The 144,179-nt window shown below is 41.3% G+C and overlaps 3 protein-coding genes and 1 long non-coding RNA gene across 5 annotated transcripts; 2 read left to right on the plus strand and 2 right to left on the minus strand.

The window, feature by feature from the left end:
• The first annotated feature begins 37,590 nt into the window (after positions 1-37,590).
• Positions 37,591-57,823, plus strand: vstm2l (V-set and transmembrane domain containing 2 like). The gene is made up of 4 exons (XM_053444342.1): positions 37,591-37,760; positions 54,930-55,099; positions 56,600-56,644; positions 56,755-57,823. Exons 1-4 carry the CDS (start codon positions 37,646-37,648, stop codon positions 57,061-57,063), a joined length of 639 nt encoding a protein of 212 aa, XP_053300317.1. The 5' UTR covers positions 37,591-37,645; the 3' UTR covers positions 57,064-57,823.
• A 1,132-nt stretch (positions 57,824-58,955) lies between these two features.
• On the minus strand, positions 58,956-70,861 carry tgm2b (transglutaminase 2b). The gene is made up of 13 exons (XM_053444329.1): positions 70,712-70,861; positions 66,951-67,130; positions 65,751-65,969; positions 64,985-65,103; positions 64,386-64,514; positions 64,066-64,243; positions 63,681-63,813; positions 63,081-63,184; positions 62,707-62,946; positions 61,657-61,932; positions 61,414-61,574; positions 60,928-61,064; positions 58,956-59,663 (listed from the first exon to the last, which is right to left on the minus strand). The coding sequence occupies exons 1-13, from the start codon at positions 70,719-70,721 to the stop codon at positions 59,513-59,515; spliced, it is 2,037 nt and encodes a 678-aa protein (XP_053300304.1). The 5' UTR covers positions 70,722-70,861; the 3' UTR covers positions 58,956-59,512.
• A 3,086-nt stretch (positions 70,862-73,947) lies between these two features.
• Positions 73,948-101,857, minus strand: quo (quattro). Its single transcript, XM_053441454.1, has 24 exons — positions 101,529-101,857; positions 91,514-91,711; positions 89,494-91,045; positions 87,211-87,405; positions 86,584-86,707; positions 85,768-85,861; positions 85,511-85,597; positions 85,270-85,386; positions 82,911-83,009; positions 82,678-82,826; positions 81,477-81,615; positions 81,191-81,313; positions 80,804-81,001; positions 79,722-80,662; positions 79,258-79,507; positions 78,376-78,465; positions 77,427-77,651; positions 76,760-76,930; positions 75,892-76,069; positions 75,656-75,772; positions 75,300-75,551; positions 74,872-75,149; positions 74,597-74,655; positions 73,948-74,485 (listed from the first exon to the last, which is right to left on the minus strand). The coding sequence occupies exons 1-23, from the start codon at positions 101,529-101,531 to the stop codon at positions 74,617-74,619; spliced, it is 5,619 nt and encodes a 1,872-aa protein (XP_053297429.1). The 5' UTR covers positions 101,532-101,857; the 3' UTR covers positions 73,948-74,485; positions 74,597-74,616.
• Positions 101,858-102,174: 317 nt separating this feature from the next.
• LOC128458828 (uncharacterized) lies at positions 102,175-105,692 on the plus strand. 2 transcript variants are annotated; one of them, XR_008342062.1, is made up of 4 exons: positions 102,175-102,658; positions 102,746-102,914; positions 103,021-103,110; positions 105,165-105,692. It is a non-coding gene; the product is annotated as an uncharacterized LOC128458828 (long non-coding RNA). The 2 variants fall into 2 exon arrangements; XR_008342061.1 differs by having other exon boundaries at positions 102,179-102,616.
• Positions 105,693-144,179: the final 38,487 nt, after the last annotated feature.

A 144,179-nucleotide genomic window follows, 5' to 3' on the forward strand; every position in this document is an offset into this window, starting at 1 on the left:
TCCATAAAATTCTCATCAGCCCCAGAGTCAACCAAGAAAGGATAACTGACAGTCTGAGAAGGTGTGATGAGCTTGGCTTGCATGACAGGTCGAACAGAAGACACAGTAGTGTGACTCACCAGTGTATATCTTGCCGTTGCCTGGTCCTTCACTGGACAGTTTGAGAGGTAGTGACCCTTCTGCCCACAATAAATGCATCTACCCTCACGGAGTCGACGCTGACGCTCCTCTGGACTGAGCTTTGTGCGTCCCAGCTGCATTGGCTCCTCCGCTCCAGCATAAGGCGCTGTTGTGCCGGCCATGGGTGTGAACCGCGCCGGAGCTTGCCAGGACTGCTGAGCGGAAGTCGACTGCCCCCTCTGGACAGGAGCAGAATACTCCGGTCTGGATCTCCCACGGTCCTGGAGACGTCTATCGATCTTGACCACCAAAGCAATGAGCGAGTCCACATCTTCTGGCCACTCACAGTTGATGAGTTGATCTTTAATGGGCTCTGCTAACCCATATAAGAACGCATCGAACAAGGACTCCTGATTCCACCCGCTATCGGCTGCCAATGTGCGGAATTCAATGGCATAATCCGAGACACGCCGATTGCCCTGGCGAAATCCCATCAGTGCTCTCGCCGCCTCTCGACCGGGATTAGTGGAGTTGAAGATCTTGCTTAGAGTTTCTGTAAACAGCTGAACCGAGGAGCAGATGTGTGAGTTTCTTGACCATTCAGCTGTCGCCCATCTCTCTGCTCTGCCAGAGAGGTACGAAATCACGTACGCCACCTTGGAACGTTCCGTCTGGAAAGCTGGCGCATTCAACTCGAAATGAAGCCCACACTGAACCAGAAATGACCGACAGTCGCCAGAGTCCCCGGAAAATCTTTCGGGACGTGAGAGACGTGGCGGGACAGCAGGCGGGGAAGCAGCGGGAAGTGGAGCTGGAGCTGGAGCTGGGACCGGAGCTGGAACAGCACTCGGAGTGATGAAGGTGTCCAGACGATCCATGAGCCTTTGGACCTGAGTAGTCAAGAAACTAACCTGGCCGTGAATGCTCTCCTGGCGCTCCGACATCCCCTGCATCTCGAGGTGAACTGCATTAAATTGTTCCTCCGTCTGCTGCAGTAATGGTGCCGGCAGGACAGTGCGCCCGGAACCGGAGTCGGCTGAATCCATCTTATTGGCCAGTTCTTACTGTAACGAGTGCAGACAGGTGTGTGGATCCAATCGCACGACTCGGAGACACAAGAAGGTGCAATTAACCAGCTTTACTGTAGAATATTGGTACACGTCACGGCAGTCCAAACACGGGTACAATAATTCCACAGGAGACAGGCAGCGGCAGAGTTCGTAATCGTTCCAGTCCAAGGTCGGTACACGGGAGGGCAGTTGATCACAGGGCAGGGTATCCGGCAGGGAAAAGGCAGAGACGTAAACCGTTAAGCAGGCAGGGATCGGTAACAGGAAGGCTATCAGGAGGAATTGCTGGAACGCTAGGAACATTGAGAAACAAAGACGAACTGGCAACGCCACACAGGAACGCACAGACTAAATACACCGGGTGATGAGAACCAGGTGCAAACAATCAGGGAGGAGCTGACAATCACCCAGGTGGAACACACACACACGAGGGAGGGAGTGAGGAGTCTGAAACGAGAGGAGAGGTGAGTAAACAATAACAACAACACATAACAAGAATAAGTTATAAATCTCCAGCCAACTTAACTTAATAAACTGGGCTGGCCATAACAAATTTAACTGAAACAAACATACACACACTCACACACAAACACACACACACACATACACACACACAAACACACACAAACACAAAAGGCAAATACAAAACTAAAGGCAACACAATGATACAAATGACAAAGTTCTAACCCAGTAACACATGAATGAATTAGATTTGTTATACTAAAATTAACAAGCTATATCATCACATTTGATAACTTTTGAAAACTAATCAATTTGTGTGCTACTAACTTACATGTTTTTTATCTTTATTCTTTTTCATTGTAAGAGCATGACTTCATCATAAATAACTTGATATGTTGATGTGCTTATTTATGATAATATCTATAAACCAAAGCTAGAAGAAAATGCTGTTGAATTCAAATTAGTTTGTTTCTAAGTATTCAACAAGAGCAACATGATTGTGAAATTACTTTGGGAAAAAGAATAAACTAAAAAGCATCAAAAACTCACTGCAGGCCAAACCAAATACAGTCAACATTGACTGTTTAGTTTACTTTTACATGTTTGTCTGTTATTTCCATTTGAGAGTGTCAACACGTTTTATATGTACAAACAAACTCATTAAGATTTTTCAGCCTGAAATATTCTTGTGAATCTGTTTAAGATAAACCCGCAAGTGAGCATGAGATCTCAATCACGGCACAGCCAAGCCGAGTTTATTAGGAGGCTGAGTGTCCAATAGCAAATGACCTTTGTTTGCGTTGCCCTTACGGCTGTGTGTAGAAGTAAAAATAATTAGCTATTGATTGGTGGTACAGGAGGGTGGGCGGGAGGGACCGGATGAAATCCTCAGGAGTGATGGAACAGACCCTACCCTTAACCCCAGCCCCGCACCACGATCAATAAACATTACACCTTTCACAAACTCTGACACCTCGATCGATGCTGGTGAATCTCAGCAGCCTCGACTGGGATCACTGACGAGTCATATTGAGCAGGTAAGGGTCAAATCGCTTAGTGTCTTTGTCAAGTGGTAATGAGGTGTGTGTGTGTGTGTGTGTGTGTGTGTGTGTGTGTGTCAGGCTAACCCATGACTATTTTTTATTAAAGAAATATTGAATGATTTATGAATTCAACATGATTAAGTTGATGGACACATACAGTATCTACCATAATGGAATGCCCTGACCTTATTTAGTACGATCAAACAGTGGAAGGTGCTGAGGGAAGTAGGTGGTTCACATATCATATCATATGTTCAAATATCATTAAATGTCTAATAACTTGTCCTGTTTGCTAGGTGTAGCTCTGTTATTTGAATTCAGGGGTGAATGTGAATGTGACTTTGTAGTATTATGAAACTGGAATTCCCCTTCCATGAAAACACGCTGACTAATAATCTATACTGCTGACCCTTAAAGGGAGCTGACATTGGGAGAGAGTGGTACACACCCTGCTCGGGTCGCCAGCCAATCACAGGGCCAACAAACAAACCACCATTCACCCACATTCCCAACCACAGCCAATTTAGTCTCCAATTATTTTAACCAATAACCTTCCTGCTGCTATAGGACAGTGTTTACCACAGTGCCACTGTGCCGCACCAGATTATTAATGAAAATAAAACTAATAACAAACCAAATACCATATTACGACAATGATCATAACCATAAATAGTAACAGTTCAACAGAATAAACTCTACATTTTATTTGTTGTCGGGATGATTATTCCCACCCATCCTGAGTTCCCTCGAAAAGATCATTTGACTGTTACTGATACTCTGATCAGACCTTTTCTTTGTACAGACTGAGGCCCAGTCCCAGGTTCTCTCTCACTCTTCTGTTGCACCACAACCTCCTGTAACGCTCAGTCACACCAGAGAAGTGGCACAAAGGAGTTAATTACTGAGTTATTTGCAAAACAGCTCATGTGTTCATTTCCACTGTTTCGCACTGTCCTGTATTTACCTTATTTTGTATACAGCACATCAAAGCTGAGCGGAGTTACACCGATTCTTTTGGAACAAACCGATTTTAGTTCATGATTGCTCTTTAGTAAATGCTGGTGTAACAAAGGTCTTATTATTATCTATAATCTCTAGAGTTTGGCAACATCAGAATTTCCTGCACAGTTTCACTCAACTCTAATCTGTGCAGATCTCTAATCAACTAGAATGAGTAAAAAACAGCTCTCTGCGTTTGTGGGTGGCCTGAATTTCATTTTGAGGATGACTCATCAACATTTTTTCAATTTTCTGGCCTGTAACAGTGAAAGACACAAGATGACAGTTTTGAGTTGCGTGTGTTTTGCGTGAGCTCCAGTGGGACAGACCTCTGGGTTGTTACCTCCTTCAGGGAAATTTTTTATGTCTGTCGGCAGGATAATGAAATTATCTATTTAATTTTTACATTATTTTGTGAATATTTCATATGTAGAGTGTAAAAATGTATGAACAAAAGACATTTAATATGAATCCAGATAATGATCCATAGGTGTCTGATCTTGACCAATGAATGTGTGTGCTCTTTGAGTGCCCTTGTATTGTATATTGTGGTGATAAATGTAGTGTTAACATTTTTTTTGTACTAATGAGCTTTAGTGATCTTCACAATTCAAATAAAGCTGTGGATTTAAATCTTAAAAATTTGCTTTTTTGTGGTCATCAGCATCATTATCTGCATTTGATCAGTGCTAAATTAGTTAAAGCGATGACTGCTCATTTTAGCATTGCACTGTCTGATGTGTGAAGTATGGTTCCTCCATGAAAACATTTAGTTCCATTGAAATTAACGGATGAAAAGAGGTAAAATATCAGAATGTGTGGGTGTGTGTGTGTGTCTTCAGGCTGGTTAAAAATTGAGAGTTTTCTGCAGTTTTCTGCAGCCTGTAGGAAATGAATAGATGTGTGAGATAATCAAAGAGACTAAAATACATCAAACAGCCACAAAAAGAACAGGATATACAATACCTTCATGTATGCAAATTGAGTAAAGCTCTTATCGAACAAAGGGCACTTTGAAAAAGACGCACTTTCAAAGGAAATTGCTGTTGAGCTGCTTATAAAAGTGTTGGACCTCAGGTGTGTTATTCCATTATCTAGTGGTGCTGCAAAATAAGGTACGTGTGTAATGTCACAGCACATTAACCCACACAGCCGACGGCAGCTGAGTGATAGGCTGCAGCTGTGTGCCCTCCAGCTGACGTGTTGTAGCTCTTGTCCAGTGTTCAGACACGCCCGCTCTTAAACACCGGGAGATTTACAGGGATGTCGGCTGTGGTCTTGCAGCTCTGGCCTCAGGAATGAGACATTTCTAAGGAGCTCTTTGTTGCAACATGTATAAACAGTATATATATTTTCATTTCTCCCTGTCGACATCTTTGACTAACTCACTCTCCTTACCCCTTCGATTCAGTTTTGTTGCATGTTGAGTGATACTTCCGTTGCAGTTGCAGATGCTCACCATGCACTAACCCCACTGAGGGTTTTCTTACGTGTCCTGCAGCCATATTTCTCTGCTCTGTGGGCGCTGTCTGCGTCCGCGGTGACAAGGCGGTACGTTTGAGTGATGGTGCTTTGAGGCGGGACAGACTGATGTGAGGAGACAGATTGCCTATGCCAGGGCTGCGACACCAACCTATTCAGCTGATGGGAAGTGATAGATGCACGGGCTAATTTTAAACCCTGTGAACTACATCCCTGTTATCGGAGGCAGTGATGGGTAACTGGGGCACAGCTGGAGGGTCCAGATAAGACCTGCTCTCATCTGTGTCTCCACGCCAGCCAGGTCCTTTCACCTGCCCCACGCTGCACAATCTTTAATAAAGACAAGGTGATAATGATTGGTCGGCCTGACTGCAGAGTGGTGAGTACAGGTTCTTGTGGTGGTGCAGTTGGGTGGTGGTATGCATATCACTGAGGTTTGCCAGAACAAGTAATACCACCATCATGGTGGTACGCTGATGTTGGCATTCATTTCAAATCACTTCTGTGTCATAGCGTCCGAACCTGGTAGTGTAGTTTATGTCCCATTGTTTACATAGGATCAACTTAGTGTTGGTTCCACATAAGGGAGCAATGGTCTTCATGTTTGGATGGAGAACATGAGTGAACCTGATCATTTCGTTTCATTGCCGCTGTAAATGATCTATGGTATCACTGCCGGCATCAGCACCTTCAGGCCCAGTTTTAATGTTTGAAGTTAACGTCCTTGTTAAACATTATAACATCAGAGGTGAAAACTGCAAGACTTCCTGTGAGCTGCTTTCACATCTTTTGTTTAATGATGTCTTAACACTTCATTTTTTGTTAGTGTTGAGGGCAGATCAAAATGTCCATTCGGGCAAACACACCAAATCTAAAGGTTTGTTAATCACAGGGGATTAACCCTTAATCTGCAGCTGTGTAATCAGCCTGATATAGTGGTTGAAAGAGAAAAAAAGTTGGGTAATACAGATTAGTTAGAGAGCGTGGCTTCTGTACACAGTGTTATCTGAGTCCTGGTGGTGGTACAGTTGAGTGTTTACCCTTTAATCATTGCACCATTCACATCTAGACCCTGCAGTGCAACACCTCAACAGGAGCTGGGCTATGAGCCACTGCCAAGTCAAATTCTTTTAATTGGATCACACGCAAGCGAAGATTGAGGAGCGATATGAACATTTCACCACGGCCATCACTGTAGTGGACATCAGCCAAATGCATTTGCTGTGCTGGCAGTGTATTCTGGCCTTTTTCATGGACCTCAGAAGTTTACTAATGATGTTTCAGAGAAGAATTTATTAAATCAGCCAGAAAACTATTTTTTGAGCTGAACTAAATTTATATTATTTTTGCTCTAAAAACTGTAATATTGCTCATTTGGTCTCTTGAAATCAAAGACAATTGATCTTTATGATTGCTAATGATTTATTTCCCAGAATGTACCAATGATAGAGGCACTCATCTTTATCAGAAGCAGTTTTAAAAATTGAATCTTTGAGGTCCAGTCCCCCAATCCCAACTTCACCAAGGATGCTACAAATGTACAAGGTTAAATATTAATATTTATAACATCAATATTTGACAATGTTATTTCTGTGACCAAGAACACTCATTGTTAAAATCATAGCTAGAACACTTTATTTAGGGACTGATAAAGTTTGAGCCTTGAAATATATTATTCCCAGCATTAGAATCGACTGCCACCATGGATTTCCCTAATACGAGTGAGTATGAAGAAAAGTTTTTAAATGCAATGAGTATTGATGTGATATGCCCTGGGACCCTGTGTAAAGTGGCTATCTGGACTCATTATCAGACAAATCAATGAGGCTGCTGATGTTGATTGGTGCCTGCGACTTTGCAATCTATTGCGTGAAAATCTATTGAAACCTGGAGCAACAGTGGCAACAGACCATGCATACGAATCTAGGTGAGTGGAAAGCAATAGAAAAGGAAACTGTGCTTTGTTAACTTTTAATGAGATCTTACTTTAGTTTTTAGCTTTTTGGGGGGAAAGTTACAGAACTTAGAGAAACGGGACATGTTTTTTGAAAATATTGTTTCATTATTTTGGCATAAAAGTAACAGTAACATAGTGATTATGACTTGAAAATGTTATCTGTAACACCACATGTAGTTTGACAATGAAGATACAAGTAATTCATTGGGTTGATCTACAAAACCATATGAATAGGTGAACTTATTCTCACTTATACAGGTCATTAGATATCAGACGAAAAGTTATGCATTATTTTTGGGGAATAATTCTACAAAGGTCCAGCAACACGACGAATCAAATCTCAAGCCAAATGGTAAACATCCCCATTTTCTTGGTGGAACTGGGTAATGTTATTCAACTTAAGAAAGTTTCTGCATTGCCAGTGTGGTTCAGTCATTTTCTTGAAATGCACCTATTTTGGCTACAGGGTCCAAGCATATAGCTGCTGACACGTGTTTCAACAAAACTCTGTCATCCAGGTACTTCGTTTCAAAGTTGTTACAAAGAAACTTCTTCTTCAAATGCAAAATACACAGGTTTAGTAAGTGTAGTAAGTGCATCCTGAAGTGTGGGTAGGGATACAAGTGTGGTCAATGTACTCTTTAAACGCCATAGCTTCAATTCAATGATCCAACTAACACAGGCAGCACATTAAGCCATTTAACCAAACAGAAGCCACTAAAGTCAAAACTGATATTTAATAATCATTAAGCTGAGTGGTACCTACGGGACTGCTAATCCTCAGCAAATAAAGCGTTAAATAATGCATATAAAACTATTTTACTAATATTTTATATATGGTTCTGTAAGGGAAATGTAACAGTTGATTTCCCCTTTGAGTGATCATGATTGAATCTATTACAATATAATCTTGATCATGCTGTTTTCCCGTCCTACTGAATGTATATTGGCCTGATTGCTCTAGACGCTGTAACCTAATTATCTCTAGACAATGTAACTTTGATCATGCTGTCCTTTACTACTAAATGCATATTGGCCTGATTGCTTTAACTAGGCATTGTTGTATTCATGTGATCAGAGGATCTCATCCATCGATGTTTAACCACCCCCTCCCCAGTGGGAGGGCTTAGCCAAATGTATAAAAACAAACCGCTGTTTCCTATCTGGGTGCATATGACAAACTCAACTCTGTTGTATGTACCATGCTCGAGCATTAAAGTGTGACAATACTGTAAGAGAATTGTGTCTCGTTTCCTCCTTGCTAAGGTGGGATTATTATTAATTGCCACGACAGTTCCTACATGAATTAAAATACCTTTTGATGTGGAAATACTCACATGTTTTATTTCCAAGCCATCAAAGCAGTAAAGTCACATAATGATTTCTCCTGTTAGGTAAAATGAACAAACAACAACAACACTACAGAAGAATACGTAGAGGATTTATCAGTGCACTTACTAGTTCATTCAAAACCTTTCAGAATCACTGCTCAGGTGAGTCGGGTGTGTGATGATGGCGATGAAGGATTTCTTCGGGGCATGTGCTGATAAAAAGTGTCCCTCCGTTCATCAAGGCCCCCCAGAGACCAGGCTCTGTCCAGTTCCTCCCTGTGTCTGATCACCAGAGCACAACCCCAGCGATCGCCCGCTCACCAACGGCTGACATGGTGTTTAAGGGAGAAGAATGAGCACTGCCCATATCAGATAAAAGATATCCTACAGAGGAGGAATGGGTAATAGGTATGGTTTTTCATTTTGCCCTCTTTCTTGTCGAGATTTTTTTCATGGCAACCGATGAGAATAAAAACCTCCCCCGGTCATCTTCTCATACTCGACACTGACAAACACAGAGGGAGATTCACAAGTAACATCTCACCGTGGTTTGGTGCATTTTTACATTTTGGGAAATGGAGCAAGGATCAAAGATGGTTCAAGTCATTTTACATCATTTTTATCACACTGTTGTATGTTAAAGTTCATGTTTCTGATAAGTTTGGTATTAATTATTTATTTGATGCAGTAAAAACTAAATAAAACATGATGATTGACAGTCGAGACTTACTTTTAATTGTTGAGCACATGTATGAACGGGACCTAGAGACCACAGCTCCATCGCCCAATCGCTACTGCGCAGACTCTCAAAGCTGACATTTGAATCCGGGGAATTTTGGTTTCATTTGAGGATAGTTGGAGGAAGATTAGACGCGTCCTAATATCTAAACGCAGTCTATGTTTGGAAGGTGCAGATAATGACAAAGTAGGGAAAGCAGACACAGACAGGAAGTAAAGTAAGAGACAGACACACAAGAAAAGAAGATTCAAAGTTAATAAAACTAACAAATTCTGATTTTAAAATTGACTCAATTTGTTTGAGACCGTTTTGAAGAATATTCAGTCAGTGAAAACCTGATCGTTCTGTCAAATTCATAAACACACACGATCCTTTAAACTGCAGCTTAAAAAACATGACATTTTTTTTTACTTTTAAGACCAAATCTTGACTGTTTTTTTGTGAGAAAACTCATGTTATGGCTGAGGACAAATCATTGTAGAGCAAACAAAATCCCATTCTGCGGTCTTTCTGAGGTTGTAAAAGACTAATGGGATGTCAGCATCCATCAGTTCCGCCTGGCTCATGACCCTGGATCAAAACAAGGAGCTTTACTTGAAACACCATCCCTGTGCTTTCACAGCAGCTTTTAAAATTTACTTCCCCTCCGTCTATAAAGAACATGATGGTTTTTACAATCTAAATTGAAAACTTCTGGAGGGGAAAATGATAGTGTGTCACAGGCAGGGAGGTGCCAGCGATGGAGGGAATCGTAAAGAGGCAGAGACAGGCTGACGTGTTGGCACCCATCAGAGAAAAATGATTACCTCAGTTAAGAGGAAACAGAGGAGAGGAGAGGAGAGGGAGAGACAAACATGCGGAGCTTAAACGTTTCATCTGTTTATGCTGATCCGCTATTTTGGGGATAAAATATGTGCACAGCTTCAAAGACTAAAACTAAGCAATTCAAGCATCTTCCACTCAAACACTGCTGTGATACACTCAGTGGATGCATCAGTAGTTTGGAGAGTTTGATGCAAAGAGTAAACAGCAGAGAAGTCTGTTGACTTGTCACTACTCAGGGTGTAAGTGAGTACACCCTGAGTAGTACAGTGCGGATGTATTGAGCAGTCAGAACAATAATGTTCAGAGCCAACAGAGCGGCGTGCAGCAGGATGATCACAAGGACTGTCAGGTGTCAGGACAATCTCCAGGGACACCTAGTGGACAGGTGTGGTACAATAAGCCACACGATACCATCGTTTTCATAAGATTTCAAACGATTCATACATTCATTTAATAATTTTTTTCACAAATAACACAGGATCAACTGAAGACAAATCCTCATCCATAACATATACTGCTTCCCCTTCAAGGGTTGTGAGGGGGCTGGAGCCAGTCCCTGCTGACATTGGTACCCAGCGCCAGACAGAACCTTGTACCAGGGGAGTAATCTGTGCATCTGATGGCTGTTTGCTGATTACTCCTCAGGTTTAAGAGCAGCAGCAGAGCTGCCACAGGGAGAGGAACCGGGGCAGAGACTGTTCTGTAGAGACTAAAAGGACACATTAACAGGTAAGAGCAGAGCTGCCATAAAAAATTATGTTTGCTCATGTGTTGGAGAAAATAAAGAATGTTAAAAAGTGAGTTGTTTGTCTCTGGTTGCTGTGAGGAGACATGGTGGCATCATCTATTGCCACAGTGGCACCTAATGTGGGGCTCAATGCAGCCAGAGACGCTGACCTGCAGGCCAGGAGGGCACTGGTACGAGTGGCAGAGGAATACATGGCCATGTAGCAGCTGGAGGATCTCCAGAGCAGGCAGAGAGGTGGGCAACGCTGCTGGAGCGTCTCCTGGCCCATTCCTGCTCCTGCCTGCCACTATAATAATAATAATACAATTATTTTTGTACATGTGACTAGCGACACATTTACTGTTTTAAGCCTGCATGGAGCACACATGCAGGTGATGGGCTCCAGTAGGGAAGCTGTGAATAGACGGCGCTGCAATTAGCCACAACAGTGAAGATTAATTGTAATTAAACAGGAGTTTGCTTTAGTAAATGAACAAACTGTAAGGACCTGGAGACTGTGGCTTGGTTTTCCTCTGAGCAGTATTTTGTGTTTTTGACAGCACCTGAAGTCAGCATCCAAAACAAACTTATTTAACCCAAGAACCTGAATTAATCTTTTCATTCATCAATACCAGATCATTCAAATGGCGATCAATTTTAATCAGAGAATAGTTTTTTGAAACCCAGCCCTGTGTCCAACCAGAAATCAGGAAATTCTGACGTGGTGATTGATAAAAACATGATTGGCAGATTCAAATGTCAGAGAATACAGATGACCAATTGGCTGGACAGAGTAAAAACCTGCCCACTTGTAGATCCAGGCCCGACTCCAGGCCCGACTGTAGCCCAGGTAATGTGGATTTAAATCCACATTACCTGGCAACGAGAGCTATGGCCGACCATGCGCTGACATGTGTCGTTCCAGGCACACTTTAACATGTTTTGTTCATTTGTCAACATCCATTTTTCTATTGTTTGCACCCCTGGCTAAATTATTTTCACTGTCCAACCGACAAATAGTTCAATAACTGCAATACATATAGTTTAGTATCACACAGATATGATCATCCTCATTTATAGCTCTTTCCAACAAGACTGTCAAGCATTACATTAGCAACTGTTAATTTAGCAAACTATGCATGATTTTGTGGGCCCCCTGGTGGCTGTGGGGTCCTAAGCAGGTACCGTGGACAGCTCGCCAGTCCACTTCACTGCTGAAATATATATATACATACAACCATTACCACCTACAGGCTATTTAGAGTCTTCAATTAACCTATAAGATGCATCTCTTTGGACTGTGGAAGAAACCAGAGTACCCAGAGAAAACAAAGTGAGATCATGCAAACTCATGCAAACCAAAGGTTGTGGTTGGTCAGGTTTGAACCAAAGGTGGCTTGTTGATAAAGGGCACTGGGGCACCGCCCCCTGCAACATCCTGAGAAAAAAAAATCCTATTGAAACAAGTTAAACATTATAAGTTAATAATAGTTTATACACAACGTGCCTGGTAGACCGTAATCGCCTGTGAGCATTCAATAGAAATCACTTCCTAATTATATTTAGTTGATTCCTCTCTAAATACATCAATTGGTGAGGGGCGGTGGCCAAATAAGAGTGAATTTAAGACCTTACACTTAAATCACCAGACCTGACGCTGCTCTTTAATATGTTGTTGCAGATTTTCCACGGGACGCAGCTCACTGAGTCACTTCCGTTGCGAGCTGAGCGGCAAAGATATGACGACTTAAAGTGGAACTTCTTCACAAAAACAGTCTTTCAAGGCGCTCACTTGGAGAAAAGAGGGTAGCCTGGTCCGGACCGACCCGATTTGCAGATTTAGCAGTCGGCAGGTGATGAGAACCAGCTTACACCAGGGGCTTCTCCAGCTCTTGTTGGCTAACTGGATGTGACATAAGTAATGCATTTATTGCTTCCCCTGTTTGCTGTTTCAAAGTGTCGGCACAGAGGTACTGAGGACATGAACAGGAAGGCAAGACCGAAAACATCTCTCTGAAAAATGCAAATGGCCTGAAGGTTGCCACAATCACTTAGACACAATGAGGCTTAACTTTTGTGGCAGGCTAAGCATCGCTTGATGAAGGCTACAGGATTGGCATATTGTGTGTTGTTGTTTCTGTTGAGTCTGGCTTCGGTTTGTTTGTCTTGAATAGTCTTGATCTCAAAATTCATTTTTTCCAACTTATTATTCCAAAGATTTAATATTTTATTTTGTTTACTTTGTTTGTCTGTTTCTCTGCCGTCTCAAATTTGTCAGCAGCCAGTACCTTTCCCCTCTACACTTCATCTGTCACTTTTCCAGGGTAAACACACTTTCCAGTTATTTATTTACATATTCAAAACCTGCTGAAAATTATGGAACTGGGGCACAGCAGGTTAATTCCCTATTCCCTAAAAAGCTGTCCCAAATGATTTACTTGCAACCTTTCATGAGACATCTTTTCCTGTCTCATTTCTGAAGCCGTGCCAGCTCCTGATGGCGGCTGCACAGCTGCATCGTCCGTCACTAGGCTGTAACAGCTCTGTGGGCGCAGATAATGTGGTGTAATGTTCAAACAATAAGGGTGCAATTCAAGCTTTGGCTGTGAAGCTGACCCTCTCTCTTTGACAAGCCCACAGCACAGGCAGCATCCCTTGCAAGCTGCTCAGGTAATAAAAAGGATAAACTATAAGGGGAAATGTGACAGAATTAAAGATCATTTCGCTGAACAGCCCCTCTGTCTGCTCAGATCCACCCGGCTGCAATGAGCTGCTGCGTCTACAGGGACCGACTGCTGCTTTGGGATCGTCCGCAAGTATAGAAAATTCATTTGTTCTCCTGCAGCCACAGAACATCGGTCATACAGACAGTCCCGGTCCACCAGGAGTTCACCCGCCTCTGGTCAACTCTCATGGAGGTCTCCGCCACATGAAAGGTGTAAAAATAATTGCACTTTCTTCCGATTCGCACCATAAGTGTGTGTGTGTGTGTGAAAGAGAGAGTGAGAGAGACTTTATCCGTGAGTTGTGTTGGAAAAAATCTGCTGGTAGCATCTGGTCTTACTCTACCCATTGTAATACAGTCAGACAGTGCCTTGTAACGTCACAATACGTTTTATTTAATCTTTATTTCTATCTAATCTTTCTTGATGATACATCAACCCTCTACGTAAGATGTCTTCACGACTCGTCTGATGAAGGACAAGTGTATTTATCAGGTCCTCATATCAATGATACAGACGAGAGAAGCTGAATCTGTTTGCTATAAGCCCTATATCTCTGAGCAGAGCTACTCTTCTTTGAAAATATCTTGTAAAATTATTCCATGTTTCAGCACATTGTGTTCTTCAAAAATCTTGAAAATGAAAAACTGTTTACAAATTGTACTTTATTGTTATTATAACTAAGTGACTTATTTACTTAGAAAAACAAGACTGCTGACAGTACAGTGGCACCTTAGGGTTCAATTAGAAGTAAGCCATGCCAGTGCCCCCCCGCCCCTCCCGAGGATCGACCCCTGCCCAATGTGAATGTTGATTACATCAGATAACTACCCAATGTATGTAAACTCATACTCGTCAATATGTTTTGCCTCTTGCTCTCCACACAGACTGTTTATCTGCGGGCAATCCAAGCCTGCTCACACATGATTGGTCAAACTGGAAAAGGAAACCAGAATCTTGTCCCTCGCCTACAGATTCTGTACATCCACATGCAGAATGTTAATGGAGATGAGAGAAAGGGTAATTAAATTGTGACAAACCCAGATAAATGCAGGGTGTTCTGAACAACAGCTGCAGGCAGTGGACCACTGCTTTACTGGTTTCACTCTCTGCCACTCTGCATCTCAATGATAGTCAGAGCTCATTCAGTATTCAACAATCAGCAGCTCGTGGGGACTCGTCTCTGTGGCTTATTAATAGTGCAGACGCAGAGCTCCATAAGCATACAGTATGTCTTATGAATAACCTTTAACTGAAAAAGACAACACTTTAATTGCTGGGTATGGGTGTCCTTACCTGCACGTCTGCTCTTGAATACCAATGCAATGTGGTGCTTGGCATTGACATTGATTTTCTCCGGTGATGCACTGAAGCATCAGTTTAATCACAATGAGATGAGAGGTGAGTTTTCTGTTTATCTTAGTACAACTTGTTGACCATCAAAATAAGTCAGTTTCATGATATACCTAGCTTAGTAGAGTTTCCCCATTAAGCCTTACGTTAAAAAAAAAAAGATTAAAGGCTACATTATCTTATTATCTTATTATTTTACTTCTACTAAGTATGTGCTCTCATGTAGGGAGGGGTGGGTAGGTGGGATGGGATGGTGATCATAAGGGGCATGGCTGATTGTATCATGCAGCACTATCCTGTTATGACATGCAATGACAAAATAATAAAAAGGTTGTTTTTCCAATTTCTTCCTCTATTCATAAAAAAAATATATATTTACCTTGAAGCTCCAATACTTGATCTAGCCACTAGGGTTCTCTCAATCAAAACAATATCAGAATGCCTACTGATGTTTGTAGCAGCATGGGATCATGGGATCTGCTATCTTCATAACCATCGCCAATGAAAAGCAGCCTGATGCAACTCGGGCACAAATCATGTTTGGCGATGATGAAACATATTAAAGTTTTATTCATGTCACGAGTCAAATAGTAATGAACAAATGCGATCCATAACAAGGTAACCAATACAAGCAGTGAAGAAAAAGACAGAAAAACTGCAGACTCGCTAAAGGCTTGCAATATATTCACTCATCATACGTCATCTGCCTCTGAAATTTTACCAGAGCGAGCAAAGCTACGAGTTAAGATAAGACGAAATTAAAAGGCGACTAAAATGAAAAGTCCCATAACCTTGAATGCAATTCTCTAGATCTGAATATAGTTGGAATCCTTCTGGATGATGCAAGTACATAAGTCAAATAAATATATACAATTTCAGTTACATATTTCATCTTTCAATTAAATCGGATCACCTCTTAGCAAGAAAGAACGTACGCATATTTTATGATTTAATTATGTCTGAGCCTTTTATGATTGATGTGAGCTCTCTGTGACCTGAATCTTTTATGACCTTTCTATTACTTTGATGACCTTCATTTCACTAATTGCTGCACGTATACATCCTGGCTAAACCACTGACTCACAGCGAACCTAGCTAACCTAACTAAATAACTGCTAACCTCTGAGCTGCAGATTCACACAGACACAAAGCCTTTCATGATCTATGTATTTGTTGAGATAAAGATAAAACCTATTTATTTCACTTAGCCTACAAAATGGTTTTCAGAGAGCAGGGGAAATAATGGAAAATTCAAATTTCTCATTCCTTTTTCAACAATCTGAACAGAATATCAAACTAAACATATTGTAGATCGCTCAGTGTATACTTTCATTATTTTCGTGCTCCCCCTTCCTCTGAGCATGAAGGATACCCGATTTAAATTCCCCCTGACTGTACCATCCCACACCCCATGATCCCTCCCTCCAGTGTTAATGTGTGCGGCTCCAGGCAGCCCGGCCTCCATTACTGACACTGATTAACCCCTTGGAATCTAGCGGTTTGCCAGTTGATGTGGCCGGACAGGCGATGGGGCCTGTAAATGGGCCTGAGAGGACTTGTTAAAATGCATGAGTTTTATCACATCTTACTGAGGTGCATGTGCTGATTGAAACAGAGGTGTACAAGAAAGTAACTGAATGGGATTTGGTTTTGGATTTTCCCCTCAGCATTGACCAGCCTGCCAATTAGCTATAATTTAAACGGTGCACCGCAAATGTGTTCCGTCTACGGCTGGAAACAGGCACAGGTTCATCTTTGAAACACAAATTAGATTCCTTTTCCTCTAGGGAAAGAGAAATTGTTGCTTTGATAGATGGTTGCATAATGCAATTGGTATTTAATTACACCTACAGATAACAAGTGATCCATCTTGGCAGATACATCTGATTACTGTCTCAAGTTGAGGCCTCAAGTTGTGTTTTATTTCTGACGATTGATCAGCCAATAGCCATGCTGCCTACATATCGTAAGATAAGATATGTCTTTATTTAGAGGAATGTCACAATCGATACAGTAGCTGGTGTAGTGAATTAAAAAAAGAATAAAATATAAATACTATAAACAAAATAAAAAATATAAGTGTCAGGGTTGACAGTATCTTATATTCTAAGCAGCCGAGAGGTCGATGTTGTTGTAGAAGTCGTTGATGATGAAGAAAGGACTCCGAGGACCTAGTACCTTCAGTATAACAAAGTTTATTACACAGAAGTTTCACAGGTCAGGACGGGCATCTAGAAACCCGGAGACATCACACAGCCAAATGGTGAAAATCTGACGTGCGGGGGTCTTACACACAGTATATAGGGACATCGGTTCCGCCCTTGACTTCAGGTAAATGACGTCCCCTATGGGACGTTTGACTAAATAAGGGCACGTTTTTGTGTCCGAACATGAAGACACATTGCTCAAAAACATTCCATCCACCAGCTGGTCAAGACAACTCCCTGGGTCAAAGGTCATCCCAAAAAGGTAGAGTGCAAATAAGATAAACATCTGGAGGGCTCTCCGAAAATGTCTAAGAGTCCAGAGGGCAGGCAACATGTATGTAAGCCTGTCATTATGTTTTAAGCACATACCAACATGTTTTATTCTAACGAATACACAACAACAGCTCGGAGTTAGAGCACCGCCCTGGTTGGTGGGATTGGAGAGCTCCCAGCCTTTATAATTACAGGTGCTGGCAATTATACCTCTTAGTCTGATGCCTGGCAAATGGTGACTGCTGTGTTTGTGCAGGTAAGGGAGACTGGTAGAAAGAGATGTTTTATTTTTCTGCTTGAAATCGAATGAGGTGTCTTGTAGTACATTCAGTTGGGTGGCTGTGTCTCGACCCCGATTTCTGTAGTCAGCCATCCATTGTTCCTGTAAAGTTAAGTAGGTGGTAATGAGTAGATAATAAGAGAATTAAAAAATTTCTGTTACCTATCCCTTTAATGGTTTACAATGTGTGCAAGAGATTTAGATGTAAGACATTTAATAATTAGTAAACAGAGGAGTAAGATGAAACAGTGAACTGGGAATATGTCAGCTATGGTTGGAGGATAATTGAACCCCAATTACTTGAGGTCCACAAGTGACAGCCCATATGTAGAAGAACTTTATTGTTTTCCTTCACTTCTCAGGTTCTTCTTCCCTCTTTCTCTACTCGTTCTGTCGTGTATTCCCTTCAAGATTAAGTGCACCAGAAGTCCAGCTCCACTGATAGCCAGTGTCAGCCACAGCAGGAAGTGTCGGCCCGGACTCATACAAATTAGACACGCTTGAAAAAAAAGGCAGATGATCTCTGTCTGACAACACATGTTGCCTGCCACTTCAAATGAAAAAGAGCACCATCATCACCACACACACACACACACACACACACACACACACACACACACACACACACACACACACACACACACACACACACACACACACACACCTTCTGAAGAGACTGTCTGAAGCTTTTAGTTTGGATCTGCTGCAGGTAACAAACTTTAACATGTTGTAAAGATTAGGCAGCATGATGTTTGAGCAAGTGGCAACAGTGGTGCATTCAAAAAAGTTGATTTCTGCAGAGTTGACTGACACATGATGAATAGTGGATGAAGTGCACTACCACTTAGTCATGTTTTTTTAAATGCATGTGGAAGCATTTGACTGAAAACTAATAGTATCACAAAGGATTAAGTCAAATGTGACAGCCAGACTAAATGTGAAACCTTTACTTCTTAACTTGACAATATTTGAGACTCACATGTGCCGTATTTTACATTAGTCACCTTAAGGCTATTTCACAACATGTCACCATTCTGTCAACTACACATAATATTGATTAATGCCGGCTCGGTTGGTAAAATTACAACCTCCATCATTCAAATGCAAACAATGCCCTGCAACCACCTCCTGATCAGACCTCTGAAAACAGAAGGAAACAACTTGGGAGTTAAAAAAGTTAAGTCTCTGTTTTGATGTGGACATCATATTTGAAATAATTGAAATAATTGAAGCAGTTTTCCCATCTATTAGTATAATCCATAATGCATTTATTTCAGTATACGTTATTTATGATTTAAATCATTTAAATCATTTTGTTTGGTTGATACTGAACATTATTATTAAATAGTTGATATTGAAAGTAGAGTATTAATCAGACATGACCTGTGTGGTTTAGTTATAGCTTGATCTTTGTTTACTTCTTTAAACTCAATTAGACTTTTCTGGGGGGGAAAAAGATCATAGTGATTTAGTGTGTTTAATAACCAGCTCCATGTTATGAATATACTTCAGCTGTCAATCCAAAAAATTGCATAAGATCATTTGATGATGTCATGTAACAGCGTGGGATAAAGGGAGTTATTGTTTTCGTCACCCTTGGAAATAAATTTCTACCTGAATCAACTCAGGCACAAATCATTTTAACAGATTAAGTAATGTATGTACGTATGTATGCCTTTATCTAACTTTTATAACGTTTATTTCAACAATTGTGCTTTTTTTTAATTCTGGAAATCATTTAAAATGTAGTCAAAGAGCTCATGGTTTTCTTTTCCTCTCTCCTCCTCCTCTCTCCTTTTCCCAGTCTTCGTTTTCAGCAGTAGGATACACATATCAAATCACAATCTGGGTTTGCATTATTCAGCCAGGGTCACACACGTTATATTCATTTGAATTTGCTTTAATACATTTTGAGCTCTCCTGCAGTATTTTCTAAGACTCACTTACAGGAATGACATGGTGGGGAATCGAGAGGTGGAAGGTGCGCTCCTCAATGCCCTGGAGAGCAGACCTGACTTCTTTTATCTCAAATGAGCAGATCAGACGACGGCTGATGGATTGCTCAGTGTGTGAGGGAGATGTTCAGCTCTGCTTGCTGTCTACTAGGTAACTCAAGTTGTAGATTTGCACTTGCATACAAATTGGCCTGGTCTTTATGTTCCACTGAATGTTTTAATCCTGAGAAGATTGAGTGGACTGTTTTTTTTTATGTTGCGTAAAGAATGTAATTTAAGGTTAAGGTAGCCAATATGTTCATTTTTATCAAGGCAGATGGTTGTGAACTGTTGCATGAACGCAAACAAATAAAGGGGAAAGTAGCACAGAGTTTTTGCAGAATCCTGTCTATCTGCTGAAGACTGTAAAATCTTTGTAGATGTTTTAACAACCACTGACCATGGACCACTGGTGCAAGTAGGATTTCCCCCGAACTATTGATGGTCAATCAGACTGTAATAGAGAGTCAGTGTGTTTGTATGGGAGAGAGGGGGAGTAACGAAAAGAGTGCTGTCCACCTGTTCTTTTCAAATGCGATTTCATCTTTTGTAAATAAATTGTGGATACCAAAAATACCATGATACCATACAATGTTAGCAGCATTAACTATATGATGATCACCAGCACACACAAATCTATCTGCACACACAGCACTGGGAGGGGGAAGCCTGAATTGATATCTTATTTAGGAGAAGGTTTTTTTTCCCATCTTTTGGTTTAAAGGGGATGCATCTCCCATCATCACCATTCAAATCCCCTGAGTGCATCCAAAGGGAAATAATAACTAACACAAATCACTAATCAATACAATGAACTTCTCACACTTTGTCTGGCTCCTAATTGTACACAGTTTCTTTTATGATAATTCAGATTGTTGTCATGGCATTGGTTCGGCTGTTGACTCTCTGCATCAGCAGCAGCACTAGACATTGCAGGATAAAACTCTGAAGCTGAGAGGAGGATGAACTATGAAATACCAAGACTAAACTGAATCCAGCTTGGTGGAGCTGATGGTAAACCAGATAGCAGCTCTAGATAATTGAAAGACAAACGATGAAGACATTTTCTGATGGATCTATAAATATTGTTTGCTCAGCAATGAAAGACAGCTAATCGTTGCAGGGACTTAAGACTCACATTGTTTTTTTTTCAGTTTTGGAAAAGCGTCACAATTCCCTGTTGTCACGCTCTTATATTAGCAGCTGCTACAATACCTGCAGATCAACCTGTGACTGGAGTCTTTATATGAGAGAATTCTGCGGAGCCAAAGCCACAGAGCGAGCTGCTTGGTATGCAGACAGACACACAGTATTCCAATTGAGGCATCACGCTGTGATCTTCAGCTCCTAATCCGTTGTGTTCATGGTCACGGCAGCACAGGAATGTGCTCCTCATAGCAACAGAGCGATTACGGTTTCTGAAACATCTCAGAATTGTATTCTGTGTCACGGACAGACAAACTCTTCATTTGAATTTCACTCGGACTCATTCTGTGGATCCCTTCTCCTTCAAATGCTGCTGTTGTTTTGTTAACACCGCTCCCAGTGTTTTTTTTTACATCCCTTATATTGTCTATGTCATTTCATCATGTATGCCTTTCTTTTCTGCTTGGCCCTCAGAAAGCTGTTGTAGCTTTTAATGGCATCAAAGACAAACAATGTGCTAATCCATTTGGTAAAGGGATCACAAACAGAAGCTCTGTGTGCTCATTGGAGGTTGTGTGTTTCTCTCTGTAAACCATGTGTTTAGTGTCTGAAAAACACCTTTGAGCTCTTGGAGTTTTTGAATGTAGAGCTTTAAAACTTTTTATGAGCAAACCTGTAAAGTGTCACAGTGGCTGGGACTGGTGAAGCTCAGCTCTGACCTCGCTGCACCGACGCCCCCCCCGCCCCCCCCCCCCCCCCCCCCCCCCGGGACTTTACACTCTTAATACTCAATCATGAGCACATCCGATATGAATTTTGCCTCTTAGACAGTATACTGTGTTATGGCTCCTTGTGCTCACACACCAGTAGAGTGAACACAGGAAACATTTGCTCATTTTAATCATGTGAGTGATATAAGAGATGTGATCAATAGTTACCTTGTATTTCCCCTGCTTTCACAAGTCAATTCCACAAATGATTTATCCAAGATGCATCTGTTAAATTCACTTTTTTAAATTGTTGTAGTAAAACAGTCTGTGAGTTAAAAAAACAGTTACACATTATTACTCAAACTACTGTATACTGACACTGTAGACCCCAGGCCCAACAGTCCCCTTAAATTCAATCAAGCTGCACCAAATATCACGAAATAAATATCGGTCTACTAAATGTGTCTACTAAAATAATCCTGGATTTTCCCATTTCCTTCTTTCTTTCTTTCTTTCTTTCTTTCTTTCTTTCTTTCTTTCTTTCCTTCTTTCTGGACCCATATCCCATCATTCCATCAGGATTTCATGTTAAGTTTGTTTTTCTGTAACCCTGCTGACAAATAAACCAACCGACCAGCAAACAAGCGGCTGACAAACATAACCACCTCAGTGGGGGTGAGAAAGAGTAAAAAACAGTTTATGGGCCTCATGAATTTAAGGATACTTGCTTCGTTCATCTGAGAGTTAAGTATTTGTATTACATTTGCAAATGTTCAACTCGAGCATCAAATAACCAGGCTGTGCTCAGTGACCTGGTGTTACCGCTCACAGATTCTGGATCACTGAATATCATTTTTTCTGTTGGGAACCGTGGGTGCCCTTCTATAAATCCTTCTTAGAACAGATTGCTATTTCCACCCGGGGAACAATATGTGAAGCTTGTTAACTCCCCCACAGAACTCATGTAAAAAAAGAAGCCATTTACACAGGGATTTATCATGTGGTTATGAACCATTCTGCCACTTATTATTGAGTTTTACAGTATTTTATCATGTCATTGTTTGTGTTTTGTGCTGTCATGTGTGCTTTACAAACTAAATGAGGCTATTGATGTTGAGATATGTTGCATTGGTCCAACATACTTTAACATTCAAAGCCCAAGTGATAGCTCTGGGTTATTAAACACACACAAATTAATATTATATAGTTGTATATTGTATATTGTAATATAAATAGTGAATTATATTCGAAATTTGCTGAAAATTGGAAAAACATGTGTGTAACCATTGCCTGCAACCTTTTGTACCATTGCCTACAATGTTTACAGTGGACCAAGAACTTTCTGTACCTTCTATTTACATATTGTTTTTTTCTGTGGCTATATATTGGCTGCAGTTTTCTCCAACATCAGCGTTACATTTTGTGATGATACTTGTTCTTGCAGTAACTGGACAGAGTTTTCCCGGCGGTACACCCGCACTGCATTGACATTCTCTCAGCATCTCAGCATCTCAGCATCTCAGAGTACACTAGTTACTCTGCAGCTCATCCACCCTTCAAAAGAACACTCTCCTCAGCTGGGATGTGTCCTTCAATGAGCCTCGCAGCTCCATCAATTCCTTCTCCACACCGTGTTTGTCAATCTCCACCGTTTGCTACCACCGTCTCTGCATCTGCTTTCCTCTCTCATCTTCTCTCATCCTACCCCTCTCTCTGTTTCTCCCTCTCTCCCCAGTGCCTCATCAATCTCTATTCTGCAGGACTATCTCTAAATCTACTCCAGTGATCTCCCTCTCCTCCTCTGGCCTCTCCCCCCAATCTCACCACACTTCTCTTGTGGTCCCTCGGGGAAACCACTTGAAGTGATGTTTTATTGCAACTTTCAGGGCAGGCAGACTCTACCACAGCTTCTTCACGCCTTCTTTCCTGATTACATTTTCTCTTTTAATTTCCCATATGTTATATTTTACCATTTACGCAATAATTTTATGTAATGGAACTTCGAATCAAGTGCAAATCCAGTATAAAAAAGTTGTCTTAATCAGAAAACGTATAGCTTTTTTATTGTCTTATCTACTCCTGTTGAACTTGAAATTGTAACATTCCTGTATTTAAAATAGTGAGGTCCTCTCTGGGTCAGGGAGGAGGAGGAGCAGTAGCAGGAAGAGGATTAGGAGGAGGAGGAGGAGGAGGAGGAGGAGGAGGAGGAAGGTGTGCCTGGCCTCTGCTGTGCAATGGATTAGCAGCAGTGACAGGTCATTACATACCTGGAAGCTGAGGCTAATCACAGTGTCGACGGAGCAGCAGGCCTCCTGAAGTGATTGCCTCTGTTTTACCTCTCAGTGCTCAATGGGGTTGCTACAGCGCTGGCATTTGTGGGGCCACATTTCCAATGGAAACACTGTGAGAAGGTGTCTATAACTCAGGATGTGTTCGATTCTTGCATCAACCTTTGGCTAAGGCTACCTGTGTCTCCTTTGTCATAGAATGAGCACATGAGAACTGGGAGGGCAGGAGGAAATCTTTGGAACAAGAAGGAATGTAGCTACAGCAGGAAAACCAGGAGGTACAGTATATAGCTGAGCCGTGCAGCATTATGATGAGGTAATAATGTACAGAAGCCTCTTGGCCTCCCGTAAATCCTACAGTATATATCCAAGGTCTACTTAGTAGACCTTGGATATATACTGTAGGATGATGATAGTTGATGATAGTAGACTACTATCATCATTTTGAACGCTGATAGGCTATAATTACTTTTTGATCCTTGGATGGGGACTATATAATATAGTAGTAGTCAGTTTTCTAACTTCTTACATATTTCTTTCATGCTTGTAGACCACTACATTAAAATATATCACAACTGTAGATTTCTAAAGTTGTTTGCAAGCGTTGAGTACCTGATGTTCAGATATTATTCTGTAAGCTTTCCTCTGAATGTCTTGATCTTTACTTTGGTTTTAAGGACACCCTGGTAAATACTGTAGGTGAGGACTCAATCTCAGGACTCAGAAACAAGGTAAAGGTAAAAAACTGTATATTTTTGAAGACTTGGGTTTGGAACAAGGTCAAAATCAGGCAGAAGGATAAAAAAAACACTGAGAAGAAAGGTGAGGTAAAAGATCTAAACGGGGTCATTCACTTCAAGAGATATCACAAGGAGATGCTGGAACACCAATCTCAGTGCCATCGTCAGACGATAAATTAGTCTCTGGGGGCAACACCCGACATTTTCGGGCTTAAACAGCATGACATCAACCCTTCACCGTACTGTGTTTGCAGTCTCACAGGTTTCTTCTATCTCACTAGTCAAACATTTCTCCACACAAAACACAAACATTTGTACATCCATGATACTTTCTGTAGGTGTTTTAGCTCTGCACAACATTTTGGCTAATCTTTATTAACCGCTAACTGTATGTGAATGCAGACATCTTTTAAAGTCATTGATTGTGTTTCTCCTCTTTTGCTCTCCACACAGTCAGTTTACCTGCAGGCCATCAAAGCCTGCTAAAACGTGATTGGTCAAACCAAACGCTTCCAGAAATAACATTTTCAAGCTCGATCTAACTAAAAACCAAATGTGTTATTTTCTAGTTCCTGACTAAAATAAAATTAAGTAAAATTTCCAATCTAGATAATATGTCAATCATTAGAAAATATTTTGATTTCATAATCAACAATTATACAAGCAATATCATACACTGATGAAACCTCACTATTAAGCAGTTGCAGATTGAGCACAGCAAAACAAAATAGCATCCATCACGGTTAATTGTGTCGTTAATAAGATGTGTATATATTCAGCATATCTTTAACTAAATGTTCACTATTTATGCTTCTCTTCACTGTTTTATGCAGCAGAAATCAAGACAATGTTATTAATGAAACCTCACTATTAAGCAGTTGCAGATTGAGCACAGCAAAACAAAATAGCATCCATCACGGTTAATTGTGTCGTTAATAAGATGTGTATATATTCAGCATATCTTTAACTAAATGTTCACTATTTATGCTTCTCTTCACTGTTTTATGCAGCAGAAATCAAGACAATGTTATTAATTAGTTAGAATAACTGAGGCGGATAGGATCAAGGGGTCTTGTCTGAGATGGTGAGAGTTATGCTTCCATTTCACGCCTAATAAGTTCCCTTGGGTGAAGTTTACTTTATAATAACACATCTAGATGGAGAGTCTTAAAAAAGTCCTCTTAATGAGTTTATTTTTTTCAAGCTCTGATACAGTACTTACCTTTCAGGGTCAGTCCATGGCTACTTATATACCTGCAAAGGAGAATAAAGATATATTATACACACTAAAACACTAGATTTTCCCTTTGGTGTTATAATTATGGCAATAGCACAGAAATCTCGACATTTACTGTATGCCCTATTACTCTGTTTTACTGCCTGCTCACTGCTCGTCTTCTGTTGAGTCCCAGCGGCTCCACTTAGCACATATTGCACAGTTTATTTTGATTATACTCTGACACTGTGACTACAGCCTAAAACCAGCAGCTTATCATCTCACTGCTTCCTTTGTTTTAGTCCTCTTAAAGGCACAAGACCTTTTTTCATATCCCTCAGCACTTATTTAGTGCTTCTTTACATTGAAGATTGAAGATTAGCTTTTCAACTACTTCAGTTCAAAGTTTGGGTCTTTATGATTGGTGTTTTCCTGAAATGAAGCAAGTGCAAAGCAAATCTCTCATCGCACAATGCATAATTCATGTCTCCCCAAGGCGTGCATGATATCCTGCATGTATATGATTTCTTGCTCAGTGTGAATCAAAGTTAAACATTTCAATAAATGCACTCGGTGGTTTATTCCTTTCTTCCTGCAGAAGAGAGCAGAAACCCACAAAACCTCTGAAGGAGAAATTACAGGAGCACAGAAATGCCAGGAATCATCCTCCTGTCAGAGACGACAGGTGGATGAGGACGAACAGTCCCGTGTCGGGTTGCTCTCTGCCGGTCTCATGAGCTGGAATTCAAGAAAAATAGAACGCAGCCACGAACACAAGCCTCAAACACGTAACGCCATATCCTCTGTTTGTTGCTGTCAAATGGAAAAACCTCTCTTCTTTAAATTTAATTCTCAACCCCCAAAAATTTGGTGTAACAGGTCAATAATGTGTTTGTATCCATTCACAGCTGCTGAGATGTATAGAAATGCACAAACAGGGGGCAGGCAGCAAGGGGGAAGACGAGAATGAAGACAACAGGAATGAAAATGAAGGCAGCTTTCCTTAACATCTTAACCAGTATACATTTGATCAAGTCTAATTAACCACCACGATATTTGTTATTGTGATAGCACAACCTCTCACCCCCCACCTCTCAGACTTTGCAGCCTGTGTGCTTGACTATCATTACAGAAATGAAATAAAGGTGCATGGGTCATAACAAGTTAGCAAAATTGGAACCCTGCAGGCCTCTGTTGTGAGCCAGGCAGGCCTGTAAATCTGAACAAGCTTTACTTGGCATTAACAATTTGGTGGATTACAGTTTTTAAGCTTTTTAACAGTGCTGGAATTAATTACTGACTTCACCCACTTTTGAATCGGCTGAAAATTCAATTCTAAAACTGCAAAAAACCAAGGGCACATTTCAGTGGGTGAATGTTACTTGCAAAATTACACATTAACGCCAATTCATGCTCAACTTTTGATTCACATATGGAAACAGACCCTTCCGTCTGTACTCTTCATCCATATTTTGTGCACATCTTCTGGAAGCTTCTGGATACCGATGAGGATATGGAGCAGTACCATAAGAAACCACGGGGGGCAGTTCAGTCATTGACTTTTCTGAGAGGAATTACAAAACGATCAACTTTCACACTTGGAACAAAACAGCTTGGGTGTCGACAACTCCTGCGCCTGTTTCGCGTTTTATCATCACTATAATGTTGGAAGCATACCAATCGCTCCTCTGCCCTGCTATTAATCTTTTTTTTCTTCCTTTTTTACAGTTTGACACAGCACAGCAGAGCCCTTCATGTTCATAAGACACATGAATTCACCAGAGAGGCTGAATGAAGCACGTGCCAGTTTATTGGGTGAGTTTGGCACCGCTGCACATGAAACTGTAATAAAAACCCATCTGTTTGAAGCCTGACGTTGAGCCTGTCCACTGGAACCAAAGCTTGTCCTCGACATGTGTGTATGTGTGTGTGTGTGTGTGTGTGTGTACCCTGGAGGATTTTTCTCTTTCTTAGGTTTGGATTTTGAGTTTAAGATGTAGATCAAGATTAGGTACCTTGGTATTACTTAAAGTATATATTTGTGTGTATATATGTATAAATCTATCTATACATATGAAGAGGGTATGTTTTCATGGAAATTTCATGTAAGAGAAAAATACATGCTGTGAAGCTGCGTAGCCAACGCATTTCAGAAACCTGCAAATGCTCAGTATTGAACCTCTCTTTTCCTTTTGGCTATGTATAATAGCGTTGTCATAACAACGGGGTATAGTGATGGAATTAAGTAGCTGCACACACAAGCAAACGTAAAATTGATTGACTCTGCATAATGCAGCCTGCTCTCTCTCTGCCTCTCTCTGGGAATACTGATGAACATGAAACAAACATGGTGCAGGATCCAACACACTCTGGAAATTCCAGTAGGTTGATGTTTTGAATTTGATCATCCACATTATGTGTGATGGCACCAAAAGGTGTTGCCATAGAAGCAGGACTGATTTCCCCAAATGATCTTCCACTGAGGCCTATTCGGTATAAATGAAGGGCGGGAGATTGAATGTGGGTTATTTGCAGTAGCACATTCACTTGGTTCAGGAGTGGGTTGTAATGAACTCAATATACAGCAAATACATGTCATTGTGACAAGATGTTGCCAAAAGTGATCAGGGTTGGCGTGATGGTTGCTTCGCAGAGTGGGACAAGAAACATCATCAGGTTTCAAGTACAAGCAAATCTTAAATGTACAATACAATACAATGTACCTTTAGCCACTAGGGGTCTCTCAATCAAAACAATAACAAAATACCCAATTTGATGACATTGTGAGGCAGCATGAGATCATGGGGGTTGTTGTCTTGACCACCATTGACGATGATAATCTACCTGACACAACTCAGGTGCAAATCATGTTAATTGCTAAGGAAATATATTAAAGTTGTATTCATGTTACGTTTTTCGTTCATCATACGGCGTGGCCCTGGAAGTTATTACAGAGACTGGTAAAGTGGATATGATGCAATTCAAAGTCCTGTTACCTTGAATAAAATAGTGGTTTTCTCTGGGTTTGAACATCGTTTGAAGGATTTTGTATATGTAAATACACAGGTCAACAAAATATATCGCATCGGTATCATCGATTCTAGATATTTTAATGAATAGTTTCATATCATGGCTTAAGACAGGCAATCCTTTAACCAGCACTGTAGCCAAAATAAAGATGTCCCTCCGCCTTTTTGCATTTCCTCCAAACAAAGACATCATGTCAATATTTTTTAAATATTTGACTTTATTTATTTCATGGGGAATATGAATTCCCTGACAGTGTGAATGGGAAGACAATCTCTGTCAACACAAGAAAGCTCCATCTTGCTTTCACATGACGTGCTATCATCTGAGCTACCACAGTTTCATCCCTATACATTTAATAACACATAGACTTCATCAATTGTTTTGGAGGTGTGCTTACCTTTACTACTGAGAGTAATTTGAGATTGATACCACTTTAGTGTTTGTATGGTAATTATGAAGCTGCGGCCAGCATATGGTAGGTTTGCTATCTTGAGAACAAACACTGGAAACAGATGGATAGAGACGTAACAAAATCCACCAACCAGCATCTCTTAAGCTCACTGATCAAGACGTTGTTCTTTGTTTTAATCCGAGCAAACCAGCTGCTGGAGCTTGAGATGAGCATTAGAGTGTCTCCATCTTCTCATCAGGTGGACATGTGCCTTCTCCAAGATGTTTTCCCTTAGAAAGTATGACACAAGGTCTGGGCTCAGTGGGTAAGCTACCATTTTAAAAGATGAAGTTGAGTGTAATTACCAAATTTTCTAGGAAAGAAACTGCTCGATGCTGCCGATGATTTCAGCTGTTTACAGGCCTAATTTTTTTTCAAACTGATTATTTTGTACAAAGGGTTCAGGTTTTCAGAAATGTAACTTTTTCGTTTTCTATTTGTATCGTCATTATAAGAATTAAATAACTTGATGTCGCATTTATATTACATGTCATGCCTAAGCTTTCTCTCAATTAAATTGCTTTCTAATGAGGGTGTAAAAACGTAATATACAGAGTAGATCTAGTTAGTCCTTACACTGAGGTGAGTCCACAGTTAACAAACCATAATGTAATCAACTGCTAAGTTATATAGAGTGATTATTAAGTAGGAGGATACTTTAGATTTATGTTCATATGTTTATAATAAAGTTAATTATTATTTATAACATAATTTTATCATGACACTTAGAAAACAATTATCTGACTATAATTTCAATTAAAAAATTGGGTTTTTGCCAATATTTAGCACGTCTCATTCACTTGTGATGCACGAGACACTCCTCACCACTACACCCTTATCTTTATTCACTGCATGTTTCTGTCAAGCCACATTAACTTGATGGGGAAGTCGGTAAACAGAAAGATGGTTAATGTGCCGCACCTGCTGTACTGACGGGATGCTAGTTGACATCTTCGCTTCGCAGGGGCAGCCAGCTAAATTTTTTCCAGAAACTGAACAGCGAAGATTTAGTGGAGCGCGAAGCTGCGTCCAGTGAACCAGGAAATGGCGGCGGGGCTCTTGCCATCATATGATTTTTCCTGAACAGTCAGCGAGATGACAGGTGGAGACAGAGGAGGGAGGCAGGCCGGCGATCTGCCTGACTGGGAAGTAATGAATTCTGTGGGCCGTGAAAATACTTTCCTCCTACTGGTGTCGTGGTGTAGGGGTCTTATGAAGGCAAATGGCATTGAATTGGTTTGTGTGTACAAAATATTTGGTTTTGAAAGTTGTAAATGAGGGAACATTTTTCCACAGCATTTTTAAAATCATTGTGTAAATGTTTTTCACTGCTGAACATCCTGCTGTTTTTAAACCAAGTCAGTTACTGTTGCATATCAAAACGCTGCATCAGAAGTGGGATTAGCTTCAGTTAAATGTCCTCAAAATCTAAATGGTTCCTATGATATAGCATTGATGCACAGCGATTCCAGAAGACTCACCAATGTCTCACTCTGTTCGATCAGCCTAATCCCATTGACTCCCAAGAGAGACACGTTTCACGGAGAGTAAACCCTGCACATATTCACCAGGTAGGTGGCCCATTTTCTAATATTTGACTCACAAAAAAGGATGCTTTTCAAGGTGATACCTGCTCCATCAACAGGCTATAAATCTTGGCCACTGCAAAGAGATTGGATGAAGAAAAGACGTCTCAGGACTCACATGCACACACATGCACACAGTTAAATCACCATGGACTATGTAAAGGATGGAAAAGAGAAATCTGCAGCTGCACCCTCACCTTGTGCATTAAAGCAGCAGTTACATGATGTTGAAAGCTTGTGAGGTGCCGAAAAGCCTGAGGTCGCTGCACAGTCAAGAACCAAAAGCAATATTGTTATTTATTGTGGTAAATAGAGCACTGGAAACAGGAGCAAAGGCCATTCGGCACACACACATACATTTCCTCTAACTCTTCAGTTAAGCAGCTTTACCGTTTAAGTTTTTACATTTCAAAGAGTGAAGGGACAGAGATTCATTTAAGGATACAGCAAGTTTAGTTTTAAGGACCCAGAAGAGCATCAATAATGTGCTGGAGTTGTTTTTACAGTTTTTCTCAGTTGTTAACACACAAAAAACGAAAATTCGGCACAATTTGCACAACCTTCACTTCATGTATCAATCACTCGACCCAATTTGGCACTACTTCACACTCCCTTATCTGCATTAGACTCTGACTTTCCTTGTTTACACTCTGATGTCAATTACACATCACCTTGTTGTCAAAACACTTCACACAATGTTCAGTTGTTGCACACACTTCTCAAGTAAAATCTCAAAGCATCAACCTACAACACACAAATACTCAAATCTCTAAACATTCAGGTCTGTTGAGCAATTTCACAGCATTTACACAGTCGAACAGGAGACTGAAACTGTAGATATGGTTCATGATAACAACTCTATCACACTCAGACAGATATAAACTAGGATCCTGGCTGACCATGCTACATTTACAAAACTTCCAGACCGTCATTGAACTGTATTCTTCATAGGAATGCCATGCTGATGAAACAAGTGTTCAGGGTCCCATTAGAACAGAACACAGACAGCATCAAGGAGTTATGGTGAGAGTTTGTGCTTGTAAGTAGCAACATTCAGCACTGACACATGCATGTATTGTACCTGTAATCCAATATTGTTCCTTTTCTACAGTGTCTCACTGTAGCCCACTGTGTTGACCTCTCTGTGTCCATACTGTAACTTGCATTCTCATGCTGATCCAGGAGCATGACACAGCTCATGTGTTGTACCAGTACATCTTTATTGATGAGGTGGGATTCAACCTGGTGAAGAGGAGGCGACGGGGCAGAAACATCATTGGCCAGCGGGCCATTGTTGAGGTCCCCGGCCAGCATGGTGGGAACATCACAATGTGTGCTGCAATGAATCACCATGGGATGTTGCACCGTCATGCCCACCTAGGGGCCTATAACGCTGCCCGTCTCCTCGTCTTCCTGGATGGCCTGCATGACCTGCTGGTACCACCTGACCAGACAGATGACCCACAGTGGATCAATCACGTTGTCATCTGGGACAATGTGAGCTTTCAAGTGTGTGAGTGGTTCCAGGACCACCCACATTTTTCCATTCTATACCTTCCACCTTATTCTCCTTTCCTGAATCCCATTGAGGAATTATTTTCAGCTTGGAGGTGGAAGGTATATGAACGGAACCCACAGGACCGGGTCCCACTGCTCCAGGCCATGGAGGAGGCCTGTGGCGACCTGAGTGTCGAAAACGTGTGTTAACGATTGTTGAAGACTGTAATTTTTGTGAAGGGGGGGGGGGGGGGGGGGGTGAGTAGGCCGGTTTACAGTTCTGTACTCTTCTCTGTGTGTACCGAAATAAACCTTTTTATGCTGCATATTTGTATGCTGTTTTATGTTTGACTATGAAAAAAGTAGGCCTACACTGAGACATTTTACAAAAGGAGAAATGGCTCATTCATTCATATGGTGTGTTCCATTTTGATGATTGTGTTTTCAATTTTGCACTTCAGTGTGCTGTAAATGCTTGGTAGTGTGCAAGCAAATGCTTAGTTGTGTGTACTCAATGAATGGTATGTGTGTGTCATTTGAAAATATGGCTGTGTGTACCAAATGAAAACACAAGTTCCATTTTGTGAACAGGTAAGAGATTTGATGGCAAAGAGTCATCTTGCAAAGGGAGTGTCAGCTTTAGCATTTTGTGTGTGAGGTTTTCAGTTGTCTGTGTGCAGTTTTGAGAAAGCCGTTATTGTTTTGAAAAACGTGTGTTAACAATTGTGAAAAACTGTAAGATACAGTAATATATTACTTGTCAGTTAGGTACATGCAAAGCTTTTAAAGCTCTGTCAGTCTCATTTGCACTACCAGTGAAGGAGCTAGCTTGAATACAGCTGCCAATACAATACAAAACAACATAATACAACACAATACAATCTCAAATAATACAATACAATTAATCCTGATAAACAATTAAAGTTGTGTTTCTTAAAAAAAAATGAAATACTGACGTGAAAGTACAATTTATTCAAAGATAATAAACAAATGAGATATGGCAAATATTAATTTAAGAGTGTTTTTACTCATCTTCTGAACTCTAAATGGAGCACGACACCAACATTTCCAAACAATTAATGCCTAAATCATAATTTTTTACATAATGTCCCATAGAGAACTATATGTTTCGCATGTTGGTCACTTTTTAGTATTTTAGCAGCACTACAAATGACACTCCATTGGAATGCATTGTTAGCCAGCTAGCCACATCAGCTAATATTATAATGACTCAATTAAGGTAGCTGAAAATGCAGAGCACAGACTGGAAGGCTGAAGCAGATTGGAAAAGGATTGAATGTCATCAGTGTCTGTCTGTCTGAGGGATGGATTGTTTTCACCAGTGCCTTTTGTTGGAGTGTCGCAGGTGAAGAGCGGATAAGGATTCTCTGTTAATGGGGACAGGCTGACTGACAAGGGAAGGCAATGAGACGAGGATTCAAACAAAGAGCTGGAGACAGGAGGAGGAGATTCAAACAGGATACGGGTAGTAAGTGTGGAGAAGTGGAAAACTTGCTTCTACAACCTGAGCACAGTCAAACTCAGAATCAAAAACTTGCAAATATGACAGCAGGAATAACAGATAAGAACTTTGCCTGGAGGCTTATATTGCACTGAATAGGCAGTATAGACTGAAGGATCTGCCAGAGTCTGGAGGGTTGAGCAGGGGTTTAAATACTGCTGCAGGTTGAAGAGGTGATTATCTGATGAACCACATGGAGTTTTTTATCCATGATAATGCATTATTCCCTACGAAATCTGTGAAAATATCAAGGAAACGCCCTCGAGGCAATGTTGAAGAATGAGACAAATTATGATTTGTTAATATGGGCTATACAAATAAAAGTTGATTGAATTATTAACTTTATTAGTTTGGCTTTGCACTGGCAGTATCAATAACTCTGTCACCTACAAATGGCTAATACATTTCAAATCACCCTCATTTTAAATGCAGTATATTTATCAAAATCATTTGTATGATGGTCGCTATGTATGATGCCAAGGGATGGCCCTGATTGAATAATTTAAATTGGAAAATCATTTGAAAAATGCTGCAGTTTCTTAGCACTTGCTGCTAAAATGTCATTGGCCCTTTGTCTGAAGATCATGACAATAGAAATCAATTGCTTGACTTGAAGGACTTTCTGCCAGGGCACTACATGGTACCTGGAAAATACAAACGAAAACATTTGTATATTCTCTAATAAAGATAAAATTAATTCATATCTAATAAAAAAGTGCAATCATATTTAGCAAACCATTGTATTGAAAGCTCATTGTGTGCCGATTGCAGATCGATTTTCTGCGATAGAGGAGCACACTGCACACTGCAGCAGGTAAAAGAAGCGGCTGAATGTGTCAAAGAGAGCTCAATAAATAATTGATGTCATGAAGCTTCAGTGGATGCTGTGGACTTTGAAATCCACTCCCTGCTTGAGTCACACTCCCAATTCGCTCCCTTCATTTTACATTTAACGGCCCTTGTGCTGTATAACCATCATCTCCAATACACATGCGTGCACACACACACATCTCATGCGGCATGGTCTGTCTGAGCAGAGCTACCAGGCAGGTGTTGTGTCCGTCTTTGGGGCTCACGTCTACATACATCAGCTTCAATTTCACCCTCAGTTCTCCGGGCATGAGCCAGGGGAAAAAAGTAACACCTGTATGAGCCTATATTGGAGCAGGCACGCTGAAATATAGTAAGGTTTCTCAAAGCCCTCGAAGGTTAACTGGATTTCTTTTGTAGCTGTGAGATGATGCTAAGCTCCTCAATTGGTGCTATCCGTCCAGGCTGATATGTGAAGGGAGGAGGCTTTTAGCTGTGGAATTCCCAAATGTCTCAACCCCAAACAAATCATTCTCCAATATTGCTGACACCAACAGAAACCAGCAGGTGTCTTGGAATTAAAGACCTCATTAAACTCTGAGCAAACACATTGATTTCAGGGCCCCACATGACTCTAACACATCTCATATAAACCTGGGCCTTCACAATAACAACTTAAATGTTTAAAAACTTTAATAAAAAATACAATTAATCTGTGAAATACTGGCTGTGAGCTCCACGATTAATCCTCTCGCACTGATGGATCAGAGTCAGCAGGATAAATAGCACTTTCATTGTTCGATAATAATTAATCACACATAAAAACAAATGTGTATGTAGGCTTCACATATGTCAAGGGACCTCTTTCAATAAAATAGGCCGTGCCCTCATTGTATCATAACCTTTTCTCACTATGCAAATGGTTATTTTGTGAAAAAAGAGAATGTGATTGTGATGTGAACAGAGATACTAACAGGAGCTTTTACATAAAAGTCCGAGAATTTCAGGGAATGTCAGGGTTATTTAATCCCTGGTGCAAAATTTATGTTTACAGAAATACAAAGACACAAAGAGAGAAGAGTAAAAACATATTATATCAACCTAGTATGCAAAAGATTGCATTGTGATTTTTTTTTTGGGGGGGGGGGGGATTGATCGGCTTTCAACAACTGGACCTTTTTGATTTTTCCTGCCTCAACCTGACAAAACAAGACAAAACACACTGCTCCTGTGGTGTCATTCAGTCTCCGTGAGCCCAGACATTCATATTCAACCTTAATCTGCGTCATTTACACCTTGTTTTAGACTAAATGTTGTATGAAATCCTCCTTTGAAGCCGTGTTCATGTTAGAGGGCACACAAAGGAAACAACGCACACTGCACACAATTACTGGCCCAAGGGCACATGCAGGAGGCGTGTTAGCTGCACTACTTCTGGTAGCAGACGTTTAGGCTTAAAATATGGTATGAATTAAGTTTAATTTGATTCCTGAGGCTTACAGACACTGGGAGGACACCATGCTTGTGTGATATGGAGGCAAGTCATGTTATATTGCTTATTTATTCTGTTTGAAGATAGGTCACTAATGTTTTCAATTGTGTTGGATTCTGCTGCAACACTGTTCACCCATGGAACTCAAGAGGTGTTTTGAGGATGCAAACACTTGGCCCACCCCTCCATCGACATAGTTGTGAGTAGATAATGACGTTATCTTCATTTTTGGGTGAGCTATCCTTTTAAGTTAAGCTAAATTAAGGTTGTCTCCAAGCAATATTCTTATTTAGCACTCTGCAAGATATTGAACAGGTGCAATTCCCATAATGCAGCTGGGTCCATCCCTTGAACTTCAACTGTTCCAAGGAATTTGTCTTGTTACCCTTTAAAACATGGACAATCCCTCTCACCCCCTCCACAAAACACTGGACAAGCTAAGGAGCAGCTTCAGCCACAGACTCATTCAACCCCGCTGCTCTAAGGAACGATACAGGAAATCGTTCCTCCCAACCGCAATAAGACTGTACAACTCATCTACCTCTGTCAGAGCCACCATCACAGAACTGCACTAAATATACCTGTCTCAATTCATCATTTTATACAATAATATTGTCTTTTGCACACTCTGTCTACATATTCTTACACTCACAGTATATTATATTATCTATTGTATCGCCAAAAAATATTTATACCCGTACTATATATCATATATTATATCATACTCTTTGTATATTCTTTGTATATATAAGTCTATATACACATATTTTATTTATACATGTGTACATGTTATTATTATTATATTTTACTATTATTATTATTATATATACTGTTGCTGCTATTATTACTATATACTGCTATTATATTGGTATAATTACTATCATATATAAATATATATTATATACTATATATACTGTACTATTTTTTATATACTGTCTAACAATAACATTACCATCATATCATCAGTACTATTACCATCATCTGCCACTGCACCTTATCTAGTGTTTCTGTTTTTATTCTTTCTACCGCAATATTTTATATTTTATATTTTATATTTTATAATTTATTCTATTGTATTGTATTTTATTGTATTCAAATGTATCGGCTGCTATGATCCCCTCGGGGATGAATAAAGTAATCTATCTATCTTTCTAAAACACTGAACCCAGAAGATAAAATTGAAAATAACATAAATAAATGTAATTTTTTTAAACAGTAGATATATTAAAACATTTTAAAAATCTTCAAATCAAGAGAAAATAATCATCATAAACCTAAAAACAGGAGCAGTCATTACAGTGAAATCCTTCGGCTCTGTGATATCCCTCCGCTTAATTGAGTGTCGGTGTGAGCCGCAGCAACTGCCGGCACTGCGTCTCCCTCCGCCTCGTGTCCTCGTCACCTCCTCCTGCAGATCAGACCCGTCTCCTCCACCTCCTCCTTCTCCTCTCCTGCTCCAGCTGTGTGCGCGTGAGGGCTGCTGCCCTGTCCGCCGCCTGTTGGGAGACTCTACCAACGCTCTCCGCCTCATGTGACCGCTTCAAGCCCCTGCTACAAACACCGGCTGGAGCCATGGGCAGCTTCGGAGTGATTCTGGGGATGTTACAGTACGCGGGACTTTACCTCCAACTTAACGCAGCGGTGAAGGTGGCGCACGCCGAGGTGGACAACCACGTCTCCGGACACGGTGAGTTGTTTTGATCCGGTGTTTGCAGGTGGTGGAATGAGGGTTGAGAAGAAGCTCATGATTTTTTAATGAAGATGAACATGTGGTTGATAACACTTCTGAATGTGCACTTTATTCATGTTTTATTGTTTTTCAACATGATGTAATATGATAAAAGTTTTTTCGCATCCATATGATGTCAACAGATCATTTTCCATCATTCAGCAAGTTGATCATATACCCCACATTCAGGTTGATGAAAAATCAGTTGCAGCACAACCTGTTTTGTTTGACAGACTCAGCATAAAGTGTTTTTCTAATCCTTGTACTGCTGAACAAAACTGTTGGATTATTTCAGTTTAAAGCAAAATTCTTGAAAAGCGACTTATACAACTAATGTGAAGGTATCTACGTCTTACATGTCTGCTCACAATTAGATGGCATCCCTGCAGATGGTGGCAGATTATTACTGGGTTACTGGGGTAAGAATAAGGGTCCCAAGATGATTTCAAGTAATCGCTTTAAAATTAAAACAATTCAAGATGTTGCCTAAAATATGTATAAAATATACAAAAATATGCCATCCGCTTTCCGATTTTCATGGTCCCCCCATGGCTCCTGATGTGATCATGACAGATTAGCAACAGCATAAATGGAAGCAGGTGGATTTCTTGCAAACCACCTCCAATCAATATCCTTTTTTATGTTCCAACTGCTGCTGAAGATAATTGGAGCTGTAAGTCTCTGGCACCTTGATTTTGGAGGTGAGGGACTGATGAGTAATGGAGCACTTGACTTTACACAGAAATGACTCACCTGTGACTCAAACCCAGAGGCCTGGCTCTCCATATTGTAAACCGAAAATCACACCTGAATTTCTGCAGCAAGTCCCAATGGCCAGCTCAATTTATGTTTTTGAGTTTTAACACTCAACCTGTGGCACAGACATTATTCTCTGACCCGAGGCTCCCAGGATCCTAATAACCCGATAAAGGGAAACAAAATGAAATCTTTTTTGTGTTTTAAGATCTGGTCTGCCTGCATTAAAATATTATTATTGTTTCTTCTCATAATTAAATAGTTTGCATTAGAGAATTAACGAAAAGGAAAAACCTGAAGAGTAAGTCCCTTGTTGAAATTAAACCAGGAGTATTCCAAAATTTGCATAAGTCCACCAGGCTATAGAAATTTAACCTATGAAGTGTTATTCAATTCTGCAAAATAAGTGTAATTTTGTGTGAAATTAGCATCAATCAGTGCAGTGTGGCCTGTTTAACCCTAAAAACGAATACTACTTCAAATCAGTTGTATAAAGGTCGATGTGAACTTCCAAACTACACAAGAGTGTGAGTGTTACAATATTACATTACGTAAGAAGCTTCCTACCAGGTTTGGACGGAGATTTAGTTTGATGGATACGAAATATGAACTTGTAAGAACGATGTAAGCCAAGGTGAACCATCTAAAGAAAGAACAAGGACACATGCCTTCAGTGTTGTTAAGAAAAATTACAGTTCCAGTTTGAACCCAAAGGAGGTGGGTGAAGGCGTTGGACTGTTACTCTACTGTAGCACCTTTTATCATAATTCATTTTCGCTGGACGTTGGAACAGAACTCTACTGTTGGAACGTGAACATATATTTCTGCTGTTGCCTTGTAGTGAAATGATTTGTTCTATACACGATTGGACAGCTTTATTGTTTGCTGATCTATCACGTCAAAAGCTTTTATTTCATTAACTTGTCAGAGTCTTTCACCAGTGATGAAAAATCCACTGAAATAGGACCATCCCTGATCATAAACTATGTGAAACCTGGAGTAAACCTGAATTGTCTTATAAATAAAAGTAGTAGGGGACAACCTGCAAACAGTTTTTCTTGAAAATTGGAATCGGTATTGTAACAACAGAAAGATTCAGGTGCAGTTTCATAACTTAAAGACCTTGCTGCTCATAGTTATCCCGTATTTATTCTGTTCCTCGGGTTGTTAAGTAGATACCGTCTCATGCAAGAAGTAGTAGTAGATATTAGTTGCAGAAAGTGACACTTATACTACAGACTTTAAGAGGGAGGAGACAAACCACTGAAAGGATCCTGATTAAAAAAGCCTGAAACACCAGACATGTTGGACATTACTGGACATAAGTTCTTGCATTTGATCAAGAGCTTTTGATGGGATAAGATGATGGGGCCATGTCATGGTATTCTGGATTTAGTTGTACAAAGAGCTGGTGTACAATGGCGGCATCAAACCATAATTTGGTACAAGGTCACCTATCTAGGCAGTTTTAATGGCCTGGTGACTATTGAAAGTGCAGTTGTGTCTCTCTCCCCACTCATTTAGACCAAAGACAGTATAATAAATGGAGCTAGACTCCATGTTTGGAAAGTGACGCCATTGCTGAAGTGCCTGAAACCTGTTTTCTCTTGAAGGACCAGCAGAAGCCAACGCCACTGGTTGCAGTGGTCAGTTTCTGTAGAAGTCTTTAGTAAAATGTGATACTCCTCCTTTGATCCACAATGTCAGCAGTTTACCATCACAATCTTTTCTTTCAAATCTTCATCTTGCATTGGGACATGGATAACATGTGATTGACAGCTTGTACCATCCAATGGGTGCAGGTCGCATACAAGCTCTGACTAACCAGTGGGTGATGTCACCGTGAGTTGCCACTTGATTTAGATGAGGGCCTGGTCTTTTTAGCCTGAAATAACTTTGCTGGTTGCTATGCGGCAAGAATTGTCTGTGACTTTGGTTCCCTGCAGTAGGTGATCTACATCCTCTGCTAGCTTTTTGAATATGCATTCAGACAGCTGCTAAAAACATTGCTTATATTTTAGTTGTTTAGCTTTCAACCATGACGGAAAAGGGAATATTTCTGTATATCAGTAACAGTATAATTTACATCTTTTCTTAAATGCAATGTTACCTTCTTCTAGCAGCATGGCGCATAGATTTACTGTTTTCTGGTTAGATACTGAGATAACCTCTTCATCACAGGCCGTCGCTTGAACCGTCTCTGCTTAGTGAGTTAGCTTTAGCTCAAGCACTATTGACAAGTGTCGTGGCTCCAAATGGATTGACTGTCACGGGAAGGTTAGAAAATCAATCGATAGCAATCGTCCCAAATGGAGTTAATTAGCATTGGTTTGAATTGCTGTGTTCCCTCTCCCGCATTGTGTCTCAGAGTGGTAATACGAAGAAATGGTTCAGTGTGTGGAGCCTTTTATTTTCACTTTTGAGCTCCAGCAGCATAAGAGAGAGTTGCAGTTTTTCCTTTGTGGTCAAGTAATCCACAAGATATTTTTTTGTCTTCTGGACAAATGGTCTCAAACCGTGGTGAGCTGAGCTTTCATGTAGAGCAGAGAGGCTGGATTCACTGTTCTGAGGAGAGCTTGTTAGATTCAGCTTATTTGTTTCAGATAGGTCCGTCTGGTTGGGGCCCGGTCAGCCCCTGCACCCTTCATTTTCACTTGAGCTGAAGTGTAGATTGAATCCCCCCCCATTGTAATATTATATATTCCGTGTGCAGACAAATTACCATGTGAGATGGATCAGGAACTTGACCGCGCTGTGTGCCAGATGTGTGAGGGTTTGACTTAGAGGTAAAGACAGAGGAGAGACCATCAAGGTTGTTTTTGCATGTGTGATGTGAGATGTCGTCCTTGCAGACAGCAGATAATACAAAGCCTTGATGCAGCCACACATGGTTTCATCATAAATTCGGAACCTTACTTTTCCAGTGCAAGCCTCCGCAATGTTAGTGCTCCTCGGCGGCGTTCATCCTGTTATCCATCGTGAGCGTGCCGCTCGCACAGTGTGGAGGCGTGTACCAATTCATTAGGCTTCCAAAGTGACTGGGATCCTCTGCCAGTCCTCTGCTTGGTGTCCTCTTAATGAGGACGACCAGCCCGGGCAGTTTGCATTGGCTTTCAATTTAATGGAGCTCTGACTGTGCATGAGGAGGAGGGGGCAACATATTGTACAGTACTACTGTCACAGAAGAGGTTGCTGGCAGAAGCTTGGTGGGAGAATAAATGGAGATGTTGAAGAAATGCTCAACTCAAGAGAATGCTGAAGACGGGATTCAGTTTCAACATGTCACATTTTGAAGGGACAGCTGCTTCCTCCGGTGACGCACTAATCTCTGATGTGTTTGTCAGGCACCACTGATGAGAAAATATTTACCTGTTTCACAGATCAGTCTAATTGGTGTAAAAAGATCACATCTTCTCAGCAACAAAAATCTAGATCCTTTTGAACATTCTCATTTAACTAAGCTTTCAGAGTCTGTCATTGTTGATTTGCACTTTCATTAAACATGAACTGAAGCTTAAACAGTAAAATTCATATGAAAGAGCAAAATTCGAACTCTTTTCTGTAAAAGAAGATCTTGGACTGCAACAACCGATTATCATTAGCAGTTATTCGTACAATTTTTTTCCTCAAATGACTGATGAATTAATTCACATTGAAATGTTAATCTGATTGCTTGATTGTCTCTGTATGCGGGGTGACACCTGCCCTCTTTCCCCATGTCGGTTGGCTCCAGCTCCCCCAACAACCCTCAAAGGACGAACAGTGTAGATAATGTATTGAATGATGGATCGAACACATTTTTTATTATAAGAATATTATAATTAAAATGATACTTTTTGTTATTGTGACGGTTTAGACCACTGTCCCTGTTTGGCTGCCTGTCGGCGGCGCGCATTGATGGATGGTGTGAGCGGCAAGGCCCTCAAGCATACATTCTCGTTGTTCAAACACTCACAAACAATCTTACCCGCTCACCACGGCTCTGTACTGCAGACTAAAAGAGTCAGGGTGGGGCTGAGGGCTTTAAATATGGTGTCAGGAAATACCTGCTGCAACTGATTGGACTGATTGGCCATGTTTGGGCCAAACCATTTTCCCTTGTGTCAAAGGGGGACACTGGACATTGACATTGGACATTAATGAGTGACAATTTTAAATGTACTAGTGAAAATCACTAATCTGCTAAATGAAAGTAACATTAACATGCATGCTGTATTTTTTGATGAGTGTATTCATGGTTGGTTGGCAAAATGCTCAGTATTATAATCCCCCTGTTGATTGGGCCTGTCTAGTGGGAGGGGCCATGGGGTATATAAGGGGTGAGCTGCTGTCCTTCTGACAGTCTGCTGCATGCTGTTGCCGGAGGAGGTTGTCGGTGTTGTGCAGGGTGCTCAGGGTGCTCAGGGTGCTCAGGGTGCTCAGGGTGCTCAGGGTGCTCAGGGTGCTCAGGGTGCTCAGGGTGCTCAGGGTGCTCAGGGTGCTCAGGGTGCTCAGGGTGCTCAGCTCTCCACGGAATATCTACTGAGATGTTTGGGTTTTGGCCTCCTATGTATGTTGTGCACTTATTTTGACACTTTGGGAGAATAAATGTTGTTATAAACCAATTTGCAACTGTGTGCCTTGCCATCTTTGGGTTTGAAAGTCCAGTCTTTTTAAGGTTACATTACCTTCACCCGAGGCGGGGTGTGACAGTTATTATAGATTTATAAATATCAGAAAAGCATTGAATACACGGTATCAGCGAGTTTGCCAATCTATGTACCGATCCGATGCCTCGTCTCTAGTAGTTGTACCTTCACCCCGATAAAACTGCAGTTTTCTTTTCCCGGATACCACTTCTTCTATACTGCTACAACACAGCAGCAAGTAAATTTTTTTATAAAGTGATTTTCATTAGCGTAGCATTAGCCAGAGCTAAAGACAAGTTCAGAAATTTGGCAATATTCACACTGTAGAGTCCCACATGAAAAATGGTAACATGTTGTGTGCAAGATGTTTTGAGTTATTTTATGGAGGTAAACATTGTGTATTTCAAGATTTATTTATTTGAGTTCCTTTTCTGTTATGGCTGTAAAAGTTGATGATAATTATAATCATTATAATAATAGTCTCCATACATATTAGTGTTTAACCTGAGCAATTATTACTTCCATACAAGGCTAGTAACATACAATTAAATTACTTAAGTAGTTACTAAAACGTTACCTTTAGTACGTCACTAAACAACGCTTTAATCAATTACTCAACTTTTTGCAGATGCTCTAAAAATGGCTGACCCAGCTTTTTAAAGGTGACATATTATGAAAATTCCACTTTTGTAGTACACGTTAATTTGGGTCTCTGGCATGTCTACTGTCCCAAAAACTCTGGAAAAAAACAACTCCCGCGATTTGTTGTGGTTCCTCTATGTCAGAAACGATACGCTAGAGTGCGTCGAATGGGAATACGACTCTAATTGACATCACAGTAGTCTCGCTACATGGCCTTGCCAACGCACCCCAGTTGCACGAACCGGTGCCGGTGACCAGCAGCTTCTTGCCGCCTGCGTCGCTCGCTTTAAAATAAACTCAGACGCAGGGTTTTAAGTGCATTTCGCCGAAAAAGTTGCAGCGGTGTTAGCCTCCAGAGCTGTAGCCCCTCCACGATCCCTTTGTCTGCGAGGGTGGGGGGGGCACTCAAAACAGGTCAATCTGAGGAGGGCTGTTTTAGACATGGTAAAAAGGTGCTGTTTTAAATGATCCTTGTGGTATTTTGACCAAAATATGTTACAGACATTTCATTAAGACCCCAAGGAGCCATATCAACTGTGGTAAAATGGGCATAATATGTCCCCTTTAAATGTGTTCTGAACCACCAGAAAGACGATAGCCTGGTTCTCTGGCTCTGAAGAAATGTCTTTGAAACCTTGAATCTCAAGAAGCAGAAAAGGCAGGAAAGATGGCGCCCAAACGGTGGCAGAGAGCATCTTTTGTGTGCATCCTTATCTCTTATCATACAGTCCCCATCATAAACGGGGAGCTTTGAGGTTGCTTTTGCCCCTTTTGAATTGTTCGATTTGGTTACGTTACATTCACACCTGAAATGATAGCACTACTTCATGAAAGGGGGAACTCATTAGTTCTCATTAGTTCAGCTCCAGTCTAGCTCTGTGGATCGCTGCAGATTGGACACATCGGGCCAAGCAGAGAGCTCTCACTGTCTCACACACATCACGTAAACGGCTCTCAAGGGCAGCACTGTAGAACAGAGCATCATGTTGTCTTTCCTCCCTGGGGAGTCCAGATGGAGTACAGTGTGCATTCCTCAAAATGCCTCCGAGCTTCAGGGTTGTGTTGCCAACAGCACACGCTACATTGTGTTTGCCCACACTGGGAGGAAACGCAGAAATAGCCTCTGAATCTTGTCTCCCAAGGGCTATGAAAAGTTCGCCCTGCAGACCCATTGCATTGGCGGGAACAGGCCGACAGCTGCTTGCTTGATTACCGCCTCCACTCATTTCATTATTTCACCTTCCACCTTGAATAGAGGTTGAAGGTGTCTCAGCAAGTGATTATTTCCCTGAGGAGACAGGCGTCTGTTTGCCCGGCCACTGATTCCAAACCAAGTACAGTATTGACTTTGTGCCAAATGGTGAGAACACTTGTTTTACCATCATTGTTTCTTTTATTTCCCATGCTAGGTTGTATGCTGTCACTTGTACTTGTGCCTGTGCTGTACAGAAATGCAGTGCGATAGTAATATTAACAAACACAGTGTTACTGACTGCTCAGAAAACAAACCGCATCATAAATGGAGAGACACAAGATTGTGGCTCAAACTAAGGGTTTTAATAAGAGGTAAGTTTGACTTTTCTGTTAGTGTAGGGACACTATAAGTAATTTTTTAGGACAGATACTTATAACAGTATGGGTCTGTCTGGATCGATACATCCATCATTACTACATTTTACAGTTTTACCATAAACCTAATTTTAAATAACTATAAAGAAAAAGAAAAAACAAACAATATTTAACTTTAATTGAAAAAAATGTATATGTTAATATGTACGTAAAGGCACATCTTTTCTGCATCGTTAGTTCTGTAAAATGAAATAAAATAAAATAAGTTTGGCCCCTATCAGCAAACATGTGTCTGTGAAAGGCTCACGTCAACCTATATTACTTTCTAGACCAGTAGAAAGTAATAAAGGTTTCTCCTCTTATTAGTGAATATGAACCGTAAGTAACTTCCTCCTCCAGTTGGTCTATTTGCAGGATTGAAGGGTTTTCAGGATCAAGATAAATATGTACTTTATTCAGAAGCTTGTTGTTTCATGGTTCCACATAGTCCCCCCTCGGGGCTTACCTGTTTATTAAAGCCATTCATCAAATTAGGGAAATACCTCTTCCCACAGGGATTCTGTTAAGTGGCTATTTGCATGCACCATGATGGAAGTTACAATGTAAAGCTGGATTTCTATGTCTTGGTATTTACTATGTCTGATAATTTTTTTTTCATTTCAATGAATCAATTCTCCTGAGTTCCCTGCGGATGTGTCTCAAGTAGAAGTACAGAGTTAATGAACCCGATTGTACTGGCTGTCCCCGGAAGGCGGCACCTTTTCCGATGACAAATGTTTGCCCTTAACTTGGAGAAGGATTTCTTCCACCTAGGACATCAATTCCAATGCCTCTCTTGTCTTGTTTATCTTCTCAACACCTTGAGGTTACTTTAAGGTTACACAAACATTCATAAAGCCCCCGATTTCATGCTTTGTAATGTACAGGAGTTGAATTTATTCTCTGTAATTGTGTTTTCTTTAAAATATCAGAAAAGACAATAGAAAGAAGACAAAAGAGAAGATTCAGTTATCACTTCTACAAGAGTTACATGGCTGTTGAGAAGAAAAGTATCAATGACTGCGCCTTTTTTTAATTTCAAATAGATATTGTTTTATTTCATATCAATTTAACAATTACATCTCAACATTTACACCCTGCATTTGCAGTTTCAACCTTGAAAATGTTTTGTCGAGCATGTTTGTGGTTTAAGAAATAAAATTTGTCCATATGGGATATCATTTGTTTATTGTATTTTGTGGTCCATTTTGTGAGTGGGATATAAAGACAAATTCACAAGCATTAAAAAAACAAGGCATGAGCCAATGATGAAGGCATTACATTTTGGTGTGGATGTTTGATTCAGCAGATGGATACATTTTGCTAGAGAAAATCAGTTTTGACTGTGTTGATGTTTTGAAATTTACAACAACAGTTCCCAGAATCGAATATACATAGTGTCGTCGCCGGGCACTACACTTGACCTCGCCTCCGGCGATTGGACATGCGTGTTTGTTGATCCAGGATTTGAGAAGGAATAATTAGACACTTATACATGAAGTTCTGGAAATTAAATATTTATTGTAAAACAATGAAATACTTACAGAGACTCTGGGGTTCTGCTGGACACTTCACCAATCTCCTTGGATCATGTCTCAGGAAAAGCCCGGAGTCACAAATTTCAACACATTATATAGATAGAACTGGGTGCAGCCTGAGAGGAGGAAGGGTTTAAATCCTCCAATGGGAGAAGTACACTTTGCGCCTTAAACTGGCATTTTGGGGGGTTTTGCAAGTCCATAAATGGGCTTGTTATCTTCCATTAAAATCATAGCGAGGCAGGTTAACCTTTGAGCTTTTGCAACCCTACCTACATGTGAACTCTGGAGGTACTTTTCAACAGGTACTTTCCTGAGGGGAAAAGATACGGTTGAGCACCTAGCAAAGTGGCGTGACGGCCACAGAGTTGCATCTGGAGGTCAACCGTGGGTGAACCTGCAGGTGTGACCTCCTCTCAGGCTTGCAGAGTCTATTTGCAGAGTAAATGATATATTTTTCCATTAACTGACACCTATACCTTTATGCAATGATAGCAGTTTGACAATTGTCTAGCAGGCTTCTGCGTGCCCTATTGAGCAATACTAAAAGTCACAAAAGTTCATTGCACATCCTGTATGTGTGTGCATTAATGTAGCATACGTGAGCGCACAAGCAAATAATATTTGATATAATCACAACAATGGTTTCTTCGTGCCATGGACCTTCACTGTTGTCCAAAAACACACACATGAGCCACAATGATGCAGTGGATGACATGTTGTATTTACTGGACCATAAGCATACTGCTATGTACTGAACTTAAACTCCAAACGTATTTAAATCTGCAGCTTGATATTGTCCCATAAACGCACTATTAACTGAAAGTAAGTGTCAAGTTTCATAAGTATTTTTTTAATATCCCCCAAGCATTTAACATAGAACACACCAGTCAATCTGTAATTATTTTATTTCTGGAAAATATTTTGTGATTTATGAGATATTTTTTTCTGTATTTCCATGGCAGCAACTTTCACTCAGCCAATCTAAGAATAGACTCTCAACTCACAACCTTTTACCCCTAAACAACAGACAGCTACCACAGTGCTGTGTTTTCTGGATCTGGATGAAGAGAATAACCTCATAGTCAGTCTTATCAGTATGTAGACTATAGGAAAAACACAGACGAATACAATAATCCCCCTTTAATGGTTTGACAGAGACAATTACAAGCTGTGTTGGTGACAAGCTCCCCCTGCAGGCCTCTCTGACTCTCACAAATTGATGAGGAAAGATGTGGATGTCACACTTGCTCCTCTTCCATGCTAATAAGGCCCGTGCAATCAAGTCATCCTCAATCAGTCCAAGCTCCGTCTGCGACAGGGAGGTGGGAGTGAGAGGGAAAGAGAGGATCGATGGATTGACCTCACGGTGCCTCTCAAGCTGGATATATCCCTCTCATTTTGCCTGGGACCCGAACATACTCGAGTGCTCTCTTTTGGGATTGATATATTTTTATGTCCTCCACTGCTTTCATTCTTTTTTTCTTCCTTTTTCATTTTTAATGAGTCTTTTCTTGGTAGCGAGCAGCCGCCTCTGTATTCCCGTGGCCTTGCTTCCATCATTGCCACTCTGAGCAATATGGTGAAAATGCCAAGGAGGACCGTTTCAAAAATGTACTATATATGCATCTCCAAACAAGGGTCCCCTTCCTTAAGGGAAGGCACTCCTGTCAGTACCGCCTTTATGACAATCTATTCGTGGACAAGGCCAAGCCAAGCAAACTTATTCTGCAGTGGCTATGTAGTATTATAAATGAAAAAAAACAGTTTGAGCTTTCCCTAGAAGTTGATATTCACCTCAGAAGTACATGTTTTCACTCTTTTCTCTAGCATGAAAGTTTACTGGCTTTTGTGTTGATTTTATATTCTACCAAGGTTATAGTATTGATTTTTGGTGACGCTGCTGTGATTAAAGTTGGAAAACAGTTGGATGTCTGCTGAGCAGGCTTGTCAGGGCATGATGTTTGCACAGCTCTCAACAGGAGACAGTGTGTTTGTCAACAAGTCCTGTTTCGCAGGCAGGTTGAAGAGGGGACATAGAGAACTTCTGTTTTATTGATGAATAATTTCAGATGCTTTAAAAGAATGCCCATCACATTTCCCCAAAGTCTGAGGTGATGTCTTCAGATGGCACATTGATCTTGATTTGTGAATAAGAGGAGCTGTGAAAATCCCTATGAGACAAATTGTGATTTGTGAATATGGGCTATACAAATCAAATTTGATTGATTGATGATTGTAAATGACTGGAACAATACAAATAATTAATGATTAATACATTTTTCAGCCACACATTGCCCCCTACAGCTGTTATGTCAGTGTGAGAGTGGGATGTGCTAATAACATAAAGAAAGTTCTATGTTAATTTGTGTATGTGAATGAGTGAATGTGATCTCTAGTGTATTTTGAGGTCTGAAGATCAAAATTTATCATTCCATGACGATCAACGATAATTTTTCTTACAAATAATATATATTAAAAAAAAAACTAACTTGTGCCTTTATAATTTTGGATTTACTGCAGAAAAGCCTACTTTAGAGATGGAGTCATTTCTATTGCATCTGTGGTCTTTTTAAAGAATGTAACATCTTTACAAATGTGTCTTTTGATCCTTCTCTGCTGAGTCTACATTTATTGAAAGAATATTACTGCAATTATTTCATCTGTGAGGTGAAAGAAACAAAAAGGAAGCAGAGTCTGCAAAACTGCTGATCCATTTTTTTAAACAATGCTTCCAGCATCGTGTGAGGAGAGCTTATGTATTTTCTGTCCTCCTCTTTCATCTGTTGCAGAGAATAGTCTCTTTCTTGAATTGAGATTTATTATGCTCTAGCTGTGGTGTGGGAAGTCATTTATTTGTGTCTGATGGAGAGAAACATGTATCTTAAGTGTTGCAGGCTGATGATGTCCAAAGAAACTGCCTCCAATTCTTAAAGGGACACAATGTTCTTTCATTATGGTTCATTTGTGACAGCGAGATGTTACACTTTACACATTATAGTGTGCATGAATAAAGCCATAGGCCACACAATGACACATGCAGGGTAAGTCTCCCAGGATACTGAACACCTGTTAGTGCCAATGGGCAAAGCTCCAGGATATGTAGTGGGCTACCCTGAGAGCTGGAAGCATCTCTTTATGCCAGACAGACACAGAGGGGCCACTCGGAGAGATAGGAAGAGAAAGTAAGGAGGGGAGCTGAATAAAGGAGGAAGGGAGGTGAAGGTATAGAAGAGACTTGAGTGGAAAAGGGAGGTAGGACTAAGAGGTGGAAAGTAAGAATGAAAGGGCAATAGAAAAGGGAGAGAGGAGAAAAAAAACGTGCTTTCAACAAGAGGTGGAGATTTGTGGGAGCTGTAAGTGAACTGGCAAGGGAGACAGAAGGATAGAGAAAGATCTAAGAAAAGATTTAAACGAGAGAAAGAAAAGACGTTGAAAATTTAGAAAAATCGTGCATTTGCAGAATTGGGGTCTTATTGGCTGGCTGGGGAAATGTGTTGGAATTACCTTGCAGCTATAAGCCCGTCCTGCTGTAGCTCTGCACTCCCGAGAGTATTTCAGGACTCAAATACGTCTCTCCTTGACTCGACTTTGACTTCACACACTGTGGTTTCAAATGGCTGTAGAGACTCCGTTAGCCTCATTAATTCTTCACCACTTCTCTGTCATACTTCTTCCGTGCAGACTTTAAACAATTCAACTTTGAACTAAAGCCAGGGAACACATTCAGAAATCTGGTCCAGTCCCATCCGTCGTGCAGGGCTGTGGCCGTTTTTTCATGTTTACTGATGCTGCACACCGGACTGAAAAGAGAAAGCAGTGCATTACAGATGAACCTGAACTTTCCTGACAACTTTGAACAATTCTGAAACCGTAGTCAACTTAACTGATCCGATAGACTTCATCCAAACCCAGGTCACATGCATGTGGTGGCTGCATTTCTATAAGTCACAATGTCATAATGATCATTTCCGTGTTGTCCTTCACAGGACTGAATCTGCATTACTGACACTACGATCTCCTCATAGCTGCAGACTCCAGAAACGACTCTGATCCTCCTACTCCTTGATCCATCAGCTTCCTTTGACATATTCAAATCAGTCGAGTCTCATTCACAAGTTAAACCAGCAGAAGAGGGTCTCTTATTTATTCAGCCAATCCCTCAGTGTCTCTATTAGATTCTCTTTTTCTCATAGCACCATCTCACTTGGTGTCCCCCAAGGTCCCATACTTGGTCCGATGCTTTTCTCCACCGATTTACTTCTCAACGGAACAAACCTTTCATGTTCTGGTGATTGAGTAATTGGGTCGTAATAATTTCAGTATTACTTTATTCAGTTAAGATTGAATATTTTTCCATATCATCATTCTGTGCAGGCTTTCTCTGTGTGCTTTCTGTGAACAGAGACATTCACTTTCTTTTGAAAGTGACAGATGCGGCTGTCTGTGCTCTGCTGCTAGATGTTGAGACTGTATCTCGGGGGCAAAAACTCCTACATAGAATACTACAAAAACCCATATGATAGAAGTGCCTCCCTCCGTTGTGTTGCTCATACATATTATGCACAGTGAAGTTCTCTATTAATCCAGGCTTCAGCTCTGGCACCATATGTTCATAACACATTATTACAAGACATCTTAATATGTTTTGTTTCACCTCCTCTGTTTTTCATTAGACATTCAAGAAACGAAGAGGAACCTTTGAATAATGAGATGTAAAGATAAATGATAAAAAGTGGAAAGACAACTAGGTTTTAACGTTAAAAAGCACATGTTAAAAAACAAATAGCACTGTTTTAGGAATTAAAAACCACAAATGTCTTTTCTCACAAACATGTTAATGTATAAGAGACACAGACTTAAACCCATTTTACCTTAATCTCCGCCTTTAGGAAATGTTTTTCAATTTGAGAACGATAGGACTTTGTGGACTTCTATCTCCCCTGTCACCAGTTATGTTTCTGCCTTACTGTGTAAAGGTCCAACTATTATCAGCTGTTTAAGAATAATAGCACACACTGTATAGATGTGTCTTAAATATATTTGTCAAAGGTTATGGTTCATGTCACATTACGGTTAATGTATGAATAATTTTATTTTATAATAAATGTTGCTATTTTTGATCTCTCGGAATTGCTCGGTGCAGATTTAATTGTATTGTTATCCTCCCATGCTGATTTCCCTGCCATCAGGAAAGCCATGCATCATCAGATGAAAATGATTCATTACGCCAGCTGTGATTACAGTCGACACTGAAGGAATACTTAGCTACAGGAAATGTGTCCCGCTGGGCAGCAGAATCACCAGGAATCAGTTCAGGAACATTTCATGTCTTTTGTCTTGTTTTGCTATTCAACAGAGCAGAACAGAAAAAAAAAGCACACCTCGAAAAAACCTTTTGTCCGCTCCAATATGTAGTTATTTGTGTCCTGTTGTTTTCCCTGTATTCAAATCTAGTGAAAGTCTAAAATGAAGCAGTCTTATCAGTATCTGTAAAATGCCAATTTTCTGTTGAAAAATCAAACCAGAATCTTTTTTCTTACACACAAATAATGTCTTTTCTCACAAACATGTTAATGTATAAGACACATAGACTAGTCCCACATTATGTTTGCTTCAGGCCATGTGCTGTAAAGCACTTCTCTCCTGCATGACCCACTTGTGGCTGACCGGTCTCTGATATGCCTCCTAATATGAGAAACGGATGAAAGAATGTTCTCTCCCCTTGTATCTGTCCACGTCTAACAAGGATTCACACTGTAAAACATAAAAAGGCAAATGGACTGTCGAGGAAGGCTAAAACGTGTCCTTGCACCTGTCTCTTTTTAGTCTCGGGAGAATTAACATAATATGGATCCTAGAGAAGTAAAAAGAGTTATTCTCAAGTGGCGAGAGTGAGCTGTTTTTTTTAAAGCTCATTCGTAAAGGACCTTCAGTTCGCCATGATAAAACCAGGTGCCACATTTCAATACATTACATTATCAGGAAAGCATTTCAAGGATTTGTTGTGAATCCTACATATGATGACAATTTGTCCGCAATTTATCTCTCAGCTGAGGAATGAAACCTAAACACAAGTCTTTAAATGCTCTGATTGTTCCTTTTGAAATTGATAAGTCACTAAGTAGCTTATTGGGGATGTGGGTTTCTGCAGAGCCAACCCTGGGAGAACACTAGTTGCATAACAATATTTCATTTCCGCGCACAAATATTGATATTGATCAATTGGGAGGGTTGTTAAATTTGAAAAGTAATAAGAAAAGGGTTGCAGTAAAGAGTTGTTGATTCATGTTTGTACATCAAACTTTGCATCGTTTTATAATAATTACAAAAGGTTGTTTTATTGCAATAAAAGGGTGTTTACATGGTAAACAGACTGGAAGTGTGTGTGTGTTTGTGTGTATTTTGTCTCAGCTCCTCCTCAGCCTCTCCTATCACTTTCTCTCACTGTCCCATTTTGCTCAGCTCTTTCCTCTCACCTCACGCCTCAGTTCACCTCTGCCCTCATCCTTCGTTTCTCTCTGCTCCTCTCTTCCCTCTTCCTCCACCCTTCTTGGCACCTGCACAGCTCCATCCCTACAGTACGTCTCCTCCTGACAAATGAGGCCACTGCCTGGACGCAAGCAGCGGTGCATCAAGGGCACGACTCTTGAGGGCCCAGTCAGTCAAACGACACCGTCCCTCTGTTCTCAGCCTCTTATCTTCCATCTTCCCGTTCATCCCTGAGATCAGCCTCGTACAATGCCAGGCGAATGTCAATTACAGAGACGATGGCCAACTTCTTACTTTGCTACATGGTCTAAAGTATCCCAGGTGATAGCCATGGCCGGATGTTTTATGTTTTTAGCTTGTCCATCTTTTATCCTCTTCTCTTTAATCTGATATATCAGGAGGCTGAATATCGTGCTATTATTCATGAGGTAACCTGAAACATGACTCGTAAAGAATGATACAGTTAAAAAAATACGTAGTAACGTTGAATAATGATATAAACTTTAAATAAATATTTCAGATACAATTTGAATTTGACAGAAACAAATTTAGGGTTCATACGCACATATATAAATTAACTCATATAAAATATACACCTGCGGTTAGACTCATATGTGTGTTTGGTCATAAATCTTATATTTACCCACTTTTTATTTACATTCAGTCAATGAGTGGTGTATGTTCTTTATGCTTTTACTATATACTTTGATAACTATTTCATGATTGGAATGGTCAAAATAAATGTTGTCCTGCACAACTAATAAACTATAGACTCTGAGGACATTATATTTCATGGTTATTGTAGAAAATAAAGGGAAATATTCGTAAAATGTATTTTAATGTTGTTTCTGACTGGTTTTTAACTTCTTTACTATTTCAGCTTTTTGTCATAATAGTTACTATAATAAAACTATATATATATATGTTATATGTATATGATAATATATAATTATGTAATTGTAACATTGAGTTTAATTTGATCCATATCTAAAGTCCTTCATCTCATTCATCAAATTCAATTACATCCAAAAATGTCCTTTTATTAATTATATTCTCATCTATTAACATTAATTCTTGGTTCTTCAATTGTAAACTGCACACAGATTATCATTGAATTTGTACAGTGTGGTTAAAGAAAGATGAATAAGGTTCACACTTGAAGGAGTGTTTTTGACTAGATGTTGCTTCTGTGTTGCCTGCCTCCTGCACGCTCATCCAAATGTTATGTGATGGAAAATGTGCTGTTATGATGAGTTATGGACCATTTCAAAAGTCAGTACAGAGAAAATAATGTAATGTCCAAACCTCCAAGAAGTAGTGCTGGTTTACCCCTTGCTTTATTGCTTTTCCTGCTGAAGTGGGATCAGCAGTGTCAACAGTGAAACTGATTAATAGAAATCTGTGTTTCTGTCATTCTTTGGGATTTCTTAAGTTGTCTTTTTTCCCACCCTTTCTTGCTCTAGCTCTTTTTACAGAGGTGCCACACGACATCACGACGCAGAGCGGTGAAGATGTAGAGATGGCTTGTTCCTTCCGCGGGGTGGGCTCTCCCTCCTACTCCCTGGAGATCCAGTGGTGGTACATCAAGGACCACAGAAACTGGCAGGAGAAGTCAGCCCAGGTCACTAATTATGTAAGCTACACTGTTTTGATTTTGGTGAATGTAGAGGTGCAGAGATACTTGAACCCCAGGGGGCAGTCTTTCAGTTGCCAGAGGAAAGCTCTATTGCTCAGTTTAAAAATAGAATTGAGATACCACAGGAAGCCCAAGTTTGAGCCGGGAATAGAACAATCAAAACTAAAAATTCAAACTTAGAAACTTAGATACTGAAAACCATATTGTAACAATACCCAGTTTTTGTCACAAAGAAACAAGTGCTGTCAAGCCGAGTTGCATGGAGACCCTTTGTCCAAGAATGGGAACAGGGACAGAGAGGGCCCCTTCTGCTGCCCAGGAGTGATCAGTCAGAGCAAGCCAGAGACCCGGGAAATGTTGGCTTCTAGTCCAATCACAAATAGTCACCAGCACCCAAAGGGTGTCTTGAGATTAAAAGGCTGGAGCACCCATAGACGCAAAGGTGCAGAACTGGTGATATGTCCCTAGCTTCCGCTCTAGGTCGCTAACATATTCTTCTATAGATAGTCTGTAGGTGTGAGTGGTTGTTTGTCTCTGTATGTTGGTGCTGTGATACGCTGGTGACCTTTCCAGGATGTACAACGCCTCTTGCTCAGTGTCATCTGGAATTGGCTCCAGCTTTGCCACGATCATCAAAGAAGAAGAATGAATTAATGGTGGATGGATATTATCCATTCACAAGAACAAATCATTCAAACATTGTCTTTAATAGGCTCTAACTGGCTGATTAAAAAGCAAATTGTTTTTTGTCCTTTGCCGATGTTTAAAAAATAAAGCTATAAGACTATATTTAGTGAATCCAGGAAATACAAACTCAACACAAAGAAAATGGAACTATTTCGTTTTATCACTGAGATGCTCCTGTACCTGGTTAGTGCTTTAAACCCGTGGCATGGCAGAGCTCTTCCCTCATATAAATTTCTTCTTTCCTTTTTTCTAGTTATTTATTATTTGGACACAACTGCTCGGATTGACTCTATAGCTCGGTGTATAGCGTGCAGAAGGAAAAGCGATATTAGCTGTGGCAGAAACCCTGTAGCATTAAAACGATGGGATAATTGCTGATTAGCATTTGTCAGCACTGGGGGAACAGGTTTACCCTCTCCCATGATGGGGGAGCTCGCAGGCACCCCTGTTGTGCCTAAAGACACTATAATTGGCATTGAGAAAGAAATAGATTTTCAAAATCTCTCACCACTGCATGCATAATTCATACCTATACCCAAAAGAATACCTCTGTTGCCTCTGCATACACATTCACAGACGGAGCCTACGTGCTCACACACACTTTTGAGGATGCACATATACAGTAAGCATGCAGACATACAAACCTGCTGTAGATACAGCTCAGCCACAAGAGTAAATTATAGATCAGCAACACAAGGAAGCAAAGATTTGTGTAAAGCCTGCACAAAAACATCAATTATATTCTGTTGCTATGGGATGTTGCAAGGAATAGGATTTTGTTGCTAAAGCATCACTCATGTTTCTGTCCAGGTTGTACCCTTGGAGGAGACGTCCAAAGATGCCTCCAAAATCAGCGTGAGTTTGATCTGACATCAGCTGATGCACGAAGTAAAGTCAAGATCAGACGTATGCATAATGAACTCTATGAATAAGTGTTTGCCATCTTCCTTTTTTCTCTCCATCAGGTGGTCAAAGTAGCCAGCGGCAACATCTCCCACAAGCTCCGCCTCTCCAGCGTCAAGCCGTCAGATGAGGGCACGTACGAGTGTCGCGTCATTGACTTCAGCGGCACCGTGGCACAGGACCACCGGGTGCGCGCCTACCTCCAGGTGGAGCCGGTGAGGGGTCGGGGGCCGGACGACCTCAAGCCACGGGAGCAAGGCCGCCGGCTGCAGGGGAACCAGCCGCACCCCCACCATGAGACAGAGGGCAGGGAACTGAAGAGGAGATCAGCCGGCAGCAGCACTGACTGTAACGAGAGCTGTGTGCTTTAGAGTGAGCAGTCTGTCTGTCTGTCTGTCTGCATGGTCTCTGACGAGGGACGCTCATCCACACACCGACACCACAGAGCTGAGGTGTGGCTTGTAACTGGACACTTTGTGTTTCATGGTTCTTTATCTACTCTATTCTTGCTCTGTTTGGATGCCAATGCTGTTGAATGCCAATAAAGGGCATATTTATAGTATATATGATTATGTTTATGCTTTTTTGTCTGTGCTTTTTTATTTCCATTTGGATTAAAATTATGTTATAGTTTTATGTTAATGTAAGAGCCAGACTTTAACGACAAAGACGCAATTTCATTGAGTTATTTTGTTTGACCGGGACTGACTAGGTTAGAGTGAATGGCAGTAGAGTCTGAATTACTATTATCCTAAATAGTAGAGTAAAGTCTGGGTTCATTGATCCAGACACACAATAGACCCTTTCCTTTTGCAATGTGCCAGTTCTTGTCTTTTACTAAAGCGCACCATAACCTGCAATAGAACACAAAACTACGAACATGTATTTAGCTTTCCAAACCACATCTAGTATGTTTATACCAATGTATGCATTTGTCGCATCAAGACTGTAATATAGATTCTTGTGTATGTTCATTTCCTCTGTGCTACTTAACCAAAACACAACCACGCTCTGTTCATTGTTTTAACCTCAATCTCAGTATAAGCTTTGGTCGAAGCCTTTTACATGTAGCTCATCTCCCCTTGACTGTGTTTGTTCTAAGTGCTGATGTTTGGTATCTGTTCTGTTAAATACATTGATTTGAAGTGAAGTTGTTCTTTATTTTTTTCAGGATTCTGTGTTTTGAATTCACTTTTCAAAGAATTTACAGGAATTCAAAGGTTTGTAAGCTGATTGTTGATGAAACAGCAAAGGGAACATGACCTCAGAATAAATGTTGCTGTGACGTCATAAATAATAGTTTGTTTTTCTTTAGTTTTTTATCATTTGACATAGGATTAATAAATGCAGGATTTTAGGAAAAACTAAGTACTTTTGGAAAAATATTGCCATTAGTGGAAGTTACACAGAGAAAATTGTTCGCCCACCAAAATAACCTTTATCCAAAGTAAAGTTAACTACTTATACTAATAAACACCCATTTTTGGGGGGAATCAAAACAATTTCTATATGTTTTTGAGAAAAGTTAGTTTTGATGAACCATAAGATCTTTTTTTTTCTTTTATGCAATTTAAGATGAGCCTTGTGTATTTTTTATTTAAACTGAGTGATACCATTTTTATAGTGTTCTTGCTAATATTTATTATAGGAGCTTGAGCTATTATCTGCAAATCTGCCAGAATCGGCAGAAGGCAAACATGATTAAAGGACAGTTAGAGGTTGAGTAAAGTAGTTCTCATTTTCCATATAAAATTAAATATTAGCATATTGTACATTTATATACAAATTTCACTCAGTGAAATTGTTGTGTTACTGTGAGCCACTGCACAACACAAACATTCTGTAGAAGCTCAATAACTTCCTCTCTAAATGATGGTTATACTCTTTCTGACCAGCAGAGAGCAGCACCTCCTCTAACCTTCAAAATACCTCACACATGCACCAATACTTGCAAAGAAACACAGATATGTATCTGTACTGATGGAAGAACATCTTTTCTACTTTTAGTTTTTTAGCCATATGTACTGTATGGATTGCAGAGCAACAGAGGAAGTCTGATAAAGTGTGATAACATGATCAGTGAAACATTTGTTTCTTGTGCATTAAGTGCATATTTCCTGATTAACAACTGTAGGATACTGGAGATGTCTGTTGCTGTCAGTGGTCAGGACCTCACTGCAGGACTGCAGCTGCATCCTAGCAACAGATAACACCATGCACCAGGAGAGAGTGTCTGAAAGGGCCGTTAAAACAAGATTCAATGTTGATGTTTTTTTCCACTTTTTATTTGTGTTGTGGTATATACAAATGAATTAGGAGCATTTTCAAGCACAGAGCGCGTTAGTGTCCCTGCAAAAGCCACAGTAGACATGGAATAATACGAATGAAAGAATGTACACCTTGCATTCATGCTCTCATTTAGACATATTACACAACAAGACTGCACGGAGACAATGTGACTGGTTGAAATATTACAACAAAATAACAGGATAGTAATTAAACTTTTCAATTGAAGCACCTAGTAAGTTTAAAAATAGTACAAGGTACTTAAAATACATACCTAAGTCTGTGAGAAGAAAACTTCATGCACATTTACTATTACAGTCTTAATAAGTAGTTCAAAATGTCCTCTGGTCACATTTAGGCAGCTATGGCTCTGAATAATGACAGATGCACAAGCAAAGTATGTACTCAGCGTAATACAGTGAGATTCTTAATCATTTGAGTAGAAAACTTGGTTTGTTTGAAAAGTGTGCAAAAGAGCATGCTTTGCGAAATGGCTATAAAGAGAAAAAATGTTGCCATAGAGGCTGCAAAGCTCTATTTTCCGATGATGACGTTTCTGTAGCCCTTGACGTGACACAATTTACTGCTGTCAAAGTCGACCACCAGCTTCCTCAGGCCGGAGTGAGAGGGAGTGAAGTAAATTTTGACCTTCGCATCTTCCCCTGGTCCCACGGAGGAGCCCAGCCTGTCGGATAGATATTTAAACATTACTTTTGTATCAAACACACACACACACACACAGGGAGGATTTTTTTACAGTCACTCTGATAGCATAAATATTTAGGTGATCTATTATCACCGACGGAGCCGCTATGACTATTTATGGAGAACGTGCTGCTGCGCCGAGTGTATGTTAGAAAAAATACATCTGCTTTAATGACTGTTCATGTTTCATGAACCTCTATGAGCGAGTAGAGCTGAGGCCAAAAACGTACCAAGAAAATACAGCACTTTAATGGAGGCAGAGATCCAAAGCTGCATTTGTGTAGAGTAATTAATCAGCTACTTCGTACTTTAGTCACATAATGAGATCAATGTATTCAAATTAATTCATTGTGAGATCATTAATGATTAATAAAGCATCTTAATGTTAGTTCTTGTACTTTCTGGCAAAATCAACTGTTTGCATCAGTAAACTCCTTTTCCACCTTACTTCCTGTACCCCTCCATCAGCATAGTGACGAGTAGATAATGAGTGAATTTACATTTTTGGTTGAACTATGCCTTTAACATCCATCCTAATGAAGCAGTGTTGTGATTCTGCCCCATTTTGGAACTTTTGAGAGACCTTTTTATTTTTGGACTTTTTGAGGCTTACCTTTGTGAATCTTTTTTAAGTTAAACACTTTTATTTATATTTGTTTGCATTTTCAGCTCATTTCCTGTTTTACTTTGAAACATCTTTCCTTATGCATCTCTCTTGCTTTAAATCTCTTCCTGTTTTTGTCTGGTTTTCCTGCACCTGTCAATGGTATTGTTGGTGTGTGATCTGTATATCGCACCTCTTTATCAACCTGAGATATTTGTATTCTTTTTGTGTTTTCAGTTCTGCGTCCACCAACACCACACCCACTTGCTTGCGATGAATCCTACAGAACATCTCGGACATTTGTGATCTCCACCACAGCCCCCCAGATAATTGTAGGAGATTATCAAGAGTTCAGTGCAGCTACTCAAACACACTGACATCCAACACATCTGTAAACTCTGACTGGGTTAAAACCGCATTTGGTGATCAGGAACAGAAATGATACACACTAACACTCCGGTGACCACTCACAAGTCGGGAGGGACGTCTCTCAAGAGAAACGTTTATACCAGGTCTGATCAGGCCCCTTGTGTCTACTTACGTCACATTTACAGTTTCTAACTAATGACTGGTCAGTTAGTCAGTCGCTCTGTGTCAGCGAAGAATAACAAAACCCAGCTGGGTGACGAGAGCCTCATACCTCTCAGTGATGACGCTGCCTCCGGTAAGGTTGGCCCCTTCAATGCTGAAGCAGCAGTTGTCCAGTGTCTCCGGGAGCGGATTGTGGAGGGTGATTTCTGCAGCCAGTTTACGATTCATCTTTGGTTCACCTATGATCTGCAGAACACAGACACGTTGAGGTCTTAGTCAATGAGAGACCCATTGGGGTTTTAGTCTGTTAATGCACAGGAAGTATAATAACAATGACAGTCTCTTGTAGGTCGTTAATTTAATATTAAGAGAAAGGACTGCAGGTCACTGTAACAGACATATGAGTGAGCTTCTATGATACAATATAGCTTTTGAATAAAAAAAACTTGAAATAAAAAAATTTTTAAGGCTTTGTTTTGACTTTGAAGTTGCATTGGACATTGTTCAAATTTGTATTTTCTATTGTTGGTACCCCAAAAAGGAAAAACTTGAAGCACTGATGCTGTTCATTTATCGTGTTGCAGGTTATACTCACTTTGACTTTGATGTCAGGGTTGTCCAGCACAATGTTTTTCACTGCCAGTATTGTTTCCTCTGTGGTGTAGTCCAAAACCAGAGCCGCCACACGGATTAAGTTGTCCTCAGTGAGCTTGTCACTGTACTTAGAGTAGTTCAACCGGAGTGGAACCCGTCTCTCTAGAACAACAAATACAATATTCTAAAAAAATATCTATACTTGATTCGAGTTCAATAGGTTTAACACAGTGACTTGTCCCACCTGCTCCTGGAGACAGCTCGACATTGAGCAGATCTTTAAAGCCACAGTTCCCTCCCAGAAACCCATTGTAGGACACGGCGCAGGATCCAAGCACCAAGCGGCACTTCTTGTTGCTTTGGGTGTCGTTGGTAACCACGGCAAACACATCAAAGTCGCAGCCCTTCCTCATGTCCGAGGACAACTTGATGGTGAGGTGTAGGCCCTGATTCTGCTGCTTCTGGAGCAGCTTGTTTTGGTGGTTGGCCTTCTGGAAAGCCCCCCGCTCTTCACCAGAACCTTTAAAAAAGTCACATGCTGAATAACACGAGTTTACCCATCCAGAATGAAAAGAGCATACACCTGTCCTTCTTGAACAAAGACAGTTAGATTTATGCTTAGGGTTGGGTTAGGGTTAGAGAGTATTAAATCACCTGCTTGGTTCTTTGAGTGGGAGGTTGAACTGGGGATGGTTCAACTGCCCAGTTCAACTGCCCCACTGTCCTCACATATCATTTACATATCATATCATATCTCTGACTTTCAGACTCAGTTTCTCAGCTTGGATCCAGAGTGAGTTGTTTCTGGTTCCAGTTATTTGGATTTCAGTCTGATCTCTGATTTGTATTTCTGTATTGGAAGTGCAATCCTTGCTCAGCTTTTAGATGAGAGATTTTTGACTTGAAGCTTCACTATGCAGAGGTTGAGATCAGGATTAACCCTCTGACTTTGTGGTTCCAGACCAAGCAGGGTTAGGTTTACTCATCTAGGTCAGGTAGTTAGGGTTAGGACGATCAATTTTGTCAAGGCATTATGACCTTGAGGAGCTATTTTTGTGGTTATTTCGGGTTATTATTCAGAATAGGGTCGAGTTTTTCACGTTTCACACTTAAGAGATGCAAAACCAAAAATGATAGACAAAGAATTAAAGAATGCCTGCAGCAAAAAAACAGAACAACTTTAACTTTAACTGTATGTTTGGTGGTTAAAAGAATGGTTTAACATTTTGGGAGACAGACATTTAGTTTGATTTGTCTACATTTACAATGTATCGTTCAGTACAATGTGCTCTACCTTCAGGATACTTGTAAAGATGAGTGATGTCCTCTCTGGCGTCACTGCCCACACTCTTCGTGCTAATGTTCTTGCCTACTGCTGTAGAGGCTGTGACGTTCGATGTGCTGCCATCTTTTTTCTTCTGGAAAGTGATGACGTCTGCGTTGACCTCCGCAAAGACGAATGGGGTGTCGTACTTGAACGTGAGCTCTCCCTCCTTGATGGCCCTGACGGGAGTGGGGCCACAGCAGTACACTCCTGAGGGGAAAAGCCAAAGCAAAGATGATAGACGATACATGATACTGTAGATGATAGATGATAATTCACCTAGGTGACCATTCCCCTTGAACAAGAAAAACATTATGGGTACACTGGTGCAGATGGTTTGTTACCTTCACTTTTCTCCTGAGGTGTAGGGTCAGTGGCCTGCCAGCCATTAAAATCAGATGTAAGGTCGGGCCGGGTCATCCAGTTCTCCACCCAGCAGTGATAATTCCTACAGGTAGCATGATCACAATCAGCTTGATTTTTGCACTTCACACTGCTATGATTTATTCTGGCACTTTCATAATACATTTCATGTTTGGTTGAGGTTTTGATCAGGTGTCGTCACCAAAACAGCAGTAAACTGGTTGACTATATTTAAATCAGAACTTCACCTCTACCTGAGGGTTTACATTAAAAATAATTTCCATTACATTAACAGAAAATCCAGGGGGAATTAGACCATCATCTGAAATGCTTCTCATTAAATAGTGTTCTATTGATTCTAAGAAAAACTTAAATTTAATCTTAGATCACATTGTCATACTGTAAATGAAAATGAAACGGCTTTCAAAGTCACAGTAGTCCCGCAATGTCTTAACATTATGCAAATATCTCTCCTTGGATTATTGGTGGCGTTTTTCTTCAGAAAATGTAATGTTACATCAGTCGAAGTACTTTAATACAACACTATCCCATGCATTATATACACAACATGTTTGAGTTACCAGATCATGTCTCTGGACTGAATGAGTTCTCCATTTTCGTTGATGTAACGTTCGATCACCAGGTTGCTGTTGGTGTCGTGGGCTGATAGGTAGTTAGTGACGACTCGACAGGGAATACCAAGAGCTCTGGAAACTGACAACGTTTGAAAACAGGTTAGGTTCAGGGTTAGGCATTTCGTTAAGATGGTTAAGGTTAGGGTAAGGGGCTGGGTAATGTACTATATCCTGTACTATGTCCTTATTAAGATAGATGTGTATTTGTGTGTGTGTGTGTGTGTGTGTGCGTGCGTGCGTGCGTGCGTGCATGTGTGTGTGTGTGTCTGTGTGCATATGTGGTGTTCGAGACAATCAAGTGTGTTTTCCAGTGCACTCTGTCCTATCTTACTTGAGCAGGCCACTGCAGCAAACACCCAGCACTGTCCGTAGCGCACAGGCTGACAGGCTTGTGTTTCCCAGTTGCGGAGAATCTCCACACTGCCCCTCCAGAACATGGGGCTCACACCTCCTTCATAACCACCAGACCATTTTCCCAGCAACACCCCTCTGTCATCATTACAATTCACCTAACAGGCAGAGGAATGGAGTGCAGAACATATTTTACATGTGAAATACAAGCTTTTTTATGGTAAGTTTAAATTCATTGTATTTGGTAACACACATGCAAAGACATTTAACAGCTAAATCCAGCATGAGTATTTGTCTTACCATAGCACTCAGCACTCTGGACACGTAGATGGGATTTCTCCTCCCTGAACAGTCTTTGCCAGGATCATTCAGACATTTAGGATTCACATCCAGAAGCCTCAGACAGACATCAAGGATTCCACTTTCAAACTGAAAATAAAAAACAAGCATAACTGCAGATAAGCAGTTTATCTGATCTTAAATGTGTCCATTTGGAAAACCTTTAAAAGGTGCAATAGAACATATAAACCTTTGAAAGTAAAACTAAAATAAAAAATATGAACCTGAAAAAAAGTGTAATATGTCTTTATTAATGAAAACAGCTACAAACCCTCGGCTAATGCCAAGCTTATAAAACTGCATCAGCTATCTATGACACATTTGAAGAGGGTGACAGTCCAAGTATCTCAGTTCATGTCAGTGGTAAATGTTCCAAAAACACCTCATATCTTTTCACTTATGCAACAAACACATAAAATCACTCAATAAATGAACATTGTCCTGTTATCAGAATATACACATCTTCACTCCTTCACCACTCAGTCACAATGTTGGCTGGCATGGTCGACTGTGCGTGTGTGAGGAGGTGAAGCGCAGAGTGTCAGTGTTGGTGTTGGTACCTGGCCAAAGTTCCAGGGTGTAGGAATGGGATGTTTGTAGCTGCCTCGAAAAATGATTCCATCCTGAGACAAGACGTATTCTGCCAAACTCTGCTCATTGTCCATGTACACTGCATCGCCTGCAGCCAGGAGACAAACAATACCATGACTTTCCTACTACATGTCCCAATTGGTACATGACTGGTATATTTCAGATTCTGTGCAAACTGAAAAATACACATGTACACAGAGTTTATTGTTAGCTTTTAAACAAAATAACAAACATCTTTTACTTTATTTATTTCACTTGATATGTAATTGAGAGCTATTTGCGATAAGGGCCGACGCAGTTGTCCGGCATTCTCTACCCCGGAATGTTACAGACATTATTATTATAAATGCCTCATCGGACGCACAGAATATCCAGCTGTGTTGTACATATATAAAAGGTAAAGTTGGAGAAATTCCAGAACAAATTGTGTGGAAATTTGCCGGACTTCTTGGGTCATGTCTGAGCCTTGTGCTGGTATTTTTTAAATCCACCTACTCACTCTCCCTCTGTCTCCAGCTGCCTTATATTTAGTATAAATGCATGAGAGTGATGTAGATTGTCTTACATCATACCACAACTAAACTACTGCCATTACTCTATATAATCTCTCAAATACTGCTCCTGAATGGCTCCAGTCATAATCCCAGTCTGACATGAAACACAAGCTCTTTGTAGCCTAAGATCTCGTCACTGGATCCACAGCAGGACAGCTTGACGTATGGTCTGTTTACTCACTTGGACACCAGGGGTTAAAGAGCAGGATGAACTCGATCCGCCCCGATCCTCCCAGGGTCAGGGTGTAGCGGCCAATAGGTGCGTCGGGGGCAGAGCAGACAGACAGGGCCACCATGTCTCCAGGAGGACTGGTGACAGCGGCGCTCCAGCGGGAAGTGTCAATCTTGGCTGACAAACCGAAGGAGGCCCTGGTGCCATACTGCTCAGAGGGATGAGGACCTGCATGTGACAGTGAATATTAAGAGTCCTGCATGTGTGGCGATGAAGCAAAGAGAGTCCAGTGAAATATTTGGGTCTTGGGAGAAGAAACTCACAAATGCTTTCCCAAAACCCATGCTAAATTTAGTCAGAATATCAGGAATGTTCTCATGTAGGGGCACAGCATAACTGTGCAATGAACCTGATAAGCAGCCTTGGCTTAGATTTTAACTCTGGTAAGCTCTATAAACTTAAAACCATCTGTAAATCAATGGAAAGTCAATCACTTCCCTCTCCCTGGGGGGATGAAAGGTCCTTCTTATCCACTCAAATGTATCTGGCTAATATTGTTATCTATGATTATTCACATGCTTTCCTGTTGGCGAGCAACTCTTCCTGTATAAAGAGAGGATGGCGAGCAACAGCTGTCTTATCGTACTCTACATGACAAGTTTTATCCAAATATTGAAAATATAAGATGATGCATTGTTTTCTATAGGAAAATTGTATCTGCGGCTCCCAGCAATAACGGCAAAGTCCTTTAACACCAACAGAAATATGAAGGAGAGGTTGAGGTCAGCAGTGGAAACAACAACAGAGCATCGTAGTGAGTTACGTGAGTGTGCTCAGTGTAAAATGCAGCAGCGGCGCAAGTGTCAGCTGAGCAAGGGGAAATTGCCTCCTTTCCTTCCTTCCCTCTTCTGAATGAGAGGACATGCTGCAACTAGTGCTTTTCCGTCATCCTCTGTTCATTATAACATCATTATGACTCACGTTACTCATATTGGGAAAGTTATGTTTATTTACTTTTTTAAGCTCTAAGTTTCAAGTGAGTAGAAATCCCTACAACACAGAAACTTCAATGTGTCTGAAAGCACAGAGACATTGGGATTAATAAATTACTGATGTATAAAATGAGTTCAGTTTTACAAGTTTTATTAGGAAATATATATGTAAAATATGCATGTATATTATAGCATAGAGTTATTGAGGGAGTGGTACCTGTTTCTGCAAGAATGTCAAGCGAGCTGAGTCCTGGCTGATAGCTTCCAGAGCGCAGGTACAGGCTGAGGTTGAACATCTGACCTCTCCTGACGATCAGCCGGTCCACACCGTTCAGATCAGTGTGATGGTCGAGGTTGTTGAACTTACACTCCAGGTCCCAGCGTTCGATATCCAGAGCTGAAAAGAGGAGGAAGAAGAGAAATATTTGTTAAGAAAATGAAATATAACCACATAAAGGTAGTTTTTGATATTTAAAACATACGTATGCAGATCAATATAAATATTTTTTTTATAATTATGTATTATAAATATTTCAGTGACGACCATTCATTAAAAACAACCGACAAGGGGAATATTTGTTCTAATTTTCAGTGTCTTACTGCAGTTTTGTATTTCAGAACAATTTTAAAATTCTAGAAGCATGTACATCTCTTTTTTGCTGTTTTGAATGTACTTTAACGGTAGGGTGTATGTTTACGGAGCATTTAAAATATCACAAAAACCCAACGTGTAGACGAAGAGCAAGTCGTAAAATGTCAAGCGGAATTTACAAGGTCTAACAGCAACAAACATGTTTTTACAGCAGACTTGTGGTTAACTAACCAGGAAACTGTGGTTAATGAAAGTCTATGTTTCTACATGTTGTTTAAATGGTTTCTACACTGTACTTTCTAAATGTGAACCTCTTTCCTTCCGAGGTTAAATATTTGTAAAGGATACTGCAGGACACTCACGTCCATTTCTGTTAGTAGAGTTTTGTGTCTTTCTGCATGAACCTAAGAAGAGGTGAACAAAGACCGCTCCTGTGGAGTGTGTAAACATGGGACCGCTCCCTCTATTAAGAACATGCTGTGACTAAGAATCCCACCCTTTGATTTCCTGTTAGTGGGTAAAGTCAGGGTCCACCTTTACATGTCATTTAGCTGATGCTTTTGTCCAAAGCGACTTACAATTATAACACTCAACATTTATGAGGGGCCATTTAGGGGTTCAGTATCTTTCCAAGGACACTTCGGCATGCAGATGGGGAAGAGTGGGATTTGAACCGGCAACCTTCTTGTTGAAGAACCACCACTCTACCACCTAGGCCACACCCACCTATGTAATACCTGCACGGTTCTGCAGCTGAAGAACCACTGCTCTGCTCTGTTTCAGGTCGTAACCTCTCCCCATATATTATACCTCAGCGTTAGGGAGAAAAGCCCAGGAGACAAGCATGAGGTGATGGTGTCAAGGCTGAGTTAGATTTAGAGGCAACAGAGACTTCCTGCTGTTTTACAGTCCGTGGGGATCATTCCAAAGGACTTGTCAGGGCTCTGATGTTTTATTGATCTTAACCTTCGGTCAGCTCCTAAGTGAAGGCATATTTGTGTTTCTAATTGAGGAAACTGCCTTAAAGATGACTGTGCTACCTTTTGTGGCACAGCTGAAGGTTGTAGGCAGAGGACTGTGAAGGCTTTGTAGTTTAGTCTGTGTGTAACCCCATCACATTGTTTTATAAATTACAAATTTATACCTATTGTATCATTTTTGTTATGTGGGCCACTTCAGGAAATGATGCGGCACCTCTGGCCTTTATGTGGCTTGAACTAAATCAATGTGAGCTTAAAGTGGTCCTGTTCTAAAATAGCAATTGTGGCCCAAATTTTCATCTCATAAATTTAGATTTAGTAAAAATGTGGTAGTAAATGTGATATTAAAAACAAAATAATGTGTTTCATCAGAGAACAGACAACAATATAGTTTACAGCTCAAAAAACATTTGGCAGTGCACTACATCTTTATTGTGTGTATTTAGGTTCATATTTGCATTCCTCGTGCTTTTGGTTCCTACCTGCCTGGTTTTCCGGAGGAACAGTTAAAAAGAGCACGCTGGTGTTGACCATGTGCGATGATAATGAAAAAGTTGGGTGTTAAAACTGTCCTTGTGGTTGATCCCATAAATCATTACAGATTAATGAGGCCGTGTGAGAGAAACACGATTGAACGGCATGTTATCCACAGAACAGGATCCAGCCGGGGATCAGGGTTACATGTGCATGATCTCCAGCTGCTTAACTCATCAAATATCAAATCAAATGTGTGAGCAATGCACTGAGGCATCTGATATCTAACAGTTTATTGAAGAACCATTAGAAGAAATATCTCACATGGATCCCAAAAATAAAGGATTTTCTCCCCATCTGAAAAGAGAGGAGTTTTACTTGAATCACATCCCGAGACAAGAATTAATATGACCAACGAAATGGATCCTCTGCCTGACACAATGGGAAAACAATTACAGCGATTAATAACATATGAAAGTCTGCGCCCATAAACCTTCAGACACAGCAGAGTAATGGTGCAGCGGGACCCTGACGTAATCCTTTCTGTGGGGATCTGGGGCCATTTTGTGGTTACCTTATTGGTGGAGAGGAAACTAGTTCTGGGTCGCTGCCAAACCTCAGTGCAACAGCGTGTGTCGCTGAAGGTGAAGCTGATGTGGTATTTCAGATGGTATGCGTGAGTGGTGTGAAGCCAAACTGCATACATGTCACTGGCTTTCAGTCAATTATTTAGGGTCACATAGCTTGTAGCGGCCCAACACATGTAGAGATTCCTCAGCTGTGACCCTGCCTCCTTCACGCAAGTTTACTGCACAAGCCCTCTCCTCATTCCCACACGACCAACCATCACCCTCACCACAGACAGACAGTCTCTGCATGCAACGCTGATGCCAGCATAAGCCTAACGGGGAAATTAAAATAAAATGTCATTGATGTCAACTGGGAAGGCTATTTAGATCCTGGAAGAATAAACATAAAAACCTAGTTTGGGTGTTGCAGGTAACACCCAAACTAAATCCAAGAGTCATCACTGGCACTTTTGAGTTAAACTGAGCCCTTATTCATCAATATGCTGTTTATTCTAACTTCTAATTCTGCAGTGGTGAAAATATGTTGGTTTTGGTCCATTAGCTCACACTCAGATATTTGAAAACTTTCCTTCACTGCAGCTTCAGCTCTTCTCCTCAATCTCACAATGCTTCTGTGCACGCCTGCATCTGCTCATACCATTTGTTTTCTCTTTGTGCAGAACTTTGTGTTGAAATGTAATCTATAAGTAAGGGTATTATTGTTATCATTTTTTTGACAACAAATTAAAATTAAACCCTGAATAAAAACGACATGTGTTCATCAGACCTGCGTGTGTGTCTGTGCGTGTGTGTGTGTGTGTGTGTGTGTGTGTGTGTGTGTGTGTGTGTGTGTGTGTGTGTGTGTGTGTGTGTGTGTGCCTATAAAGATAGCATATCTCCCTCTCGCTCTCTCTCTCTCAGCTGCTATTATTATGAGCGTCCAGGTCCCAGGGCGACAATCATCCACTCAAACATGAGGGTGAAACATTTTTCAGATGCACTCGCTCCTCAGATCTCTGATGAATGTTTGCCTGAGAGTGTGTTCAGTGCAGCAGCAGCACAGGGTGATGATGGCTGTGACAACTTTACATTCACCACCTTTGTTATTCTCATGCTAGAGACTACATGTGAAAGTGAGGCCTGTCTGGACTTTCAAAATAAACCTGCACACATGATTGAAGTGGAAATAGTGAGCATCATTTAAAGTGAGCAGCTAGAATTGACTTGAATGAAGATTGTGTCACCTTTAATCAACCGTTTTCTATTTTGCAAGTTACATACTATAATAACAAATTAAGAAAACACAGGTTGTTAATGACGGATCAATTTAAATGTAATAGAAAGGATTAGTGTAAAAACTCACCTTGAGCCATGATGACTGCTGATGATGATCTATTAGGTGTTTTCTGTGAATGTCCAGCCAAGATGGGAAGAATATACCAGTCTCACCCTGTCGTTGTCTGGCTTTTATTTGTAGTCCTCCTCCTCCAGTGAGTGGGATGGTGGGCGTGACGTGACCCTCCCCCAAAGAGTAGAGAGAGAGAGAGAGAGAGAGAGAGAGAGAGAGAGAGAGAGAGAGAGAGAGAGAGAGAGGCCCATGTATTCATGTACTTAAGTTGTGCTGCACCTTCCCAGACATCCCCCAGTGATTCATCAGACTGTTCTTCAGTGTAGGAGCTTTTTCAAAAGAAACAAAAGCCCCCTCTCTCTGCCCCTTATGACCTTCTGATTGTGTACTTCAGCCCAAGGTTAAATTGTTTCACTGATAAGAGCAGAAGAAACACTGGGGCTGTCGAGAGCAGTGGAAACCAAGAAAACATAGGTTAGTGATATGGAAGATACTACAGGGGTTTAGAAAAGTCATGAAATAATGAAGTGATATAAAAGTGGTTATTTTGGTTTCATTTAAATTTGGAGCTATTAATCACCATGATTAAAGGACGGGGCAGATTTTTGTCACAGTCTAGAAGTTTCCTGAAAACAGTGCTAAGAGCTGAGCCAGTTATACACTTTATTCAGGAATGTAACACATATGGAGTCATGAACATGGGTAAATGTGCAGAAAACTGGGTCCAGACACTTCCAGGAGTTTGACTTATGAAGAGCACAGCAGGAGTTTCCCTGGTAAAGTTACTTGACATTTGTGTTCTCACATATGGAAAATTTCAATAAAAAGTGAAAGTCTGAGAGCAGCGATAAAGTGAGCCTCCTGGTTTTCTAATGGAACAACAATAAATAATAATGATCAAATTCAAGTTTCAACCCGAGTATATATTTCCTCAACATACTTATGTGAATTATTGGAATGTTACAAAACATTTAGGTAAGAGTTCGTAGCTCTTCATCTCCTTCACCAAGGAGGTTCCCCCCCCCCCCCCCCTGTTCGTTTGTAACTATGTTGGTTGGTTCTATCAGTGCGTATAGGGTGGGATTGAACATGGACAAGAAGCAATCAAAGTAAATTTAAACTAGATATAGTGAACCTAGATAAAGAGGCTGATCCAGGATTTTTTGCATCACCTTTTCCCTGGGGGGATAATTCATGGATCTTGAATTTAAAGGGCTTGTTAGGCCTTGGCGAAGGTTTCTAGTTGCACCGTGGGTATAAGGCCAACTTCCTCTGGCCTTTAAAGTCACTACTCTTCCACTGCATGAATAAAAACAAATAGGATTTCACTTGGATAATGCGTCATTTAAGGTAAAGAACTTTTCAACAACCACAGCCAAGTCTGATGCAATGTAGAAATAGGTGAGGTCTGTGGTTTATTATTCACTATGACGTGTGTGTGTGAGTGTGTGTGTCTGTGTCTGTCTGTGTGTGTGGCTTTCCCTGCAAGTTCCAGAGAACAATTGCATCTCATCTTCTCATCAGCTGCAGCACTGTATGAACCGTGGTTCCTCCTCCTGCCTTCACCAGATTGTTCCGTCAGCTTCAGCGATAGCATCTGCTTTGTTCTTGTGACTTTTTGGAAGCACCATTTTGATCTTTCTTTGCACGATTCAGTGTGAGTTTCCCCTTCAGATTCACGAGATCACTGAGTCTCCAGCATTAGCCTTGATCACATTATCTCATGTCACAACACTCGCTGCCTGAACTCCTTTCACCTGTTCCCGCTCTCAGTTTCTCCCTTGTGACCTGAGTCTGCACCTGGGGCCACACTTTGACTATATCATGTTAACCTCTAAATGCGTTTACTGATCTGGATACAGACATTCGTGTGAAACAGTCAATCAGTCTGATGCTGCCGATTTAATACAAGGCAATAATAAACTAAACGTGTTCATGTGTTTGATCAACATACTGACCAAGTTTGTAACCACATGTGCCAGAGAGCTCCATTATTATCCCAAAAAATATGTTAATGAGCCGCACTGTGTGACTGTAGGACGTGACCTTAAATTATGATTAACTGCTTCAGTGTAGTTGATGAGTTAATCCTCCATACACCACTGCTATGCTAAATACTAATCCACTCCTATTAATCTAGCGCTGAAAATACTTCAGAACAAATTCTTTACTGTTTGAGTAACATCTATTATTAACTACAGTGTCCAGCTGTCTAGGGCAATTACTGTGGTGCTTAAGGAATGGTAAATCTTTTTGGAAAGCTTTTTAAGTCTCAATAGGAATTTATGTGCTCACTGGTGAGAACCATGAACAGGTTAGTAAAGTCTGAACCCTGAGAAATGGACCAACACTTGTTGGTGTCTCTGTTTTATGCTATTTGCTCCTAATTAAAATAGTTCTATAAGCCTTATCTTTTTTAATTGGGTTTAAATCTGTAAATCATGTCAACAGTGAGCTATTAATCCAGCATGTGCTGTCCGAACTACCCCCTCAAGTGTAATATTAGGCCAGAACACAAAGTAGATTTGCATTAACACATGATGAGGTGAAGAAGCAGCTCAGTGCACAGGATCAAGGGCACTAAAGGACAATTGTAAAAGCCAAGGCAAATAATCTGTGGATTATTTTTTGGTGACTGAGGTGAAAAGCCTACTACAGCACTATGCCCTGTGTTCAATGTCAATTTACATCCCCAGTTTATAATTTGAGAATTATAAACCAAAAAAGCTGGAGTCAATAATGAATTTGCAATAGTAACTCAATGAAAGTAGTGCATGCAGCCAGTCATTTGGTTTGAGGTACTCAGAGTCTTGGCTGCAGAATCGGGCATGATGTCAGAAAAGTGAGTTCAGTAGTAAACAGAAGTGAAACTAAACCAACACCCTGGAAATGACTTAAGAGACTTTGCCAAAGGAGACTTGGCTACTTATGCAATTTATCGCCTGCACTGACTTCCAGAACTAATGACAAAAAAGAGAAATTTGGAGAGAGAATGTTGGTGTCAGCGCCTCAGTGTCAGAGGAATAATGACAGCGAAGGAACAAAGAAAACCCAACACAAGAGCTATGTGTAAAAAAAATCTAATCAAGTGTAAAATCTCAATAGACCTTTTTAAATGCAGTATATAAAATAATGAAGGCACAACACTGTTACCAATGAAAAATAAGAGTGCCCGGCTCACTGCTGTTGTTAGGATTGTTGAAAAAAAATGCTGAGGATCAAATAAAAACACATAAATCAAGCAAACCCCATTACTGCAAATGTTTTGTATTCAAATACAACTGTTACATGGAACAATATCTTCATAGCAGTAACACACAAGTTTATACAAAACTGTTAATTAAGAACAAAGAAAGTGTTTATAATAAGTTTGATAACTGTACAAAAGGCAGTAGATATAAAAGATGACATTATTTGCTGCTTTATTATTTCACCACAGTGAATTAGCCACATTTAAAAAAAAAGGTGTAGTTTAGCGTTAAGCACAGAGACAAAGACTTATAGTAACTCTATGATATTCTGAATAAACTATGACACTGATTTAAAAGACACTATGCAGACCCAGGTCAGGTACGGTGTGTATTTCAAAATGTGTCGCTGTTCATGCTCAGAGTACAGTACATTTCTGACCTGTTCTTTAAGTGGTGGGATTTAAAAGCTGTATTTACAGAGTGGTAATGGATTACAGTAACACATTGTATATTAAGGGTTTCTGTTCCAAGAGCTGCTCTCTCTTCTACGCAGACAATGGTCGACTTCTCTCTTCTTTTTCTTTGTTTGACTCTAGATCTGCGGGAGGAGGGGGGGCACAGTTTAATATCACTTATTAATAAATATGTGTATAATAGGGTAGCTGGATAATGTTGTCAATGGCATGAAATTACACTTTAATGAACTCACCTTATACCATTTCTCACAAGTCAAACCTCAGTGGATTTTCCAACGTTAGTGTTCTGAATCTGATAGTCATAAAAACATTCTTAGTTTAAGATAATTTACAATCACAACAGAGTATCGACAAATTATATCTGAAAGGCAGAAAAAAGGAACTATGGCAGCTAAAGGTAATAACTAATTACTGTGTTTAATTTACTTTCAGGGTTAATTAGGTGTTTTCTGATGCTTTGAATCATGTCAATAAGCTAAATACTTGAAAGAGGAGATTTGTGCCGTACCTTGCCACAGGGGAGATCCTTGGCCTGGCACTGTGGTTTGGGTTTGGGCTTTGGCGCAACTGGTGGTTGAGCTTTGTCTGGGGATCCCGCCAAAGCATTTGGTTTGTGGTATTGTGCAGAAGCTTCAGCTCGGTGACCGACCGCAGCCTCTTTAACAGAGGTTACAGAGGCACACATAGAGGAGGAGTCCTCCGCCTCCCCTCCAACGGCTGAGTGGTAGCCATGACTGCAGCTGCTGAAGCCGCTCACACTCTCTCCTGATGACTCCGAGCTGTCCACTGGAAGGTAGAGAAGACTTGATTAAACATGGGACAAATGGAGGGGTGAGCGGATGGATAGAGTGATGGAGGAAAAATCCAGTCAATCAACCACAAACACTTACAACCTCAACCAACCCACTAACCCACTTGTACACTGACCAAACTCACATAGTAAGGTCTGACTCCCACTGTCATGGTCCAGATCATCCTCCTCTAGCGCTCCAGGGGGCGATATGTATCCTGCAAGCACCCCATCCATCGACCTGCCCTTTGGTCTACACCGGTATCCCATAGGGGACATGGAACTGCCTCCAGAGGAAGAGGAGGAAGATGAACTGGTGCCTGAGCCGACAGATTTTGGCCGCCCATCCTTTGCCACACATGATCCCACAGAGGACAGCGCCTTGTTTTCTGCAGAGACTAGATGAGAATAAGAAGTGTGATGGGATTTAAAAGGTCAGAGTGAAAGAAAACTATCACCATAATACTGATACAACTGGAGTTAATGGTTGTGTTTTACGTACTTGTTCCCATCAGTACATAGTTGACCGCTCTGTCACTGATAGCTGCTTCACTGGGTTGAATGTCCATGAAAGGCTTGTTTCCAATACCCATGAACACTCTCTCCTGCATACGGACCTCTAAGAAACACGTGAAATTAAACATTTGTTTAAAAATGCTTTAAATTATGAGCTATGTTTTTTGATGATGTAAAATTCAATACTCTGATTTATTCACTGTCTTTAGTGCTTGATGTTACCTCTGTTGTGCACCGCCTGCTCCCAGAGGATGCGCTCCAGGTCCTTGGTCCAAGCCTCCTTCACCTCTCGGCTAACTGCCTGGAGTACGTAGGTGTCCTGCGTTTTCCTCTTCCTGAACCAGATCTCGAAACACAGGCCGCTGTCGCCGCTGTTCTGGGTCATGCCTATGTCTGATGTCTAAATACAAACAAGGACAAACTGAAGCTGTAAAATGGTAAATACAGAAAAGACTCAAATTGTTTGTGAAGGGTAATGCAGTGTATCAGAGGGCCCAGTAAACTGCTGGAGAGGAGGTTGTGTAGGTGGTTGATAAAGAGTGTATCCAGTCATCTGGACTGTAAAGCACAGGAAATTGTACATGGTGGAAGTGGTTGGGTCTTTCAACACAAAATCTGTGTTATCTTTCAAAAATACAACTTTGCGTTGTGTCAGTCATGCTTAAGTCATTAAAGTTTTCAGATCAGCATCCGTCAACACCGACCTGATCAGTTTCAGTGAAATGCACAGTTAACAAAACCCCAACAAACTCAAACTGTAAAGAGATGGGGAGCCAAACACCTATTATCCTGTGATTTGGTTTTGTTCATTAGGATATGCATGAATTTAAGTTGCTGGCTCTGTTGACATGTAACTCTCTGTTGAGGAGTGTTTCAATGAGTTCAGCACTGAAGCAGACTCAGGAAGTGGAAGTGCGTGGAGTTTTAATCACAAATTCCTTGTATTTTCTAGGATTGTGCAGCAATGCAGCAAGGATGGGGTAAGGTTACTATAACAATGAGTGAGGAAAGATAGAAGTACAAGAGCGTGTGTGTGTGTGTGAGCGTGTGTGTGAGCGTGTGTGTGAATGTGTGTGTATGCTATATGAACCTTGAAAGACTGTTTGTAGATATATGTGTCATTTCCTACGTCCGTCTTTCGAGTCTTGCTAAAGAGGATGAGTTCTTGAAAGAGGAAGATGTGGCGGAAACACTTTTTTTTCCTGAATGTTACCAGGAACTCATCCTGGCGTCTCAGCTGGCCCTGCTCCTTCAGATTAACCTGCAGCACACAAAAAGGAGACACGTGCTTAATGTTCAGATTTTGCTCACAGCAGATACAGTAAACTTCAGCACATGAACTTCAGTATTATATTGGAATGTGAGAAAGACCATAAAATGAACAGAAAAACCTGTCATGAATCCAACTCTTCCTGTATTTCTACACTCCAGATACTGGAAACTCCAGGCCATTATCCACCCACACATCTCCCTTTACATTCCAGGGGAGAGATGATAAAACTACTGTTTGCTCTGGTGTTTTTCATCCAGCTCTTCCGATCCAATGCCAGATTAATCATGATTACTCGATGACACAGCCAAAAAGCCAAGCTTCACTTAATTTCACCTTCACTACAAATTATCCATGACGGATTACATAGTCTTGCCAGTACATGTGTTCCTCAATCCCTTTCCACTGAAGTTGCTCAATGATATCAGTCATATTCCAATGAACCAATTGTCTAATTTCTGCATTTACAAAATTACACAGAACCTACGTCACAGTTGTTGATGGCGTCCATGGCCAGCAGGTTGTTGCCATGGCGGAGCTGGAAGTGGATGACCTCCAGGGCAGCCTGGACCTCAGACATCTCTCTGGTTTGTCCTGGACCACACTCTCTCATCATGTCCTGCAGCAGCAGACTGTATTTACTGATGCGCTGAACAGGCTTCAGCAGGTATGAACACAGGTCCATTTTATCTCCCAGCATCAGCTGTTTTTGCTGGTGGTCGAAGAGGAGAGACAGAGCAGTCAGTGAACCTGCAGCTGTGCTACAGATGTTCTGGTAGAACTGCATTGGGATAATGATAGAGGCTGAGTTGGAAAACTGCATCATGTTGAGTGAGTGGGACTTAACATGGATCAAATATGGACTGAACATTTTATAAGGGATAAAACACAGAATAGCTGATTAAAATTGTTATATAATATATATGGATTGCCATGAAATGTCATACATTTATTCCTGTTCCCCAGAGGATCAACCTAATGACTTTGCTCTAGTGTCGACATGACGTTGCTATTTTGTGTTGCATATTAGCATTGTGTCTTTAATTTGTCCTCGCGATACGCTGGGAACCAGTCAGAGTGTACCTCACGTTGTCACTTTGCCGCGACCATCAAAGGATAAGTAGACAATAGATGGATGGAAGGATAGATGGACGAATGGATTGATGGATGGGTTGTGACCATGCTGAGCATGCTGGTAGCATTTAGTGCAAAGCACAGCTGTGCCAACTGCTGTCTACAAATGGGGTTGTATGTATGTAAAGAGTCCATATGCATGCTCCCACTTGTAGAACACATGACATAACATGTTGTGACATGTTTAATTTAAATTTAAATTAAAAAAAAACACTATCTTCTCTTGTTAGAGATGCTGATGTATAATTTTGGCAGAGGAATGAGCGCATGAAGAGCAAAGGTAGAGCGGAAGGGGTTCTTACCTTAAAGAAAACCTGCCCATGATTGATGAGAAGACTATCAGACTGTGGTTTGTTCTTGCTGTAAAGGGCATACAAAGCAAAGCTCTCTCTCTGAAACAAAAGGAATAAAGACCATCATCATTCATCATCACCAGTAAAAGTGGCCACACTGTAAAATGCGGCATTTTGTTTTTCCAATAAATGTTTAATGAAATCAACATGTAAGTTGTTGAAAGTAAAGATTTTTTAAAGCAAAAGCAATGGACATTTGTTTACAGTCGGGACACATCTGGAAGAACTTTTGTTGCCAATTAATTAAACTGAACTATCGGGTTTAAAAAGGAAACAATGGACCACTAAACAGAGGCTCATCTGTCAATACATGATTGTTTCATGGAAATAATGCAGCCACATCAATTTATGAAGCCGTATGTGTATTTATCTTAAAAACTCTATTTAGGAGATATGTTTTCTTCTGTGTTTGTTTTTAATTAGCAGGATAATGTAAAAACTACTGGATGGATTATCATGAAACTTGCGGTATGTGTCAGGGAAGAACCATTTAAAAAAAAATTCATTTTAGGGGATTAGGGGATTTTTTAAAATTTCCGTTGATTAAATAAATAGTATGGATCTTGAAGGGAAATACCAGGCACGTTTAGGGGACTTAATGAGCGTCTGCGATGTGTTGCAGATCCAAATAAAAATCAGTGTCTAATGACATTAAATGTGGCTCGATAACGGAACTGTGGGGCATTGGTGTAAGTATGTCCTCTCTGATAACTCACTTTCCATTTCTGTTTAACATGTAGCTTGTTTTGTTATGAACGAGCTGCATCACTCTCTCAGAGCAAGCTAATACATTTTCAAAAGCATCACAGTGGACCACCCAGCAGCACCTACGTGTCGCAGGAAGCAGCGTCCCACTCTGATGGGTTCCTTCACGCAGCTCTGCAGCTCGTCCAGGAAATGATGTTGGTGGAAGTCGTGGAGTTTTTCTAAGTTACCAAAAATGCTCCCCCTCTGGCCCCTGAGGTCCTGAGGGACGTCGGCCCTCTCCAGCTCGGGGAAGTAGTGTTCTCGAACGTAACCCAGAGCCTTCACATACTCCCTCTCTGTGGACAGCAGCTCCTCCATTATCCGCTGCAGTTTTCTGTTTCACATGTAGGAAATGAAAAATGTAAAATCACAGATTTTGTTAAAGCTCTCAAGTAATATTTAGGTGATATTGGTATCATAACTTAGTTTTATGTTTAATGATTGAAACAGAGTAAGATGTTATTGTTTAACTGGTGAATAATTTTCTCTTTCATGAAGCTAAGAATATCATTTACTTTGCTGAGCTGAGGGAGGGTGGCATCACTTACAAAACACTGCTGCCATTGTTTTCTGTTGGTGGGAGTAATGTCTCTGGGGTTGTGGAATCTTCAGGGCTCTGGGTGGAGGTTGTGCATCCCTCCACTTCATGACTGTCTCTGATCGACTTGCAGCTCGAGTTCCCTGACTGTAAACTCCCATTAGGGGAAATGGGCAGATTTTGGAAAGGCTGCAGATCTTGTCGGAGTGGCTGTGTCCTGCCCTGACAGTGTTTGTGTCTCACATTCAGAGGTGAAAAGCCCGAGATGCTCATCAAGGGAGAGCTGACACATGATCCATCGCTCAGGGACCGACCCAGGCCTTTGTGCGGTGGGGAATCATGGCACACTTCACTAGAGTCCCAGCTCCTCAGATCTACCTGGCTGCGGTGCTCTCTTGGCCTCCATTTGGTCTCTGGATGTTTGTCACTTTTTTGTGGAAAAACTGTAATTTTTATATTTTTAACTGTTGCATCAGGTCCTTTCTCACTTTCTTTCAAGTCAGGTTTTGAATGGTGTTTGGAAAATGCAGCACTGGTGCTTTCTCTTTTATTTTCTGAAATATCGACGGCCTTTTTCGGAGAGGTTGGCTGCATTATCAGAGGACGTTCATCCTCCCCCATCTCACTCCTATTCCCATCCATATCCGTCCCCCCATGTTCCATTTGAGAGGCTGCAGCTGTGGTCTGCTTCTTATCTGCTCCTTTCTTCTTCTGCATCTCCTCAAGACGCGTTCTGACTTCTTGGCACTGGACGCAGGATGCATTCCACACCTTTAACACGCCAGATCCCACTGCACAGGCCTTAGCTTTCAGCGCCTGGAAGTGCAGGGTGGAGAATTCCCCACCTAATCTCCTTTCATACATCTGGAGTGTGCTTAGGGTCTGAGCTGAGTAACACCCCTGCTCTACCTGCTCCAAAAAATGACTGCATTCCTTGGCCAGGGCAGAGGCCTAGAGAGAGAGAGAGAGACAGAAAAAAGTGAATTCAGCATTTTAGATTCTATATGCAGAGAAAGGGCAAGTGGAAGCAGAAAAAGTAGAGATTTAAATTACAAGTGGGAAAAAAAATGAAGCAATAAAAAAAACACAAACCTGAAAACAGAAGCGGTGAATGTGCAACAGTGTGTCCAGTTCCTTGTATCTCTTCTCCGCCCGCAACATAAAACCATCCACATTGGATTTGAAAGAACTTATCAGGGTAAGAAAAACATCTGTGGCAGGGCTGGAGTTGCTGGCAGCGACAATTCCCTGGGCCTCCGTCACAAGGGTCAAGGCGTATTGATGTTTCTCCTGAGATAAACAAAGAGAAGTCAAGTGGAACTCCCTGTCTGAACTTTCTTAATCTACCGTTTACTGTTATCAGTGCAGCCATTTAAATATTTCTGCAATGGGAGATTCAGCAGAAAATGTTTGCATGTGAACAGAGAAACAGAGAGCCATATAAGGATAAAGTCTTTTAAACCCCTTTTAGAGAAATACCTTGGATTGAGTGTGAAACTGTTCAAAGTGCTGCAGAGCCTTTTCAGTGCACACCAGAGTATCGTCTGTTGTGTAAGAGTCCACCAGTCTCTGCTCACCCTCTATAGCGAACCAGGTCCCTGTCTGCATAATGTAATGTAGAGTTATGCAACGTTGATTTATAATTTGGCAAACTGAGATGTTATGATTACATTTCTTATTCTAACAGTCAAACTCATAAAGAACATGACACCAATACTTCACAGCCCTGTCTAAAACACCCTGTTAATAGAGAGACTGGTGGTACCGTGCTGATTTTGGCCTCCATGTCTCTGAGGCTGAAGAGAAACTCCAGGTGCTGCAGGGACTCGTTGGATCTCATCACCAGCATGTGGAGCTTCTCCTCCACCTGGTTGTACAGACTTGTTACCGATTCCAGACCATCTCTGCAGGCACGAAGAGACATATATTATAAAGAACAACTGACAAATACCACCCAGCACTCTCAGATATGTTTTCTGAATTATAGTTCTTGGAAGTACCCTACCCTTAAAGTAAAATGACATCAGGAATTATAATTGGCATTAGGATCTTAGTTTGCCAAATAGTTGAGCAATAAGTAACAAAAGGCTTTTGTATGGAGTCCAATATAATTCTGCAGACTCCCTTCATGTTCTTGCTGCCCTGTTAAACTGCAGTATGTACAATATATTGTACTTTTCACAATTCTTTCAAAAAAATAAATAGATTGAATGGAATTCTTTTTCAGCTTTCACATATGCATCAGTTAGCTGATGAATTTCAGTTGGCACATTAATCTAAGATTAAATTCTGTCCACTTGCTGTTGTGCATATCTTTGAAACACAGTTTGGACTATAATTTAAAACACTAATCTATGCAGTGGTAGAATAAATGTTCAGATTATACCACTGGGGAATATATGAATAAAAATCATGCACACGTTCATATATAACCTGAGTAAAAGTATGTGAATGATATCAGGTAAAAGTGTTTAATTATTCAGAACGGCCCCTGATAGTGATTTATTATCAAATATTACTGATTTATTACTATACATGATTTGGTCAAATGTGATATATCTGCACACACATGTTATTTATAGTGATTTATAACTCCCTCACTTATCTGTTGGTTTTGTTACCTATGTTAAAACTGGAATATCTAATATCTACATTAGCACTATGTATAAAAGTTGTTGACATTTGGTGTTTCATCCCGGCAAATGAAAATAAACAATAAAACACCTATGTGGGTCTGCAGGGCTTTTATATTGTAAAGTAATAGGTAGCTTTAGCTGTAAAATGAATGTAGTCAAGTAAAAAGCTGCATTAATAAGTAAGGTACAAATACCTCAAGGTACAGAAAGGTAAACAATTGATCATATAATGCTGATTAAATGAAATTTGGGAAATGCTGTTACAATGTGTTCCTCTCACTGTACTGTTCAGTATAAGAGGCAGAACAACAGGTCAATATATTGTGATACCTGTAATCTTCAGACTGTGGAAATCTGAACTCCTCTTTCCTCATCCTGGCCAGTGCAGCCCCTCCTTCTCTCTGCAGGGTCACCAGTCGAGTGTCCTCCAGCACCTCCTTCATCGAAGCCCTCTGTTCCTGAATACACTGCTGCACATCCTGCGGCACATACAAAATCCAAATGAAGGCCCAGTTCCTCAAATAATTATATCATAGATCAGAGTATGAATGTGTGCGTTTTACCTGGGCGGTGTCTGTCTTTTTGCTGCCATCCACATTCCTGATGGCCTTCTGCAACAGGAAGTCGGCCCCTCGCAATTCAGCCATGAAGGACACCAGTTTCTGAAATGATTTAGGTTCAAAAGGGACGATTGGTGGAGATTAACAAACACATTTGAAAGCTTTCTGTATATATGTCCTCCGTCAGCTGCAGAAAGCACTACGGTCAGGACCATCCTGGGGCCATGCACTGAGAAACACAGGAGACTGCCCTCAGTGTGCAGCGAGCTATGGCAGAATAACACACCAGAAATACTGAACAATGCCACCGTAGTTTTTTCAATCTGACCTTTACTTTGACATCCTGGATTAATGAGAACTTCTTCCGTCACCCTTCCCTATGTTTTTGTAATCGACACAGCTACTGCATACAGCTGTTCCTAAGTCTGTTTCCATCCTGTGGATTAGTAGGGTTCTTTCCCAGGCTGTGTGGACTGAGACCCCTTCCAGAGGATTTAACAGGGCGAGTGCCTCAGGCCAAGAGACAATTCATAGTCAGGGTGAAATAAACCCATATGTACCTATATTACGCGTTATCACCACCAAGCACCACAGCGACGGTCAACAGAGGTATATTCAGAATGCTGGAGAAATTAAACATTTAGCTGTTGTTGAATTAAAAGACAACACAGTGTGTCTATAGTTAGCTTCATTACAGCTGGAAACCTATAGCTGAGCTGAGTTACAAGGAGAAATGCTCTTGGATAAAGTTAATGCTCCTTGCTGTCCAACAAGCAGCTTTCACATGACCACACTCTAACAGGGACAATTTCATGCTCAGGTTTTGTGGTGAGTGAGCTAATGGCTAAGAAGCTGAAACCCCCATTCAGAAGTGAAGGAGCCTGGTTGCCACTGCTTATCTGCTAGTGTATTATGGCCAATGGAAGTATGTAATGGGAAATTATATGTTTTATTAGTTACTCAAGTTATAGTTAAAACCGTTTTCATTTGGGGGCTTGAAGATGTAAAATAATTCACTAATTCACAAACACAATTCATAAGAAAAGAGACAGAAAACAAAGTTGCAAGAATATGTTATGTAATCACAGATTAATCAGATTTATCCTGCAAACAGCTTCTAAACTTCAGCTGCTTGGCTCTGACCTGCAGTTGAATGCCCTGCTGTGCAAAAAGCTTGAACTTTATTAACACTGTAGGTTAAAGGAATGTTTAAAGGTTCCGTTTGTAGGAGGCTGTGACATCTAAAGGGGAAGTTGCATATTACAACCAACTAAAAAGCCCTAACAAAGGTTTTCTGTAATTTTTTAATTCTGACTACTCTTCTGTCCACAGTCACACTAATTTAATTTACGACAATAAATAGTTCTTGTCCCTTTCAAGGATAGTTGTGACCTCAGTGACAATCCAGGAAAACAGTTAGTGTCTCTGTGCGTCATGGTCAGTCAAGCCGTTTTCACACATGAACTCTGGGTAAAAACCGGAGCATTGGCTGCAGTGTTTACTCAGACTTTGCCTTACACACAGCGAGAGGTTTCCTGCACAGACACGTTTACAGCAGTGACAAATCCCCTGCATGTTCAGACGAGAGGTGGTTCAGCCGGGTGCAGCGGGCCGAGACAGGAAGTGACGTGTTAACTCCACTGCAGAGATCACGTGATCATGTTTACAGCGCCACGACACCGTCATAAGCTCTTATCGGCACAAACTCTCTTGACATCTTCTTGGTGAATCCAGCGGGGGATCCCCTGCTGTGGTCACACATCGACTTCTCCTAGATTTCTACGGACATTATACCAGGAGGCCTGGCGGAGAAAGTCCATAGATACTGCGGAGCGTCTCACTCTGACAATTTGTTCACACAAGCACCTCGATCGGAGAAAATACTGAGGAGCTGCGGAGCTCAGTGCATGTCTGGAAGCAGCTATATTAGTGTCTCTGAGTTGGTCAGGGGTACCTGAGATCTACAATGTAAGGACATCTGGGTCTCCCAAACATCAAAGACTTTCCATCCCAGTCTGTACTCATCAGGGCTGCATAACCACTTTCCACTCCCACTTGACTGTCTGTAATTTAAACTGTAATATTTAATCAAATTTATCACTTAGATAGGACTCTGCACTTTATCGCTGTAACCATATCCTCCCTCCTCTCCAAAGCCAAAGCTCCATTGGGCATTAAACAATAATAGAGATGATGGATGCTTGGTGTGGGTGTGTGGATAGTGAAGTAATTTCCAGTGGGTGAGTTGTGTTTTACAGCAATCTCTTCTGAATTCACAGGAAACTCTCTATCAAAGTGAATGCTGTGGGATGTGTTACCACAGCTGCAACTATTCTGCAGACACATGTTGAACAGTCAGTACCTGGTGAAACTGCACCCAGTCTGTGTGGCTGTAAGCAAAGGTACCGCCCAGGTCAGATGTCAGCTGGGAGGCTTCCACTGTCTTGTTGAGGGCTTTCATAGACGTCACTATGTCCATCTTACAGGGAAAGACAAAGGGTTTTTATGTAAGGAAGGAAAAATAGTCGTCTCTGGTGTCAGATCTGACTAAAATCAAAATAAAATACACAGAAAGGGGACATGAGAGGTGTTTTATTTCTCACCTGCAGCCCGGGCTGTTTTTCAGGGCGTGGACAAGTGTCTTTATCCATCAGTATGACGATACTGTGCACAGCATGAAGAGCTTGTTCCTGCAGATTTAAACCCATTAAAGGTTAAAAAACACTGTAATGCCTATTGACTTTATTACTGATGATGTGATTGTTTTTGGGGTGAGGTCTGTGGTTTATTATTCACTATGACGTGTGTGTGTGAGTATGTGTGTGTGTATGTGTGTTTGTGTGTGTGTGTGTGTTGTAACCTGGGCCATCAGCAGAGCTTTGTAGACGTGGAGAGGGGGAGGCTTCTTCCTGGCATTGATGACCAAAGTCATTCCAAGCTCTCGAACCTCTTTCCTATGAAAAACCCCTTATTCGTGTGAGCCCATGTTCATCACAGGGGTCTTTATGTGATGCAACATTCAAATACTCTCACATTAACTAACAATTAACTTCCCAGATCTGTAATAATCTATGTTATTTCCCCCTGTCATCCACACAACCACCACTTCTTCACATGTCACATTTCTTTAACACCCTTTTAATGCCCTCTCCTCCTCGGGTAACCGCTGAATGATCCGATATCATATTGGCTGCTAATTCTAGCAAGTCGCTGCATGCCAGACAGTTGGCCGGCTGGCTGTCAGAGTGGAGCTATTTACTGTGGATAGAGGAAGGCCAAACTCTCTAGGGAATGGCTTTTTGATGTTTAAAGACTTCATCAAACTCATACAAAAATCATTGCCAAAGTTTTGGAGAACTTTGGGCAGAGGGACGGCACAGGTGAACAGGCAGACTTATTCATAAAGTTGTGATTCTGCCTATTTATTATTTTAAAACAGTAACGATTAATGGGATGCCATAAGGATTCTGATTGTTTGGCTGTGAGAGTATGTGCTGTATTCAAATTCTGCGGTGACTGCTGAAAAAACTGTTTAAATGATGCTTTGCTGCCCTCTTGTGGTCAATTGTATCACATGGCACCATGGGCGCTGACGGGTAAATCCAGATATCAACTAAATCCAATTTCTGCTTTTCGATCTGTTTAAATAAAAAACACACGTCAGAATTTTCCATACCTTGGTATGGAGTGTAGGTAGAGCAGCATCTGGCACACAGAGTGAGCTGATACAAGGGGCGACGTCCACTCCTTCCTGTCACCATGAACCTCCACAACTGCTCTGCAGGTCCTGTCCCTGCTGCCTGCAAACAACCGCATCAGAGAAACGTTAGGAAAGGACATACAATCCTATCTAATCTTTAACAAAAGATTTGTGGAATTATGTAAAGTTAATTTGCTCATAGATACTTTGAGGGTTGTGAATCTTCCAAATTATTCACTAGCCATATCACATTCGTTGATGTTTTGTCATAAAGACGTCTTGATGCTCATATAAGAAAAGTAAGGTGCTCTAGTGACTGGCTGGGACTCGCAGTCATTTGAACATCTGCTCAGTCACACCCTGATGTTACACGAGAGCTGCTGGGGTCACAGGTGGGTTCTTAAAGTCACAAAGTGGTCAAGAGAGACTCATTTGAGTCAAAGTCATGAAAAGTAATGAAAAGTGCCGTCGCAGTGCAACATTCTCGTGCACTGACGTACCAGTGAGATTTTTAAGATGCAGAAGTTCTAAATACTTGTTTTCCATAGCCAACCACACTTAATATGCTCAAAGTGATGTCTGACGCATTAGTGTCAAAGGTACCCGGTAAACAAATGATGCCCAATTCAATCAGACCGCTGATGCTTCTGAAAGTCGATTCTCCTGTGTGTGGAGAGTCTGGACTTGCAGGTGGAATCGCAGTTTGAGGAGAAGATGTTTTTTCTGTCTTTGAGTTGAAGAGTCGGGAGTCGCCTCCTTCTGCGGTGGAGGAAGTTTCACTCCTGCTTGAGTGGGAGTCTGTCAGTGGACACAAAAGTACAGGATTCCTGACAATGGACAATGAAAAGCAAAGAACTGGAGTCCGACTGATATATTGGTTGACTGGTGATTTGGCTGATATGAGTCTTTCACAGATATATATATATATATATTTGCTCATATGCTCCAATATAAAAACTTGAACAGATGTGGATGTAAAGTTAATGTATATGTAAATGTATATTTTCTGAAACTTAGAATTGTTTATTATAAGATTTATGGTTTAACTGCATACATTTATTTGTCTTAAGGATTCAATTATGACATTTAGGAATAATGTCTTTTAATATCTAGCAATTGATACATAGGTATCTGAAATGGTTTACTAGCTAATATCAGTATCAGCATTTGCTCACAAAAATCCACACGAGTCAAGTCCTAGTGAAAAAAAAACAAAATGTGATATAAACGTTTGCAGGAAAAAGTTGCATGTGTAATGTTAGTTGTAGATTTTCTTGGGGGCTTTCTTCTAAGAGGTCTTATCAAGCAGCATCTTTACATTCAGTCCAGTGGCACGTGCTCTCTCATACTAACAGCAATCATTCATTTCTTCAGCTGTAACTTTTAACAGCCCTCTTTCAACACGGACCTGCTCCACACAGCTGCTCAGCCGTGTGCAGACACAACTTAAACATTGGTCGTGGTAACTCAGTAACAAAACACTGTGGCGGCCTGGCTACTAAGCCTGGCTTTGATTACAGACATCCTAACTGGCCTCTCCTCAGAGCCAACAAAGCCTCGCCTGTGCTCGCTCTCTTTGCTACTTTAATAGTTCATGACAAGCATGTCTCCAGTCAGGATCTCAACATGGCCCTCTGAGGGCAGGCGGGTGCGTGCCAGCAGGGGCAGGGGACACAGAAACCCTCTTCTTGCATGTTATACTGTCTCTCTACATCAGAGGAATGCTTTGCTCTTTCTTTTTACCCGCTGGTATCAGGCCCTCTCTGTCAATGGGGTGCAAGCGTGCTATTTCCGTTCACTCCCTCAGAAATGGGATTGACGACAATGCAGCTGTTCTGCCAGAGAGCCAAAGTCAATGGGAGGATCCCTGGAGGAAGATCATACTCAGTCCTGACCTTTGACCTTTCAACCATTCTTCTAAAGAGTCCTTCTGAACTGTGACCCTCAGTGTTGTACATTCCCTTATGAGCACGCAAGGTCAAGGTTGAGTTTCAATCTGCTCAGTCTGTTCAGTGGTAGTTCAATCATTCAGCAACATAAAAGATGTCTTTGTATGAAATAAAAACAATGTACAAACTGTGTGTGGGCAAGTGTTTTAAGAGACACTGCACTAACAACAAGACATACATTAATGCTGGATTTAATATCAATTTACTAAAGGTTCAAAAGATCTATATTGATGGGTTGATCATGGCGCCACCTAGTGTTCAAACTGTCTCAGCCCTTGAAGGCCCAAAGTTTACATACAGTCAACCTTTCTACCTCATGGTGTTTATTTATATTTGAAAATAGTTAACTCTCCTAATCAAAGGGGGGCTGCCCCCCCGCCACCAGCGACTGCTCTCGAGTTGGAATCTGGAAAGCTGGGCTCAAACACCTAAACCACTACATCGTCTACCATTCACACACACGCACACTCACACGCACACGCAAACACACACACACACACACACACACACACACACACACACACACACACACACACACACACACACACACACACACATACAGTAGCTGTGGCTAATTGGTGTGTTAGTCTGTATGTGTGTGGTCCTGTACTTATATCTTTGTGAATCATTTTTGGAAAGTGAGGACATTTTGACCGGTCCTCACTTTTTCAAAGGACTGTTTGAGGGTTTGGTTTCAGGGTTAGGGCTACAATTAGGTTTAGGTTAGGCTTAGAGCTAGTATTTAGTTAGTTGGCTAAGGTTGGCCTCACTAAGAAAGAAGTACAGAAGTGTGTGTTTGTGTGTGTGTGTGTGTGTGTGTGTGTGTGTGTGTGTGTGTGTGTTTGTGTGTGTGTGTGTGTAAAGTTACACTTTAAATCGCAATTAAACATTTTAAATATTTTATAAAAAGAATCTTAATTTGCTGACTCTGCTTTACCTTTTTTCTGTGACAGTCTCTCTAGCTTCATGGTCACCTGATCCAACAGTTCAGCTTTCTTACACAGGATTACACTGGAGATTGTTTCAGGGCAAACATCACTTTGGCTCCGGTTGTTGAGTTTATAGAGGAGCGGACTTCCTTTGGGTGTCTCTGACACTGTGGACAGAGACCTCAGCTTAACTTTGTGTTTCCCTGATGGTTTCAGAAGCTCCACCTTCTGCTGTGGTCTTACGTCGCCATCAAATGTCTCCGTGAACACATCGGATCCCGGGGGCTCGCTAGTCTTTTGTCCTAACTGGTGGGAAATCAGTTTCGTCTGAACTCTCTGACTCTGGCTCAAACCAGGGGTTGATTTCAAAACCGTGGGTGATTCCTTCATAAGGTGTTTAGGCTCAGGGCTTCTAGGAAGGTCTTTGAGGTTAGACACAACGTGTTCTGTTGTTGGTTCACAGCTAGGTTTGTATTGACAGAGGTCATGACGTATCACAGCCTCTTTAGAGTGGTTATAAATGGTTTCAAGTTCATCTATCGGAGCTTCAAATCCCTTGGATCTTAACTCCCCCTCTGCACAAAAGCTGGCCTCCTCCAGGGCAGAGAGTAGGTCCCTGCTCCCTCTCTCGAAAGGGACTGGGTTCCTCAATGCTGCCAGGTATGAGTCTCTATACCGACACTTCAAGTCGTGATCGGTCAGCTCCTGTCCCAGCTTCCTCTGGCTGCATGGCGTACACGGCTCCTCTGCATACTGAAGGGTGCGTCCGCAGGGGACACCATGCCCCAGTGGTAAAGGTGGAGGTGGTCTCACAGGTTTGAACAAAGCTGAATGGGGTGGATCCGGGCGGCTGTCTCTCTGCTTATCCACCAACGCCTTCCCTTTAGCGATATCCACCAAGTCCACATAGTCCCCCTCGATCTCTCCATAGTTACGACTGTCCCACGTATTAGGAGAAACCCAACCCACTGGTTTGATTAAAGGTTTGGAGCAAGATTTTGGTGTGCGCCTTTCATGCTCCATTTTGACAAGTTTAGAAGAACAGTGCACGGTTCTCATAGAGAACGACATCCTTTCTTTTGCAGGAAGAAACATTGCTCCCATCGGGAGGGTGGAGGAGTTGTAATGGGTGGTGACTGAGATCTGCTTCGGCTCAGGAGGGGCCTCCTGGTACGTGGGCATGATCTTAGGCTTATCCAAAAACTCTGGGATAGCTATCTGGGCCCAGGGCAACTTGATTACTCCTTGGTCTGTGCAAAGCAAGCAACGTGACAGAGGAGTCCCATGGCGTCCTTCATTGATGTCCTGCAGCCAGTCCAGGGTGAAGATGCAGGGGTAGGACGTTTCAGGCACGGGGGTCTCCTCCACCTCCCGACCGCCACCCTCCAGAAGACTTTTGAGGACGATGCGAGCCGCTTGGTCCCCGAAAGGTTCCACTTGGAGATAGAAGTCTCCAGGACGCAGAAGCAGAGGGTTTACAGGTGCTAACTGGATGATGGTTTTGTCATGGAGACACAGAGGCCAGCCCTCACAGCGGAAAACCACATCAGAGTATCCAGCCTAGGAAATAATACAATTTTGTTTCAAATTTGTGCAACATCAAATTGTCTTTATAGCGAGTTCTATGGAAATGTAATGGATGTTCATACCCAATAGACTTAGTAAATGATGGTCTGTATATATTTATTCTATATCTGTGCTAAGATGAGTTATGTCTCTGACAAATTGCAGCAGGTAGTATCTTCGCCAAACACGTATTCCCCCTGGACCGAGGGGATATGCGATTTCTTAAAACCTCAACATAGTCTAATTTGTGTAAAATACTAAATCTAACAGATGTCACTATTAAAACCCACCTGCTGTTTTTAGACTGCCTCTAAGAGCAGAGCTTTTCCCACCAAACTGAACAACTGCATATGCATTCATATATTAAGTGCCTCTGTAAGACCTGCTGTTGAGGTACAACAATTAAAGAAATGTGTGCACATTCAGCATATTACAAGGAAGAGGATGATGTATGATACGTACACATGCTGCCTGTTGGACACTCTCCAACAAGTGTTTGGAGGGGATGAGGAAATCTAGCATGCACTGCAATGCATCTCCGTGGTAACGCTCCTCAATGGTGCGAAACAGCTGGCTGAGGACGACGGGCGCCGTGGCCTCGAAAGGCGGGAAAAGGGCAGAGAGGGCGCTCTGGATGGACGAGTCCAGAGATTCTGGATTCTGGAGAACAAGAACAGACGGAGGTCAGTGACATGAGGTTTGTGTTTAACAAGTCACGGAAACTACATGTGTCAATGGGTTGTTGAGTTCTCTGCCAGTCTGAATCCATAGAGAATGTTATATCTCAGGAATGAATTGAGGTAATTTCTTCACATTTGGCAGAAACATTGATTTACACATTCATTTGAATTTGGTTTCAAAAGTCATGGCCACTGTTATTACACAAAACACGTTTTTGGCCATAATCCTCACTCTAATTATAACAAAATTCTACACAAATATCTAATCAAATAAATGAAATCATGAAGTTATGACGTTTTATATCTGAAATGTTAAAGGTCAATGTTCCTGTGACATCATAATCTGCAAAAATACTTCACTGTCAATTATTGAACAGCATGACTCAGGAACTGAATGGGAGATTTCCTGTAATTTGACTGGCTGGCGGAGGCATACAACCGCAAGGTAGTGATTAGGGTTTAATTACAAACGGTTCCTGACTATTATTACTGGAAGACTCATGTTAAATACATTTAGTCACAGCTGGAGGAATAAAGAAAAGTACATGAAATGCCCCTAAATCAGTTCAACAAATTTCAAAAAGTGATTAAAGAATAACATGACGTTCCGGAGTTGATCCGTAATGGTCTGCTTTTTATCATTACTTAGTTCCTACACTTTGGATAGTTTGTGGTTAATGCAAAGAAATGTGCTTCTCTTAGTGTTGTGTGCGAGTAGGGGCGAAAATGAGCACCGTGTGGAATGTGGACAGTAAATTTCGATGTCTGTTTGGATTGGACTTTCCGTAACATGGATTTATTTGCAGAAATTTCACTTGGCCAAGATATGTCATATACATATTCTCTGCAAATGCAAAATGACAGCACAGATATTTTTATAAGCCTTTTATGCCGGACTGTAGACCTACTGATTCCCCCCACAGAGTTTTCTGTTTAAGAAAAATAATCAGAAAGAAACTGATCTGCTTTACAGCTTGAGAACAATTTTGGATGACTCACAACATCAGATTCACTGACATCATGATCGACTGCACATAGGAATTAAATAAACAAATTAGAAACAGTTTCAAGAGGACAAGGTCTGACCCTCCTCAAAACTCTTTCAACTGTACCTGGAGATGATTAAGTCTGTCCTGCCTGACTGAGTGTGTGCAACCTGTCGAAATGTAGCATTACAACTTTTCCTTTGCATATTTATAATTTTAAAGTATTATAAGATTATAGTATAAAGTCGATGGCACATTCCTGCTATCATTAACGTGTATACAAACATGTAAACAGAAACATGAGACTGCGCAGATTTTGAACTGAGCCACATGTGTATGTCAGTGTTCAGGGTTAAAATTTGTACATACAGGAATCAAATATTTGATTTAAAGACATTAACAGCTCATTGTGGAACAATTAATTTCTAAAAGAATAAGTCAAGTGTTTTTAAAAACAGACACTGTATTATAGTTTTTATTTGTGTTGTCTCTGAGGTGGTTTCACTGAACTTTACTGTGTTCATACAATACTTAAACAGGTCACTAGATGGCGCATGAAACTTTGTAGGAAGCTAAAACCTAAATACAGAGTCAAGATTTCTGCGTGTTTCTCCATACATGTATGTCGAGTGTAATACTCCACGCAGCCACATGCACGTTCCCCAGCGTCAATCATCCCAGAACTGGGAGATCCTGATCCTTGTTTCCTGAGCTGACAGACGAAGCAACAGACTTCAGATACCTCTCGGCCTCATGCCAGCAACATGAGCATGCTAACATTAGCATGTGTAATGTTCACCATGCTAATATTTTTAACGAAAAAGTAAAATGTTGCCACTTGTCATTAAACATAGCCTTATTGCTGATATTTGGTACAAAAATATGCTTTTGGTATTTTGACGACCTAACAGTGGTCAAAACATTACATAGAATTAAAACAATATCAAGTCATGGTTGCGGCCAAGATGGCTAAAAGTCACGATTTGGTCCACTTTTCTAAATAAAGAGGATCCTTGGTTAATCTCTCTAGAACTCAAATAATCTACAGTATCATGTTTGATTTCACGGTCATGTATGATGTGGGTTATGGATAAACTCTTTCTATATATGTTTTGTTTTTCATTTTCATCATTTAGAGTACTGTATACCGAAATGTACAATTGTTCCTTTATTCACTCACATTGTAGTCAAATAAAAGCCTCTTTGAGAAGAAAAGGAATAATATTCATGTTGAGTCAGGTGAAAATAAGGACTTGACACATAATTTACATCTGGACAGGTCTTGGTGGCCAATCACAGCAGGTTATGCTATTCATACAAGCGGTTCACAGTACCCCGCTGGGTAAATCTCCCAGCTCCACAAAGGGTTCTGTTTTTAGCCCCTTCCCCATTTAGCTTGATGGCCTGACTAAGACCAGAGACTGGCCCAGTGTAAACACAAGTGCTGCAGCTTCAAAGAACCCGCACTGGTTAGCACTGGGACTGAACAAATACTAATGTAAGCAGCTTCGATAACAAAGGTCATAACATTTCCACAGCTCATGATTCACTGAATGTTTCACGAAATCATCCAGACTTTGTATTTGTATACGTTTTTTTGTTTGGTATTGTGTATCTGGTCTTTAATGTCTGCAAACTTAAATAACACTGATATCAGAACTTGACCACTTGCAGTATTCTGTGTATCTCTTGCATGTCCTCAGTAGAAAGGAATGCTTCTTTTTTTGATTTGCACATCTGTCACAATAGATTAGGAAATGGACAACAGAATACCTTTGAGGCTGCTTCGTGAATGGTAATGCATCACAGCTGTTTGTCGACTAACTGCAGCCATTCAGCTTTGGATTCTACTGTACGTCTCGTAGCTAAATGTTAACCTGAGGTCATATCTAATTAGACACAACACTGTGAAGCTACTTTACTTTACTTTATTTGACAGGTCCAGAGTTTCTGTACTTGCCTTAGTATATAGTTTCCCAGCATTAAAGCTTTATTAAGACCAGTGCAGCCCTGCATGTGTGCTTTGACGCAGACGCGTAGATTAGGTTGCTGATTCCACAGATTTATTAGAGCATGTCAACCCTTTTATAGACTAACCGGTCCTTCAATTACTGCATTTGCTTAGACTAAAACTGTAGTGACCGACTATCATAACAGTACTCCAACCTCATTTGAGATTTAGCCTCTGTTGTTAACACTCCGGCTGAAATGTCTGTATTCTCAAAACAAAGAAGTTGAAAAAGTATGAGACATTTCCCCCCTGAGTGGTGGTCCTCTCTGTGGGTGGTTTGGCGAGTGATATTCATATGAGTGAAACCCTCTTGAGATTTTACTGAGCACCACTCAGCTGGACCCGGCTCAGACAGGGTAGGCAGCCAAATGAAGTAAGGGCAGGGAGGAGGGTGGCCTGCCGGCGAAGCTCGCTCTCCTGTATCTCATTACGTCTGACAAACTGCCAGATAACTCTTTATGAATTCTTTTAAGACAAACTTCTTCCTGAAAAGTTACTTTTTGTTTGACAGTAGAAACATTTGACTTTAATCATAATTACAATCAGATTGAAAGTTATAAATTACAGTCGTAATTATAATCATGGAAAACTGATAGTAGGCCTTTTGGCTTCTGACCAGACTTATACTGGTTAAAACATGTTAGCTAAGTACTTGCACAACTCAGTAAGCAAGCAAAGTCAGACCTGTAAAAAAAACATTTACCCTCATTGAACACAACCTTTCTAGACAATACAGGACGCCTGACTGACACAGCATTCAGCCTCTGCATTTGTTGCATTTAAGAACTTATCGATAACTGAGTTATTTCATTTCTCTCCTACTGATTTTGACTTCTCTAGTTATTCTGCATCATTGTTGATTAATCTTAAAGTTATTTATTCATTAAATTAAAATTTTTCCTCAGATTATCACAGATATCTCAATGTATAGCAGCAATAGAAAGCTAATTACAGCTCGGAAAAGTTATGTGAAAATGTTGTGGTCACTGTGACAGGAAGAGAAAATAAAAGCAACTAACTAGAAATGTAATATAACTCATGTCTTGTCCATTTGAGAAGAAAAAACTACTTTTTTTAATAAATATTGGTGCAACAATATCTTAGTCAATATTCACACACACTCCAAATGATTGTCTACAGATTCTGGCTTTAGCTACTGTATTGTCTTCAGTGCAGTTCAGTGCATTAGCTTCCTATCAGTAGAATAAACTGCTGGTCAATTTGTTCAGTCCCATGTGAAAACCCAGTCACAATCACACGCCTATATCACTATGATAACACATTTTCTCTCACTATACATCAGTGTGTGGAATCTAGCCCATGTTTCGTTATGTATACAGAAACATAGAGTTGCTACTTCTCTTTCCAAGCGTTTACGCCCACAATCAGCCATGCGTTCAATGAGAGGCGTTCAATTAAGCTTAAATCCTGAGGCTTTATCTCAGTCTGCAGGGACTGTGGGACTTGGTCGGTATCCAGCTGACTGCCTCATTCCACCACCGCCTCCTCAACACATTCAAGACAAGGGGATTCCCTCTCTGCTGACTATTGTCCAGTGTCTGTAGTTTAACTCTAGAAAGAACCTCAGTCTGTAAGAAGATAATTGTTTGACCTGAAATGTCATGCTAGTGTGGACAACAGGCATTTGTTTGAAGGTTCACCCTCTCTTTGTCTTGTCTAGCATTTAGCGAGTGCTGGGAGGTTTTTGCAGAGTTGACTCTAAAGCAGGTAATTACAGCTTTTTTTCTATGTTGCCTGGGGGCTTTGGCTAAAGTCCGATTTGAGCCACAGTATAAACAAAGTGTTGAGGTGTGTAACACACAATTTGAATCTGTGTCATCAGGCACAAAGCGCCAACAGATTAGCGAAGATAAGCTGAGGAGAATGTGATTTTAAAGATGATTAACTTCAGCTAAATGGACGCAGATCGTGATGTGACACGCTGAAAGGATTTTTGCTAATGTCTCTTTCTTGACTGGTTATCACATTTTTTGAAATCCTCATATGAAATGGATTGTCACGGCCCCCACAGGGCAAAAAAAACCCAACTATAAACAGAAGTGACAGTTGAGTTAGGTCCTTCCAGTAAATCCTGAATAGTGCCTCCATTTGGCATGTCCGAACGTGCAGACGTGTCCGAGAGCCTCAGATAACACCAACCCAACTCTTACAAACACAATCAGAGTGGACACAGAGGGCTGATGGGATATGATGCTTAACCACAAGATATATTATCACGAGAAAGAAAGGGAGAGATGTCACAAGTGAGTTGAGTTCACATGTGGATTTCATCTCTCTCTTACTTGTGGTTTTAAAAAAGCTACAACAAATACCTTTGCAGTGTTTGCTTTACCATTACTGGTTTTACACTGCACCCAAAAGGAAAGATGTTGAAATGATGATGAATCATTATCACAATCATACTCAGTGTCTTAGTCATATAATCAAAAACTTTTCTCAGTTACCCCTCCTTCTTCTCCCCTCACTATCTCCTGTTTGGCCCTGAGACAGTGGCGTCTTTGTGAGATCCACTCTTGTTAAACTCAGCAGAGGGCCACTCCATTCAGCTGAACCATTCTAAATCCTTTTAACCAATAGAAAAAAAGCCCTTCCAAGATAAAACTCCCACATCGCTGCTTCACATCACTTCTGAAGGAGTAAACATCGCTGCAAGCTCACAGAGAATGAATGTAACAGGGTCCCTGCTATGATACATTTACTCACTCATTTTGTAGTTCAGAACTTAAATCAATAATATAATAATGTATAAGCTGAACAAAAGAAGACCCAGGATTCGTCCTTGAGGTACATCACCATTACAGTTAAGATCAGTTGATTGAGTATAATTTTAATAAAAATAAACTTTGTTTATATGGCATGGTAATAATGTTACAAAGTCCTGTACATGAAGAAAAACCAAACAATTTAAAACCAGACTGGCTGTTGACTAAAAGGAAATTTGCCAAATAAGAGATAAAGCAGTAAAAATGACCAACACAAACATTCACAACAGTATAAATAAATGCAACTCAAACCTACATTAAGCACTTTGCAACGTGAAGACAGATAAGTAGGGAGTAAGGTTACTATTTCTTTTTTTCTTGACATGCTGCATGAGATGCAGTTTACTCATTACATTAAGATTTACTTTGATTTCATCCAAAGTGTTTAGACGACTCTGAATCTGAGAAGAATGAACAATGAAGGTCTAACATCATAACATGTAATAATCTGCGATCTCACCTGAAACTCTCAAAACACACTACTGTATACACTCATCCTGGAAGTATTTGCCTTTATGAAACAATGAACCAAGTGTGTGTAAATCCAACATAAATCTCTTCTGTAATCTCTTCTGAAATCACAGACACTGACTCATTGCTGTCATTCATGGCAACCATGTAACGTCTAAAAGCAGCTTTTGAAAACAATTCCTTCGTAGTTTCTCGGTTCTGGGGATGGTGTTTGTAAGCTGCAAATTTTGAAAAAACATATTTCCTTTTATGTCAGTTCAGTATTGTTTTTAAATCACCACAGGATCAGAAAAGTGTGACGTTAAAGAAATGGCGAAATGCCTGATGACGTGATTGGCAAGGACAGAGCTTGTACAGGCTTCAATGCAGGTTAGCCGTAAAAACGCTTGAATGAACGATGACATGTCTAAATGCACATAAAGGAGAAAAAGTTCACAAAGTTCAAGTTGACCTTTTTTTTAAACCTGAAGTCTCCTGGATCCAGGTTCATTCACAAAGCTTACATCTGGCAAACTATTGCTAATACAACTCTAAATGCTTTGTTTTTGGAAAGTGCAGCTCGCCTTAATAGCTCTCATAGACAGACTCATGATGTTAAAATACCTACAAGATTGAAGAACATTAAAAGCGAAGTGAAGGAAGGCCCTGTAGAATCCATTCGTCCATAACACAAGGAAGTTGTTTGTTGGTCTGCATGTAAGTGTGTTTATAATGAGTGTACTCAACACTGACATCTGCTCTGCTCCTCATTTTTCTTCCATAAACATTTTATAGGAATCCAAACAAGTGCACAGCTCCACACAGAGCCAGAGCAAAATGAGAGCCCGGAAATCAGAGCCTCTAACCTGCAGCATTAAAACAAACTGTAGTCGACAATATTGAAGCTGGGAGGTTTAATCCTCGTGCACCCACTGTGAGAATATTGCATTTTCACGCTGGTTGCCACATCGCGCTCATTTCCACAAATCTGACGGAAGTTGTTCAGCTGGTTTTAAATTAAAACAAGCAGAGGCTTATTTTTATGTCACACTGGTGTGTCGAAACCACCGAAGTAGCAAAAAGACAACGGTTCACACAAAAAGAGGCACCAGAGGAGGCCACGACAACAGTAACACTCACACAAATGATAATGTTGCAGAAACTGGGTCTCTTAAGACACTGCCCTCCGAAAACTCACAGACTGAGTGTCTATGGCTGCACGGACAAATCCTCCAAACACTTGGCAGTGCTTCTGTTTTGAAAACACTCTGCACAGCCTCTGTTGACTTTGACCCACTTTTGTGAAACATAGATAATAAACACAGTGAAAACACCGTTCACAGAGCCAGGACGACTCTCAGACCCTCCACCTCCTGACAAAAAAGAAATTGAAAAAATTTGGCTCATACGGCTCCTCAAAGCACATGTCTGCAATTATTCATATTCTGTCTATAAATCACATCGCTTCAGTGTTTAGATTTTCCGCCGGTCTGGCTCTGTAGGGCTCAGGCAAAATCACAGCGAGAGAAGCAGTCGGCAGAAATGGAGCTCGCATGATGTTGGAAAGATGTGATGACTTGTTACAGGCAGGGGAGGGAGCTACTGATGACTATCCCATGACCGTCAGAGACACAGACACAGAGCTGACCTTGTGTGTGAACTCTGAGACTGTCTGGATTCTCTCATGCAGCATGTCCACAGTGTCTTTACACAGTTCATACATTCAGTGATATGCATATGGTTGATAAAAAAACAACAATAGACACCTTGTCTGATGAGATGATGATCTGAAGCTTCCTGATCATATAAAACCGGTTATATTACTGATAAAAGGACTGTGGACGTAATGATGATCTCACAGAGAGGTATTCTGCAGGTTCCCTCAGAACTGTTTGGAAGATTTAGCGTCTTTCAAGTGTTGTTTTGGTTTCTCAGACCAAATATTTCTGGTTTAGTTTAGTCTTGGCATTCATTAAGAACATTTCTTGACGCAGCCAGTATATACAGCTTTTAGCACAACATTTCTAATAACAGTGGGCTGCAACGCTCAGTAAAAAAACAATCAATAACTTAAAAAAAGAACTGCAAACAGCTCAAATTTGCGACTAGTTGGAGTGAAGACATGACGCCAAATGAACAGTAATGTTTCTCTGTGTCTGCTGTAAAGATGAATACAAACCCCAAGAGCACACAGGCATTAATGCTTTGCATCAACTTTGAATAAACTTTGAATTCTGCAACAGACACTTTGTCTGTGCTTCACCAGACCTCCATGTTTACTGTACACATGCTGCTGTAAGGTCTTAAGAAGAATGTGCTTGATGCTTGACCTTGCTGGTGAATGAATGACTCTTGGTGCCCCCTGTCACACAGTAACTTATGCAAATATAGTGCACACCAGCACGAGGGGGCTCTGGGTTTTGTATTTTTTGTTGAATGTTTACTTAAGATAGAAACCCCTGGTCACGAACAGCACGGCAATCTAATAGTTTTGACTCTGCCGGCTCACGACTTTAAGATGGTGGGTGGTAACGAAAGCATCAGTCATTTATTAAGAAAAACAAACAGCCAAGGCTGTAAAAGCTGATCAAACAAGTGCTGCAGAGGATGTGAGGGGAGGACAAAGTGCAGCGATGTTCGTGACGAGCAGCCAAGTCTGGACATCTTTAACTATCCTTCCCTCCCGCTCTCTGTAAAACCATCATTCATCCGGTGCACTTGGACACATATTATGGGTTTGACTCCATTTAAAGAGGTGAACATCGGGGAGATTCACTAAATACATTCTTAGTTGTGCTTCATGCATCATTATGGTCTTTATCTGCATTTATTTGACTGTTTTCAGTTCCAAAAAGTTCAAAGAAACCACATTTCCCCTCAAATCCATCGTCAAAGTCTCACATGTTCCCATCCTGTGGTTTTCTCACTGCCACTCTTTTGTTTCTGTTGTTATTGGGATTGGACAAGGCCCTGTGATTGAACATTTACAAGAGCCGCAACCCTGATCTGAAGAATCCCATCATGTGCACATGCAAAGTAGTGGAATAATTAGAACAACAAAACACTCCACTCACTGCAGGCTTGTGTGCCATCCGCATCAAATAGGCTCTAATGAAAAGACTTCAAGAAGCAAAACAAAGAGACAATGTGCGTCTCTCCGTCACTCGCTCTTAAAATGCTTGAGGTGCTGCGGGGATGTGAGACAATCCCACCAACTGTGCACAGGATGACGAAAAGGTTTTGAGAGTGCAGTGACATTAGCCATGTTTTGCCTTTTGTGTGTCACAAAGATAAGGTTTCATAAAAAGAGAACAAAGGGGATGCAGCAGTGCTGTGCACAGTTTCATGCAGTCGAGAAGAAATCATTTGAAAAGGGCTTGAAATTCAATCTTGTTTGCTTTGTGTCTAAAGTAGAACATCAGCAACAGTCAGGAGAAAACTTCTGTGAAACATTTCTGTGAAAACCACTAAAGTCATAGTCTGAGTTTAATGGGTCAGTGGAGCACCTGAACTCTTCAACCAGCAGTCAAGATCTACAACCAAAAGTTAAACCTGCTGATACTTTACCATCTTTGCAGGAGTTTCTCTTCTTTAGGCAAAAAGTTGTTCTCATCTTTGTCCAAGATATTCCTCTGCAGACAGCCTCTCTGGGCTTTGTGCTGACGGAAGAGCCATGTTTTAGCTTTAGTGCATCAACAAAAGAAGGTGGCTGAAGAATGTCCACATGACAGTGAGGCGTCTTGACTGATAAGAAGGCAAAGTCATCTCCAGTCTTCATAGACTTTTACCCGAGTCTGAAAGCGTAGCGCAGAACGCAGCTACGATTGTCAAGCCGCCTGTTGATCCGCCTCTCACTTCCCTGGCCACTCTGAGTGTTTCGAGAGAGAGAGAGGGAGGGAGGAGGGAAGGCAAGAGTGTCTCAGAATGGGAGGAGAAAAGCTTTCTCTTTCAGAGAAGAGGAAATCCCCCTTGAGGCTTTTCAGAGTTTCTTCACTCTCTCAAACCGGCTGGCTTTATCACACACTAACTCACACACACTCACCGTAACCACACACACTTTACTCCTCAAATGGACACACAAAAGCATATCAGCCCGTGTGGAGACAATCACTAAATGTGTAACCCTAAGAACTGAAACATTCCCATGTCTACGTCCTGTATGTAAACATACAGGCACACGGATGCATTCATGCTCCTTTGGCCCAGCATCAGAGAGCTGAGGAGATCCAGCCCCTCTCCCATGGCCCCTTTCTTTCTATTTTAATCACAGGGAGCTTTCAGAAGGCTTAGTCAGTCTTTCTCCTCTCTCCTGTCCCTCATAGACGTCCATCGTCTGCTCCGTGCTTTCTCATTTCCTTTCTACAGCAATTGTCTTCCGGCAGACTGCCCAGTCTTTCACTCGTATCAAAGCGGAAGGGCTTCCCTGCAGAGGTCGAAGCCAAGCGGCAGGCATGTCAAGAGTGGAGTGACTATACCTCAAGATTAGGCCAGAGGAATGTGAGGGTTACACCCTCTGGACTGAATTTTACATCTGAAGTTGGAAGATATATAGAGAATGAAACCCAAGACTGCGAGACTCGTCACTGAGACATTCCTGGAGGAAAAAGATTGACAGGCCGTCGTTTATTTGTGCCGGCTGACGGCCAGAGAATCGTGTGAGCGAAGCTGGTTTAGAATAGCGGCCTCAGCCTCTACCCGTCTGTTTGTTTGTTCAAATTCCTGGAACTTCATCTCTTCATCAAGAAAATATATTTGATTTTAATTAAATCCTTCTCTTTATTCAGCAGGTAGAGTTACAGCTGGATATATGAAGAGTGAGCCTCCCTCTCCAACTCTCTCAGTATCTGCGGTTTCCCCGCTCTGCAGAAAACGCCGTCTCTTGAACATTCCTCACATGTTTTTCTTTCACGGAAAGCATGCTAATTTGTCTTTCACCCTAAACCACAAAAATATGTAGGTGACATTCTTCAAATATGGCACACATATGCCTTGACTGATTTCTCCTTTTTGTTTCAAACTCACATTCTCTATTGTTTCCTTTGTTTTCCTTCCTCCTTAGTTTCTTGGCAAAGGATGCAAGTTTTTTTTATTTTTTTATGTGGACATCTGTTTTTAGAAGGGGCTGAGAGGACGGGAGGAAAATCAACAGGTAAGTCAGCGTCTCTCCGTGTCTGAATCTCATTCCTCATGAGATTAGATTATCTGCTCGCAAGTATTCAGGATCTTATGAACATATTCTCAAACATGACAAAAACAAACTAGAGAATGCGCATGAAGCTGTAATTGCCAGCTCACATTAATTCAACAGTATACACAATAGGGGGAAGTGCAGACATGAATATATTATCATGGTATAAAGCAGCTTTCTAAATGACTTGCAGGGTTTCTGCAGGTCCTCAAAACTCCAAATGTAAAAATGTGCAAATTAAATCCTCTCAAATTTAGATTTTAAACGTTAATTGGATTATAAAGTCAAAGTTACTTTTATAAAGTTGCATTTGCCTCAATCTCTTTTCAAATGTTTTGGGGGAAAACATAAATTGTATTGCAACACATAAACCAAAAAAAAAGCCACTAATGCAAACTGTGCAGCAGAGTCAGATTTTGTTAGAACACACGCAACTATTGTGTTGCAGTGTTGTGTGTTTGGACTAAAATGGCCTCTCCTCTCATCAAAAAAACAACAACTTTACTTTTACTTTAAGAAACAGTTAATATTGTTAATGTTAATGTCACTTTATGGAAAAGTGCCAGTTCCGACAAGTTCATCAAGACTTGTCTCGACAACTTAAGTCCATTAAGAGCTTTTTTTAGGATAATTAAAAATAACACACTTGAAGTCGGCTGCACTTTGTGCAAGAAAACACAAAAATTAAGACCTCTAGGCATAAAAGCATTAAAGTCAAACGGGGAGTCAGAAAAAAGCAAACACAAAGTGCATAGATACATTTTACGTGTACACAACAAGTTAGGGACCTGACCTAATATTCACCATACTATGTCCAGTAAGGATAAGAAAAAGTTTTTAAATGGTTTAGAACTTTTCTTTAACAGTCTAGAATCTTGTCGAAAACTGCAGAAAAACTTTAGTCCTTCTCCTTTTAGCTCTGTGGACCAGCATTTTTCAGCAATATTTCAGTTTTCTTCAGTGTATCACCTTCCTATCTTTTGCTCTGGCCCCAGCTGATTTATGAGAAATTGAGGAATCTACTTTAGAATTTTTGCCCCTCATTGTCAAGGTTCGGCCCAGTCTGGACTGTCTTCCTAGCAAAAAACGTGATGGTGAAGCCGAGGCCGACCAGGATGAAAGTGCGCCACAGCTCTCTCCTTCATGAAAACCAGATGGGCTGTGCTTCTAAGCTGACAAAGAGCGGGGGGAAGTGGGTGGAGGGGGTTTGCTCTGTGCTCTGTGACTCAGTGGACGTGGAGATACGATCCTCTAAAAATTGCAGACGTAAACACGCATAGGAAGCATTGAACAGGGAAGCAGACTAAACTAGACGGGGGGGAAATGTACACAGAGATAGAGAGAAGAGTTCCACTGCTAAAGCCAGGAAGTTTAAAGAACACACCCACACGGGTTCATTAAGCAGCCGTATAAACACGCACATGTACAGCAATTTCTTCAATACAGACATAAACACACATGTTCACACACACTTGCACGCAAACACAGCAGGATGGGACCCCGAATGCTCCGTGTCTAATTCCTTCCTTGTGAGTGGGAGACCCCTACGGCGAGTGAAGAGAACCCCATCAGTATTTACTTCAAACCAACACTCACCCACATAACCTCCCGTGAACACTTAGACACAGCAGCCCCCAGTCTATAAAACATGACTCACAGTGAGTCCACACAATAACTGTCGTTGCACAACTGGAAAGCACCAACTCTCCTCTTGGCAATCTACCCCCTGCAAAACGTCTTGGATCAATTACCTGACTCTATTTGCTCCCCGAGCCCATATTCATTAAGTTTATGTGTCGCGGCTTGTTTTCATTTAACGCCAGGGGAGAGGAACAATGTTAGCTGGTTTCATTGAGTGTGTGCTGCTCTGGGATCAGACCCGAACACCTACAGCAAGACTCTTTGACAGTATTCTGACGAGTGACTGAACAGCTTTCTGCTGTAAACACCTCTGTCTTGATGGGACAAGGAAGAAAAGACAAAGGGGTGATCTGTCCCTTCTTTCACTTTCCCAGGGAGAGCGACCTTATCAGCGTCTGGAGATCTGCTGCTGTGACTGTGACATCATTTCCTGCCCCGGCCCGGGGCCTGTCAAGATTAGGAGGCCCTCAGGCTTGGGATTCAGAAACTTGGTTGTTTCTTTCAACAAACAAAAGGCAAAGAACACCAGGTTTCTTCCCCCGTTGGTATCTGTCTACACCACAGATGTGTTTTTGTGTGAGGTATTTCTGGTTTACAGAGAGGGTTTGAGGCGTGTTTTGAGTAGCGTGTCAGTCTGTGCAGCACTTAAAACAAGAGTAGGGTTCTGTGGAGAAAGGCTGTACACTCGATGACATTCCAGCAGGGTCAGAGGGAATCTATGCATGTGTGTGCATGTGTGTACTCGTCTTTCATTGTTCATTCAGGTGCTGTCGAGTGATGCATGTCATGGCATGTTCCCCAAATGTTGCTTGCTTTTAATTGTCCAACCATCAGTGTATTGGGTTCTCTGTATCATGCTCCATTTTTATTGCTAATAAAAGACGACATAGAGACGCCCTCAACACTTTAATTTGCTTTCCATCTGTCCCAATTTAACAGCTCTGCTCCCGCTGAGGTTTTATAATGAGACATCACGTTTTAATACTGAGAGAAGATCTCTGGGTACTCTCTTCTCAGTCTTGCTTCCTCTCAGAGGACTAAAACACGAAAACAGATCAGATTATTACAGGTTATCATTAAGGTTTAGAAATAGTGTAAAATAACATGGCTGTGGCTGAGAGGGTAGAGCGCTCGTCCTCTAACCAGAAGGCCGAACAGTTTAATCCCAGTTTTCCCCAATCCACATGCGGAAATGTCCTTGGGCAGATTCTGAACCCCAGAATTGCCCCTTCTCATATTCAAAGTGCTGCATATAGATGCATCTCATGAATGTGTGTGTGAATATGGGGTAATGGCAAAAACTGTTCTGTAAAACGTCTTGAGTGGTCATCAAGACTAGAAAAGCACTAAATAAATGTAGACTATTTATATACTCATTTGTTGGGTTGGGTACTGAAATCCAGTGCCAACAGGCAGCGGTTCCACGTGGCCGTTACCTACTGGACACGAATCCAAATACAATTTTCAGTGCCTCATTTTGATGCCTCAGCTTTGTACTAAAATTACATTTAAATTTCACTTAAATCTCACACTATCTACATCTCTCTGGCAGCACGTAGCCTCAACCTACATTCAGCTAAATATGACAGCAAAAAGCCTGAAGCTAAACTGTTAAAAGCGTGGCTGTATTTCATGTGAAATGATTACGACACCCAGGACGAGCAGCATGTGTCTAACAACAGTTCTGTGTAAAAGTAGGAACATGACAAACAGTGATACGGACACAAGGGATGCATTGTGCAGAGGGATGAAGTGACTGAATGCTTGTGTGATCCCATATCAAGCATATCAGCCCGCAGAGTGGAGACAATTGATGACAAGTTTGGAGCTGGACATTTTATTTGAAAAATGACTAGTAATTTTAGTAATTAATACTGTCACAGCCCACAAATCTCCTCATTGGCAATTTGCATGGCTGTCAGGCTTGAGGGGTGGTCTTAAAAATTCACAATTTACAAAATTACCATTCTCTGAGTGGTGTATGTGCAGTAAATATTGGGTTCATAATCCTCAACCTTAAATATCCTCCTGGTTGTGCTCTCCACGTCCCAGATAATCCTCTCATTATAATGTTTAATGGTAAAAATCCTGTTCATAGCAAATCCACAATATGATCTTCAATCTCCTGTGGAAAACAATGTGCTTTGCCAATGACCCCCACTCTGCCACAATCCAGGATATAGCCTGAGTCTCTATCTGTGTGAGAGCTGAGTGGATCATATGCTGGGAATAATGGAATGTGCACGCTCTGCAGGAGAGGACTAATGCATTAAAGGCACATCTCAAACTAAAAACATCTACCATAACTGGAAAGAACAAAGCATAGTTGTGTTTCTTTTTTTTCCTGTAGGCTTTTACTGGGCGATCAACTGGGTAATAATCGTATGTGAAGCAGTTTACAGATATCAGATCAACTTACAGTGTAATAATGGGAGACTATACTGTGATCTGAAGATTCATCGTTTCTCCTTAGACAGTTTTGTCAAATTAAATGAAAGACGTTTCTGGCTCTGTGGAGTATGTGTCTGGCAGAAGTTGCCACTCAGATGCAATATTGATTATTATCATATGTTAAATTCTCATGGTCGACCCACTGAGTGATTCCACATGTTTTGGATAGTTGCTCTTTGTCTTGATGTGTTTTGCTGAGAGCCACAGCGCTGGGAGGCTCTAACCTCAGCTGGTCGAGTGTAGGGAGCAGGTGTTACATTCACAACAGCAGACGAGCCAGAGGAAAAAATGGCTCTCGAGTGTGAGAAACTTCTGTGTTTTCTTTTTCCCTAACCAGTGATTTACGAGGGCAAACGTCTAGACTCATACACACACACCTCAATGTGATGCTCATTACACACAAGCAAACAAAATTCTTGTGGTGAGGATGAAAAATTAAAAGGCATTATTATCCATAGATCATTTCTAATACTGGGTGCAAATGTATGACAAATAAATGCCAGGACTTAATATGTCTTTTCACGCCCACAACTAAATTGCCATAGTTTATTCATAATGCTGCAGTCACAACAACCCCAAATTAACGAATCCATATTTGACCAATCGCTGTCCTTAGTAGCGAACTTCACGAGTCATAACAGTTTGCCACGCCAAACGTTGAGCCGTGCACATGAACGGCACCAAACTCACTTCCTTGTTTCTTGTTTTGAAGAGGCAGACATGTGTTACAGTAATGTCTCTCATTTACAGACACAAATTAAATCCTATTAACAATTCCCAGAAAGCTCAGGTGTAAACTATTTTATGCCAAGTTTAATGTTGCTATTGTTCTAATTTGCTGTTGATATTGTGCATGATTTTATATTAGTATTGTGCTTTAGCTGAGTGTTTTTTGTTTAATGGTGCTGACATTTTTTTCCTTTTGTATTTTTATGTATATTTTACTTCCTCCTTGAGTATTCCCAGGAATAATGTTTGATAGTCTGCACCTCGATGAGATTTTAGCTGTAAAAACTAAATTGGCCTGTTAACCAATGAGAATGCGAGAGCAGTGGCAGCTGACCAATTGGTGGCAGGGAGGAGGGACTCCTGATCTCATTGGTTGCTTTACCCTTGTTCCACCAATAAGCTTCTGTCAAATATCTGGTTAAACACTTGCTCACCATTTTATTTACATCCCCCTACCTACATTTCATTAGCATTCAATGTTAGCATCAATCTAAAAGTAGCCCGTCTCACCTATTACTTTATTCTTGTTTTGTTAGGCGGTGGTCTAGTGGCAGAAACTTGGACTATGGGCAGAGAAGGTCTCTGGTTCGTCTCTGGTTCGACTCCACGGAGAGACAACAAAAGACGAACCTGGATTGATCTGTCGAAAAATCCAAGAGTCTCCCTACCCTGTCTAGTGCCCCTGAGCAAGGCACCTTACTCCCCCAACATCTGCTCCCCGAGCGCTGTACATGGCTGCTCACTGCTCTGTGTGTCCTGCACCAGATGGGTCAAAAGCAGAGATTAAATTTCCCTTCCTGCATGAGTGTGCCTTTGCATGACTGTGCATGTGTTTGGGACGAATAAATGCATCTTTAATAAATGCATCTTTTTCTCTTACTCTGTGTTTAAAACTTAGTCAGTTAGAGTTTATAGAGGTATCTTATATATATATAATATATAGTTCATGCTGAACCAACAGAAGAAAAGACATGATTTCTAGTGTAATATCAACTTCATCTAACAAAATGCACAACGAAAACATACAACCTGTGCAAATTCGAGGCAACTCATTTTACAGTAAAATCATATATATTTTCAAGTCTAACACCCTGAGAATAGTTATTGTAATAATAATAAACTTTATCTCTGTAGAATAATTCATGCATTAGGTGCAACACAAAGTGCCTTAACTAAAAGCAATATATAACATTTAGGAAAAAAACAGCCATCGGGGGAAAAACATATTCAAATTTAGCTGTATGAGTTAAAACCATAAGGTAAAAAAATATCAGCGGATAGCTATTGTAAAAAGATGTGTCTCAAGATTTCTTTTTGAAACTTTTAATAAATGTGGACCTTCGGGAACACTGTTCCAGCTTTGGGACACGTTTAAGTAATCAGTCGCCCATGAACACAACACTGAGACAGATTTTAATCGTTAACTCTTATTTCTACTCGCTTGTGTAAGCAAAGCTGTCGACACAGTGGTGTTTTGGGAAGTTTGGTATATGAAAACAATGCCTGCTGGCGGGCCTTGGGAAACACAGAGACCCAAACATGCAGCTGAGTCAGAGATAGAATGCTATACACACTGTGTTGTTTCAGGTGAAGTGGGGGACAACAGGTGTGTGTGTGTGTGTGTGTGAGTGTGTGTGTGGGAGAGATGAGCGTAGAGAACAACTTGATGTGACATAATTATATACGTAGTTATAATCTGGAGTATATTGAGATTGTAATGATTGATTCTCACTAAATCCACTAATAAACAGACATAATTGAAATAAACTTTTTTTAACAAGGCCACAGTGAACAGCACCCACAGCAGTTTTGTGGTGTGATTCACAGACTTGACATGTGAGTGCAAAGGAGTGTTAATTCATTCTGGAAAGCCAGAGTCAATAAGATAATAATTATGTGAGCTACCCCCACTCCTCTTTCCCCCTCATCTCACTCCCAGTATCTGTCTCATCAAATGTCTCCGCAGCGTCTCCTGAGACCATTTGGTTCTGACTGCCTCTCCCTGCTTTGATGTGATGCACTCATCCCTCTGTGCTCTTCTTTCTCTGCTATTTCCTTTTCCTCTGTTTCCCCCCTAAATGTGTCTTTCCTTCGTTCAGTCATTCGTCCTGCTACTCTCCTCACCCTCTGTGTACTCCTCATCTCGTCTGAACCCGTAGTTTTTTGCTGTCTTGTCCCTGCTCTTCTCCTCCCTGTTGCACTGAGGGTCTAATTTTCCTACAGTGAGTCCAGGAGCAGCTGTTGGGTGGTAACTGTGTCTGAGTGGAGATAATCTGATGGATTTTATCACTTTGTAACTGGAACTTGAACTGGACAAAGTTGATAATCCCCTACTTGAAATTCTAAAGATAAAAAAAAAGAAAAAACACTGTATGTTTATATACAAAAAATTTGTTGGTCTTTCTTGTCAACCTTTCTCAGATTCCTAAGATCATTTCTATTTTGTCCAACTTCAACACCATTTTAACGTCAACTTAGAAGTATTTATGGTAGTAAACAGGCAGTTGTGTTTCGTTTCTCCAAGTCTCAGCTGCGTATGCCGCCCTTGCCTTCTTTGAGATGTGGTTTCTGGTGCAGCAGATGTTTTGGTTAAACCATAAAAGCCTCAGAGTGATGGGTTGACAGTCTTAGGGACCGGCCCAGTGCTCCACAGGAACATAATTTACTGTTCCTGTGATAGAGATCAGGGAACAAAAGCCACGCAGAGCTAAGGGACCGTATGAAAATCACTGGGAGGGAGGGATGCCGTCAGAAATAGTTCCTTTGAAACATGGGATAGCATAAATATAGTTACACAAACAGTCACATCAAAGAAACAGCTTTTACTCAGCACTGTGGGTCATAAACGTGCACCTTGCCATAAATCCACACTTTACTTATGTCAACATCAGACTACCATTAAGATACAAACGTTCAGACCAGTGTACATGATAAAACAAGTTGCACCCCATAAATACTGATTCATGATTTTGTTATGTTTGTTTATTGTTTTTCTGGAGTGTTCAAAGTGAACCCCATGGGGAGATAATAATTTTCAGACCACCGTAAATTGAGGCGGAGAAAAAAACACCTTCATTTAATTTAGCATTTTATCAAAGCAAACGGTGACAATAAACAACAGGATATGTAGACATGGACACTTCATCCCATCAGTGTGCCTGTGTCCTCTCCTTGTACGCACTCCCTTCACTGTGAGAACCTGCAGTGTATGTTTTAGACCACTAGGTGTCACCTTTCATCAACTGTCTCACTTGTGACTGTAACTTGAGAAGCACAGATTGTAAATCCTCTGCTTCTCCACAAGACCACAAATGAGAGAGCTCTACATCCCCCCCAGTGCTCTGTTCAGCATCCACATTATCTCCTGACTTCAAAGCATCTGAAATTAAAAACAGCTGACACGAGTGGATGAGCGACCTCTCCTAAAAAGGACACGATGAATCGAAACAAGACGAAACCAAACAAGGACTTATGTCAAGTGTGTTTTTCCTGCTGCCAGGTGAAGGCAGTCATTTCCGCCATCGGGATAAATTGACCCAGATGTGACGTGGACGAGCAGCTAACAGCCTCATGACCTGCTCCTCACCTGCCTCCTCCTAAGGTATCCTCATCAGAAGACCAGAAAACATCTGGCTAACCTCGAGGTCTTCACATCTGTCCTCACATAAAGATTTCCCTGTATTGATAGGAGTTAAGGACTAAAGTTAAACCAAGGGTGTCACGTGGTGGAACATATGGTGAAGAAAGTGATACAGTGCTGGAGCTTCACAGTATTTCAACCAAACCAGGAAAAAGTGAGATCAAACGGATTACACACAGGAGTTGTCTCACATACGTTGTGTGTGTGTGTGTGTGTGTGTGTGTGTGTGTGTACACCAAAGTAGGCAGCTGTGTAAGCAATCGCCCTGACAGAAAGACATTAGTGGCAAAGAGCCCAGTCTTAAAACATGTGTTTACATACTTGCATGCACGCACACACACACACACTTACACACACAAAGATGTATTCGCAGCATAGATCTTCTAATCTGCTAACATGATGGAAAACCAAATTCTCAAAATGTCAGGAAGTGAATAGCAACCTGATGAGAGGTGTTAAAGAAATTGATATAAAATAATAAGTAAACACGATTGGCACTCAGCAGAGCACATACACTCGCCAAGTCGTCTTAACCTCAACTCAAAGACATTAGTTCCATTTATCAAGATCCATGAATGATTCCTTGGGAATTTGACGCCCTAACTCGCAATGTTGAAGACAAAGTGGATCCACCCCTCAGTACGAAGCAGGCGCAGAAGGTTCTTTCTTGGCCCATGTCCCTTCCACCAAGTTTCAATAAATCAGTTCAGTAGTTTTTGCAAAAGCTAAACATCAATGATTACATAACCTCCTCAGTCGAGTTAGAACTGGGAGTAAATGTTTAAGTTGACTTATCATTTGTCATAACACTTTCAATCTTTCTGGCTTGTTTATATCTGCAATTCTGAAATCTGACACACAAAACTAGCTTTGAACAACTACACATGTGCGTTTCTTGCCTTCTTGTTGTTTCTTTGATGGGTTTAGTGACACACCTGTCCGCCTGCGCCTTTGTTTGTGCAGGATTGCGAGGCTTTCCACTCAAGATGGGGTTAAATGCTTTTATGCGGGAAATGTGACACATGCACCTGCTGGAAATGAAGAAAAAAAACTAAACTAATAATAGAAAATCCAAGATAAATATAGTTCCTGCAGTAGAAGTAAGGCAAACACAGAGGGTTATTTAAACTCAAGGTACAGGCTAAGGTTTGGCTTTGGTAACGCAGGATTCTTTTTGTCAATATACTAGAACAGAAAAGGAAACAATTTACAAGTAAATTATGTTTCTCCCACTGATTAAGTTCACAAATGTAAATAATTAGGAGACACAAAACAGCTCAATTGCAAAAGCGACACTGTTCTTATGGGTCATATTTCTCAGGTTGTAAAACACTAATGACAGCTCAGCTCATCACAGAATACCCAAGTAAAGACTCAGGCACCAAGCAGAGGCAGCTGACCCTTACACTGGCCACGGGAAGCTATTAAAAGGTCACAACCTTTACTCTCCAGGGCTCGACATATCCCACGGCTGGAGAGAGGAAACAACAGGTACACATACTCACACGCTCATCAATGTCAGCGGTCAAACGTCAGCGAGACAGCTTGGTTTGTGTGTAGGTTGACAGGCCTACAGGTAGGAAATGTGACCTCCGAGATCAAATGAATGGATTGTAAAATACTCTGCCCTACTTTGTCTGACTGGCTTTGTCTGACAGTCCAACAGCAACAGCTCAATGTCATATCTTACTTCTAAGCCGCTAAGATACCAGTGAGTATCACATTTCTAGCACATTATTTCTCACACACTATCTAAATGTAATTTTCCAAGATGATGCAAAATGTTTTAAAGGACATTCAGGGATGTAGACACAAGAAAAACTCGCTGTAATTCTTTCATGGGATGCTGAGAATCACTAAAGTCTGCACATAGACGGCTTCAAAGCAAAGCCTTGGAAAGAGCTTGTCTCAAACAGAACATGCTCTAACTGGAGCCACTCTGTAAAATGAAAGATTTCAAATGTAAAAGGTATAAACGTGAGATAAAGAAAATAAGTGTTTAAGTGTTTGATGACATATCTTTAGTCAAAAGTTTTGTCTGAAAACTATTAGTAAAATCTATTATTTCAAGCTCCACAAATTCTGATAATATTTTGACTGACTTCAATTCTAGAAAGAAAAACCCTTGCATGGCACTTGGCTGAATTCCCTGGAGATGTCATGTCATCAGCTGTACTTTAAATACTGTATATTATACATTTTGTATCTTATATGAACATTAGAGAACATGTTGCTTTTCAGGACACTTTTATAAAATATAAGCAATGTCGTAGCAACAAAATGTCTATATATCCTACAGCTAAAAGATGTTACAGACACCCTTAAAGGCTTCATCCAATTGGAAACTGTTTATATGTTACCTGTTAGTAGAACTTTATTGTGCCCATAAGACGTCACAACCGAGATTTGCTTTAAATATTAAGTCTCTGCTCTCGGCTGAAGCACAGGAAGGTGTGAGCCTATAGTCGTGCAGACTGTTTTACAAACCTGGAGGCCAAAATGAAGTTGTCCTAGTTCATTCAACCTTGGTTAGAAAACCCCAAATTACCTCCTCAGTTGGTCTCTAAGAAGTAGAATTAAAAACATTGTTGAAATATACCTTGTGCTGTCACTTGATACTGTTTTTCATCTGCGCGTCCAACCAGCAGAGGAGAATCATCCCTGTGCTGTGTGAAATCCGCTGCAACAACGCGCCATGTCCTGTGAAACAGGTGTAGCCTCGGAGGAAGGGTGGAGGATGAAAAGGAGGAGGGCTGGACTGTTATTAGGGGCGGAGGCCTGTGGTCATGCTACAGCAAGATTTCATCATCCATTTATTTACAGACTTTTATTCTGTGTGTGGATCTGTAAATAGAACACACTGCACAGTTGTTGTCACTAGAGGGAAGTATCTCTGATAATAATTCCATTTAACCGTCTTTTGTATATAAACAAAGAAGGTTATTGTAATTTACACTTTTCCTCAACACAATTCTCATTTAATCCATACTTAACTAACTTCAAATTGTTTCCATTAATTAATGTCCTGAAAACCAACCGAGAGAGATGCTCTTTTATGCCTTTTAACATCACTTTGCTTTTTTTACATATGGAATCATTTATTTTCTTGTGAATTTGCACCAAATAGACCAAGTACAAGGAAGCTTTGGATGTTTTAAACTGGACATTTCACAAGCGGTGACGTGTCACAAGAGTTTCCTCTGTTGTTTGTGATTTTAAGTTAGATTGGTTTAAATTAGATGAGGTGGTGCACAGATGTCAGTGATTTAACTTACGTATAAATATCAGGAGTTATTGTGTGTACAGTGTGGAAGCCTTTTACAGTCAGTAGTTGAAATTGTAAAGGTAATGAGAAAAGCACATTGAAAAATGATTAAAAATCTATTTATATGATTTAATCACTCAATATCAAATTAACTACGTAACACATATGACACACTAAATCAAAATTATTACCCTGGTTGTGGACCTCTAAAACAACACCTATTTAGATTTAAATACTTAAGATAATTATAATTAACATTTTTAGAAAAATGTCATAATTATGATTTATATAACTATAGTTTTTACATTGTCAGCGAAATATTAAATTCAGGGTCTCATGTGTTTGACTGATACTGTCACTTTGACTCAATAAATAATATATTTATCTTATGTTGTGTTAGATTTTGGGGGTTTGTGTCTCTGTTGTTTGCACCTTGAGTGAAGTTACTTATCAAATTACATATTATTTATTAACTTAGTGTTGTTTTGAGTTGTCTACATCCATGTTTTCTGTTTGTGATTCATCATGTTTTTATTACTACTTCGTAACATCCACGAATTGTCTTTTTTTCAGTCGTCATTGTGATTTGTGAGTTTCTTTCTTGTTCTTGTGTGTAAATCAATATATATATATATGTGTGTATTTATTACTTTTGATTAGTGTAATTTGTAGAATATGTTGTGCAGAATATCTGGACGGTTTTAGGTTTAGGCAAAGATCCATAGTTGTTAGGTTTAGGACCAGGATCCATGGTTAGGTTTTAGGAGAGAACGTGGGTTAGGTTTTGGCATGGGTTAAAAATTGTTAGGGTTAAGGCAATAGGCCCAGTGTTGCCAACTTGGCAACTTTGTCGCTATACTGGCGACTTTCCAAATCTTCATAACAACTTTTTTTGTCAAAAGCTACTAGCGACAAATCTAGCCACTTTTTCTGGGGTTTTTGGAGACTTTCTGGTGTTTTGGAGACTGACGTAAAAACTTTGTTGTTCTGCAGTCAGTCTTCAACGAGCAGCGGGGGCTGCCGTGAGCTCCTCCGCCGTCCCAACGCACTCACAGGCGGTCAGTCTCCCAGTTAGGACAGCAGTCCCAGCTGCAGTCAGAGCAGAGAGGAGACCCATGCTCAACGTCCTCCAGACTGCAAATGAGTTGCACATGCACAAAGCCGCCGCTGAACCCGCCCTGTCTCACAGAGCGGGATGTTAACGTCAATGTTTCTTCACTGTCACACTAAAATAAATCTCTGCATTTGACTCACACAGCCTCAGTCACTTAGTCACCTCTTCCACTGTGTGCGTATGCCTCTCTGTGACATAAGCTAATCATCTAGCTAGCTAGCTAATCATGTCTCAGTCTAAATTGTATGCTCAAAAATACAGAAAGGAGTGGGAATCAAACCCTGAATTCAAAGGCTGGTTGAAGCCGTTTATTGGAGATGATACACCGGCATACTGTCTGTATTGTAAGGCTGATTTCTATGCCAAACTTTGAGATATAAAAAAACAAATGACATCTCAAAAACATACTCAAAAAGCAAAGCCTTATAACAGTTCCACCCAAAGCAAGAGTACAAAAATTGACTCTGCAAAAAAGACTGAAACCACCATAGCATTAGCTATTGCTGAACACAGTTCCATGCTGTGTTGAGATATCTATGTTTCTCTGTATCTTGTGATTATATTTTACCTATATCCTGTCAACAAATATTAGCTGTATAATCTATATAATCAATAATGCTACAACTGTTTCTTTTATTTGGAATGATGTATATCTTTTGACTCAGACACAGGGTCAGGCCCAGAGCATGACCACAGAAAGCAGGTGTCAATCTGAGTATCAATCTGACTGCAAAATACAATTCGGAGAAAAGTGTGTGATGGAAATTCATCTTGAGATTTGAAATAATGAAAGCACGGAGGCTCAGGAAAGAGAGAGGATGTGCCAGAACTAATATAATGAGGTGCTTCATAAAACGTGGTGAGAAAAGGATATGAAATCCTCCTCCGTGTCTAATCTGCTGTGTCCGTCTGCTGTAGCAAACTCCCTGTTTGCCGAGGCCACAATAGTGGGACACCTGGTTGGTTGAATTTTCCCTTACAAGTGATGTGCTTGCAAAAAACTGCACTTTGAGGAAACAGTATACATCTGGCCAATAACTGAATTCCCTCAAAGAAAAAGACCCGCCTCTGTGCTGCACCCTGTGTCTTTATAAATACTGTGGACTTAGGATGAGTGTGCGCTTCTTCTCGACATGATCCAGTGAACCTGGTGACGTGTCCGGCAGAACCCCAGAGACTCTCTGTAAGTATTTCATTGTTTTACAATAAATGTTAAATTTCCAGAACTTCATGTATAAGTGTCTAATTATTCCTTCTCAAATCCTGGATCAACAAACACGTTTGTCCAATCGCCGGAGGCGAGGTCAAGTTTAGTGCCTGGCGACGACAGCTGGCATGTGATCACATTGGAGAAGCATGTAAAGCTGCTTTCTCAGACTCCACTGCTGCTACTCACTTCAAAATGCACAGGACAAAGTGCACGGAATTGATTAATGGTGCTCTAGCACCATACTTTCTAAAAAAGTTGGTCACAGATGTGGATGACCAGCGTGTTAGCCTCCTCCTCGATGAGTCCACAGATATAAGTGTTTCTAAGTACCAGGGGGTTGTGATAAGATACTTCTGTGACACCAAACACACAATTATCTCAATATTTCTTGGGCTTGTTGAGTTGGAGGGAGGAGATGCCAGATCTATAGCCCGAGCTGCTGCGGCTTTCCTGGAGAAGTTTTGTCTTAAAAAAGAGAAACTCCTGGAGATAGGGACTGACAATGCCTCCGTTATGACAGGGATTAAAAATGGGGTCCATAAAGTGCTGAAGGAGAATGGAGTATGGCCTCAAAGATCTGGTTCTTATTCGCTGTGTGTCACTCTCTATGACATCATCCCCGTAGTGTCTACGGGGGATGTAGACTTATAACTGGTTTTCAGTGTCTCCAAAGCACAGGGAGGCCTACAAGGCCATATATGTAACCATCAACTGTGGGGAGAAACCCTTACAAATAACCAAGTTGTGTGCCACACGTTGGCTCTCTATTGAAGCAAGCGGTTTCATTAGGGCCCTAGTCCACGACCAGGATTCTAAACCCACTGTACACTCTATGAATTGGGTCTCCTGGGAGCTGAAGATTATCTTCATTCTAATTAAATGCTCCCGCAAGTTAGCTCCCAGATTCGTTGGTCCGTTCCCCCTCTCGAAGGTGGTAAACCCTGTGGCGGTGCAGCTCAAGCTCCTCAGGACAATGAGGGTCCATCCAACGTTCCATGTGTCCAAGGTCAAACCCGTCAGGACCAGTCCGCTGGCTCCCTCCACAAAACCCCCTCCAGCCCCCAGGTCATTGATGGGGTCCAACATACGCAGTTAGGCGTCTTCTGGCGGTCCACCACAGGGGCCGTGGACTTCAGTACCTCGTGGACTAGGAGGGTTATTGGCCCAGGGAGAGGTCCTGGGTCCCTTCTGGGGACATTTTTGCTAAGACTTTGATTCGAGATTTCCACCAGCGTCACCCGGATAAACCAGCGTGCATGCACCACCAGTTTGGTTCTCATGGTTTTCCAGGTATGCATATGTCAGACTCTATATATATATATGATATTTTTATTCTCTTCTATAAAATGTCTGACACTGATATTACAGTATAGTACAGTACTGATATTACAGTACCTCCCCCTTGCGGGGGAGGTACTGTAACATCGGTTCAGTCTGTTTGTTTGTATTCACTTCCTGTTTTATTTTGTTGTCCGTGTTCTTGTGTCTTGTGTCTAGCTTTACTTCCTGTTGGTTTCCCCACACAACAGTACCTAGTTTGTCATGAAGCACTCCCTATTTGTACCCTGTGTTTCCCCTCACCCTCTGCCAGATTGTCGTTGTAGCCGTGGTGTGTTCATCCTCTCCAGCTATTTCCTCTGTGTTTTTGACTACCTGCTTTTTGACTCTGCCTGGATTTACGACTTTGGCTTTTGCCTTATATCTCTGAATGGACAATTAAACTAAAGTTTTATTTTTATACTTTAGCTTGCCGTCTTCCGGATCTGGAAGATATCCTGCATCGTCCCTGTGCCCAAAACAGTGCGTCCTAGTGCTGCAAACGACTTGGGACCGGTGTTTTTAATGTCACCTTTTAGAGGATTGTCCCACTGCACCTCAGGCCCAAAGAATGAACAAATTGCTCATGAACACAACTCTGATCTCATCTCTATATTTTCTTTTCTTTTTTAAATAGCCTTGTGTAGTATATATAGAATTATCCCGACATTTGTATATATTTCTATATTTAATCATATTTTTTGTCTTACTATATTTTCCTAGCCTGGATGCCAGACGAACTTAGCCCCGCCCACAACATTTTTGGTCGGGCAGTCCGGTCTGGAGTCGCTCCGTTGAGCGCTAATAATATCACCCGTTGATCCAGTAGATCGCTGCACGGCTTTGTGCCAGTCACACCGGAGGCTGAAGCACCGCGCTGCGCCAAGGCTGACTCGCGGTACTTCAGCCTCCGGTGTGACCGGCACAACATTTTAACATGGGAGTGGATGGGAGCCAGCTGTTATTTAAGGCTTGGCGCTGCGCTGAAGCGTCCGGTGTGAACCCGGCGTAGTAAATAACTCACAATGCGTTGCTTAGCAAACGTCACATATTACGTTGCTCTGATTGGTTGTAGGTCTATCCAATTGAGCGAAGAAGAATTTTACGTCCTGGTCAGTTGAAACACGCCCCATAATCACAGCCCAATGGAACGGTCTCAGACTCAGATTCTGACTAGAATTGTGAGTCTGACAACGTCAGGCTAATATTTTCCACTTGAGCTGCTACTTTCTTTATGAACCTCGACCTGCAGAGATGGAGAGCCCCTGTTCTCCACCATTTTAGACCTACTCATGCAAGAGTTCGAAACCCACTAAGAGAAGTACACTGAACATCTAGTATTCAATCTAACATCATCCAGGCAGAATATTAATTCCAGCACTCTATCACAGACAACTAAATATACTGGTGGCATAGGGAACAGCTTTAAGTAGCACTCTATATCTCCACTCAGATTTCCATGACTGTGCCTAAACAAAGGTCAACAAAAGCTCTTCAAGTTTATGTTTCCTTAAAAAAACACAAAAAATCTGTATAAAGTAAAAGAAAATCCTATCTATATCTATATCTACATAGATATAGATGCAAATATCAGTGTCAGACATTTTATAGAAGAGAATAAAAATATCATATATATATATAGAGTCTGACATATGCATACCTGGAAAACCATGAGAACCAAACTGGTGGTGCATGCACAGGCCTACACTGTGGTTCCTTGACTCTTGATTGTGTACATTTGGAACCGTTCTCCAGCTCAGCAGGAGAATGTATCTGATACACTTTCTTGTGTTTTCTTGTGAATTTCCTCTACGGAGAATAAATTAAGGTACATCTTATCTTACCTTATCTTAAAAACATCAACATATGCAAGAATTTTAGTTTTATATCGTTTTATTCAGTGCGATACTATCATTGTGAGGACATTCTTTTTTTGAATGATGTTTTGAAATCAAATTGTAAATCCCTCCATTAACATTGACAGTCCTCACAGCAGGTGAAGACGGTAAAGTCTGCTCAGTTGCTAGGGGATGTTGGCGCCGTGGACTTCTTCCACCTCCTTAACAACCCCAGGTGGCGGACTCTCTTCCACGAAAAAGCTTTCTTTTGTTTCTCTGTCATCTCAGGCAGCCCCGCCTCCTTGGGTTTGGGATCAGGGAGTACATTGGAGAGAGACTCGTCCTCAGTGGGCTCAGTTCTAGAAACATAAGAAGTAATGCTGAGCCTCTTCAGCTTATTTAGGAGAACATTGTTTTTTTTCTTCTCCTCCCAGAGCTCGCTGTTGATCTTCTCCTGGTTGGTTGCACGACTTTGGCAGACGTCGTGATAAGAACCTTTGAGAGTCTTCAGCTCAACTTTGAGATCGCCATTCTTCCTCTTCTCCTCATCGAGCTTGATGATGAACTTCCTCTGTTTGGTTTCATGACTTTTGCAGACCTTGTCATAAAGATCGATTATTTTCGTCAGCTCTTCTCGGAGAACATTCTTCTTCTTCTTCTCCTCCTGGAGCTCGGCGATGAACTTCTTCCGGTTTGTTGTAAGACTTTGGCAGACCTCTCGATAAGAAGAATTTAGTTTCTTCAGCTCTTCTTTGAGAACTTTCTTCTTCTTCTCCTCCTCCTGGAGCTCGGTGTTGAACTTCTCCCGGCTGGTTGTTTGAAGTTGGCAGTCCTTGTGAAAAGAAGATTTGAGCTTCTCCAGCTTCTCTTGGAGAACATTATTTTTCTTCTTCTTCTTCTTCTTCAGTTCCTCCTGTAAGTTGATGATTAACTTCTCCTGGCCGACCTTGTGATGAGAAATTTTGAGCTCCTGCAGCTCTTCTTGGAGATTGTTATTTTTCGTCTTTTCCTCCTGGAACTTGGCGTTGAAATTGTCCTGGTTGGTTGTATGACTTTGACAGATATTATGATAAGAAGCTTGGAGCTTCTCCAGCTCTTCTTGGAGAATGTTGTTCTTCATCTTCTCCTCCTGGAGATCGCTGTTCAACTCCTCCTGGTTTGTTGTGTGACATTGGTAGAAAACATCAGCGGACGCTATGAGGATCTGCATCTCTTCTTGGAGAATATTGCTTTTATCCTTCTCCAACTGAACCTCATTGTTTAACCTCTCCTGGTTGAGGATGTATGCCACCTTCAGCTCCACATAATCTTTCTGAAGATCTTTTTTGTTCTTCCTCTTGATTGTGTTGTTCAGCTGAGAGGCGATCTTTGTGGCGCTGAGGGCTTCTGCATTGCTATACTTTTGTAACTGCTCCAGCTCTTGCTTTGTTTCCTTTCCTCTGTTAATGGACATTTCGTTCAGCTTTTTCTGTCGAAACAGCTCTTGTTTGTGCTCCTCCAACTCTTGGCTCAGTTGGATCCTCCAGTGGTACTCTGTACTAAGGTTGGCATTCTCCTTGGCCAGCTGGTCTATGAGGTAGCTTATTTGTTGGGACATACAAATAAAGTTCTGCTGTATAGTTGCTAGGGCTTGACTAGTCCCCATGTTTTGGTGAAAAAAAACTTCCATCACTAATTTAATCTCTAAATTTGAAATAGAAAATTAGAATTATTCTGGACAGATTTCTGCGTCAGTAGAAGTTTTCTCTCGATCACAGTGGTGTGTCACTTATTAAAGACTGAACATTAAAGACACCTTTAATGTTTGATATATCAAACATTAAAGGTGTCTTTAATCTTTAACATTAAACGTGTCTGTGATCATAAACAGTCCTTTTCCTTTACATGTATTAGGCTTAGTTGTGAAAGGGGGACAAAGAGAGTGGGAGAGGACATCCAAAAATGGCCATGGGTTGGAATCTAACAGGCGTCTGCGGGTTGAAGTCTTTCCTCTTTGGGGCAGCAGCTCTACCAGGTGGCTAAACGCCACCCCAAACAGTTCTCTTCTTCTGGAACATTCCATTTATTCCTTGATTTCTTTATTTTTACATGTTTACTTTCAATAGTCATATTTCATCACAAAACGCAAAAATCTAGATTAATAATCTTGCATTCCGCCAGTCCCCTAAATGTCTTATTATTCTCATAATACATTTAGGCCTGGTCGCATTTGACTCAGAGTGCATTCAGCCAATCAGAGGAGGGGCTCATAAATAATGAATAAGGCTGAAATATCATCTTAGGGGTACCAATACCTCAAATTAAATCCCAGAAGAATGTAGAATATGGGGCCTTTAAAAACTCTGTAGCATAATGATGAAATATAAATTGATTACGTGTATAACTGCCTGTAAAAGCCTTATGATCGACAAATCCTAAAATAATAAATGTGGGTATCTTTCCCAAGAATATATTTTCTTGTTTGCAAACTCGTTTGCATGCCGGAATGCTAACATTTTTAAGACCAAGGCTGACATAGGTTATTTTAAAGACTGGTTTATTTTAAATTGACCTGAAAGTCCTCTGCTGCATTGCGCATTAAAACAAAACTCGTAACTGGCTCTTGGAAATGTTAGCTTAAGATCAACAATTTGTCTTGAAAAAACAAATCAGAGTGTATTGGGGACAATAAGTTCTACCACTCTGCCTCCCGTTGTAGCCTCCATTCTCTTGACAAGTTCTGTGTTATTTCCTCCAGCCGTTGCATCCTCCATATGTCCTGCTGTATCCATGCAAAACAGTTGTGATCACACTCGCTTGGGTGAAAATCACCCGACATTTGTTTTTGCGCCGATAGGATGTAAATGACAACGGATCATACAGTCAAACTGCAGTGGGAATCCTCTGCACGGATGAAGACAATCCTCGACTCAACCCGTAGGGATCATCTTGGAAGGGAGCGCAGTGATGGACAACCTGGCAAACCTACCTCAGGCCTTCTGCCTTCTTTTTGGCCTAAGTTATGCCCTGCACCTCGATTACCCTAATTATATGAAAAACACTTTCATCTTTGTTCAGCAGGTAATGCTCAACCTTGGAAGAAGTAAGCTGACTTTCAAACTTTGAAAAATCAGCTTGCAGTGTAAAATAGTTTTTTTGTGCTACTCCTTTAGATGTAAATGTTGCACAGTTTTATGGCATTAGCACTGTTTTTTGATATTTGCACTGACCTCAGACTTTCACCTTTGCTACAGAATTTGATTTGATTCCATATAAAATCATTTCAGTAGTTCTCGGTTAAATCAAACAGAAAATCCAAGATGGAAAAATATATCTGCACTTTATCCTTATCAGTAGCATAAAAATGGGAGCTCCCATCATTGTTGAGTTCACTGAGATATGTCACAGACCACATTAAAGTGTTGTCTGGTGAGCATGTGCATGCATCTTTTTCATGTGTGAAGGCAAATACGTCCTAGGCCAAATGGGAAGGACCTACTCAGCGGACGTCCTCTGACCCGCTGGCTTGAGAATTTTGCCATGATTCTAGCTATTTTGATATGTTGATTTACCCTAAGGCGGTAATTGTACTTTATGTAATTTGTTATAATTCATGATCTTTACATTTTCTGCGGTTGTTCTCTGTAACCTGGGAGCTACCAGAAGATCTGTCTGGTTTTAAAAGGGATAGTTTACCTTTTATATTGTATGTTAAAATGAATAAGGCGCTCATTCACAAGTCAGAAGTTGTCTAAAAAACTGGTATTATGTGCCTTCATTTTCATATTGTATGATCAAACAAATAAAACTGTAAAATTATGTAGTTTTGTCATTTCATTGTTTTATTCTACTTTAACAAATTATAAATGAAAAGGAAAATTGTCTCACTTTAACTTGAACTGATATTACAAATGATTTCAAGTTAAATCAACTCAAGTTTTCATGTTCCATTACAATTTTTTTTTAGGGCAACCTATTTCCTCATATTTTCTTAGTAAACTCTACTTATCCGGGCTAACAGTGTGGTCAGATGAGCGGGGACGGTGAGGTTGGAATAATCCCTCAAACTCAGTGTCTAAAAATGATGGCTCTGCTCCACCAGGCCTGAGGATGAATGAGTGACAGTTAGCTGAACGTAACAGCTGAATAATGTCGGTGTTTACATCAGGTTGTTTAGATAGTGGAGATACCTTTAAACAGAACGAAAGGCCCGACTCGGACCTCAGGAGCCACTACTGTCACACTCTCAACGGTCATGGCACTGAAGTAAAGATTAAGTTAAACGTGAAGTAAGAGAAATTATTTTGGATTCCACAGAAGACAACAACATAATCTTATGAAAAGAGCCGGACCGATACATCAGCTGGTCGATATTACTGGCCAGTATGAGCCTTTCACATACATATTGGTATCAGTGTCTGTTTTGCAGATATGAAAACGTTAAACAATTGAGAAAAGATGTGTAATAGCTTTACATTCTTTTACATGAAGAAATTATATACATTTTCTTAACTCAAATTAAATGTATTTGATTGAAGTCTTTTTCTTTTTATTCATTCATTAATTACATTTATGGAATCCCTGAAATCAATCACCTCTTCAGAAAGAGAATATTTTTTGTTCGAGCCAACAATTTTGCCCTGGACCTCACCCAGAGTGTTGACATGCAGACAACAGTCAACTGCTCTCCCGGTTCTCCACCCACTGCTACATCTCCACCTGCTTTCACAGCTTCACTACCTGCACCACCACACTGTAGATGAGTTCATGAAGGGCTCACATAAGTACATGGTGTAATTTTACTTGAAGTAAAATTGTGTGCCTGAGTGTCCATTTACTTTTTGTGTCTTTGAATGATGCGTAAAGTTTTGTTGCATTTATTGGTCTCTTCCCTTTGCAGTAATGTTTGTAGGTATCACACAATCTCGTGTATCTACCAAAACTTGCATCCATATAAATATTGAATTGGGTTTGTGGTTTTTCACAGGAGGTTTCATTCAAGAGTCTTATTGAATAGAAACACTCCACCAAGCAAAAACAACACAGAACTGAAATATGTTAAAAAACACAAGTTAAAAAACAGAAATGTAATTGTTTAATAAAAGACTTTTCCTTGACTAATCCCAGTTATTCCCTTGATTATTTATCAAGGGACTGCGAATTGGAGGAGCAATTTGACACAGGAGAGGTTTTCAAACCTTAAACCATTTTTTGACTCTGCCTGGATTTACGACTTTGGATTTTGCCTTATCCCTGAATGGACAATTAAACTAAGTTTTATTTTTATACTTTAGCTTGCTGTCTTCCGGATCTGGAAGATATTCTGCAACGTCCCTGTGCCCAAGACGGAGCGTCCCAGTGCTGCAAACGACTTGGGACCGGTGTTTTTAATGTCACCTTTTAGAGGATTGTCCCACTGCACCTCAGGCCCAAAGAATGAACAAATTGCTCATGAACACAACTCTGATCTCATCTCTATATTTTTTTTTTTTTTTAAATAGCCTTGTGTAGTATACATGGAATTATCCCGACATTTGTATATATTTGTATATTTAATCATATTTTTTGTCTTACTATATTTTCCACTTGAGCTGCTACTTTCTTTATGAACCTCGACCTGCAGAGATGGAGAGCCCCTGTTCTCCACCATTTTAGACCTACTCATGCAAGAGTTCGAAACCCACTAAGAGAAGTACACTGAACATCTTGTATTCAATCTAACATCATCCAGGCAGAATGTTAATTCCAGCACTCTATCACAGACAACTAAATATGCTGGTGGCATAGGGAACAGCTTTAAGTAGGACTCTATATCTCCACTCAGATTTCCATGACTTTGCCTAAACAAAGGTCAACAAAAGCTCTTCAAGTTTATGTTTCCTTGAAAAAACACAAAAAATCTGTATAAAGTAAAAGAAAATCCTATCTATATCTATATTTACATAGATATAGATGCAAATATCAGTGTCAGATATTTTATAGAAGAGAATAAAAATATCATATATATAGAGTGTGACATATGCATACCTGGAAAACCATGAGAACCAAACTGGTGGTGCATGCACAGGCCTACACTGTGGTTCCTTGATTCTTGATTGTGTACATTTTGAACCGTTCTCCAGCTCAGCAGGAGAATGTATCTGATACACTTTCTTGTGTTTTCTTGTGAATTTCCTCTACGGAGAATAAATTAAGGTACATCTTATCTTACCTTATCTTAAAAACATCAACATATGCAAGAATTTTAGTTTTATATCGTTTTATTCAGTGCGATACTATCATTGTGAGGACATTCTTTTTTTGAATGATGTTTTGAAATCAAATTGTAAATCCCTCCATTAACATTGACAGTCCTCACAGCAGGTGAAGACGGTAAAGTCTGCTCAGTTGCTAGGGGATGTTGGCGCCGTGGACTTCTTCCACCTCCTTAACAACCCCAGGTGGCGGACTCTCTTCCACGAAAAAGCTTTCTTTTGTTTCTCTGTCATCTCAGGCAGCCCCGCCTCCTTGGGTTTGGGATCAGGGAGTACATTGGAGAGAGACTCGTCCTCAGTGGGCTCAGTTCTAGAAACATAAGAAGTAATGCTGAGCCTCTTCAGCTTATTTAGGAGAACATTGTTTTTTTTCTTCTCCTCCCAGAGCTCGCTGTTGATCTTCTCCTGGTTGGTTGCACGACTTTGGCAGACGTCGTGATAAGAACCTTTGAGAGTCTTCAGCTCAACTTTGAGATCGCCATTCTTCCTCTTCTCCTCATCGAGCTTGATGATGAACTTCCTCTGTTTGGTTTCATGACTTTTGCAGACCTTGTCATAAAGATCGATTATTTTCGTCAGCTCTTCTCGGAGAACATTCTTCTTCTTCTTCTCCTCCTGGAGCTCGGCGATGAACTTCTTCCGGTTTGTTGTAAGACTTTGGCAGACCTCTCGATAAGAAGAATTTAGTTTCTTCAGCTCTTCTTTGAGAACTTTCTTCTTCTTCTCCTCCTCCTGTAGCTCGGTGTTGAACTTCTCCCGGCTGGTTGTTTGAAGTTGGCAGTCCTTGTGAAAAGAAGATTTGAGCTTCTCCAGCTTCTCTTGGAGAACATTATTTTTCTTCTTCTTCTTCTTCTTCAGTTCCTCCTGTAAGTTGATGATTAACTTCTCCTGGCCGACCTTGTGATGAGAAATTTTGAGCTCCTGCAGCTCTTCTTGGAGATTGTTATTTTTCGTCTTTTCCTCCTGGAACTTGGCGTTGAAATTGTCCTGGTTGGTTGTATGACTTTGACAGATATTATGATAAGAAGCTTGGAGCTTCTCCAGCTCTTCTTGGAGAATGTTGTTCTTCATCTTCTCCTCCTGGAGATCGCTGTTCAACTCCTCCTGGTTTGTTGTGTGACATTGGTAGAAAACATCAGCGGACGCTATGAGGATCTGCATCTCTTCTTGGAGAATATTGCTTTTATCCTTCTCCAACTGAACCTCATTGTTTAACCTCTCCTGGTTGAGGATGTATGCCACCTTCAGCTCCACATAATCTTTCTGAAGATCTTTTTTGTTCTTCCTCTTGATTGTGTTGTTCAGCTGAGAGGCGATCTTTGTGGCGCTGAGGGCTTCTGCATTGCTATACTTTTGTAACTGCTCCAGCTCTTGCTTTGTTTCCTTTCCTCTGTTAATGGACATTTCGTTCAGCTTTTTCTGTCGAAACAGCTCTTGTTTGTGCTCCTCCAACTCTTGGCTCAGTTGGATCCTCCAGTGGTACTCTGTACTAAGGTTGGCATTCTCCTTGGCCAGCTGGTCTATGAGGTAGCTTATTTGTTGGGACATACAAATAAAGTTCTGCTGTATAGTTGCTAGGGCTTGACTAGTCCCCATGTTTTGGTGAAAAAAAACTTCCATCACTAATTTAATCTCTAAATTTGAAATAGAAAATTAGAATTATTCTGGACAGATTTCTGCGTCAGTAGAAGTTTTCTCTCGATCACAGTGGTGTGTCACTTATTAAAGACTGAACATTAAAGACACCTTTAATGTTTGATATATCAAACATTAAAGGTGTCTTTAATCTTTAACATTAAACGTGTCTGTGATCATAAACAGTCCTTTTCCTTTACATGTATTAGGCTTAGTTGTGAAAGGGGGACAAAGAGAGTGGGAGAGGACATCCATAAATGGCCATGGGTTGGAATCTAACGGGCGTCTGCGGGTTGAAGTCTTTCCTCTTTGGGGCAGCAGCTCTACCAGGTGGCTAAACGCCACCCCAAACAGTTCTCTTCTTCTGGAACATTCCATTTATTCCTTGATTTCTTTATTTTTACATGTTTACTTTCAATAGTCATATTTCATCACAAAACGCAAAAATCTAGATTAATAATCTTGCATTCCACCAGTCCCCTAAATGTCTTATTATTCTCATAATACATTTAGGCCTGGTCGCATTTGACTCAGAGTGCATTCAGCCAATCGGAGGAGGGGCTCATAAATAATGAATAAGGCTGAAATATCATCTTAGGGGTACCAATACCTCAAATTAAATCCCAGAAGAATGTAGAATATGGGGCCTTTAAAAACTCTGTAGCATAATGATGAAATATAAATTGATTACGTGTATAACTGCCTGTAAAAGCCTTATGATCGACAAATCCTAAAATAATAAATGTGGGTATCTTTCCCAAGAATATATTTTCTTGTTTGCAGACTCGTGTGCATGCCGGAATGCTAACATTTTAAGACCAAGGCTGACATAGGTTATTTTAAAGACTGGTTGATTTTAAATTGACCTGAAAGTCCTCTGCTGCATTGCGCATTAAAACAAAACTCGTAACTGGCTCTTGGAAATGTTAGCTTAAGATCAACAATTTGTCTTGAAAAAACAAATCAGAGTGTATTGGGGACAATAAGTTCTGTGTCATTTCCTCCAGCCGTTGCATCCTCCTTATGTCCTGCTGTATCCATGCAAAACAGTTGTGATCACACTCGTGTGGGTGAAAATCACCCGACATTTGTTTTTGCGCCGATAGGATGTAAATGACAACGGATCATACAGTCAAACTGCAGTGGGAATCCTCTGCACGGATGAAGACAATCCTCGACTCAACCCGTAGGGATCATCTTGGAAGGGAGCGCAGTGATGGACAACCTGGCAAACCTACCTCAGGCCTTCTGCCTTCTTTTTGGCCTAAGTTATGCCCTGCACCTCGATTACTCTAATTATATGAAAAACACTTTCATCTTTGTTCAGCAGGTAATGCTCAACCTTGGAAGAAGTAAGCTGACTTTCAAACTTTGAAAAATCAGCTTGCAGTGTAAAATAGTTTTTTTGTGCTACTCCTTTAGATGTAAATGTTGCACAGTTTTAAGGCATTAGCACTGTTTTTTGATATTTGCACTGACCTCAGACTTTCACCTTTGCTACACAATTTGATTTGATTCCATATAAAATCATTTCAGTAGTTCTCGGTTAAATCAAACAGAAAATCCAAGATGGAAAAATATATCTGCACTTTATCCTTATCAGTAGCATCAAAATGGGAGCTCCCATCATTGTTGAGTTCACTGAGATATTTTATTATTATTATTATTAAACTTTATTACAGGCTCAAGGCCCACAGTATCAAAAGACAAAACATACAATTAATATATTACACAGAAATATACAAGGAAAGAAGGGCTAAAAAAGGCACTCATGCCAGTTTTCCCAGATCTTAGATGTGTACTTAACAGAGCTGCGGACAGGGTCTGTCATCAGATCAATTATAGAATTTGTTGAGCGGTCCAGCCGACTCATAAACTTAAAAATAAGGTTCCTCAGCAAGGCCATGAAGGTGGTTAGACCCATATTAACGAACAGCTCACTGGCTCTAGTACTCCTGGGTTTATGCAGGAGTAATCTAAGACAGTCATTATAGGCTACTTTAAGCTTACGCAAGCTCTCCTTCTTGTAATTCACTCAGAGTGGAGCTGTATAGAGAGGGGTGCAGTAGGCTCTAAACAAATGAATCTTTACATCAACTGTACAGTGGTGGAATTTTCTAACCAACATGTTAGCTTGGACATAGAGCAATCTCCTCTGTCTGAACATGTCGGCATCATCCTCTAACGTGTCTGTAATAATGTGCCCTAAGTATTTGGTACTATTGGACACCCCCAGAGTTTGCCCAGAGAGATGAAAGGCAGGAAACTTAATATCCATGTCATCCTTAGTCCTACAGACCATTACCAGGCTCTTTTTGGCATTATATTTCACATCAAAATCAACCCCATAATTAGTGCAGATGTTAAGCAGCTGTTGAAACCCACTGCTACTAGGGGATATTAAAGCTAGGTCGTCTGCATACATAAAGTGATTGACCAGAGAATCACCTAACATACAACCTGTTCTGCATCCCCCCAGCTGCCTGGAAAGGTCGTCCATATAGAGATTGAAAAGGGCTGGGGATAATATACCCCCCTGCCGGAACCCCGTTACCAACTTTAGAAGGGGTAGATAAGATGCTCCCCCATCTTACAATCATAGTCTGGTTCGCATACCAGTAAGCTAGGATGCGTACTAAGCTACTGTGCATACCCCTAAGCTTGAGCTTATTAAACAGCTTAAAGTGGTTGACGCGGTCAAATGCTTTGGATGCATCAATAAACCCTATAAGCATAGTAGAGCCCTGCCTTCTATATGTGTCTATAGCCTCTTTCAAAGTGTAAATACATAGGTCGGTACTATGCTTGGGCTTAAAGCCAAACTGATTGTCAGTGGTGGTTATGTATTCACTTATCCTGTCAAGAATTAATCTTTCTAGCACTTTGGAGAGAATACTAGCAACTGCAATGGGTCTATAGTTATCAATACTTCCGATCTTACCAGCCTTGTCTTTGATAACTGGGACAAAAACTACTGACAACATGGAGTCTGGCAATATGCCATGCATCACCATCCCGGTAATGCAGATAGATAGTAGCACTGCCAAGCTGGGGCCAGCTAACTTAAGTTGCTCTGCTGTGATGTTGTCCAGGCCACTAGCTTTCTTGTCTGGAAGTTGCCCTATAGCACTGAGAACATCATTGGGGTGAAAACAAATACTTTCCTCATCAATTTTGCCAACATGAAAAGGATTATATTTAATACTATTGAACAGCTCTGCATAATGCTGCCTCCAAAGGTCAGCTATTGCCACTACATCCGTTACCCCTTCTATACTGCAAGGAAGAGCTGCTTTCGCCCTATTAAGGGTTTTTACCTCTTTCCAGAAGCTAGTGATGTCATTTTTAAGCAATTTATTAGCCATAGATTGAGCACTCAGCACCTGCTCTTTTTTGTTTATGTAGCGCAGGGCATATTTATACTTTGCATTCATTTTCTTTTTATTATCAAGGTCAGGTCCCTGCCTGGGCCTTCCAGCTATTACCCAAGCCCTATGGGCTGCATTGGACTCAGCATGATGGCTAGCTACAAATTTATTCCACCCTGGTTTGATGTTCTTGGCCTTCCTGGAATGAGTGAATAAACACCTGCTAGCCTCAAGAAGAGCTCCAACTATATTTTTATACAAATCACACACACTTGCACCATGAGAGGGGTCATCACAGTTTACATTAGTGCAACATATGGCATTCATGGGCAGATGTACTTTACTCAAAAATTCATCAGACCTGAAGCAATATTTGAGGACATCATCATTAGATAGTTTTTCCCAATCTATCTTTTCTACGCTGTTGCCCTCATACTTAGCCAGCTTGGGAACGTTGTCCACATTTAATATCATGGCAATGGGGATATGGTCAGAGGTGGCTAACCCATAACCAATCTCAATATTTTCCAATGAAGCATGAGCATCAACAGTGGACACAATGTGATCTAGCCACGAGGTCGTATTCCATGCTTCACTAACATAAGTGTAACTTGAGTGAGGCAAGAACACTTTACTTGATATTACTAGTTTTGTGTCGCTAGTGAATCTTAACAGGTGTTTAGCAAACAGAGACTTATTATCTGATAGGTCAGCATTATAATCACCCAAAACATGAATGCAAGAGGAGTCATTATCTTCGATAAAGGATTGTACAAATGCAAGCCTGCTCAAAAATTCATCAACATGATCATAAGATTCATATGGAGTATAAATATTAAGAATAATAAAATGATTTCCATTAAAATTAAGCTCTAGCCCAATGGCCCAGTCCACATTTAAATGTAAAACTTTAACCATGGAATCATATTTTGTATTCCATAGAATAGCCACCCCTCCAGCAATCCTACCTCGGACGATTCTTGTGCTGAGGTCCGTAGTGGATTCACCCGCACCATGGAAGTCAGGGTGGAGAGAGTTTAATTTTTCCAAATCCTGTTTGGCCATCCAGGTCTCCTGAATGCACAGTACGTCACTATTGACTAACAGTGTATCCACAACCAGCCTCCTTGCCTTGTCAGCAGCAGTGTGACCCACTCTGAGGCCACGAGAATTGTAGGACACAATGCGCATTATGATTCTGTGTCATTCCCGTTGGGGCTGTCAGTTTCCTCGGACATCTCCGCCGACACCCCCACGAAACCAGCACGACAGACCCCCATCCTCCTCACGGCAAGAAATCCCTCCCGCCGCTCTCCCAGGCAGAATCACCCCACTTGTTGCTCCTCTTGAACGGCGAGGCTCGAAGTATTGTCTGATGACTGACCCAGCTGGCCAGAACTGGGAATCGTACATCTCCTTCCACTCGTTCCATTCAGCAGTAACACAGAAGGAGCTGAATCTGCTATGTGGCGTCTCAATTTTCCTGCACTTCACCTCGCGGTTCATCTTTCCTTGCAGGAAGAGACGGAGAGTGTCGGCATCAAGGTTCAACTTGAATTTCGTGGCGAACACACTGACCATCTTCGTTTTTACAGTGGACAGTTCCTCGTTATTAATCACCGCAGTTCCAGTAATCCCTGTCTTTTTCCGTGCATGTCTGGCCTGGGGTTTCTCAGCATGAGACTTTGCAGTAAACAGGTGAGCTGAGTTCTCTGACACTGCCTTCCGTTTGCGGCCGTCCCTCACCATAGTACTCCAGCTAGGGTGCTCCGTCTTGTCACAGACCACATTAAAGTGTTGTCTGGTGAGCATGTGCATGCATCTTTTTCATGTGTGAAGGCAAATACGTCCTAGGCCAAATGGGAAGGACCTACTCAGCGGACGTCCTCTGACCCGCTGGCTTGAGAATTTTGCCATGAATCTAGCTATTTTGATATGTTGATTTACCCTAAGGCGGTAATTGTACTTTATGTAATTTGTTATAATTCATGATCTTTACATTTTCTGCGGTTGTTCTCTGTAACCTGGGAGCTACCAGAAGATCTGTCTGGTTTTAAAAGGGATAGTTTACCTTTTATATTGTATGTTAAAATGAATAAGGCGCTCATTCACAAGTCAGAATTTGTCTAAAAAACTGGTATTATGTGCCTTCATTTTCATATTGTATGATCAAACAAATAAAGCTGTAAAATTATGTATTTTTGTCATTTCATTGTTTTATTCTACTTTAACAAATTATAAAAGAAAAGGAAAATTGTCTCACTTTAACTGATATTACAAATGATTTCAAGTTAAATCAACTCAAGTTTTCATGTTCCATTACAATTTTTTTTTAGGGCAACCTATTTCCTCATATTTTCTTAGTAACTTCTACTTATCCGGGCTAACAGTGTGGTCAGATGAGCGGGGACGGTGAGGTTGGAATAATCCCTCAAACTCAGTGTCTAAAAATGATGGCTCTGCTCCACCAGGCCTGAGGATGAATGAGTGACAGTTAGCTGAACGTAAAAGCTGAATAATGTCGGTGTTTACATCAGGTTGTTTAGATAGTGGAGATACCTTTAAACAGAACGAAAGGCCCGACTCGGACCTCAGGAGCCACTACTGTCACACTCTCAACGGTCATGGCACTGAAGTAAAGATTAAGTTAAACATGAAGTAAGAGAAATTATTTTGGATTCCACAGAAGACAACAACATAATCTTATGAAAAGAGCTGGACCGATACATCAGCTGGTCGATATTACTGGCCAGTATGAGCCTTTCACATACATATTGGTATCAGTGTCTGTTTTGCAGATATGAAAACGTTAAACAATTGAGAAAAGATGTGTAATAGCTTTACATTCTTTTACATGAAGAAATTATATACATTTTCTTAACTCAAATTAAATGTATTTGATTGAAGTCTTTTTCTTTTTATTCATTCATTAATTACATTTATGGAATCCCTGAAATCAATCACCTCTTCAGAAAGAGAATATTTTTTGTTCGAGCCAACAATTTTGCCCTGGACCTCACCCAGAGTGTTGACATGCAGACAACAGTCAACTGCTCTCCCGGTTCTCCACCCACTGCTACATCTCCACCTGCTTTCACAGCTTCACTACCTGCACCACCACACTGTAGATGAGTTCATGAAGGGCTCACATAAGTACATGGTGTAATTTTACTTGAAGTAAAATTGTGTGCCTGAGTGTCCATTTACTTTTTGTGTCTTTGAATGATGCGTAAAGTTTTGTTGCATTTATTTGTCTCTTCCCTTTGCAGTAATGTTTGTAGGTATCACACAATCTCGTGTATCTACCAAAACTTGCATCCATATAAATATTGAATTGGGTTTGTGGTTTTTCACAGGAGGTTTCATTCAAGAGTCTTATTGAATAGAAACACTCCACCAAGCAAAAACAACACAGAACTGAAATAGGTTAAAAAACACAAGTTAAAAAACAGAAATGTAATTGTTTAATAAAAGACTTTTCCTTGACTAATCCCAGTTATTCCCTTGATTATTTATCAAGGGACTGCGAATTGGAGGAGCAATTTGACACAGCAGAGGTTTTCAAACCTTAAACCAAAAGTCAAGGACAACCTACCTCTGTAGTGTGCAGCTGAGTCGACAGGTGATCTAGATTGTTGTTGTTCAGCAGCTCAAGGCTGGAGTACGGCCCCAGCGACTCAACCTGAGACAGACCTTCATCTAGAGAGGATGCTGTTTGCTGAACAGAGAGGCAGATACAGAGAACATGCACCATGTTAATCAGGTTTGACTTTAACATGGAACATACCACAGCAAATTAACCTTGAGATTAACAGTGTGGCTTTTGATATGATGCATTAAATGCAGCTGGTTACGGTGAGTCAGTGGTTCGTACCTCACTGGTATAGAGAATATAAATTTGAGAGACAAAACAATCCGATGCCTAAAGCCATTCCTCCTGCAGTTTCACACAATCGCTCTAAGAATCCAGGATTCAAATTAACATATACACGCCTCTGCCGGTTTAGCCCAGCACCTGAAAAATGACAACAAGCAAACAAAGTTGAATATCTGCAAGGATCTGAAACACAACTTGACAATAACTACTTGAGGAATGAGGTCTATTATTTACAAATGCATAAAAAAGTCTGATTATTCTGGATTAATTAATTAATTTATTAGTTTGTCTGGATATAACAAATGTTGTGTCACAATACATCAAGGCTGAGCAATAAATCAATATCAATAATTATCCCAATGAAAGTGTCATCAATAGAAATATAACAAACAAGTTATTTTGATGAATATTGATTTCAACATTTTTAACTATAATTGTTTTACCAAATCGCTCAGCTCTATTAAGATATCTCATTCAAGAAGGGAATATATATTTGTTTTGTTATTCTGTATTATGGATTGTTGATTTGTGTCGGACAATGGCACCGCTACCTTTCCCCCTCTATTGCAGACTTCACTCAGCCCCCTCTCACATGCAGAAGTTCTCTGATGAGGACTGGTGCCAGATGAACTGCCTCAAGATCAATGCGGGGAAAACCAAAGAACGTAAGTTATGACCATAACTATGGATCTATGAGACCGACGAAGACCGTCACCACGGTCTTAACACTCATCTCCCTATCCTCGAGACCAAATATCAACAATGTCACGTGAGTGACCTTAACGGGGCTGGGCTCACCGCCCATAAAGCTCCCCGGTGAGCGCGGCCGCCTCCTCCTTGTCTGAACGCCTCAGCCCGTTCTGAGTGACAAAAGAGGGTGACGGTCATCGGTCGGTCTCATAGATCCATAGTTATGGTCATAACTTACGATTTATTTTGACCTCCCTCAGACCGTCACCACGGTCTTAACACGGATGACTAGTATCATCAGGGTCGCGAAGAACAGAGGACTCTACTGCCTCATATCCTCGCCCAGCAGCTGAGAGCAGCACTGCGGAAGCCAATGGTGTGGAGGAAGCCACGTTGACCCTGTAGAATCTAGAGAATGTGCAGGGAGCACTCCATGTTGCTGCTGCACATATTTCTGAAAGAGGGACCCCCTTTAAAGCAGCCCAGGAAGTGGCCATACTCCTGGTGGAATGAGCTACCAAGGAATCTGGGACTGGTATGTTCTGTCCAGAATAGGCCTCAGCGATAGTATTAACGATCCAATGGGACAAACACTGTTTAGACACAGGGTGGCCGACTTTTTTACCCCCAAAACAGACAAATAACTGAGAGTATGAGCCCCTCAGAGACTTTGTGCGTGCAATATAAGCCTTCAGTGCCCTTACTGGGCACAACATAGGCAGGCCGGCTTCCTCCTGTAGTAGAGCCGGATCAGGTTGAAAAGTGCTGATCTCGATCACCTGATTTACCGTCTGATGGTTTATGACCTTAGGCAAAAACGAGGGGTTTGGCCAGAGGGACACACCTGATTCACCTGCCCTCCATCTTAAACAATCGTCACTTATAGACAGAGCATGCAATTCACTCACCCTTTTGGCAGAGCATATAGCCAGGAGGAAAGCTGTTTTGTAAGATAGAGATTTAAGGCTGGATTGCCCTATGGGTTCAAAGGGAGACTGCATCAGGGACCGTAATACCAAGGGGAGTTGCCACGATGGAGCCCTGGGAGCCCTGCTTGGTCGCAGGCGGTGTGCTCCTTTAATGAACTGAGACACTAGAGGATGTCTACCAACTGTAACATCTCCCACTGTCTCATGGAAGAAAGAGATTGCGGCAGTGTATACTTTAATGGTGCTAGGCGCCCTGTTAGAGTCCAAAAGTGACTGAAGAAAACGGAGAATCAGCTCAATAGGACAAGTGGCTGGATTTTCCTGTCTGTTGCGACACCATGTAGAAAACACACTCCATTTATGGTCATAGTTAGCCCGAGTGGAGGGAGCCCGGGCATTGTTTATGGTCCTCAGGACAGCCTCATCTAACCTTTGAGAGAGGTACTGAGAAGGGGCCAAGCCCAAAGCTACAGGATGTCTGCTCTGGGGTGCCATATCTGACCTTCTGCTTGTGAGAGGAGGTCTGCCCTGACTGGCAGGGCCCATGGTTGACCGTGAACCAGACGAAGGAGCGTTGGGAACCAATGCTTCCCTGGCCACCTGGGGGCTATTAACAGCACCTCGTAGTGGCCCGAGGCAACCCGGTTGAGTACCTGGGGAATCAGAGGGAATGGAGGAAAAGCATACAACAACCCTTCCGGCCATTCTTGAGATAGTGCATCTAGGCCTAGGGGACCTCCCTGGCTTTTCAGAGAGAACCACATCCTGCAGTGGGTTGTCTCTGCTGATGCGAATAGATCGGCCTGAGCCGTGCCAAACCGACTCCATAGGAGAGATACAACCTCTGGATGAAGCCTCCATTCTCCTGGGAGAGGACCAGTCCTGGACAGGAGGTCTGCTGCTCGATTTACAATCCCTGGGATAAAGATTGCTTTGAGTGAAGCCAGATGCTGAAAGGCCCAAAACAGGAGTTTCTGTGCCACCTGGAGGCAACGCAGGGACCTTGTGCCTCCTTGGTGATTTATATGATACACAGTTGAAGTGCTGTCTGTTCTTATCAAGACATGCCTGCCATGGATGGAGGAAAGGAGAGCCTTCAGAGCAAGGTGAACCGCTCTCAACTCCAGAACATTGATGTGTTCGCCACCCCAAGGGGGTATCCACGGGCCACGCACCATTCTGCCTTCCCAGACTGCTCCCCAACCTGTGAGGGAAGCATCTGTCGTCACCACTGTCCTCCTTGATGGAATGTTCCCGAGGGGGACTCTTTGGAGCAGGAGCACCCGGTCTGCCCATGGGCGTAAGGCTTGGAGACATGTGCGTGTCACACGAAGTTTCACGTGTCTGTCCAGCTTCGGGTCGAGCTTGAAGGCATTCAGCCACCTCTGAATTGGCCTGGCCCTGAGGAGGCCCAGAGGAACAACAGCTGCTGCGGCTGAAATCATCCCCAGCATCCTCTGAAAGTTGATAAATTGTAGCTGCCTGCCGAGACGGAATCGTTCCCGGAAGGCTAGAATCTTCCTCACCCTCTGAGATGTGAGGGATGCAGACATTGTAAGGGAATTCAAGCAAAGTCCCAGAAAAATCACCTGCTGCCTTGGCTCGAGGTGGCTTTTTGTCACATTTACCTTGAAACCCAAGGACCGTACATGCGACAACACCCTCTGGGTATCCTCTACAACTTGGCCAAGAGATGTAGCACAAATCAGCCAGTCGTCCAGGTAGGGAAGGATTTTTATTCCTGACAACTGGAGAGGAGACAAGGCAGCCCCAACCACTCTGGTGAACACCCTTGGTGAGAGGGAAAGGCCAAATGGCAGGACCTTGAACTGATAGGCTTGCCCCTGGAATGCAAACCGAAGAAAAGGTCTGTGGTTTGGACAGATGGGCACATGGAAGTACGCGTCTTCCAGGTCTATCGAGGTGAACCACTCTCCTCTTTCGATAGATTCTAAGATCTGACCCGTGGTCAGCATCTTGAAAGGAAGTACCTTTATGAAGGCGTTTAATCGCCTTAGGTCCAAGATGGGACGTATTCCGCCATCTTTTTTCGGCACGAGGAAATACGTGGAGTAGAAGCCAGTGAGCTGTTCGTCTGGATCTACTTTCATAATTGCATCCTTCTGCAGAAGGGTTAAAATTTCCTGTGTCAGGATTTGAGCCTGGACTGGGTCCGTGACAATCGTCATGCGGATCCTGGAGTAAGGGGGGGGGCCCCCGCCGAAACTGAATTGTGTACCCCTTTGATACTGTAGCAAGCACCCATGGGTCTGACACAGTTTCTTCCCAGCTGTCCAGGCATAGCTGAGAATGAAATTCGGCGGGTGTCCCCCCACCCCTAGGCTGTACCGCCCCGAGGTCCTGAACCTCTGGGGGGGCGCCTCCTCTGGGGAGCATCTCTAGTCGAAAAACGGGGATGGGACCCACGTCGACTTTGTGAAGGCTGTTTGGAGTCACCAGAGGCTGTGAATCCTGTAGCCTGTCGCCTGCCATCCACCCATGGCTCCTTACGGGCCCAGGATGATGATTGGTGGGGAGGCTGGGAGCCCCTAATTTTATACCTGGTAGTCGCAGCCCCTCTGAACGTGCGCTGTACTGACTCTCTGGTACGCCGAGACTGTTCAGCCTTATCTAACACACCCTGGGAGTCAGGATGAAAAACATGTGCTGGCACGACTGGCATATTGGTCAGTTCTTTCCTGATATTCTCGGGAAGAGTTGTCTGTGCCAACCAGATCTGCCTCAGAGATATCATGGCAGATGACATAGCTGCACCAATGTCCCTTGTTAGCTGGGAATGAGTGACAAGGGCAGAGTCTATCAGGCTCATGGTGTCCTGGTCCTCTGGGTTGGCTGTTCTCCTAAGAGCTGCCAATAAAATGGCGAGTGCATTGCCCGAGCGGGCTGCTCGTGTGGCTGCATTATAAGTCCGAGACACCAGTCGGTCTGACTTATCACACTCCTTCAGGGGACAGCGTGGATTGGTGGTTACCCGCTCTGGACCCAGAGATGTTAAGGCTGCCATCTCCCGCTCAACTGCAGGCATATCCCCCATACCTATTTCAGGAGCATACTGATTCTTAGTCAGTCTCCGGCAACCTGCATTGAACTGAGGTGCCCCACTTGGAATGTTCCATGCTTTCCTGAGCATGTGCAAATAGTCACCAGCCACAGGTACAGTAACTGATTGCTGGGTCTGAGTGATGCCGGCCCAAATCCCATCCACTGGAGCAGGGGCCTCAGTTGGAACATTGAGCCCCACCATTTTTGCCGCACTTGAAACCTTTGAGATGACGTCCATGGGTGAATGCTCACTGTCACCCATGTTGCTGAGGTTGGACGCCCCCTCACATTGTGTGGATGTAGGCTGTTTTAGCCCAGCAGCACCCTCAGACTGCCCATCACTTTCAAAAAGGGAATTTTGAGCATAGAGAGAGAGAATGTCAGGGTGAACCACATTCTCCTCCTGATAGGAGGGTAACCTGTCCGGGGAGGACTGCCCATGCCTCGATGCCCTTAGCTGTTGTGGCCGGGTACTGGGCCTCAACTCTAACCAACCTCTCTGACAGACCACGTATGGCCGCTAGGATTTGCAGCTGAGTGTCATCATGCTGACCAGCTGGGTTCTGTGAAGGTTTTGGAGCCTGTGTCTTTCCTGAGTCCCGCCTGCGAACAGGGGTGTGTTCATGCCTACGTTTTCGGGGGGCTTTCCTTGAGGTGTGTCCCCTTTCATTTAGTTTGGCTGGTAGAGGCTGCACGGCCCCAGCACAAACAGACTGCTCCACCCATCTGGCTCTTTTAACACGCTCCTCCACAGGCAGTTCCACTTCTGCCACACAGGGGTTCTCAATATCATCCATTAAATGTGCCATGCCCAAACAAGTCGGGCATTCACGGTGGCCATCTCGGGGATCCATGATACCCCGGCAATAACGGCACAAATGTGAGGACATTTCTGTGTCACTTTTGTGTTTTAAGAATAAATAGATAAACAATAGCGCCCAGCAGCTACGGATAGCTGATAAAGGGGATCTAATAAACAGGCTAATCACAGCTGGCCAATATCACATAAAACGAAGGAAGGGGTGAAATAACTAATTCACCTGAAAATGCCCACTGTATGCCTGCAATGGCAGAAAACAAGGGGGGTGGGGGGGTGGAGAGAGAACAAAATCCCAGCCACTGCGAACAGGGCTTTAAGGGAAACAAAAAATAGCACCTACAAAGGGTGATAACTAAGAACCAACTGTATTTTATACAGGGAACACAGGTAAACAATCCCACCTGCTGCGCACAGAGGTGAAAAGGGGAAACTACCTGGCCTCAGACACGGTTTATTTATTCATTTTTGAAAGGCAAATAAACGTGAAAAGGTTGGCTTAAAACTCACCTCCACTCACTGTGCGCGAACGCAAGAGGGGGAGTTGGAGAAACCCCACTCACTGCGGACAGTGAGTTACGGGGTGAGGGGGGGGGGCACCCCCCGATCTAAATCAGTTTTTAGGGATAGATTATTTATTGATTAAGCTTCCCAACTTTTCTACTCACTCCTGTAAGAGAGCAAACTCTGTATGGACACAAACAGCACGAGATAAACAACACTTACCCAAAGCTGTGAACAAGAGTAGTTAGTACCAGGTGCAGCCAATTAAGCTGCCTGAAACAAAGAGCAGAGCTTAACACATGCAGTCTAACCCTCTGCCTCGCTATTAGAGAAGGGGAAAACCACAAACAATCCTCAGGGACACAAGGCGCCTGCACAAAAGTGTCGGATTGATAAAAGTGGAGTCCCAAAATATATCACTTACCTGTCGGTCTCGGATGAGGCGAGTGAAGAAAAGAGGAGGCGGCCGCGCTCACCGGGGAGCTTTATGGGCGGTGAGCCCAGCCCCCTTAAGGTCACTCACGTGACATTGTTGATATTTGGTCTCGAGGATAGGGAGATGAGGACATCATTCGTGTTAAGACCGTGGTGATGGTCTGAGGGAGGTCGAAATAGATCTGGTGGTGGATATCCGCAGGCGCACATATACATGACTCTGTGGTGGCATCTGCCGTTTTCTTTGGAGTAGTTTGCTGGGGCAGCAGCATTTCAACTGCTGACAGGAAATGAATGAAGAATCATTTCTCACAGAGATTTTTTTTATTACTTATTTTGTACAAGAAATGTCACATCCCTAGTGGAAATAATTTAGATTTTAAGTTTATTTGTCATTTGTCATCACACTGTCAATCTTCGAGTTTTTTTTATGTCTGCAAAACGGAAATCGGACACACAAAACTGTTACAAACAACTACACATGAGCCTGTCGTACCTTTTGTTGTTTCTTTGATGGGTTAACTGACACACATGTCTGTCTTTTCCTGTGTTTGTGCAGAATTTCGTCAAGATGGCATTAAATGCTTTAGGCATCAGGCGGAGGCAGCTGAATCCCACACACATTTTAATAAAAGGTCACAACTATTAGGTAAAAGGCTTAACTATCTAATAATACATCTAACATAGACATAGAGAGTGACAGCAAGTATAGCCTTTCATGGATGTGCTGTTGGAATGGGTGACGCAAGTAGAGGGAGATATATGGGGATGTTTTGGGAGACATCTTCAGACCTGGGGGTGACAATTGCTTATGTTACTCTGTTAGTGTTTGTATATTCCACCTTCTGGTCTCCTTGATGCATCAAGTCTACATTAAACTCTTCTGCGTAAGAAAACTTCCATAACAGAGAGAGGAAACAACAGATAAACATACCCTTGGTTTTTGTGTAGGTTGACAGGCCCACAGGTAGGAAATGCGACCTACTTTGTCCGACTAGCTTTTGTCTAACAGTCCAAAAGAGACAGTTATTCAGTATCTTACTTCTAAGCCTCTACAATATCAGCGAGTATCAAATTTCTAGCACATTATTTGACTTAGATTATGCAAAATGCTATAATGGACATTCAGGGATGTAGACACAAGAAAAATTCGCTGTAATGCTTTTATGGGACGCTGAGAATAATTAAAGCCTTCACACAGACGGCATGCTCTAGCTGGAGCCACTCTGTAAAATGAAAGATTTAAAATGTAAAAGGTCAAAACATGACATGAAGAAAATGCAAGTGTTTAATGTCAATTTTATGACACAGCTTTTTGCCTTAAATTAAACTAAAACTCAAAAATATATATATATACATTATATGACATATTATATATGTCACAGACCCAGTTAAAGGCTTCATCCGCTTGTATGTTTCCAGTTAGCAAAAACTTTATTGTGCCCATGACACCTCACAACCAAGATGTTCCTTCAAATATTAAGTCTCTGATCTCGGCTGAAGCACAGGAAGGTGTGATTCGACTTGTGCAGACTGGCCTTCAGGAACTCCCACATTATTGTTTTACACACCTGGAGGCCAAAATGAAGTTGTCCTAGTTCATTCAAACTGGGTTAGAAAACCCCAAATTACCTCCTCAGTTGGTCTCTAAGAAGTAGAATTAAAAACATTGTTGGAACATACCTTGTGCTGTCACTTGATACTGTTTTCCATCTGCGCATCCAACCAGCAGAGGAGAATCATCCCTGTGCTGTGTGAAATCTGCTGCAACAACGCGCCATGTCCTGTGAAACAGGTGTAGCCTCGGAGGAAGGGTGGAGGATGAAAAGGAGGAGGGCTGGACTGTTATTTTGGGAGCAGACAAAGTTGAGGCCTGTGGTCATGCTACAGCGAGTTTTCATTATCCATTTATTTACAGGCTTTTATTCTGTGTGTGGAGCTGTAAATAGGACACACTGCACAGTTGTTGTCACTAGAGGGTGGTATCATGTCTCAATTCACAATTAAGAATGTGGTGAGTATTTATCAGGCAGACTGTGCAGGTCAGGACGGATCAACACTTGATTTTGCTCTGATAATAATTCCAAAAGAACTGAATGTTCTTTTGAAGACTCCACATAGATGACAGTGGCCTTCATGAGAGCTCAGCTGGTGGCACAAGTTGCTGAAGGTCACCTCTTTTGAATAAATATAGCTTGGTACTGTCTCGTGCATGGCCTGACCCTGTTCTCGCTGCGCCCACTGTGCCTGCTTTCCTTCCAGCTCACAAAATGG

This window comes from Pleuronectes platessa, chromosome 2 (assembly GCF_947347685.1).
Source record: "Pleuronectes platessa chromosome 2, fPlePla1.1, whole genome shotgun sequence".
NCBI lineage: Eukaryota > Metazoa > Chordata > Actinopteri > Pleuronectiformes > Pleuronectidae > Pleuronectes > Pleuronectes platessa.

Excerpts from the sequence above, each read along its gene's own strand:
- vstm2l (XM_053444342.1), top strand. The coding sequence starts at position 37,646 with ATGGGCAGCTTCGGAGTGATTCTGGGGATGTTACAGTACGCGGGACTT. Across the intron at positions 37,761-54,929 it reads CAACCACGTCTCCGGACACG|CTCTTTTTACAGAGGTGCCA; the intron begins GTGAGTTGTTTT and ends TTCTTGCTCTAG. Across the intron at positions 55,100-56,599 it reads CAGCCCAGGTCACTAATTAT|GTTGTACCCTTGGAGGAGAC; the intron begins GTAAGCTACACT and ends GTTTCTGTCCAG.
- tgm2b (XM_053444329.1), bottom strand. Across the intron at positions 65,970-66,950 it reads TGACATTCTTGCAGAAACAG|GTCCTCATCCCTCTGAGCAG; the intron begins GTACCACTCCCT and ends TGTCACATGCAG. Across the intron at positions 61,933-62,706 it reads TCTTTACAAGTATCCTGAAG|GTTCTGGTGAAGAGCGGGGG; the intron begins GTAGAGCACATT and ends ACTTTTTTAAAG.
- quo (XM_053441454.1), bottom strand. Across the intron at positions 85,598-85,767 it reads AAGCTCTGCTGATGGCCCAG|GAACAAGCTCTTCATGCTGT; the intron begins GTTACAACACAC and ends TTAAATCTGCAG. Across the intron at positions 75,150-75,299 it reads TGGGAGTCAGACCTTACTAT|TGGACAGCTCGGAGTCATCA; the intron begins GTGAGTTTGGTC and ends TCTACCTTCCAG.